Consider the following 140793-nt stretch of genomic DNA (forward strand, 5'->3'; position numbering starts at 1 on the left):
ATATTTTGACTTAGAGACTTGATTTTTTTTACAGTGATCCGTTAGAACATGGGCAACATCGTGATGCTCATGGTTTTTTGAAATTCGTTGAAATCGATTTTTAAAAAATCAAAAAGTGAGATGCGCCAAATCACGACAAAATTTGGTTCTAGCTCCCGTTTCGCCTTAAAGCTTCAACCGAATATTAAACAAAAGAGCGATATAATAATCATCACAAAAAAATATTTGATTAATTTTGTTATATTTATTTTTAAATTTTATGTAGGTTTAATATTGGATAACGTCACATATTCTGAAAAAAATACTATAATTTTGATTGATCTTTTTATTAAAGCATTTTCATCGGCCCGATGAAATTCCCCTTACCCCCATTCCAAACCTCCCAAAAATATTCCGTTCACTTTTAAAAGTCGCATGGGTTCCCTGCACTTTTGCCACTAGTGAACAACAAAAACATCCCCTCCCATATCCCCACGGGACTGTATGGGCGTAGCCTTGGAGCACAGTGTGAAAATTTACGTTCTCAGATATTTTTGGTTGTACCGGGCAACAATCAAATTGTCTAAGAATATCGAATTGACCATTTTGGCACCCTCTACAGCGTGGTGCAGACCCGTTATGCTATGCTATCTTTTTATTTATTTTTTAAAGCAAATTACGAGTTACAGCAGATTTTGAATCAAATTCAAGAATGTGATTCAGATAAAAAGTATGGGCCGGGAAGAAGGCTATAGACGTCTGTCCGTTATTAGTAAGCAAAAGAAAATATTTTCAAATTCGTTATGCTATCAAATATATAACAACTTTGGCCTCCCACAACACCTCTGCCTTTTTACTTGGCCGCCCTGTATCGCAGAAAAACTGATCTGGATGATCCACACCGCGACATTTCCAGACAGCACGCGCGCTACACTATTTACGCTCCCCCTTCCCATATCTCGCAGCACCAGCTGCTGGATGTCTCTGTCTGTATAAAACCAGGGCTGAGCTCAGTCAGCAAATGAAATTATAATTTATCATACTTTATGCGCAATTTTAAAACGTTAAACGGCCATTTTTGTTGCGGAATGCATCCTCCTCATCGCCATCATCATCACCATCAACCCAGAGAGAGAGAGAGAGAGATGAATACGGAATGAGGCAGCAAAGATCTTCGTACGGGCCGATCTTACGCGACCGTCTCTGCCGGGCGCGGGGAGCTAATTTAAATAAAGAATACCCTGCTGGTTCCCGGGGTACTTCAAAGAACGACCTCCGTGAGTTCGCGCAATGAAGGATGTTTGATGGGCAGTAATTTGAAATTGTTGTATTTATGGTGGCCAGTCGGTCAGTGCCGCCGGTGGCCGCCGGAACGGAACGCGGCCACAGACCTACTGTCCCACTGGCGGTCGTAAATAGTACGAGCACACACACACCGAGTGCAGTGCCACCCTGGGAGTGTGGGGCGTAACGAGTGGAACTCACGCACCCCCTCTCGGACGAGGATAGTCTGAAGGGTTTAAGGGAGGGGAGGGCATCATGACGGGTGGCCACCTTCGGGGTAGGGTCCTTGGAGCCAGCAGTTCCCTGCTGTTCTGGGCCGAAGGGTCCGTGTGGTTGTGTTTATTGAAAAGCGTTGTTCGATGGGGTTGTTGGGGGGAACGTGACGGTGGATGTCACTCCATTTCATAATGTTATTACTCAATTGTCACTAACGGTTCTTTGTGTGGGGTGGATCAATTTATTACCTGTGTCAATTTGTTTTCAATTCCATTTGTGGGAGGTCTGAGTTTTGATTTCTGTTGAAAATGGGTTATGATTCACTTTTCGAACTCACCGTATGCAGTATAACTTAGAAGATTTTTTTGTATTCTTTTTATAGATTTTTCGGTATTATTTTATTAAAATTTTATATGATTTGAAAATTACAAACATGTCATAAAAAAATCCTCATTGATTCTTCAGCTTGACTTATGAGAGTTGAGTGATAATTTGCTGACACTTACTCTTCAATATTTCAAATGTAAATTACTATATGTTTCGCCACAAGCCGTACTCGAGTACCTCAGACTTTTGACATCTTACCTTAAAAATAGAATCAGCGTGCGAAAAGCATGTTTCCAAAATGTATTTCTGCCACAGTCTCGCGATGACTCGCAAAAACAAATTGCTCACATGTTTTTCGCCAATCAACGGTGTTTGGCCTTGCAAGTCAATGTTTGATTACGACATCAGTACGAGATCTACAACACACCTTGGACATACAATACACACAAAAAAGTCGCACTCACCGCCCTCCTCTCTGTCACCATCTATCTTGACGAGGCGTCCCTCTGGACCAGATCATGGAAGCTCGCCGTTTGGCCAACCCCTCCTTCAGCCTATCCGTAATCACTATCGGTAAATCGCGGAATCGTGAAACACCCCGGCGCAACATTGTAAACCTTGGCTTGGGCATCGCGGCGGCAAATTTATAATGTTATATTTTTTTCGCCATAGACTTGATTAAAATTGGATTATTTTTCATAGCGTTACGCAAGCCTTGGTCGCAGGAATCCAGGGCAGCAAGGTTAGACCGCGGGCCTTTGAAAGTGAATCTATGATGCCAAATGGAAACAGATTTAACGGTTGTTTCCACCGAGAAGTGCACGATAAATCACCCCCGCGTGCTCACTCCAATACCATTGGCCAAACCTTGGCCGGGGCGGCGAAACCGTTTGGTGAATGTGATATTTGTGGATGTTTTGAATTTCTTTCAAATCCGTTCAGAGTCGCGAAATGCCCCGCGGCTGTCGCGCGCGATTGTGATCCATTGCCCGATCCCAGGGTTTCAACGCGAGTCTCGTAGTCGGCGCAAATATGTCGGGCGCCAATTATAACTAATGATCGAAGCATTAGGGGAGAGTGGGGAGACTTGATCCCCGGGGACACTTGATCCCAAGCCTGTATCTCGTCAGCATGTGGGTAAAACAATTAGCTTTGTTCTAGAAAGTTATGCGAAATTGACTAAAACTCATTGTAGAAAACAAAGAGAAAAAAATAAAAAATGTTTAGATAGAGTTACACACATTTTTCTAAAAAGTGCTGCAAAAAACTTCCGAGAGATCTTTTTTCTTTGTTTTGATAAGTATAGACAACACTCAAAAATTATTTAAAAAAATATGTTTTATTCATGAATTGTTTGATAAACATATCAACTCCAAAGCCCTTACGCATTTGACGTTAAATTTATCGTCATACTATTTTTACAATCAATTGTTTAAAAAAGTGCGTTTAGGGAGACTTGATCCCTGCATTTTTACAGTCACTGGAATCAGCCTCAAGATTAAATAATTGGGCTGGGTTTTCTTACATAGTTTCCTTTAGTATAGTTGTACATAACATACTGCAGTTTGAACAATTTTTCAAAAGTTTTGTAAACAAAAATTACCAGCTTTTGTAAACATGCTTAATTTTGGTCTAAAAAAGAAAATTTTAAATTTTTCAATATTTTGCATGCTAAACTTGTTATATTTTGAACACCAACGTACAGGTTTAATGTGAAATTGCTGTAACTTATAGAAAATTTACAGTTTGGATGAATAAGAAACATTTTGCTTAAGATTTCTTTAAAATATTGGAAGGGGGATCAAATTACCCCCAACATTTTGAAAATGCTGGTTTAAAATATTTTTTTAAAACGCTTGGCATGATTCGAAGAGTTTTTCTGATGAAATACCCTTATCAGCCAAACATAGTTGAATGTTTAAGCTTTCAATTCATGCAAAAAGTTCAAAGTTTTGTGAGAAATTGACAGAGTTATGTGCGATACAAAAAAAGGGGATCAAGTGTCCCCACTCTCCCCTAAAGGTTTCCTCTCCCCATGTGTCATGCGCGATAATTTGCAACTACTCTATTACCCTTGCGCTGCCACACAATCCCCAGGATCCGCGAACCGGTATGTCGCTCCCTGGCCACCCGTGCTGGACTCAGAGCATAAACATATGGGACCCTTCCTGCCGCCCGAACGTGTGACCACGATAGCAACAATGTTGCCCCAGCCTATGATGTTGATGTTGAGGTGTACAAATGGGGAACATATTTTAACGCCGATTCTTTTTAAGGGAAGTTTGCACTGAATTTATCAGCGTTCATAAATTTTAATTCTTCTGTCAAAGGCTTTCAGCACCCTTCCTTCCAGTCGTGGCAGAAACGAAATCATTAGTTGAGGGTATTTCAAGGCATTAAATAGTGCCATGGGAAGTCTGAATAAAAATAAAACTATAATAAAATGATTTCTAAAGGGCATGACCTAAGCCTGAACCAATCTTGTATACAAATGACAAGATTTAATCTATAGAAACATGATAAATTCAGTTTGAATTAATTCAACTTCTAATTTGAAAACATTGGATGTTTTTTAATTGTTTTAAATGCTTTCTTTTGAAACCAAATAAGCTCAATTTTTAAAATGAATGACACAATCTTATGTTTTCTCCTTTTGTCAAAATTAAGAGCGCTACAAGTACCTTTTTATTTATTTTGCTGGAGTTAATTTTTTTTCAATTGTCAATGGTTATTTTTATTTTAATTATTTTAGAATTTATGTTCGGTGGTACACGGAGAAAAAAGAGTTCCGAAAATCGTCAACAAGCGTTCATGAAAACGGGAACCCCGAACAATGTGTTCAAATTGAACACTTTGTTCGTGGTTCCCATTTTCATAAACGCTTGTTCACGATTTTCTCAACAGATTGCAAGAAAACCCTAAAAATATCATTTAAAAACCATTTCTGAAACAGTAAAAACCGGTGGAAAAAGGTCGCTTTTACGCGAAAATTAACATTATTTTTACCATTACACAAATGGTAATTTGACGAAACGTTGTTCGGGGATTATTAAGGTTACCGTTGCTAACCACCCTCATCTCAGATGGTCGAACTTTTTGAAAAATGGTTGGGTACCATTTCCGATATTATATTTTTAAGGTTTTCCTACCATTTTTCAAATAGTGGTTACGATCTCTGAAATGGTGTGAAAACCATTTAACACAATTTTTTTTTTAATTTTCTCGTTTATGCGGGATACAATATGAAAATTGTGTCCTACAGGATTCAATCTAGTTAACAGAATAAAACAAAAACTTTATCAAAAAGTTCAGAATGAATCATTATAATACAAACCTATAAAATTTTACAAAAATAACAGCACAATAAAAAATATCGTTATCATGGATACCCCCTAACTCGATTCCTTAAGTAAAAATAAGTAACTGTGCCAATTTTGAGTTAAATCAGTTAAGGTTTAAGGGTCGCTTCACAGAAAAAAAGTTTAATTTTGGAAGGTTGAAATTAAAGGTGGGCAAAAACGAGCGAGCTACTCAAGGAGCCAGTTCTTTGAAAAGAAACCATCATAGCTCACAAAAACAATAGCCGCGGTTCTTTTTGAAACTCCGGTTTTCTGAATGAACCGTTCCAAGATGGAATGATTATGAAACTGATGTCTATTGTTTTTTTAATTAATGCCAAATTTGTCAGAATTCTAGATAAAATTTTCAAAATTTCCTATCTGCATAGGAAACCCATGACGGATAAGTTGTTTTAAAAATTTAAAAACGGTAAAAAAAAACCATTAGCTATTTGGGTTTCCTAGTTTTTTTAATTATTTAAAAATTTAATGACTTTTTATTGTACAATTTATCGTTAAAATAAATTAAAGAATTGTCCTAAAACAAATTTGAGCATTTCATAATGCCTAACACGGAAAATTCTGCCAAAAAACTATTAAACAACCCAAAAGATTTTTGATTTTTTTTCCCGAATAAATTTTGACATTTACATTATTGATTAAATCAGAAAGGAGAAAACTTTCTCAGAGTTACTTTTTCAAAACAACCAACCTTTTGAAAAAGGAAGCGAGCTATTATCTATTCAGCAGACGTAAACGAAATTCCTTAAAATTAATAGCAGATTTTTTTTCCAAAATCCTAGATTTAAGTTTAAGTGCTTTCTCCATCCAATTATTCGAACGTTTAGATTCGAGTAGAAATCTTAGCATAGAGACCGCCAAAGTTTTTTAAACGAGTTTTCACATTTTCACTATTTTTGCCTTCCTCGCCTTACTGAGGAAAGGCTATAAAATTACTCGAAAAACGAAATTCTTAATTTGACCTCCTAGACCCACCTTCATGTATACTTATCGACTCAGAATCAAATTCTGAGCAAATGTCTGTGTGTGTGGTGGGATGTTGATAAAAAAAATTTGCAGTGGATTATCTCGGCACTAGCTGAACCGATTTGGACCGTTTTGGTCTCATTCGATTCGTCTTGGGGTCCCATAAGTCGCTATTGAAAATTATAAAGCTAAGTTAAGTACTTCAAAAGTTATGCTAAAAAACAATTTTAGTAAAAGTCCGGAAGATTGTAAAAAGGGTGGTTTTTGTAAGAAACCCCGTCATGTCATACATTTTTAGAAAGGTATTCAAAAGACCTTCTATCAAAAGTTATACGCACTTAAGTGTTATTTATGCACTTTTTAGACGTCGGATCTCAGATACGAGCAATTCTCGCTGAAACCGTCCCACTAGATGCACATGTTCTCAAATCGTTACGGCAATGTTCTCATTCGATTCAGCGCACCAAAAAACCATTAAAACAACCTTCGAACCAATGAAAATGTCAGCCGTTAGCCACCTGTAAATAAAAACTTGTATTGAACTATGGATTTTTTCGAAAAAATGCCCTAATTTGGAGAAATGATATCTCCCAAAATACATTACCAAACATCAAAAAGTTATATATCGTTGGAAAGGTAATCGCGAGGGCTTTCTATCGCACTTTGAAAAACATTTCAAAAATTATTTTTTCAAGTGTAATTTTAAGGGTTTTTGAGAACCTTACTCTTAATTTTGAATTTTGACCGTGTTCGCAACCACTTATCATTACGCAACCATTTTCATTCGAAAGATTGGAAGATTTTGCATAAAATCAACTTGAGAAAAGTAGTGTAATGAAATAGTTTTCGTATAGTTATGAACGGATGAAAGAAATTGGTAAAATTTCAGTTAAAAATAACCAAAGCTGAGACTTCAGAAATGAGCCTAATTAACAGTCAAAACAAAGCAGGATTGTATTTGAGCCGAATGTACAGTCATATGAGGCAAATCTGGACATATAGGATGAATAGGGACACCTATTTCAACTATACTTTCACTCATCAGATCATATTTTTGAATTGTTTATGTAAAAACATACATAAACAAACAGGTTTCTAAATTTTAAGCTTTTAAGTACTCTGAAAACTAATGTCCTTACTTAGACTGTAGTCTCGATTCGCCACATTTCACTGAAGTAATATTTTATGTACAGAATTTGTTTTGGGAAGATCTGCTTTATTTGTATAACCTCAATAGTGCACAAAAAAGTGCAAAGTTGAAATCAATATTTTTTGATCAAGTTAAAATTGTATGGGGCTGTTGATACCTGAAAACATGCAAAAAACTCGATTTTCATCCAAATCGGACTAGGTCCTTTTATTAGACACAAGTCAATTTACGGTAAATTTACCTTAATTTGAGATTAAAAACTAACTTAATCCACCTATGTGGTTGGTGCCTTCCTCACTCTTTTCCAAAAATGGGGTTGGACACAAATTTCGTCTAATTTCGTTAAGTTTCGGAATACAAAAAACACACATATTACTCAAGGGCTCATAAGTGGCATCTTAGGTGGTCATAGCTTGAGGCAGGGTTACCTGATCTTCAATATTTTAGACTCGTTGGTGAGGTCTTTCGATTACCTAACCAACGATGGGTCGGATGATGGATCCGGACATTGTTTACATACATTTAAGTGAGATCCGGCTACAAAAAAGTACATAAATATCACTAAAGTGGTCAGAACTCGAGACAGGGTTGCCAGATCTTCAATGTTTTAGACTCGTTGGAAAGGTCTTTCGATTACCTAACCAACGATGGGTCGGATGATGGATCCGGACATTGTTTACATACATTTAAGTGAGATCCGGCTACAAAAAAGTACATAAATATCACTAAAGTGGTCAGAGCTCGAGGCAGGGTTGCCAGATCCTCAATGTTTTAGACTCGTTGGAAAGGTTTTTCAATTACCTAACCAACGCTGGGTCGGATGATGGATCCGGACATTGTTTACATACATTTAAGTGAGATCCGGCTACAAAAAAGTACATAAATATCACTAAAGTGGTCAGAACTCGAGACAGGGTTGCCAGATCTTCAATGTTTTAGACTCGTTGGAAAGGTCTTTCGATTACCTAACCAACGATGGGTTGGATGTTGGATCCGGACATTGTTTACATACATTTAAGTGAGATCCGGCTACAAAACAGTACATAAATATCACTAAAGTGGTCAGAACTCGAGACAGGGTTGCCAGATCTTCAATGTTTTAGACTCGTTGGAAAAATCTTTCGATTACCTAACCAACGATGGGTCGGATGATGGATCCGGACATTGTTTACATACATTTAAGTGAGATCCGGCTACAAAAAAGTACATAAATATCACTAAAGTGGTCAGAACTCGAGGCAGGGTTGCCAGATCCTCAATGTTTTAGACTCGTTGGAAAGGTCTTTCGATTACCTAATCAACGATGAGTTGGATGATGGATCCGGACATTGTTTACATACATTTAAGTGAGATCCGGCTACAAAAAAGTACATAACTATCACTAAAGTGGTCAGAACTCGAGACAGGGTTGCCAGATCTTCAATGTTTTAGACTCGTTGGAAAGGTTTTTCGATTACCTAACCAACGCTGGGTCGGATGATGGATCCGGACATTGTTTACATACATTTAAGTGAGATCCGGCTACAAAAAAGTACATAAATATCACTTAAGTGGTCAGAACTTGAGACAGGGTTGCCAGATCTTCAATGTTGGGAACTCGTTGGAAAGGTCTTTCAATTACCTATTCAACGATGTATATAATGATGATGTTTGGTTCAGTTTACTGCCATTTATTCAACTTCCAAAAATATGCGAAAACACATTTTTATACATAACTTTTGAACTACTTATCGAAACTTCAAACAATTCAATAGCACCGTATGGGACCCTAAACCAAGTCGAATGCAACTGGTTTGGTCAAAATCGGTTCAGCCAGTGCTGAGAAAACTGCGTGACATTATTGGTCACATACACACACACATACACACACACATACACACAGACATTTGTTCAGTTTTCGATTCTGAGTCGATATGTATACATCATGGTGGGTTTTCGAGCTTTAAATAAAAAGTTCAATTTTAGAGCAGGATTATAGCCTTACCTCAGTGAGGAAGGCAAAACCACCCCCAATTGAAAACTGAATGAAAAATTTACAAAAATTAAAACAAAAAAAGTTAAAAATCCCTTTACCCCACACACGGGGCAAAGCTACGCACTTATTTTTTAGAGTAATTGCCTGGTTCTCGACATAAAAGCAATTTGAGGTGAATTCTAGTACTACGTTTTGAAAGCAAGTGATAAGGGTACAATTTGGTATATACAACGAATCAAAAATATTTTATGGTCATCGGTGACAGAATGATTGTCACTAGGTGCGTACCTTTGCCCCGCTCTTCTCTATTCTATGTTAAAAAATTGGGATTCATTTAACTTTAATTTTTAATTACTCTCAATATAAAAACCAAATTCAAAATTTTCATTTGTGCAACATAAATACATTGAAAAAAGTTTTAATTGAAAAACAGACTACACTTATTAATTCCACGTCTAATTATCTTTCTAGTGAGTTCTGACTCGACATTGTACGGCTTGCGGTTTCAGAGATATCGCAGTTTGTCAATGAAGGTTTTTAACATTGTTTGCAGAAAAGTGAAACTTTGGGGTGGTGTCAAATAAAAGGACCGAGTCCGATTTGGATGAAAATCGAGTTTTTTGCATGTTTTCAGGTATCAACAGCCCCATACAATTTTAACTTGATCAAAAAATATTGATTTCAACTTTGCACTTTTTTGTGCACGATTGAGGTTATACAAATAAAGCAGATCTTCCCAAAACAAATTCTGTACATAAAATATTACTTCAGTGAAATGTGGCGAATCGAGACTACAGTCTAAGTAAGGACATTAGTTTTCAGAGTACTTAAAAGCTTAAAATTTAGAAACTTGTTTGTTTATGTATGTTTTTACATAAACAATTCAAAAATATGATCTGATGAGTGAAAGTATAGTTGAAATAGGTGTCCCTATTCATCCTATATGTCCAGATTTGCCTCATATGACTGTACATTCGGCTCAAATACAATCCTGCTTTGTTTTGACTGTTAATTAGGCTCATTTCTGAAGTCTCAGCTTTGATTATTTTTAACTGAAATTTTACCAATTTCTTTCATCCGTTCATAACTATACGAAAACTATTTCATTACACTACTTTTCTCAAGTTGATTTTATGCAAAATCTTCCAATCTTTCGAATGAAAATGGTTGCGTAATGATAAGTGGTTGCGAACACGGTCAAAATTCAAAATTAAGAGTAAGGTTCTCAAAAACCCTTAAAATTACACTTGAAAAAATAATTTTTGAAATGTTTTTCAAAGTGCGATAGAAAGCCCTCGCGATTACCTTTCCAACGATATATAACTTTTTGATGTTTGGTAATGTATTTTGGGAGATATCATTTCTCAAAATTAGGGCATTTTTTCGAAAAAATCCATAGTTCAATACAAATTTTTATTTACAGGTGGCTAACGGCTGACATTTTCATTGGTTCGAAGGTTGTTTTAATGGTTTTTTGGTGCAGTGAATCGAATGAGAACATTGCCGTAACGATTTGAGAACATGTGCATCTAGTGGGACGGTTTCAGCGAGAATTGCTCATATACATTGTAATTAGAATTTTGAACTTTGATAAAAAACTCAAACAAATTTAAATTTTGAGATTTTTAAGACGTATAATTTTGAAATAATTTTTTCAGAACTTAAATTGGTTATTTTTTATACTCCCAGTTTCAGCCTCTCCGTGCCATTAAACCATTTATAATGCAATGGCTCGGTGATAAGTTATCCATATCTGGTACAAATTGCGACCCTAGCTTTTTATGAACCGTGATTATCGCTTAATCTGTTCCACACGAGAATAATCGCGCTCGCAAACTTTCTTCCTGACCTGATATTTATGTCTCACTCGCGCCGCTGATAAATGGCTTCACGACTGCCACGCGCATTCTATTTGCTTAAATGTTACCCCTTTCTGAAGTCAATCAATCACTACCGCGTTATCATCTCTGCCCCAACCTGTGTGCGTGTTGTCTGTCCTACGCCACATGTGAGTCTGTGTTGGTGCCTTTGGGCCTGAACCGCCGCTACAGCCACATTAAGATCTTATCAGTACGGCCCAATCTAATTTCTTGACGGCATCTTAATTTCGCTGCCAACAATTATGCAAAATGCCGCTTGTAGATCACTTATCGCGCACTGCCTCACATACCTACTCTCTCTCTCTCTCTCTCTGTTCTGCTCTTCACAGAGAGTAGACGTCGGTGAGTACGCGATCTTTGTCTCACCTGGGCGATCTTCCGAACCTCGGTATCAACCCGTCGTCGATGTTGTTGCGCAGCAGCTTCCTCGGGGCGACGACGGAGCGACTACTTCTTTGTTTGTAACGAGAGCGCTGCCGGAGATTCGCACCAAGGTTGGTAGATTGTAAGGTTAAACTCTTTCTGACGTTTCGATCCCGGTGAAAATCTTCTTCAAGAGAGTAGTGTTCTACATTGTAGAGAATGGCATTTCCTTCTAACCTTATGAAATCCCTGTTCTATGAACAGACTGGAGGACATCCGAGCTGATAGAGTGGTGGCGGGACGGCACGATCCCTGGCGGAGATAACGAAGGAATCGCTGCTCGTCGGTCGTCCGTCCAAGCGAGGGCATTTAGCATGTGCTTTGTTTAATTCAAAGACACACCTTTATGCTCGTGCCCCGGCAAGAGCGTTGGCTTCTGGGCTGGAAAAGCTGCAGCAATGAACATGAATGAACTGACTACAAGTACCGTTGTACCGGGGATGATGCTGTCATTTGCTTGTTGTGGCATCATAGCGCTGGGAGGGGTAAAAAAAGGGTAACAAGCGGTGACAGTTTTCATTAGAGCGCAGTTGTACGATTTGTAGCTGAATGGGTAAAAATTAAGCCTGTTTTATGTTTGATCTGCAACCGTGTGATTCTGATGGGATTAATCTTGGTTTACTTGAGACCATCGCTTCATTTCCTGCAAAAAAAGGTTTTATGACAAAATACTTGTTGGAGTGATTGAACTATTTTTTACCGTGTGGAATCAAACGTGGAAGGCGAGTCCGAATACTACTTGAGGCCTCAGCGCTGAAGTTGGAGATAGAGTTGGCAAATTCAGAGTATCCACTAACTTGCAACAGTTACCTAAAAGGACCTGATAAAAATAAGTTATGAAAAAAAATAACTTGCAACAGTTTTTATGGCAGGTTTTGTTGGAGTTGGAGACGAAATCAGAGAAGTCATGAGTTATTGAAGAGCAGCAGTCCGAGTCGGTGTCGCAGTCACCGAAAAAAAATATCCGAAGAGTCCTGATGCAAGACCTCGAAGATTCCTACCAAAATCCTTCAACCTCTGGATTTGTATCATTAGCAATAGTATAGGAATAGAAAGTTAATTCAAATGATCTTTATTATGCTTAAATCAAAAAGAAAGCTAACTGGCAATTTTCATGCCAGCCAATCACAACAAGCTAACACCCGCAAAAACGCCCCCAATCGCAGACAACTTTTTTTGCTACCCTAACCTACATAAGACGGTCAAAGAATAGTCAAATCAAGCTCCGTCGACTGTGTCTGCTGCTGCTGAGGCTCTCCTGCTGAGCCGGCAAAAACATATCAATAGCAGATCGCGCACATAAAAGAGCATGAAAACCTTCAATAATCAAAACCGTATTCAGCGAATCGCCGGTTCAACAGAAGGCATGACGTTTTTTGAGGGTGGTAGTCGAACGACAAAAATCTGTACCGTCAACTGGGGCGAATCGGGGCTACAGTCTGAATTGGGACAGCAGTTTATAGAACTTGAAATTTGGTAAACGATGCACTATTTTTGTTGTTCTATCCGAAACTAGTCAAAAATTCCCATATATCCCATATAGACGACGGTACAGACTTAAGGGGGCATTTGGATTATTTCGGTTTAATCGGTTGATGTCCCTTTTTTGGACCTATATTGGATCTATTTCCAGTGTATTTTACTTTCAGTTCAATTTACCAAAAATGGTCGGCACATCCTCAAAACGGAAATATATTTTAAGAAACTCCAGTTTAAATTTTACCAATGTACTTTAAAACAACTGTAGGGCCAATACGGGTACAGGTGCCGTAAATATGCCATATTTCATAAATTGAACAAATAAATAACTGGCAGAAAGTATCCAGCAAAGAACTGACCCCTACTGACACCTTAAAGATGCCTGCGGTAGAAGTAAAGTTAAAACTAGGGTTCCTTAGTAATATTACAAATGTTTTTGAAATTCAATGCATTTTTTATAGCTCAGATATGTTCTAAGAAAACGCAAAATTCCTTTAAGAATTTTTTTAAACAGCTTTAACAATTATTTTCGATCATCCCCACACCATAACCCAAGAGCCACGAGTCACTTTTCGGTGGCCAAAACCATCCGTCACTCGGACGACAGCGGGATGCTTCTGAAATGTACCTTCCCGAAGGGGAGCGGCAGCCCAACATCATGAATACGCGCCGTTGATGAATGAGATGCGATTTTTCAAGCGCCTAAAGCGGCACTTTTTCGATAGGTTTTCGTTTTTGCGCTATGGGCACGTTTTTAAAAGAAACATTCCGCCAGAGACGTCACGCTCCTTTTCACAGACCACGGTTGTTCAGGTCAGCCGAGTCAATCAAATATGTTGAACGATTCGAGTGTGGTTTTTGTTTGCATCGATTGACTCGAGAAATGTTTTGCCCCGTGTCGATTGAAATTTGAAGGTTCGTTGTTCGCCGCACGTTGAAGTCTCTCAGCCTTTTACGCCAAACTTACGGTGATGAATCGCTTTCTAGCCAATTCTCACGGCTATCACCGATGATAGAAGGTGATTGGGAAAATTTTCCGCCAAGTGCTCCAATTTCCTGTCCAAGTGCATTCCCAAGGTGCGTATCAATGCAGCGGTAAAATAAGCTAATTACTTCCAGCATCCGTCGATTCGCTCTCGCGTGCACTCAAATCCGGACACGGGCATGGGAACCTCGTCACGCTGCTCGGAGCATAACTCCTCAATGCCTAGCTCGAACCAGCTCACACCTCGACACAGGAAAGTGTTTTCCTCAGCAGCTGTCAGCAACAACCGCCGTTCCCACTGACTCGAGTTCAACAGGTACCAGCACGTCATAACCTGGAAACTCCACTTGGCTCGCCCGACTTGACTCTCCGAAAGTGCACCAAACTGACCCCTCCAACAGGCATTGCATTAGTGCAGCTGAGCAAGACTCCGCCAAGAGAAGAAAAACTGGATCAACCCTTTTGCAACTCGGAGCGCAGAGAGGACTCACTCTCAACCGGGGGGGAACCAAGTTCGGTTTCGTTGAGTGACCTGCTGTCTGAAAAGAGGGGAAGGGGGCACTCAGCCGAAGTGGTCATTTGTGGTCTCTTGGGCTGCTCAAGAGGGAGTTCCCGAGCTGAATGCTGTGAATGGGGAAGAATTTGGTGTCCAATGTACCTACAAGTGGCGTCGTCACTGCGGAGGACGCGTGCTGCCAGTTAACGGAGCACGCTGGTTTGTCGTTTCGCGGATCTTCGCTTCGTGTGCGTACTGCGGCTGGTGTTCAAGGTAATGCAGATGATGCTAAGCGGAGCGGAATTACCTGTTTTTGGAAGTGGTCATGGCGTTGTTAATAACTTGAACGGGTAATCTTTATTCTGCACAATGCCGAAATTTAAAGTATTCTAGAATAATAAAAATAAATGGTTCTCATCATTCCCAGCACGGAATTCGATCCACACAGGACACTTTTCCGAGCCCATAACTTGATACAGTCCAGACTCGATTATCCAGACTTCGACTTTTCACTTCGAGTAATCGAAACTTCGGATAATCGAATCACGAAAAAAAAATCTTTGTCTTATTTTCGATTGTAGAGGCTTTTGCTAAATTTCGCCAAAAGTCGTTTCGACGGATGGAGATTTCGTCGAACAGACATTTTACTGAATCTTTTTTTTGTTTTATAAATCAAAGCAAAAGCAATGGCTGTATATAAGATCAACATCATTTTTATTTTGCAAAATACTTGAACCTCGTCTTTTTGGTATTCAAAACCTCACAAATAAATTTAAGAGTTTCACTGAATTTAATATTGATATTAATGTAGAAAAAGTATTTTTCAACTACATTAAACAAAATTAATGTTCAGATAAATAATTTTTCAAATTTTGTTTCATTAAATTGCTCATGCAAATGTTTCTAAAATATTTTTATACTGTTTGAAAGAATGCAAAAACTACTGAATAAACACCTATGAATTTTCCAAGATTTGGGCATGTTAAAATATGTGAAAACTCATAGACCTGGTTCGGCTAGAAATAATATAAAACTTAAATTCTTTTTTCAAAACCAATTGATTTTAATGAACTGGCGATGTTAAAAAACAATTCAAAAACAAAAATACTGAAGTGATTTTTTGAAGAACTGGAAATGGTTGAAATATAACAAAAACTTCAGAAACATATATTTTTATTGCAATTATTACTATTTTTTTGTTTAGTAACCGATTTGTTTCCAAAAAACTGTTTATATTGAAAAAATACAAAAACTCCCGAAAAATAATAAAATCATCTGCAAAACAGATTAAAGAACTGGTCATGTTTAAGAGAATGTGAAAACTACAAAATTTTTCAATTTTTTTAGATACTAATTCATTTTTAAAAACTCATGCATATATTTTTAATACTTTTTTTTCTGCTGATTTATTTGTAAATTTAAGACTAGATACTTCAGGAACATGAATATTCATACATTTATTGGTATTAAACGATTTGCTTACAGGAGCACAGATAATTTTTTTATTTCTTCTACAACTTTGCGTAATGCATCTAGAATTGTGTAAAATAGTTGTAGACATTTTTACAAATTATCAGGCCATGGAGTTGGAATTAAAATTTTGATAGTTATAAATGCAATAATGAATTTCCTTGTATGATCGTTTAAATCACTGACAAAATTGTATGTTTCAACTTAATCTTCCCAGGAATTCCCCTTACTTTTTTTTTTAAATGAAGCAAAATCGTGTGGACAAAAACTAAAATAATCAAAGCTGGTTCTTTCCTTGAAGATAAAGTAAAAATAAAATATTTTGTCAGTGATTTTAGCGATACAATGAAATACGGGTAATTCTTTACCAACTCACACGAAATCGGGAAAAGTTGCCCCGACCCCTCTTCAATTTGCGTGAAATGTTGTCCTTCCATTTATGAACATGCGAAAAAAGAGGTGTTTTTCAATAATTTGCAGCCTGAAACGGTGATGAGATAGAAAATTGGTGTCAAAGGGACTTTTATGTAAAATTAGATGCCCGATTTGATGGCGTACTCAGATTTCCGAAAAAACGTATTTTTCATCGAAAAAAAAAAACACTAAAAAAGTTTTAAAAATTCTCCCATTTTCCGTTACTTGACTGTAAAATTTCTTGGAACATGTCATTTATGGAAAATTTAATGTTCTTTTCAAATCTTCATTGATCTAGAAGGGTCATTTTTCATTTAGAACAAAATTTTTCATTTTAAAATTTCGTGTTTTTTTAACTTTGCAGGGTTATTTTTTAGAGTGTAACAAGTTTCTACAAAGTTGTAGAGCAGACAATTACAAAAAAATTGATATAGAGACAAAACATCACGAGTTATCGCGATTTTACGAAAAAAAGTTTTGAAGTTTTGAGGTTTAGAATTTTGGCTCGAAACCCGGAATTCAAAGCTTTATTTTTGAGAGCTCTTTTTCTGAAATACTTGTGCGATGTCTGTAACGTCATGATTTGAAATCCGGACACTTAGTAGCATATCGTTTTTGTTATAGCTGGCAAAAAATTATTTAATAAGTTGGAAATGTACAAATATCATCAGGATGTAGTATAAACGGTCAATTTCAAGAAAATGTATGCAAAATATGTCTTTTCTAACAATTTTTCATCAAAATTTTAAAATTAAAATCAGTGATCCCCGTGCACCGCGTTCAACCGCGTTCTCTGTTTTCTGTACTCGATCAAACACCAGCACCGCGTGTGCACGCGTACAAGCAAACCTAAACTCTGCCGTGTACAGTCTGTACGCGCACACGAACCTCGAGTTTAAAACCGAACCTTGCACCCCGGGTACAAACCCCGTGCAAGCCGACGACACAGAAAAGAGACAAAAATAGTTCCCTCACGCTCTCTCTGCTGTAAAGCGGTGTTTCATTCTCCGCTGCAGTCACACTACAGTGTTTGCCACAGAGAGAGTGAGAAGCAGTCATTTTTTCGTCTCTTTACACGCTCTTCGCTCTCACGGCGTTGTACCCGAGGTGTGCACCCCGTGTTTACACCGCGTGTAAACTTGAGTGCGCCGTGCGGGGAGAACTCGAACATGGCAGTCTGGTGTGTTTGAGGTTCATCTGCACTGAAAACTTGTACGGCGTGTACGGCGTGCACGCGTTTCGGGAAGACTGATTAAAATGACTTGTTGTGCTTCGAATTCCGGACACTGATAAAAGCTGATTTGAAATCCGGACACTTTTGCTTCGAATTCCGGACACTCAATTTTATTTATGAATCGCACAAATTTGGACTGAAGTGTTAGTGAATGGCATTCTCTAGGTCTCAAATAAGCTGTTAACATCAAAACAATCGATAGTTTATATAAAAATTTGCTAGAATTTAAGAAAATCGAAACCATAAATTTCTGCTTTGCCTTCCCAGTGCTTCGCACGCCTATGAAATATTTCAAGTGAAATATTTCGCATTTTTGGTTAACTTATAATTTTATTGTATTTCATTGTTTTGGCATTAACTACAGCGTTCAAACAAATTTTAAATGAAAGTTGATGTTGGAATTCATCAAAAAACACAGTTTTGACATTCATAATGCGAACTTATATCCAAATAATTGATAAAACAAGATGAAGTGTCCGGGTTTCGAAGCGTCCGGGAATTTGAATCATGACGTTATCCGCTCTTAAAAATTGGTGTCTTCCATCATTGGAAAACCGCTCGTAAAAACCATCATTTTTATATTTCAGATTTGTAGCCGTGGGGTCGGAGACGAACATTTTATTTTTCGATTCACAATTTACGACCAGTAAATGTGATCAACGACATTTTTAGAGGTATTTTATGGACAATTTTACAAATAACACTATTAAATTATAAGAATTCAGTTTCAAACAAAAAGCTATTCCAAAACATGCGCCATAAACTGCTAGAGCCCAAAATTTGAAGCTTTTCCAAAATGTATTTCCAGAGATATAGCCATATTAGTGTTTTTCGTCTTATTTTTACCCTATTTTTTCCTATTAAATTTTTGGTTTTATACAGAATCATATACTGAACATCAAATTCAAAGTCACGGCCCGTTCTCGCTCGAAAGATCGACAAGTCGTCAAGTCGAAGCATAAACGCCAGCACATTTACACTTGTGCGTTTTACGCTGCGCGTGAAAGTGTCCTTTCTGGCTTCTCATAGTAGATCGACAATGTGCAATATCGATACACATTTTTTTTAAGTTAATCATAGACTAACATTAAAGCCTGAGTACCGTAAACTGGGGTGACTTTGATAGCCCGGGGTGACTTTGATAGGTTTTTCAAATGCCCGTCAAATTAATATCTAAACATTTTTGAGAATTTTGAGTCTGTAAGCATTAAGGGATAGCTTATTACCGAACATATATGCAAAACTGTGACTGTTACATTGGATGTATAAAAATTAGTGGCCAAATCAAAGTCAAAGTCACCCCAGTTTACGGTATCCTTTTTTTCTAATAATGTCGATTCATTATGTTTTTCTTAATTTAATATAATTATCTTGCGACGCAGATTCGAAGCTTTAGGTCAAATTCTCACTGCGTGGTTTCGTTATGTTTCTGAAAAATTAATTGCACTAATATATTTGTCGGAGTTTCATCATTTTGTAAGAAAGGCTCTTTTTCACCTCTGGTGATATTAAATCGGGGTTTTCTATATATTTTTCTTGTAGTTTTGTACACAGTGAAACATAATGTAAATTTGAAAGGTGTAATTTTGAAATGTTGAACATTACCTCTTTTTTACCTCCTCAATTTAGACTGAAAAAGTGAATTTTCAGAGGTTAAGTTACACGTTTTTTTCTAGATGTACCCCTTCGCAGATGTAATATTACCATGTTTTTTTACTGTGTAGTGTACATTTTCATAAAATTACATAAATTAACCCATTAACTATGTTTGTTTATAGCGCAGCATAAAATGTCATCGCCAAAAGGAAGTTCAACTCTTCCAGCCAATAAACCAAGAACGGGATCCAACGCAATGAGCAGTTATGTTGCGTCGCGAGCCACAAAGTTGTGCACCATTTTCTGCTCTGTCAAGACACTTAACGACCCCGCCGTTCGAAGGACTGGTCCGTAATGTGCCAGACGCATTTTCGCGCAATATTATTTGCATATAAACGATCAGAACTAGCTCTTGCTCGAAACGAACTATAATTATATCGTCTAAAATTACAGTCTCCCCCATCCTTATCACAGGCAGGCAGGGGGGGTGCGCTTATCGTGTTCTCTGCCCAGTTAGCTTAACGGCTTTTAGCCATAATAATTACAATATGTGCGAGCGTTTGGTGCTTCCTCTAACCGGGAGTCCCCTCCTCCACCTGCGTGATTAAGTTATTACAGTTAATTAGCGGCCCATTAGGAATGAAAATAATTTCAGTAATGAAATCTCGCGTTAAATAAGTATAAATCAACGATCGATTAAAACAACATAAATTATGGCGAAAAGTCCGGCTTGCGTGCGTGACTTCAGTGCCGGACGTAATGCTTGGGAAGCTGGCCACAATTTTATGTTTCCGATAGGGTCGGCGTGATAGATTGAGTTTTAATACGGCGGGGAGACCTCCAACGTTGGCGACGACAGGTGCAATTAAGTTTCCCTTATCTTGAATAATGATGCTGCAGGGCTGACCGTCGCACGGTAGCGCGGTACCGTGTTAACCTAGTTAAGTTCTTCCTACACAAAAATTCCTACAAAGTCCCATAACGATGTAATCCTTGCCCGGAATCAGTACGAGCTGATCTTTTCGTGCCACAAATCTGCCTGGGACATTCCTCGAACAACGGAGATACAGCCCGAGCGAGCTAATAGAGAAAATTAAGTTGTCCATTCTGTGTGTCCACCGCGCAAGCGACAACTGCCAATAATACCGAGGGCCCCTGTTATTGGCCAAATTGACATATTGACTTATGCTTCGCGAGGGAATGAGCGTGCCGGCACGCGCGGGGCACATGTGGCACATAGGGTCTAACACGCGCGCGCGGCCATGGCACGCGATTATTTCGCGAAACATTCGTCGGATTATGTTTGTTTTGCTCTCTTGTTGTTCTTCCTGGTGGACACTCCGTGGCGGAGCTAAGACTCCGAGAGTCCATTCAGGCCTCTTCAAACACTGCGACACCCCGATCAGGTCCGTAGTTAGGATTCTTGAGATTTGTAGGTTGTGTTTTGTATGTCGAGCTAATAAAAATTCATAGAAATTGCCCAAATCTTCTCACTGGATCACAATTTAGAAAAGTACTAGTAATAATTAGGAAGAGTACTCGATTACACGATAAGAACCAAAAGAAACAATTCTGAAGTTGGCATGTATATTAGGTTTAAGTTTATCCCTGGATGCGGACCTGCCTCCACTGGTCGTCTACCCTGTGATGCTAAGAAGATTTATTTCTTAATTAAATCGAATGTTTTCTTCTCCGCGTCGATCAACCGAGTCGATACACGCGATATTGTCAACTCCAGCGGTCCAACCAAGCCCTCCCCATAGAGACCAAGAGATTGTACTCAGTTGTCCTCAGTGTATATCTGCTTATCTGCCGGGTCCCCCCATTGCTATTGCCAGTTGTGTCCGCGGAATTTAGAACCATTACTTTTGCACAGCCAATCACCCGGCTGCTGCTTCAACGCGCTCCGCGGGAAGATATTGCCCGGAACTCGAGCCACGAGCCGACTGGAATGTGGTCTTGTTTCAGCTATTAGTTTCACAACGATCCATCAACCCCCGGGGCCCCGGAATTGTCCCCGACCGATCTCCGCGCGGTACCTTGTCAGCGATGCTTTTTAATTTTGAAAAATGATGAAACACCAATGTCCAACACAAGCTCGCACAAATGAACGCACAATTTGCATGCCAGAAGGTGTGAACATTACTCATCGCGATCCGCGCCCCGGCGTGAAATTGAAGATGACCACGGGGACGAACTGGGCGACGACTTTTCCACACCGGTAATGATACCGGAATATGGTCCAGCTGTGTAAGAAGCAGGCCCGTAATGGGACCACCGTGGGATGTGGAATGATAATGATGAAACGACCAGGTGGAAACGGTTGGGACGCAACATTGTTGTCTCCCCTGGACATGTTGTACTCATCCGTGAAATGAAGTTATAAATCATCTAATGGTGGGGTGAAAAAAGGTTTTACTAGCGGATATCACCCATTGGACATAATTATCCTTTTATTTTCCTTGAGGTAAATTAATGTTCTGCCGTTGCGATAAACGATGCCATAAATGTACACTCAAACCCCGATGGTTTGACACCAACTGTTGTCAAACGATCGGGGTCACTTTTTAGTTTGACATCCCTTTTACACGGAGCTCACACACTACCAAACAGTTCGTCACTTTTTAGTTTGACTTTGACCAACCAACGGGGTACAATCTAAAAAAGTGTCAAATGAAAAAGTGACCAACCACCGGGGGTTGTGTTTAGTACAGTAATCCCTCATATTCGAAACAGTTTACAAATCGGCCAATGTTCAAAGAATCATAGAAAATCGATAATTGAACATAATGATTTGCTTTTACCTTCATGTGAAAGCTTTTCTTGCGATCTTTCGATAAATGTATCGACCGACTGTAATTTTTAATGATTTATATCAAGATTTTAAAGAAATATATTGACCCTTGAAATTTACAAATTCAGAACACTTTTTTCTAACGGATGAAAACAAACTTTGGTTCTCTCCAGGAGTGCATATTATGAACAAAATAATGACTTCACAGTGAAAGTTTTTCAAATTTGTGGGTGTTCCGAATATTTGGGATGACTGTACAAAGGTTCTAGAGAATTAATGACAAATGTCTTATGCAATTTACAATCCTTTAAATGAGTGGTCACCAAACTGCGGCAGGCGGCCCACCGAGGTCTTCTGTGCGGCCCGCGGGCTGGTTTTGAAATTATTATTGAATTCGGCCCACTTTGGAGTTTTCATGTTAGGTTCCCTAGAAGAAGGACGAACAAGTTTTCTTTTGCAAAGAATAATGATAAAAAATATTAAATTTCATCAAAACATGGGAAATCACATTTCAATTTAAATACCTACAATATTTATTAGGATTTGGCAAAAGATTTCCCAAGTAACATTTTTTCCAGGAGTTCTACAAGAGCTCTTCAAGATAGCTACAGCATAGCAGTTTGGACCGCGGTAGGATAAAATTCTCTTCAAAACTTCTTCAGGAGTTTGGAAGAGTACTTGAAGAGAGTTTTATCCTACTGCGGTCCAAACTGCTATGCTGTAGCTATCTTGAAGAGCTCTTGTAGAACTCCTGGAAAAAATGTTACTTGGGTTGGCAAGTATTAAATAACCGTTATCTTAGGTTCAAAAAGATGAATGAAACGTTTGAAGTTCTATTAGTTGAATGATCAATTATTGGGTAATTCTCTACCAACTCACACGAAATCGGGAAAAGTTGCCCCGACCCCTCTTCGATTTGCGTGAAACTTTGTCCTAAGGGGTAACTTTTGTCCCTGATCACAAAACCGAGGTCCGTTTTTTGATATCTCGTGACGGAGGGGCGGTACGACCCCTTCCATTTTTGAACATGCGAAAAAAGAGGTGTCTTTCAACAATTTGCAGCCTGAAACGGTGATGAGATAGAAATCTGGTGTCAAAGGGACTTTTATGTAAAATTAGACGCCCGATTTGATGGCGTACTTAGAATTCCGAATAAACGTATATTTCATCGAAAAAAACACTAAAAAAGTTTTAAAAATTCTCCCATTTTCCGTTACTCGACTGTAAAAAATTTTGGAACATGTCATTTTATGGAAAATTTAATGTACTTTTTGAATCTACATTGTCCCAGAAGGGTCATTTTTTCATTTAGAACAAAATTTTTCATTTTAAAATTTCGTGTTTTTTCTTACTTTGCAGGGTTATTTTTTAGAGTGTAACAATGTTCTACAAAGTTGTAGAGCAGACAATTACAAAAAATTTGATATATAGACATAAGGGGTTTGCTTATAAACATCACGAGTTATCGCGATTATACGAAAAAAATGTTTTGAAAAAGTTACCTTTTGCGTTTCTCTTTGTTTCGTCGTCCGTGTCTGTCACGAATGGCCATGATCGATGACGACCAACTTTTTCAAAACTTTTTTTCGTAAAATCGCGATAACTCGTGATGTTTATAAGCAAACCCCTTATATCTATATATTTAAATTTTTGTAATTGTCTGCTCTACAACTTTGTAGAACATTGTTACACTCTAAAAAATAACCCTGCAAAGTTAGAAAAAACACGAAATTTTAAAATGAAAAATTTTGTTCTAAATGAAAAAATGACCCTTCTGGGTCAATGTAGATTCGAAAAGTACATTAAATTTCCCATAAAATGACATGCTCCAAATTTTTTACAGTCGAGTAACGGAAAATGGGAGAATTTTTAAAACTTTTTTAGTGTTTTTTTCGATGAAAAATACGTTTTTTCGGAATTCTGAGTACGCCATCAAATCGGGCGTCTAATTTTACACAAAAGTCCCTTTGACACCAAATTTCTATCTCATCACCGTTTCAGGCTGCAAATTATTGAAAAACACCTCTTTTTTCACATGTTCAAAAATGGAAGGGGTCGTACCGCCCCTCCGTCACGAGATATCAAAAAACGGACCTCGGATTCGTGAACAGGGACAAAAGTTACTCCTTAGGACAAAGTTTCACGCAAATCGAAGAGGGGTCGGGGCAATTGCTGTGTGAGTTGGCGGAGAATTACCCTATTACAAAAAAAAATACATTTCCATTAAAAAATTAAATTGTAAATAAAGTTTTGTTTCTAGGCAATTCCTTTAATTTATTTGAAATGCACAATACTTGAAATGACGTTAATATCGTAAAAATTTTCAACAGTTCATAACATCAGGTTGGATTTTGTGGACCACTTCGGATCTTTCTGCAAATTTACCACAATTAAATTCATATCAAATCATCAAATTCCAGAATTATAGGTCATGGGAAATTTGATAAAACGATAAAACAACGAGAATTCTTTTAAAGTACCTCATTTTGAGAAATTAATTTCATAAAAGCATAAAAATTTAAAAAAAAACCTGACTTATGATTGATTAAGCAAAAAAACTCGACCTGTTTGAATTTTTCGTAAAATTTCACTTTGAAAATTCTTATTGCCACTCAGAGAACGCAAATGCTGAAACACTATGACTTTTTTATAATCATACCACAAAAAATTCGGTTGATAATTTTTCTGTTACTCAACATTTTTTTAAAGACTGTAACAAAGCATGGTTTCGAAACTTTGCAGTGATCCAACATATTCAACGTCATTTTTTGGAATTGATGCGTTTTTATATTTGCTTGACACTAAACTAAATAGAAATATTGAGTTCAAAAAGAATAAAGTATGGAATTTTTAGTATCCGAACAAAAAATAAATAAAAATAATAGTACCTGTTTAATAAAAAAATTATATTTTATTTAAATTTTATTGAGTTCATGTATTAATTTATTGAAAATTAGGAAAATAAAAATGTAAATGTGTTTAGTTGCAGTTCAATTTTATTCAAATTCTGTTTTAGATCTATGAATAAAGTAAAAAAAAAATGCTTTCGAGTGATTGGATTGCGAAATGTCCATTAAAACATAAAAAAATCATTGTATAGTGTAAAAAAAAATATTTAAAGTCAAAAAGAAAGTTCAAACTCAATATATTTATAAAACTAGGTGGTAATCTTTTTAACTTTCCAAAAATCTTAAAATTGCATGAATGAAAATTTATTTTCTACGCGAATTGTTTCAACATGCTTTAAATCGTAGCATGTTGAAACAATTCCTTGTTTTTTTTAGTTTTAAAAATGAGAAAAAAAAATGTAAGGAACGAAAAAAACCAAATTGACTGCTGAATAACTCGAAAAGCTTGAAACAAAGTTGGTCCAAATCATTCTTTAACAAACTTTGCAGACTACGTCAAACATTAAACCTTCCAATGAACCCATTCTTTGCTCATGCAATTGATTGAAATTGCCCTCTAATAATGCAAATCAATTGACGTGTACGATCATTGGATGAGCTGAAAATGGTGCTGCCATATCATTACCGTAGCTCGTAACCATTCCGGCACTGATGGAATTGCTTCCCAACCGCAGCATCTCATCAGGAGTCGATGGCCAGGATCGTATTGGCCGTGGTTTGCCCTCTGGACCAATCCAGCAGTGGGGTGATGAATCAATACAAATCGTTGGCGCTCGCACAATGTTAACGAGTATGATTATTTGAATAAATGGAGCGAAGTTGCGTCCGAGGGGTTCCACCCAGCGCCTGTGATGCAAATGGCTCCAGAGATGCACGTCCGTCCGGTTGGTGAGGAGAACAAAATTGTACTACATTTTATACCGAAAGGGGGTCCCCTCTCGACACTCTTCCCCACTACATGTCGATAAGCCGGTGATGGCAGAAAGCTGTTGAGAGCTTAATGTCAATAAATGTTCTTGTGCTGTCTCCAACTCCGAGGCAAGACTGCAGCCTCGCTGACGGACAAGATCCTCCGCCGGCAACTACTACTGCCAATCAATTTGCCCTGGGGGTGATGATCGTGAGCGAAACGAGTGGTTCCAGGGGGCACTCTGGACTCCAAAGTAAACATGGACGGAGCAGAAGAACCTGCTTGCAGAACTTGCGGGAACTTTGTGTGGATAATGCAGCGTACGAGAGAGGATAAAACAAATTACAGCATCATTCTGGGTGTAAGTTAATCGGTGGTACGCGATCCTACATGCAATCGAAACAATAATTATCACAATTTATGTCGACAGTGAGTGCAGTTTGAATGGGGCCTGGTCGGCGAATGTGCAGGTTGTACTACCATAATTTCGGATGTAAAGAGTGCTTTATTGATTTTAACGAGTTCTAGTTTGCATGCACTTGGAAAATTGAAATTTTAAAAAGCTTCTTGGATTTCCTTTCCCTAGTCTTATTTTTCATTTATTTTTTTGAATGATATTGAAATACTTCTATTTAAGTTGCAAAAATGTGTAGAAACTGAATCCAGCCAACTTAATATCTTTAATTTGATGGCATATTTTATTTGTTTTCTTGAAATTGGGTCATCCGAAATTAGAAAAGTTGACCCGACTTTCGTCGCTGTCATGCTAACTTGTCGTACGTGCATTTTGGGCCAAATTGAGTTAAGAACGCCATTTTGTGCAGCTCAAAACGCCTCACCTGTTAAACTTCACAGATCCCCAAAATACGATTTTAATCCTGAGCTATTCAACGAAATCCAAAAAACTCCGTGCATTTTTGTCACTTTACATATGAGAGTAGTTTCAATCTTGTCGTGCTATCTTGTCACTCCCTGAAAATTGATGTAAGTGCGACAACTGGCCAAAGGGATTTCAGGTCAGAACGCGTTTGACGCACGTACAATTTAGACTACCGTAAACATTTGTAATTATAACTCGGGGCTCCTGCAACCAAATTTAACCAAACTTCGGGACAATGCACAGAACTGGTCAGCCAAATAAACCGTGTTCGTTATTGTTTACATTGCGTGCTTTCGTTTTTGTTTATTCATGGTCAAACATTAAAACGCATTTTTTCGGAACGCTGAAATGACGGGTGCGACAAGGCAGCACGACGACGTCGATTTGTGTAAAACTTTGACCTTAGGGGTAATTTTGATCCATAATAGCGAATCCATGGTCTGTTTTTCGATATCTCATGACGAAGGGTCGGTACAACCCCTTTAAAATTTGAACATTCGATAAACACGTGGTTTTAAATAATTTGCAGACTGAAAAGTTTATGATTCAGAAATTTAGTTTCAAAAGCGCTTTTAATATAAAATTGCCGGCCGAGATTTGATGGCGTACTAACAATTTGGAAAAGAAACGTATTTTCCATGCAAAAATCAAAAAAAGTTTCAATATCTCTACCAGATTCCGTAACTCAATTATTGAAAATCTTGGGACATCGTTAGAAGGAAAATTTGGTGTATGTTTCGAATTTATAATAACTCAGTTAGGGTATTTTTATAGTTAGAACAAATATTTGTATTTTTAAAATCCGTGTTTTTTTTTGTCGCGGGTGCTCTTAAACGACCTTGATCGACAACAACAAACTCATTCAGTTTTTTTTCGTGTTATCGCAATAAATCGCGAAACTTACGAGAAAAACTCATGAAATTTTAAAATTCTTAATGTTCAAATTACCTTTCTAGTTTATTGCAGATTTGAAAATAAACATCAAATTTTCATTCTAATTAGGGCGTCAAACTTTTCCGGGTTTTTAATTTCCTAGGAAACGGGAAAAATATGTTTTGAATCCCGGGAATTCCCGGGATCCTGTGATTTTTTGAAAATGTCCCAAAATCAATGTTTTTGTTTTATATGTTTTTGTTTTTATGCTTAAAATCAATTAGCTCAATACTATCAGATGGTGATAATCTACCATCAATTTTAACAAGGACAGCAGTTTTTAGATAGCTTGAAAGAATTTAAAAATTAATTTTAGTTTTGTTCTTTGTTTTGCTTTGGATTTTAAATGAAACTTATTAAATAAACCAATGTGATTTAGAATAAATAAGTCGCATTTTAATATATTTTATTTATTTTTATATACCGTCTGTGGGGGGAGACTATGGGTCAAAAAACTATACACCTCTCGTGATTTCTTAATAACAAAAACAATTTAAATAACATCAAACATCTTTCAACGTAGATTTGTTCTTAGATAGTTAACTAACATTTTCCCAAAATATGGTGGATTTTGATGATCGCTACCTTAAATGCCAATTGTTTGAAAATTGACCCAATCTCACCTCCTTAGAGGGGGGTGACATTGGGTCAAATGAAACTAAAATGATGCTCAAATACAACGATATGGTAAAAACAAGTCATCCAACAGTTTTTTTTGTTCGAGGGAATCGTATTGACATGCTACAATATTTGAAGTGGAGATTTTCAGACATTTAGGTAGTTTTTGAGCAATTCCAACAAAAATATTAGATAAATGATTTTCTGAGAGGTAATTTTTGGCCAAAAATGTACCTCAGCTGCCAAAATAACAGGATTTGTTCTAGGAACGAGATTTTTTCAGCAAAGTCATATTAAGATGTCCCCTACACAACCCTTTTAAAAGATTTTAGTTTCATTGAGAAGAACCTGAGAAATGGTAAAATCCGTAGTAACAGTTCAATAGGGCGAATCTGCGTTTGTAAACAAGCAGTCTATCCCTTTTGCTCAAATGACAGTTCCATCAAGTAAGAGGGGGATAGACTGTTTGTTTACAAACGCAGATTCGCCCTATTGAAGTGTTACTACGGAAATCCGTAAAAAATCACTTTGACCCAATCTCACCCCCACTAACGGTATTTGACATGACAGCAGCGACACCAAATGAAGTGATACCAGTTAATGTAAAATTTTAGATAAATTAAGAATTTCATGTTTCATTCAAAACATATTTTACAAATTATCTCAAAATCCCAACTGCCAACTGAGGAAAATCAAGACAAAAGTCTGAATAGGTGTAGGAGAATAATCGAAACATTAAAAAATGGCTTGCGCAGCTGTATTTTTTACCTATGTCCTGATTTTCCCCAGGTGGCGGTGTGTGATGAAAAGTAGTTAAATATTTTTTTTTTCAAATTTAGAATGATTCATACCCAGTCTTTGAAAAGAATCCAAAATAAAGTAGAAAATATTAAAAGCGCTGGGATTTTTTTTAATTTCTAAACTAAAATTTAACAATTTGTAATTTATAATAATAATCGATTATTAAGTATTCAAATGTGCATCTTTTTATACATCGTAATCACAATTTCCAGACCAAATTAGTTTTTTCTCAATTTCGGGAATTCCTAGGATAAAATATCGAAAATCCCGGAATTCGGGAATTTTCGGATTTGGAAAAATCCCGGGAATTCCCAGGATGGACGTACTAATTCCAATGACATCTAATGTCCTACGATTTTTTACAGTGGAGTAGCGATAAAATGCAGAAATTTTAAAATATTTTTGATTTTTTTTCGGAATTCGGCGGAGTTTGGCCATCAAATCGACATATTTTATAAAAAAACTAACTTAATCCACCTACGTGGTTGATGCCTTCCTCACTTTTTACCAACAATGGGTAATATGAGTGTTGTTGTTGTTGTTGTTAATTTCTTTATTTCCGGCAGCTTTAACCTTTCGGTCATTCGCTGCCCGTAATATGAGTGGTTTGGACATATATTCCAGTTATTTTTTTTAGATCCAGAAAAACTCGTACACATATAAAACTTAAGTAATCATATCTCGAGACAGGGTTGCCAGATCTTCAATGTATTGGACTCGTTGGAAAGGTTTTTCGATTATCTAACCAACGATGGGTCGGATGGTGGATCCGGACATAGCTTACATACATTTAAGTGAGATCCGGCTTCCAAAAAGTACATAAATATTACTTAAGTGGCTATATCTCGAGACAGGGTTGCCAGATCTTCAATGTTTTGGACTCGTTGGAAAGGTCTTTTGATTACCTAACCAACGATGGGTTGGATGATGGATACGGACATAGTTTTCATGCATATAAGTGAGATCCGGATAAATGTGAAAACACATTTTTATATATAACTTTTGAACTACTTATCGAAACTTCAAACAATTCAATAGCAATGTATGGGACCGTAAACCAAGTCGAATGCAACCGGTTTGATCAAAATCGGTCCAGCCAGTGCTGAGAAAACTTGGCAAGAATTTTGAACACATACATACATACACACACACACACATACACACACACACACATACACACACACAGACATTTGTTCAGTTTTCGATTCTGAGTCGATAGGTATACATGAATATAGGTCTACGAGCTGTTTTTCAAAAGTTCAATTTTCGAGCAGGATTATAGCCTTACCTCAGTGAGGAAGGCAAAAAGATACCTTTTTCCAAATCAGCAAATAAAAAAGTAAATATATTATGTATGAGCTGAAACGCTTTAATCTTGCACTCCATTCAAGCAATCTGGCAAGTGTATACACTTTGACTTTAAAATAAAATTAGAAAAAATGAATACGGCCAACGCAAATTATATTTCAAGTTTTTGTCCTCCCCACTTCTTATTTTCTCATAATAAGAAGGCAAAAACTACAAACTATAATTTGCGTTTGAAGAACTTTTAAAATGTATTGTTTTATGTTGTATTCGCTTGTAATATGGTTAAACGGAAAAAAATAAAAATGTTCAGATTTGATAAGCACAGCTATTATTCAGTTCCTTTTGGGGTCCACGCTCAACGCTATATTAGAACCGCATTCATAATCGGTTTTAACGGAAGTTGCTCTACACCTTTCCCAAACAGAAGAGAGTGTGGTGCTAACTTGTCCCTGAAAAAATTACAAAGTCCTACCCGGGGAAACGTGGATTTTCAATGATAAAAATAAAAAAAAAGTTTTTTCCATATAAAATTGTTCACTTTGCTGAAAAACTGTAAATTTGCTTTGCTGGAATAACGATTTTGTTACTACATGCTAATATTGCATACAACGTGTTTATGTGCTTTGTGTTTAAATAAAGGCATTATGAACATTTGATAAATTTTAAATTTTGGGACCACAGATCGAAAAAGACGTGAAATTTAAGGAAAAAAATCTCGTGAATTCTTTAATATTTAGCAAACTTGTTAATGTAGCATTACTCTAATGATGTATAAAGCATTTAATGAAGCTTTTTGCAATTTATTTTTAATTAGGCTTGAAGTTTTAAAAAAAATATTTGCAACCCTCGACTTTTTTAAAACATTAATAGTAGTTTATGCAACAAGTTGCAAAAAGAAGATTTTTTCAGCACGAGTCGTAAATTTATCCAACGAGGTTCACCGAGTTGGATAAATACGATGAGTGCTGAAAAAATCAAGTTTTGCAACGAGTTCCATACAACATTTTTTGCAATTCCGAAAAACACCCATTGAGTGAAATTTTAAGTAAAATTTTCATGTAACATTTTTTGCAATTCCGAAAAACACACACTGAGTGAAATTTTATCTCAAATTTTCATGTATTTTGTCAATAAATCGTTTGAATAAAAAAAATGTGAAAAGTTTTACTTTTCGAAACAAGTGCTGAAAAGTTAAACTTTTCAGCACCCATTTGAGTGCTGAAAAGTAGAACTTTTCAGCATTTATTTTGAAAAGTGTTACTATTCGATTCTGTTATTTTTGGTACAGAAAAATAGGCTATTTCGTCGTTCAAGAATGACAGGAAAAGTAAGTAGTTTAACGACGGAATTGCAAAAAAATATTTTCGTACCAACCTAACAGAGAATTATATTCAAGAGCTTACTGCAAAATAATTTGTCCTGAACATGACTTTAAATTTCTAATCAAAAGATTCCAAGATATTGTCTTTCCACTAAATGCATATTGGTTAGGATGACCATTAGAATGATTCAGCTATTGCGATGGTTTGTTAGCATGCTTCTTTCGATTCGATACGATTACTCCTGATCTTTTATTGCCAATGAGAAAGTTTCCCAAGGACCTCATAACACCTAACTGATTGGAATCGAACTTTAAATCGGAAAAAGGTTAAGGAGAAAGGCAGCAATCATTTTCATAATCATACCAACGTTCCTGTCCCAACAAGCCGTAACCTCCCCTGCCGCTAAAGCGCCTGAAGATGTCAAAACAATTAGCGTTAAATAAATTGCTTATAACGCCATTTGGATGTTCGGCGGCAGCACTGCACCACAACAGTGCAACTCCCTTCAGCGCTTTCCACCGCATGTACACCCCTTGCAGGCTTACAATCACGTTGAACTCCAGAGCGGTGCATTCAACATTGGTTACACAGTCTGCAAAGCCTTCGGGGATCCTGATGAAACATATTTAGCAGCAGGAAAAAAAAGCGTTCACAAAGTACAACAAAACGAGGCAAAAGTCTGATTTTATCGCACCCTGCCGCAGTGCTGCCAGCCCCTTCTTCGAAGAAGACAACGTCGCCGAGACTTGGTGTTGTCCTCTCGCGCAGAGCTTATGACTCCAAGCTCGGGCTCGGATCTAATGGCATGGCGTCGGAAAGGGGCCAAGAAGTTGGGGGAGGATTGCCTTCGAGGTTGAATATAAATATCGGTACAAATAAGCTTAAGGTTTTGTAGTGCTGCAGCAAAAAAAAGCTTCACAATAAGCGCCAGCCTTGCCAGTACAGATTTGTGTCTAATTGTTAAGAAGGGGTTTTTGCGCACCTTTAATTGCAATCCAGGTTATGTCGCTGCACTGGAAAAAGGGGGTTTATTTTTCGCTGGAGGCATCTTTATTCGACGACGACGATGGCGTTTGTTTTGCTAGATTGGGTTGGCTTACACAGCTGCCGTGGATCTGTCGAGCGAAATTACGGATGCTAATTAGATGACATTTTACAAACCGTATCGATTTGTCGCAACTTCTGAATTGGAGCTGTTGTGTAAATATCGATCGATGACTTTTATGTTTGTTTTATGACCCCCGTTGGTTATATGATTCACTTTTTATAGTCATGTTTAATTTACACAAAACGGATCCTGTATGTATGATCATAAAAAACTTTAAACAGGGTTATACAAATAAACACAAATTTAATGTACATTATCTAATTATCTATTTTTTACCACCCATACGTTTTATTCATTTCTCCATTCCTTGGACTTTAAAATATTAAAAATGATGCTTTTAGAAAAAATCACCGTTTTGTTTTCATCTTCTAGCTGACCATCTCCGTTTTCAAAAATCTCCTTGCTAAAATATATGTATTTTTTACAATCTGACCAAATGATTCAAAGTGATGCAATTCTAAAAGATGGGTGTCCACTAGAGTGACAATACAAAAATCGACATCATAATTGACTTGGATCGTTTTGCAATCTTCGAATTTTCATAAAAAGAATCTCATACTTGACAATGATCCGACACATTTAACGTCACTTTTTTGTGGAATTTTGAAATTTTTGCCTTTCCCCTCACATTTTTCCGATATTTCCCATTCAAACTTCAACGAAAAAAGCGAGCCTTAACCGATTTAGCTCAAAATTGGCACAGAAAAAGAATCGAGCCAGAATCGATTTTACAAAATTTTCATTCCTTCTTGTCACCCTAATGTCCACGTGAATTTGAAGAAATATAGAATTTATAAAGAGGTTTTTTTCGGAATTTAAAGTAATTATAAAATTAAGGCCAAAGTTCAAGTACATATAAATCAATTTTTGTCATTTTTTTTTAAATATTTTTTATGAAATGAGTTGTTTTTAACCAAAAATGAGGCCGCTGCAAATATCCTTCAAAGTTTATGTTGAATCCACCCCCATCCTCATGCATTATCATGCTGAATAATAAAAGGGAAAAACTTTTCTTTTAATCTTTAAAGTGTTCATACAAATACAAGTCTAAGAAACTGAAAAGAATTGGAAATGCATTTTCCTGCATTGAACAACTTGTTTCAAAATCTTTCTATTTTTTAAATTTCAATTTACAACACCGCAAAAAAAATTTTTTCGCGAAAATAAAAAAACCCGATTTAATCCCACCAGGGGTGAGATAGAGCCTTTCTTACTAAAGAATATAACATCTCTCAATTCACAACATCGACTTGATACAAAAAATCTTATGATGAAAGCAAGGTATTATTAATGATGTGTTTTCTAAAAGAAATTAAAAATGCAATTTTCACCTATCGAATATTTTTAATCGTACAAATTCTTAGCTTCCAATGCGCAAGTGACGACACACACCGCGGTTTTGGTTTTCTAGTTTTGGTACGAGCCCAAAAACCGAACAAAGCAGGCGCAAAGCAAAACCGAGTTAACCGCACAGTGGGAAGCTTGCCATTCAGCGTCTACGAAAGTGAGAGAGTCAGAGATAGATATTTTTACAACCGCACCACTACACACTCAATCGCAATACCTTAGGTAGATAGCCATTGGCGTCGCGAGCATTGAAAACTTTGAAAACGATATAAAGCTTAGAAGCTTCGAAAGCTCCTATTGGAATCCAATGAACTCTTTTAAATAAAACGACACGACAAATGAAGCCTACTTAAAGGCGATTTTAGGAGCACACGGGAAACAAATTGATTGTACCCGAATGAATGTCCTATGTCAAAAAAGTTTTTGCATAAACATTGGACAGTTATGCAAAAACGGACAGAGCAAAAGAAACCGAAAAGCTACGATATCTTACATGTTGAAGGAAACATCGGTAGACAAGCTACTACGAACGAGTATAAGTCGAGCCGAAACATATGCGCCAGCATTCTCGCGCCAGTATTCGAAGCTCAACTTGACAACTGTGATTTTTTAGCGATTTTTCGGTTTAAAATTCATGCTGAATCGACATATTTACGAAGCTGGAAATGACGTCCTGGCTTAAAGTAAAACCTATACCTTTCTTTAGTAAGAAAGGCAAAAAGTAAATCGTTCTAAAAATTGATCGGGATTGCCGATCGATGTCAAATTTGTTTCAGATGCTCACTCATGGTCTGTACTATGAATGTAGCAAGAAATTTCGAATAAAATCAGAAATGAAAAATGTTGGTGAAGGTCGCCAGGTGGGCTTTTACCTTTTTTTAGGGATTTTGTTTCTTATGGTAGGTCAATCAAACGGCTCTAACTCCAGAACCATATTATGAATCTGGATGAAAATTTGGGAGGTTGTAGGGCTCGAAAAATGCAATTTTTGAGATAAATAAAAGGTATGAAAATGAAAAATTTTGACCATATTTTCATTTGAAAACTGTGTATTTTCTGGAAAAGTCTAGACACATCCGAAAACAGATGGATATTTCGAAATTTGCGCGGCAACTCGCCCAGGTTCAGCACACTAGCTTTCATCTGCATTTAGGAGAATCGAAATCGGATTTATGGGAGCTGAGAACGGCGCGACACAAAATTTTGCAAAATTTTACCACATACGAACATCACTCGACCTCCACGGAATTTATTTTCTCAAAATTCGAGGGTTCGAGATAGACGAGTTCTATCAAGGTGAATCGATAGAGCGTCGAAAATCGATGCAGTGTGATTTTTTAGCGATTTTTCGGTTTAAAATTCATGCTGAATCGACATATTTACGAAGCTGGAAATGACGTCCTGGCTTAAAGTAAAACCTATACCTTTCTTTAGTAAGAAAGGCAAAAAGTAAATCGTTCTAAAAATTGATCGGGATTGCCGATCGATGTCAAATTTGTTTCAGATGCTCACTCATGGTCTGTACTATGAATGTAGCAAGAAATTTCGAATAAAATCAGAAATGAAAAATGTTGGTGAAGGTCGCCAGATGGGCTTTTACCTTTTTTTAGGGATTTTGTTTCTTATGGTAGGTCAATCAAACGGCTCTAACTCCAGAACCATATTATGAATCTGGATGAAAATTTGGGAGGTTGTAGGGCTCGAAAAATGCAATTTTTGAGATAAATAAAAGGTATGAAAATGAAAAATTTTGACCATATTTTCATTTGAAAACTGTGTATTTTCTGGAAAAGTCTAGACACATCCGAAAACAGATGGATATTTCGAAATTTGCGCGGCAACTCGCCCAGGTTCAGCACACTAGCTTTCATCTGCATTTAGGAGAATCGAAATCGGATTTATGGGAGCTGAGAACGGCGCGACACAAAATTTTGCAAAATTTTACCACATACGAACATCACTCGACCTCCACGGAATTTATTTTCTCAAAATTCGAGGGTTCGAGATATACGAGTTCTATCAAGGTGAATCGATAGAGCGTCGAAAATCGATGCAGTGTGATTTTTTAGCGATTTTTCGGTTTAAAATTCATGCTGAATCGACATATTTACGAAGCTGGAAATGACGTCCTGGCTTAAAGTAAAACCTATACCTTTCTTTAGTAAGAAAGGCAAAAAGTAAATCGTTCTAAAAATTGATCGGGATTGCCGATCGATGTCAAATTTGTTTCAGATGCTCACTCATAGTCTGTACTATGAATGTAGCAAGAAATTTCGAATAAAATCAGAAATGAAAAATGTTGGCGAAGGTCGCCAGGTGGGCTTTTACCTTTTTTAGGGATTTTGTTTCTTATGGTAGGTCAATCAAACGGCTCTAACTCCAGAACCATATTATGAATCTGGATGAAAATTTGGGAGGTTGTAGGGCTCGAAAAATGCAATTTTTGAGATAAATAAAAGGTATGAAAATGAAAAATTTTGACAATATTTTCATTTGAAAACTGTGTATTTTCTGGAAAAGTCTAGACACATCCGAAAACAGATGGATATTTCGAAATTTGCGCGGCAACTCGCCCAGGTTCAGCACACTAGCTTTCATCTGCATTTAGGAGAATCGAAATCGGATTTATGGGAGCTGAGAACGGCGCGACACAAAATTTTGCAAAATTTTACCACATACGAACATCACTCGACCTCCACGGAATTTATTTTCTCAAAATTCGAGGGTTCGAGATAGACGAGTTCTATCAAGGTGAATCGATAGAGCGTCGAAAATCGATGCAGTGTGATTTTTTAGCGATTTTTCGGTTTAAAATTCATGCTGAATCGACATATTTACGAAGCTGGAAATGACGTCCTGGCTTAAAGTAAAACCTATACCTTTCTTTAGTAAGAAAGGCAAAAATCATCAAATCTAAGATAATTTGAAAATATATGATGGCAAAAGAACTGGAATTGTACAAAATGCCTTTTTAAACCCTTTTTTCAATGCACCATTGAGAACCATGCATGGCTGTGACTGTGATTTAATAAATTTTATGTATATATTAATTTAATAACATTTAATTTTTGTTAGGCAAATAAAAAAAAATAAGAATAATAACTTATGTCATAATTTACGATTCAAAAAGAGGTGTGATAGTAAATAAAAAAACACGAAATTTTGAAATGAAAATTTTTGTTTTACATAAAAAATTACCCTTCTGGGCTATTGCAGATTCGAAAAAATCATAATATTTCCCATAAAATTATATGTCTCAATATTATTTACAGTTTTGTAACAAGAAATGATAGATTTTGTCAACCATGTATATATTTTTCCATGAAAAATACGTTTTTTGTAATTCTGCGTATCGTGCGTCAATTTTGCATAAAAGTTCATTTGACACCAAATTTCCAAACTAACACCATTTCAGGGTGCAAATTATTGAAAAACAAGTCTTTTTTTCCAAATGTTTAAAAAATGAAAGGGGTTGTACTGCTCCTCCGTCAGAAGATATAGAAAGGTCTTCACCTTCGGATTCGGATTCGTGATCAGTTTCACGCAAATCGCAGAGAAGTTGAGGCAACTTTTTCCGATTTCGTGTAAGTTGGCGAAGAATTACCAATTTATTTAATCTTGGGAAGTCATCAAATTATCATCGGTCATCTGAGCAGCTGCAACTTACTTTTGATCCAAGTTCAAATAATATGTGTGTTTATTAAGAAATTTTTTTTTTTAATTTTCATATTCCCAAAATTAATATATTTATTATATTATAGTATGTAATAATCAGCGGCTGATTACAAAGCACCAAATTTAAGACGCCGCGATCACTTTCAAAACCTGCACCTCACAGTAGCATCAGCACAGATCGTCGTCGATGATCTTATCGGGTCGATTGATTTACGATGCTCGTAAAAGGCGGTCACTTACAAATCCGTCAGCAAAGGGTCCGCGCTGCTGGGTGGGTGACGTGACTCCAGCAATCCATCTCATCAGCATCGTCATCGGAGAGCTCAGTCGCAGTACATTCATTCAGGAGAAAAAAATACAAGAAGCTAAAAAAATCGAAAGAAAAAGAGAGACAAATTTGAATATCGTCGTGATTGTGCTGTGTTGCCGCAAGTAGGTTTTAGAAATTTCAATAATAAATCACTGTTGTTCTCGCAAAAAGAACTTAAATTAATGATTTAGAAACTACTGGACAGGTGTATCATGCTTTTTAAAACTCTTTTTTCATTTAAATGTTGATACCGTGTCCTGTTTTTCAATTTTTTACTTTTTTATAAATGCATCAGCAAATCACAACCACAACGATATGTGAAGACTGAATGAAGGGAACACCGACGAGAAGGCAAAGTAATGAATGATCGCATTTAAATCATTTCCTTTTCTGCATCTGGGCCGAGAAAGGCCACCCACAATTTACGACCTGTGTGAGCTTCTGAGCTTTAAGAGGCCTGATATTAAGTGGAGTTAATTGCGTAATGTGGTGGGGTAGTATTGTGGAATGATTGCGATTAATGATTTCCAAAAATGGGTTTGAAAGATTTTTTTGCCAAATATTTATCTGTTGACCGTTGTTGATTTGAAGTAGTTTTTCTAAACGTTGTCATCTTTATTTTAAAATAAACTATCAAAATAAAAAGTAAACTGATGTACTTTTATTTTCAAAAGGACACTGTAAAATCTTTATCTTGATAAATCTATCATTACATCTTTGAACCGTTTGGACTGAATCCAAGCAAAAGATATTTTCTTCATAACGCATTTATTATTCCTTTGCAAGCTGAAAACACATTCAATCAAATCGAGATAAATTGAACTCACTCAGGTGAGCTGCACTTGGCCCAGCAGGACGCTTTCCTCAAATCGTTCTCATCTGCAGTTATGGCCTTTTATGTACAATCTGAAATAGCTCAACGAAACGCGGAAAATTAAATTAAATCCTCTAAATGGTGTTTATTCATGCCACGCTGGAGCTCATAGTTTAATTGCTCGTTAACACGTACTGGGGAGGAGCCTTTTCTACAAAGTAACTCGAGGAAAACTTTGAACTTTTATCAAGATTTTGTCATAAATGGCCTGTTGATTGATCGACAACCAAGCCCTCGTTCAGCACTTGCCACCGCAAGATATCTCCAGCTTTGCTAATGGACATCGTTTAATTAAACATTACTTTGTATAGAGGGGGAAATTGATCTGCTCCAACTCTCTTCACCATTGGCGGCTACAATTAATACCAGACCATCAATTAATTATGCATAACCCGCACCACGTACACGTAGCTTAGTCTCAATATTGACCGCAGTTTAATCACTCGCCAAGATTTATGGCTTCCGACTCGTAATGGCAACCTCGGCTAATTTTCGCGCACTAATCGCACAAAGGTAATCAAATTATGTCCAGAACAATTTACGAGCTTGTCGTTTGATTAACAACACCCTGATTGGGTCGTCGTCGTTCGTTCTTCAGACCGGTGGGGGAAATGGTTTATTTTAGCTGTTTTTTGCTCTGCTCTGGTTTTTTTGTACCGACGTTGTCGTGCCGCAACAACTTGTTGTGCAGTGTTTGAAGTTGCCTCTCGGTACAAGCGCCCACAAACAAGATCCACGTGCGCGAATGATACTTTGGCATTTTCCGAAATGTACCGCGGGGATTCGTGGAACACTTCTTCACAGTGCCGGTGGATAGTGGGATAGAGTCAAAATTAAAATTAAAAATTTAAGTCATGCTTTGAGCAGGATACAAAAAAAGCTTTAGATATGAATTCCATAATTATTTTTCATTAAATATTCATTCCTATTATTTAGGTTTTTTTATTCGCCAGAATGGACTATTCTCCAAAATCTGATTTTCCATAATGTCCAATACAACAGAAAAAAAATCCTCAGAATGAGAAGATATAGCTCATAGCTCAAAAGTTGGCATTTTTTTTCATCTAAAATATATCCAAAATTGAGAATTTCCAAGAATGTTATTGTGTGCAATTATTTTATTTTTTCTTGTGTGAAAAATTCAATTAACAAAAAAAGTAATTTTTAAACAGTGCCGTATCTTTTCTGAAAATTTTTGAGAAAAAACTAAAAGTTCAATCAGAAATCCGTTTTGCTTATACAGTTTTTTGAATATTTGATAGCATTTTTTTTAGGTGTCCTTACAAAATGCTTGAAAAAGGTGTCTTATCTTGGTGTCTTCGGCGAAGTTGCAGTTTTTGTAAAAAGTTGTAACACGCTTAAAAAAATAACAAATTTTAACTTAATCTTTCAACGCCAAAAAACTTAATGGCATCAAATAACCATTTTGAAAAAAAAAATTATGACCGAAACTGCCAATTTTTAAGCTATAACACAAATGTTCAAAATTCATTTGGCTGTGTTTCCATTTTTCGAAATAAGCATGATTTTTCTAAATTGTGGAAAATAGGCATAAACCTTTTTTGAATTCATTTTTAGATGATACATTTTATCTGCAATCGAAAAATACTTATTTTAATGTGCACCGTTTTAAAACAAAAGACATTAATAATTCTTTTTTTGTAATCTGTGAAGAGTAGAATCCTGTAAAAGTCATGACCAAGCTTGGCCGTTTTCAAAATAAAGATTGTTGTAAATTTTCTTAATACTTTTTATGCAAAGCTGCCAATATTGTATGGAGACATTTTAAGACGAACTAATGATGGGAAATATTCTTTTTATCTCCGAAAAATACCTAAAAAGTTTCAACCAAATTCAAAATATAACAAATTTTCTTAGTTAAAAGTTTCAGATAATTACTCATCTGCACTAAAAATAATGTTATCAAAATTAAAAATTTATTTGCTCATACAAAGTTGATTATTATTAAAGTGAGATGGAGTTAAATATAGAGTTTTTTCTAAAATTAAAATGTCTTAATCGACGAACAAAAATTTCTTAAAAAATTAGGAAAACAGCAAACGCTCGCCCCTTTATTTCTTAATTTTGATAAAAGAAGAACCTATTTGCATGGTTAATAAATAAACCTTTGTGAATCCGGATAAGATTTCTTTTTAAAAACTTTTTGAAATAATTTTAGAAACGATCCAAATTATTTGAAAACAGCCATTGTCAAATGTTAAACTAGATTTTAAATATACAGCAATTCCATTTAAAAAGAGCCTAAACCGAAAAAAAGTTCTCTGATCGGGCTCAAAATTTTTCTGGGGGTTCCTTGGCCAAAATAATTAGACCCGTATTTTTTTTGGCCATTAGGGTGACCTACATCGTGCTAGGGTGGTTCAAAAAATTTTCGTCATTTTTCGTAAATACCTCTATTTTTGAAAAATTATATCTCCGCGCCATTTCATCCGATTTTATCTGTCTTAGACGCAAAAGAAACTAGAACTAGATTTTTACTATGTACAAAATTAAACGATTGAATTTCAAAAAAATCACATGAATTTTTTTTCTGTTTATCCAGTTTTTTGTATAGTTTTTTTCCTTTTTTAAAAAAAGATAGCAAGCATTCAGATCATACACGTTGTACACGAAGAAAAACTCTAGTGTGCAGCAAGGTCCAAAGCATGACTAATTGACCAACTGATTTTTTTTACCAAGTAATCGAACCATTTTGCAAAAATAATGATAGCACCAAGGGTCCTGATTTTCGGTGAACCACTCACTCATCGCCTATCCATTCGTCGCCTATTCCAACCCGTTAGCATTCATGAGTGAATGAGACTCGCAAGCAGGCAGCGAGTGGCCCGAACTGTTCACATAGCGAACAAATACATCGTGAAAATATCCGTCGCTCGACGACACTCACACACTAACATGCTCAGCGATGAGCCATTCTCACATAATGCCAGCGCAACAGTCTTTTTGTCTCCACGCCCTCAGTTTGCCATAAATTTGATTTTTTTTTCTAGGTGGAAGTTTCTTTGAATGGTGTCTATAATGTTATGAAATCAAAATAAATTCACAATTTAATTGATAACATTGATTTTAGTCAACACAAATCAATGAGTAGTTCAGTTCAGAGTGATCGGAAACGTTCGGCCTGCCTGAGCCGTTCGGAGACTGAACCGATCAGAGAGAGAAGGAGAGTAGAAGAGAGAGTGTTCGGGAGCGAATGGTGTGAAAGTGACAAACGGAAGGAATTCATCAGGGCAGTATCGCGTCGCCTGCGATTTTTGCTCCCGAATAGATTGGTGGATTTTGTGCAATCAGGACCCTTGAATAGCACCATAGCAATTTGCATGCTCTCTACCTTCTAAGCAATTTATTATTCTACATTTTAATAGAAGAAGCTCTTTAGTAGCTATAATCCAACGTCATAAAGCTGATAAGTTTATATTGGGCGCACGACATTTTTTTTTTAGTTTTTGCTATCAGTTTTTTTTTATTATTATTTTGTTATGTTAAAATTGAAGACTAAAGAGTTTTCTATTTTGACTCGGAAAATGTACAGAAAAGCATGTTTTGAATTATAAGTAAAAATCTACAAGAAAGTGAAACTTGAAGTTGTAATTATTTTTAAACCAGAACCTTTTCCACTGTGCGTCACGCGTGCCACGGTTGTTCGCCTGATGGATCTTCGAGGAGCTCCACAAGATGTACGAGTCCACCACCAGAAGCCCATCGAATGCTGAACCAAGTCGTGGCCAATATTTTGTGTTTTGCCTTCCATTTCGGAGGCAACCGCGCACCCAGAAGATTGAAAACGTGATCTTTCGCGGTCCCATCAGCGGTTGATCTATGGTGGCCGCTGTTGTTGGACGGAACTCCGGGAGTCGTCAGCTGGTCACGGCGAGGGGGGGAAGCAAACAAGCAGCAGCACGAGCCAACCCGCGATGAGTTCGATGTTTTGGTTTTTTAATACGGTTTCGGATTCGCTTGTTCGGACGGTAGTGCAGCCTCCTGGAATAGATCGATCCTTCGATAAATGGCTTTACATCACGTGAAATGTTTGCTTGGGTGAAATGAGCTCCAATTGAGCGGGAGATCTACATGTGGTTTGGGTTTTGAACAACTGTTGAATTCCGAGCTAATGTCCAGAGTAGGGTTGTCGGTGGCGACGACCTGCAGACGAGCTGTGGTTGTGGTTTGCCCGTAGAGGTCTGCATTATTCATTCAACACGCAATTACGGGTCAGACAGATGTAGATAGGGTGTACTCTTATGCACCCAGCAACACCTCCCGTAGTGGTCAGATGCAATATTAGAACGAGTTTTGGATTTCACCATACTTCTAATGCAATAATCCAGCGTGGACGGGCACTGTTTGTCGCCGGAGGACACAACCTGGACACGGTTTAATAAATCATATAATTCTGAACGGAAAGGGTGATGGCAGAGAGCTTTGGAGGAGGCTGTTGCTTGTTTGCTGTACGATAACTCACTTTGGACGGAAGATGCAGATGGTTGTTTGAAGTGACAAGTTTGAGCGACATGACTTCAAGGTACTGAATGTGAGTGATCTTGTAGGTAGTTCAGTTGATTCCAAAGTTTTTAATAGAAAAAAAAAATAACTCTCGTAAAAAATCAATCCAATCTTTCAAAGTTCATATCAAGCTCAAGTTACTCAGCCAAACCAACTTCATTCCACTAATCCCAGCCGCGCTGATCGCTATCATTATTGGCCGCCATTACGGGAGTTGACATGAAAAATTGTCAATTACCCCGGAGACGACGGTTCCAGTGCAACTCCACGGCCAGTACTACTGACTGTTGCCCAAAGGAACTGTCACCGGTCGTCGCAGGTCCCTGTGCAGGGTTTGATAGTTGTTGCGCCAACCTGAATCAAAATCGAACTCGATCACCACGGCGCGGTGAAGTGCCCCCATGTGTGGTTTGCTTATGTTTGGATTGACTTATCGATTCGATAATTTGCCGAAACGGCAGGTAGCTAATTTAAATCTCACGTTACATGACTCTATCGCCCGCGTGATGGAATTATATGCACCAAATAAAAAGGGGGCACCCGGAGTTGTCAAATAAATTAATGTTCAATTTAAAAAAAATACTCATGGATTCCAAATCTGAGAACGCAGATTTGATCAATTGAACTTTCTTAATATTAAAAAAAAAGATTCTTCGAAACGTCCAATCCATTTAACCCCAAATTGCCCACTATGCAGAATCGGTTCGATTAGCGTATGCGACAGTTTTGATTGCATTTATCAATTTTCGCCTGCCAGGTGCTTTGAGCTTTTGTGGGTCAACACAAGTTTCGCAGTTCTGTCAGCCTAGGGGTTGCATGGTGGCTGTTGATGTTTGGTTTATGGCCGCCAGGAGTTTCAATTATATTACCGTGAGCCGTAGCACTAATGCGCCAGAATCCACTTGAGCTCCCGCGGGGTATAAATCTCGTCGGATTAGGTGAGATGCCTTAAGCTCGGACGAGCTGTACACAGAAAAAAATGGTAATATTACATCTGGGAAAATGTACATCTTTTATGTCAGAAAAAATGTGTAATTTTACCTCTAAATGTGTAATTTTACCACTATTCTGGTGTAATATCACTTTTTCAGTCTGAATTGAGGTAAAATTACATCATATAAGAGGTAATATTCAACCTTCTAAAATTACACAATGCAAATTTACACATTTTTTTGCTGTTTAGTCACGGGGAATGTCTAATAAATCAGGTTGTCGTTGTCGTGTTATCTAGTCGCACGTGAATTTTGGGCCAAATTGAGTTAAAAACGCCATTTTGTGCTACTCTCAATGCCTCACCTTTTGACATTCACAGATTCTCAAAATTCGATTTCAATCCTAAGAAATTTAACAAAATCAGAAAAAAAAACTCAGTGGCTTGTTGTCATTCTTCCTATGAGAGAAGTTTCGACCTAATCGTGCTATCTTGAAACACCCTGAAAATTGATGTAAGTGCGACAACTGATCTAAGGTATGTCAGGTCAAAACGTGTTTGACACATGTACATGCCCGACTACTGTAAACATTTAAAATTATAACGCAGCCAAATTCAACCAAACTTCGGGACAATGCACAGAATGGACAACCAATCAAAACGTTTCAGTAATTGTTTACATTGCGTGATCTAATTTTATGTTTTATGTTTTATGTTTTATGTTTTATGTTTTATGTTTTATGTTTTATGTTTTATGTTTTATGTTTTATGTTTTATGTTTTATGTTTTATGTTTTATGTTTTATGTTTTATGTTTTATGTTTTATGTTTTATGTTTTATGTTTTATGTTTTATGTTTTATGTTTTATGTTTTATGTTTTATGTTTTATGTTTTATGTTTTATGTTTTATGTTTTATGTTTTATGTTTTATGTTTTATGTTTTATGTTTTATGTTTTATGTTTTATGTTTTATGTTTTATGTTTTATGTTTTATGTTTTATGTTTTATGTTTTATGTTTTATGTTTTATGTTTTATGTTTTATGTTTTATGTTTTATGGTTTATGTTTTATGTTTTATGTTTTATGTTTTATGTTTTATGTTTTATGTTTTATGTTTTATGTTTTATGTTTTATGTTTTATGTTTTATGTTTTATGTTTTATGTTTTATGTTTTATGTTTTATGTTTTATGTTTTATGTTTTATGTTTTATGTTTTATGTTTTATGTTTTATGTTTTATGTTTTATGTTTTATGTTTTATGTTTTATGTTTTATGTTTTATGTTTTATGTTTTATGTTTTATGTTTTATGTTTTATGTTTTATGTTTTATGTTTTATGTTGCAATTTTTCATCGGATTCTTTTAGTTCAGTATTATTGAATTGACAAACAATTTTCGAGATATATTTTTACTTAAAGATTTATTTTGATTTTTGTTGTTATTTAGAAACTATTCGGTTTAGTGTTTTTTCTTAAGAATCATCCTTTTAAACAATTGTCCAAGGGAGAAAATATTAACCTGGTAAAATGTAGTACCAATTATTTTGACCAGCATTTGAAAACTACTTTTTAAACAAATGTGATAAAATCAATTTTCAATTCATCATAAGCACTTGCAAGTCATTTTCACACGGCATATTTTGCCCCAAACCGACAAATATCGGCGTGCTTTATCACGTTCATTTTGTTGATTGCAATTTCGATCGCTCTGCCAGCGTGATATATTGGTCAATTCATTTGGTGGCGTTCACTGCTGCTGTTGTTGCTGCAGATCAGCAACTGCTGCAACATAGCTTGGTTGCATGACAATATTTCATATCGCAGAGGGCATACTGCACTGCCCTTAATGGAGGCAGTTCAGAAGCGTGAATAATGTTGAATATGCGCGCCCGGAGGGAGAAATTCTTTCACCTTTATCGCAAATAATTCAAAGTTGGCGACCGTGGGTAATTCTTCGTGGTGTTCCACCTTACAGAGGAGGAGAGGTCAATCAGCACTTCTTTAGAGTCACTTCCGTGAAATATGTCATGGTTTGAAATTTTGGAAAATGTCGTTATATCTGTGTACTACATTTTTGAAACAAATTTGGATAGAAGTAATTCTATTGAGACTTCAATGTAACAGTTTATGGACGATCCCTGCATTAAACACCATCCCCAACATAGCACATCCAGGTGGTCCCCGATCGTGGCGCCTCGAGGGAATGCAGTTGTTCCGGATGGTGTGCAGTTTTTGCGTCTATTCTCCGTTTATTTGCAACAGATATTATAGTGAAATCGAGTAATTTATGACCCTGGTCGGTGAATGTATAGTCTCTTTTCTTTTGTACAATCAACACCGTCAGGACCCCAACGGGTTTGTGATGTAAATTTAGGGTCATTCCGGGAGACAGACGGATTCCGTGGAAAATGTGTGTTATTTTTTCAAATTATCGCACTTTACTGTTGAAAGGTTAGGCAGGTCAGTTTTAGCGTGTTACCGGAATTTATTTGAATTGCTTGTTAGTTATGAACATTGATTGCGGGACTCACATGCGGTAAGTTTACCTAAACTTAAAGTTCCTACACGACCAAAACGATACATCGGCATGCACTAGAAAAATAAAAACCGAAACATGTAATCCATTTCAATAACTCGTAATTCGTGTTCACGAATTGTTACTGGCGGAGAAAAAAAATGACAAACCCAACATAGAACTGGGGCATTACTATTAGTCATGAAATAAAACTTTATTGTTCGTTAAATAAATCATGGTGCAAGTTGGCCGGTACAAATGAGATAACCATATCCATACCGCGGCCATCGGGACAGAGAGGGAAAAATAACCGGGGACCACACAGGTCGTTCCGATAAATACATGGAGCCACGCCGCCGAGGAGCGCATCGTTTGAAGTTTTTTTTCCCCCTTTGGGCGAGCGACCCTTGAAAATGATGGCAGAGCAGTTATGGTTTTCATGTTGGATGTTGGAACAATTCTGCGCATGTGCTCGATTGTATCTCAAACGAGTGATTTGATCAGCTGAAGATCACCTGTGCTTGGTAGAGGTCCGTGAAAAGGAGAAATGCTAAAATAGAAATAAGGTCTTTTGGAAAATGTTGAAATTAGAGAATTTACCCTTAGTTTGAATTTTATTTCATTTTAAATTTTAATTAAATTTGCGAAAAATTTTAAGTGAATTTTCAACGAAGAATGACGGACATTAACATTTATGACAAAGATATTTTTTTGTTTCCAAGACCTTTGATCAAATATTCTCTATTATGTAAGGTGTCAACTTTCATCATTGTTATGATTTTTCATTCGATGATTTTGTTTACTTGACCAAATACTTTCTACGGGCAATTCCAGCTCAATTGCACTCGAACATGACATTTGAGAAGGGCGTAATTATTTAAATATTTGTGTATTTCGTAATTTAAAAATAACTGTATCTCGAAGCCGTTGCATCGTATCAAAAAGTGGTCAAAGAAAAATAGAAAAAATACAATAAAAGAAAAAACACACCACTTCTAAGAGATTATTTGATTTTTAAGCTTAAAGGGTAAATTTTAAGTTGATATAAGGTTTTCTTTGTTCATTTTTTTTTAAATTGCCTAAGATCGTATATCTCTCCTTAAAAAATACAAAAATCAATAAGTAAAACTGTTTTTTAACCCTCTACTGCCCAATTTTTTTTCGATTTTTTTATTTTTTCCCCTGCTAAGGAGGTCATTTTGAGCAACTATTGATCTATGAAAAACTTTATTTCGCTTGTTTTACGTTTTTCTTGTTTAATTTTTTGTATTTTTATTTGAATTTATCTTGATTAGTTTATGTTTGTTTTTGGTCATTTCTAATTTCCAATTTTTTCATGTTGTTAAGTAATTTTTTCAATTTTTTACTTGTTTTCAAAAATGCGTCAAAAATGCGTAGTGGTATAGTCTTGTACACAACAAACATACTGCATACTTCTTTTTACTTAAAATATACTAAATGTTAGTAAAAAACATAGCCAAAATTGACCCTCAGAAATTTTTTATTTAAACATTGGCAAAGTCACAAAAAACAAGTAAAAGTTTCAACCTGCCTGTCTAAAGGCGAGGTTGGATTGTAGAGGGTTAAAGTGTTCTAAACGTCAAATTTTGATAAATCGAACTCGAGAATCGATTCCCTAGACAATTTCCTTGTAAGATACAGCGGTTTCAAAAGTAAAAATGTAGAAAAATAGAAGTTTTAGGCATTTTTTAATGATATTTGGCCATTTCTATAAGACAGATTTGATTTTTCAGTCTCATAAACATTGTTATGGGAAAGCTCGTGTTTGAATAGAAACCATTCGGCCCAGACTAAATATTTTTGAAAAATTCAAGGGGCACGTGTTTCTTGGGCCCCCAATTTCATGCTTTCCCTCGAGTTGAGCCTGCGCAGTCATTTGTGTCAATTTGTGTAGGTCAGTGTAAGCAGTTATTGATATCATTCACTGTATTTAATAAAGACATCAGAAACGGAACAATTTCTCTTCAAGCTCATCAAGGAGTCAACATTGGCACCAGAATCACGTTCGTGAGTAATTACACTCATTACTGTCTGGGCCAGTTTTCGTCTGGGAGAGAACTGTATCAGCCAATCCAAACCAACAGTCCTCTGTCCAACTTCAGCCCAAGTTTCTCCCCGGCCTCCGCAGCTTTCAAGAAGCTCCCGCGTCATTATGATTGATGGCTCCAGCTCGCCGCCGGGAGAAGGCCGCCCAGGAATGCATACGGCACCACCACACAGCATAACTTCAGCGGCCGCGCCGAGGATCGGGTTGCGAAACCTGGAAATCAAGTTGTTTGGCTCTAGTTTTTCCGTTTGTTTGACTCGCTTCCGAGAGCAACACAGAAGTGGAAACTGATATCTTGGCCCCGGGCCGCCGCGCTTGCCGTCTTGGCCTGGCATTCGAATAATTAGTTAGTGTCAGTCAAAATGAACAACCAACCACCTCTGTGCGGCCGTCCTCCCCGGGGGCACCCGCGCGGCGGCCTTCGATAAGCGAGATAGAGAGGGAGACACCTGGGAGGCAAATGGAAGCGTTTTTTTTTTCGTTGGTTGAAATCCGATCCGGCCGCGGAAAGCTCGGCAAGATTTATAATCAGCTCTTGTTTTTTCTTCATATTTTTTTGAAGGAACGAATGCTACTGGTTTATGAGCATAACTCGGGGTGTTAAATCATCTGGATTGCGGATTTCGATCTTGTTTGAAATCTGTAGGACACATTCCTGCCGCAACAGATAGGTGACCATTATGCCATGTGGACTAGCTGTTGCGCGCTGTTGTTAATTATGGGAATTGAAGGAATTAAAAAACACCCAAATCAGTTTTTTTTTCGACAGAACTCTCATTGAAAAATAAACAGCATTTATATAGTTCAGATTTGACTATCGATGCAAATCAAAATTCTAATCTAATCTTAATTCTAATATCAACATTACCATTATTTTAAACTAAAAGAATTTCTTGTCAGTTTCCAGCTGAAATTGCATGATATTGGGTGTAGATTTCCAGCTGAGCGTTCCAGCATCATATCAGTGGAAACCCAAGCGTGAAATCAGAGCTACACACTGCACACGACCAAGGTAGATCTGCGCTAAGAAGCCGCGTGGTTCGCGGCGTTTAAATAGATCTGATAAAAATCAGACCTCGACTTTGCCACAATTAATCAGGATATGATAATCACGGGCGGGCATCCACAAGCCAGGCCACGTTGAGTATCTCCGAGTCCAACAGCAGCTCAGCAGGACCTAAACCCGTCAAAGCTGAAACAGTGGGGTAGCTGTGCCGTGAACTCTTGATGTGGAATGATCAATCAATCCGCGAGTGGACTGCACGCAATCAACGTTTTCTTCATGAGCTCACTGCAATGAAGAACCATACTGTCCATCAACATCGTCCAAATGCCCAACTCCTGAAGCCCCCGTTCGTAATTAAGCAATTAGAACCGATTAGCGAATACTCACGGTGATGGCAAACGTTAATTGTTGTCACGTAATTAAAAAAATGACCGCCCCGTAGGGACCACAGTGGACAACTCCTGATGGGATGATTTTGCCCTCGCGCAAAGATATCCCGAAGACTTATGCGAAGCACGTTCCAACATAATTTGTTGCCCCCGAGAGACGGCCACTTAAGATTACGAACTCATCCCGGGGGCAAGCAATCAATGTAGAGAAATCCGGTGGACTTTGTGTGGTAGCTTACGGTAATTGTGCTTGATGGGCTCCAAATGAGTTTCACTTTGTACAACTATAGATGGGAAACTTTACTGGAGGGCAGAAATATGTCACGCTTCGGACGTGTGGCGCCATCAAGAACATAATTTTGCAAGTGAAAAATAAAAATTCCTGAAGTCTGTGAACTCAATCTGTAATCCCAAATTCAAAATTTGTAAAAGCCTTTAGGTACCCTGTATGATCGAAACCACAAAACAGACGTTTTAAATGGTTTTTTTATGGTATACAATAAACAAGACCGAGCCACGTAGCCCAGTGGTAACGCTTCCGCCTCGTAAGCGGTAGATCGGGGTTCAAATCCCGGCACGGACCAACACAACTGGTGATCTTTTCCCTTCTGGAATCGATTGCTTAGTAAAGGGATGGTAGTGTATCGTCACAAACTGGACCTTATCACGACACCTTAGGGAGGCGACCTATGGAATGTTAACATAAACCTTAACATGTTAACATTAAGTTGAGAATGAAACTGCCACTGAATCCGCTTTGTAAATGCCGGCCCCGATACTCTTCAAGGGTGTTCCCCTCAGGAACAGGAAAAGATTTACTTTACTATACAATAAATAATAAACTTTTTTTGCAATGAAAATTTTAACTTTTATATATAAAACATAAAACATAAAACATAAAACATAAAACATAAAACATAAAACATAAAACATAAAACATAAAACATAAAACATAAAACATAAAACATAAAACATAAAACATAAAACATAAAACATAAAACATAAAACATAAAACATAAAACATAAAACATAAAACATAAAACATAAAACATAAAACATAAAACATAAAACATAAAACATAAAACATAAAACATAAAACATAAAACATAAAAAATAAAACATAAAACATAAAACATAAAACATAAAACATAAAACATAAAACATAAAACATAAAACATAAAACATAAAACATAAAACATAAAACATAAAACATAAAACATAAAACATAAAACATAAAACATAAACCATAAAACATAAAACATAAAACATAAACCATAAAACATAAAACATAAAACATAAAACATAAAACATAAAACATAAACCATAAAACATAAAACATAAAACATAAAACATAAAACATAAAACATAAAACATAAAACATAAACCATAAAACATAAAACATAAAACATAAAACATAAAACATAAAACATAAAACATAAAACATAAAACATAAAACATAAAACATAAAACATAAAACATAAAACATAAAACATAAAACATAAAACATAAAACATAAAACATAAAACATAAAACATAAAACATAAAACATAAAACATAAAACATAAAACATAAAACATAAAACATAAAACATAAAACATAAAACATAAAACATAAAACATAAAACATAAAACATAAAACATAAAACATAAAACATAAAACATAAAACATAAAACATAAAACATAAAACATAAAACATAAAACATAAAACATAAAACATAAAACATAAAACATGAAACATAAAACATAAAACATAAAACATAAAACATAAAACATAAAACATAAAACATAAAACATAAAACATAAAACATAAAACATAAAACATAAAACATAAAACATAAAACATAAAACATAAAACATAAAACATAAAACATAAAACATAAAACATAAAACATAAAACATAAAACATAAAACATAAAACATAAAACATAAAACATAAAACAGAATGACAACAATGCACGGAGTTTTTTCAGTTTTTGTTAAATATCTAAGGATACATAACATAACATAACATAAAATTTTAAAAATTATTAAAAAAATTTAAAAATAAACAAATAATTGATTGACAATAGTGTCTCAATGAAAATTATGATTCTTTTTCAAGATGTTCGTTAACCGCTCGATTCTTTATTCAGTACAAAATACCGCAACAAAACGATCGCCACTGGTTCCTTAATTAGTTCACGGCTCTACCCCTCCGCCTTTAACTCCCTCCCCCCTACCTTTGACAACCAAGTCAGTTGGTGCGCGCGCGCTCGCTCGCGATCCCCCTTTGCGATCTCAATCAGTCCGCGATCGTGCCCCGCAGGTCAGCCGCCCCGGTACAAATCAATCACCGGGTGTCTTGAAACCCAAGTCACGACCCTCCGTTGACTCCGTGTGGACGGCGGCAGCTGCAGCAGCTTTCAGCAGCGAAAGTTTTCCGTTTTTTTATAGATCTCATCACCACCGGATTATTGATCACGAGAGCGATCTTGGCGGGGCGATAAGGATTGGCCCGCGGCCGCCGGGCCACTTTGGGCTGTTGGGTGTTGAAGTCTTGGGCGATCGATTAGAGCGGACCGGTGGGAGAAGGTCGGCTAGAATCCGCATGTCTTCGGCGCGATAGTATTGCGAGATTCAGATGTTTTGGACGATAGAGCAAATGTTTTCCCCCTCGAGGGTCTTCGATGACCTGTCGTTACCGACCGCGGCGTACCAAGTTGGTCTAGATCTGAACGAAAACCTGTTCGCAACGAAAAATAGATCGCAACGGGCAGATTACCTGTTCAGCATTCCATAAATCTCCAGCGAAGACATGCGGTGCATGGTGGTGACACATATTTTGTTTGTAACCTCATATTTCCTGGTTTGTCAACTTGACTCTTTGAGGTTCGTACAGCTTCAGTCGCATTCAATTTTTCGGAGTTAAGTGGCCACCCTGCACATGAGGGGGTGTACCAACTGGTCTGACCCGACCAGGGATCGCATCCTATAGGCCACGAGCCTCCCCGGAGCCGTCCCGTGAATGATTATCCCGAGTCACGCGTGTAAAAGATGCCTTCGGGGCCAAATCACTTATTTTGTTTGACCAACATGTGCGGCTCGTCCAACGTGGCCTCCAGCGATGCATCTCCCCACCATCGGACTCCGGTTTTTTGCTGCCGATCTGCCCGATGATCGATCCTGCACTGATTGCGAACCATTCAGTGTTTGAAAACAGCCATCAGAGTGAAAAATCACCTCCGCGTACCGGTGGAAATTAATAGATCAATTATCGATCGAACTGAGAGCTGTGGGGGAGTTCTTCAGGGTGAGATTTCAAGCGATCTTTATCTGAGAATCGATTTCTGCTCCAATTTCGCCAACAATTCGAGGCATTTGATCGGGCTTAAGGTGCATACCAATCGTAGCGCTGGCCATTTAGTCCGGAAAAATCATTATTTATTGCGAATTGAGTTCTCGCTATTTTGGCTGAGACCCCAATCCGATCCTCATTTGGAACGACTTGTTAATGTGAGCTTAATGGTTGTAAACTGTCCTCATAAATCAAGCTTCGGCGAAGGGTTTCCACTTTCCTCGGGGTTCGGTGCAGTGTGATACGATCGTATATAGTCGGGGGAAGATTATTCTCCAGCTGGTTGAGGGAAAATTTGCAAGCCGGCTGATCGAGCGATGGTTGGATTACTTAAGCCACATTTTATTGCATTCCATTACTCTGGGAGATCGTGCAAGGGGAATCGCCAGAATATGAAGAAATGAGATCCACACGTGGCCCTGCTGGTGGTGGCTAGGGACCTCTGGATAGGGCACCACACTTCACAACGCACGGTCGTAAATCAGTCCGGAATGTGACTATTTAGTGGTTTATCGCACACGCTCGGATTGAAACATTTTGTGCAAATATAGTACCCGGGAAGGATTAGTTACTTTCAATTACAAGGTAATTAGCCCATATAAAGGCACACTTAATCAAGAAAGTGGCACGTTGCAAAAGTCGAGAAAAGTCTTAGGTGATTTTATTTGATATATCTTTAAAAATCGAACATTTATCTTCCAACAAGAATCACTACAATTGGGCGTCATCCATAAAGTACGTCACACTCTAGGGGGGAGGGGGGGGGGGTTGTAACGCTAGACTAGTTCTTTAACACTAAAAAATCATTTTTTAAATATAGCTTCAAAAGTTTAATGTTTGATGAACTTTACTCATAAATCAAACACGATTCAATGTTTGAGGAAACAGAATTTTTGATGGTAGATTTAATATGCTTGAAAAAAAGTGTAATGATAGATTCTTCGGCTCCTTTTTTGATAAAAATCCCAAGTTTTTTTTCAGTGTTTTGGCTGTACAGGCAAAATAAAACGAAAAATCCCCCAATGTTATCACATATTTGGAAAGATAATTAATTTTCCTACAAAGAAATGTCATGTAGAATGAACCATATAGTACCTGTGCTTCCCCTGAGCGTGACGGGACAACATCGTAAAACTGAACTTTTAAAAGGGCCAGTTTGATTTTTTTAGACTTTTGCTCTTCTACACATTATGACGAAAAAAAAATTAAAAACGAATCTTTTGCTCCTTGAACTGATAGAATTGGTTGAAATATGAGATTTTGCCAGCCATTTCTTTCCGTGACGGGACAACGAAAGGAGCAGAATTATGAAAAAATCCTCTCCCGTTCAATGGCTTGCAGACTTCATTTGGTCAATATTTTTGGCTTTTGAGGTAAGAAAACGCATTTAAAGCACATTGCAATTATTGAATCATAATAAAAATGAAATCTTTCACTTGAAAAATCACATTGAAGGTTGAAAAATGTGGCCTTTTGTGTAGCTTCGTTAAGAATCGATCTGATGGTGATGGAGATTTCTATCATTACAATATTGAACAAAATAAACAAATACAAACGCAACCTGTACTGCCCATGATCGCATAAATGTCCCATATGCATTTTCATCGTTTTTGAGTTAATGATGCAGTTTGGTTCTAAATCGTATGCTCTTTCAGAAAAGCCTATAACATCCAGTACTTTTTTCTAGAAATCAGGAGGAAATTTGTTTTTTTTCACGAAAACTTAACACGTAGCCTTATGTGTGGGACAAACTTCAAATGCGTTTTTCTCAGCTTGCTCTTTTTGCATATGGGACATTTATGCGAACATGGGCAGTGTAAGAAGCAAAAACTTTTCCAATTAAATTCCGAATTCAAATATAATCCTTTTTTAAAAATCATGGTAAAATAATTTAAAAAAAAAAACAAGATAGTGGGGAGGGGTCCAACCAAACGTGACGTACTTTACGAGGGGGGGGGGGGTTAGCGTCACATACTTTATGGATGACGCCTTGTTTGTTTATTTAATGTCAATTTCACAATGCAAAAAAATCAAAAAATCTAAGTACTGATGATTTATTTTATTTTATTTTTTTGCTGTAAAAATACTTTTTACGGTAATGTACATTGGAATTTCACAAAAAATTAAAATATTTTTAATCGGTCCCAAAGTGCTAAATATGAGTTTTAGTTCAGGAAAATGCTTTTAAATTGGTTTCAGTTGATATAACTTCTATTTCCATTAACACTTGTAGCACCAACGGGGTCAAACTCACGCGATGCACCAAGGGGTCAAAAAAGTTGGAAATGCAACTTCATCTGGCTGTATATCGGCGTAAACTCAATCGATTTGGATTATTCTTGTTGCATTCGATCCGGAAGAATGTCATGATTCACAATTGTTAAAATTCAGATTTAGCTAGGGGATAACGCCCTCTCTGCCTGTGTGGATCAATCGGACCGCGCACTGGACTCACAATCCAGAGGTCGCCGGTTCGAATCCCGGGGCGGACGCAAAAAAATTCTAAGTGTAAATATAGGTATTCGGTGCCCTTTCCCCGTGCCCATACCTTCACACTTAGGAGACCCGGGAGGCGGAGTCTTGTCGCAAAAAGAACGATACACGCCTGTGGATCCGTTGACGAAACCGCAAGGTTTAAGAGGGCCACATTATAAGGTGTTACGTCGATTCCGTTATAACGCCCTGAAACACTCGCAATATTAACTCGTTTTGTTACACCGTAGAGTACAATACTGGAGTTTTTTTTTATTGAAAAGGTCCAATAATCAAATTTTCAGTTTTTGTTTTTTGGGTGTTTTTCAATACCCCTGACTCAAGGCGGTTTCAAAAACACCCAAAAAGCAAAAACTGGGAATTTGGTTTATTAGACCTTTAAAAAAAAAAAACATTAGAATTATATCATATTTTGGAAAAGTTCATTTTTGGCAAAATGTCCTGCCTACACCCTCCACACGGTGTGTTTTGTAGACTGATGATAAAAAAATTGATTGGTCTGTTTTGTTTTTTGTTTTTTGTTTTTTGTTTTTTGTTTTTTGTTTTTTGTTTTTTGTTTTTTGTTTTTTGTTTTTTGTTTTTTGTTTTTTGTTTTTTGTTTTTTGTTTTTTGTTTTTTGTTTTTTGTTTTTTGTTTTTTGTTTTTTGTTTTTTGTTTTTTGTTTTTTGTTTTTTGTTTTTTGTTTTTTGTTTTTTGTTTTTTGTTTTTTGTTTTTTGTTTTTTGTTTTTTGTTTTTTGTTTTTTGTTTTTTGTTTTTTGTTTTTTGTTTTTTGTTTTTTGTTTTTTGTTTTTTGTTTTTTGTTTTTTGTTTTTTGTTTTTTGTTTTTTGTTTTTTGTTTTTTGTTTTTTGTTTTTTGTTTTTTGTTTTTTGTTTTTTGTTTTTTGTTTTTAGTTTTTTGTTTTTAGTTTTTAGTTTTTAGTTTTTAGTTTTTTGTTTTTTGTTTTTTGTTTTTTGTTTTTTGTTTTTTGTTTTTTGTTTTTTGTTTTTTGTTTTTTGTTTTTTGTTTTTTGTTTTTTGTTTTTTGTTTTTTGTTTTTTGTTTTTTGTTTTTTGTTTTTTGTTTTTTGTTTTTTGTTTTTTGTTTTTTGTTTTTTGTTTTTTGTTTTTTGTTTTTTGTTTTTTGTTTTTTGTTTTTTGTTTTTTGTTTTTTGTTTTTTGTTTTTTGTTTTTGTTTTTTGTTTTTTGTTTTTTGTTTTTTGTTTTTTGTTTTTTGTTTTTTGTTTTTTGTTTTTTGTTTTTTGTTTTTTGTTTTTTGTTTTTTGTTTTTTGTTTTTTGTTTTTTGTTTTTTGTTTTTTGTTTTTTGTTTTTTGTTTTTTGTTTTTTGTTTTTTGTTTTTTGTTTTTTGTTTTTTTGTTTTTTGTTTTTTGTTTTTTGTTTTTTGTTTTTTGTTTTTTGTTTTTTGTTTTTTGTTTTTTGTTTTTTGTTTTTTGTTTTTTGTTTTTTGTTTTTGTTTTTGTTTTTTGTTTTTTGTTTTTTGTTTTTTGTTTTTTGTTTTTGTTTTTTGTTTTTTGTTTTTTGTTTTTTGTTTTTTGTTTTTTGTTTTTTGTTTTTTGTTTTTTGTTTTTTGTTTTTTGTTTTTTGTTTTTTGTTTTTTTTGTTTTTTGTTTTTTGTTTTTTGTTTTTTGTTTTTTGTTTTTTGTTTTTTGTTTTTTGTTTTTTGTTTTTTGTTTTTTGTTTTTTGTTTTTTGTTTTTTGTTTTTTGTTTTTTGTTTTTTGTTTTTTGTTTTTTGTTTTTTGTTTTTTGTTTTTTGTTTGTTTGCAAATTTCTTTCAAAAGTTTTAAGTTGTTCAAATAGTTAAAATCAGCATATTGGATGGATTTAGAAGTGAGGGATTAACTTGCCCAACATGAGCATTTCCTCTTTTTATCGCAATATCTGAGTGAAAATGGAACTGAAACAGAAAAAAACAAATGTGTTCACCCCAAATCGCTCGAACTTGCATACAACCTCCAAAGACATCAACCTCTATAGTGTGTTTCGGACGTTCCATAGACACTTGAAACGTTAGCGTTAGCGCTATTGGTTTAAATATCGGATAAAATGCTAATGGTAGGTAGGGATGTTCAAATGGGGTACCTATTTTTGTTTTCAGGATTTAAATTATCTTAGTAAGCCATTAAGTTTTGACTAGCTCTTATCAAACCATGTCAACTCAACGTTGTACCATCTGCAGAGTAAATTTGACCAGCTCCGTCGTTCGAGCCCGTTGCGACTGCCTTTTCGATGAAACCTGCTTCCGGAAGCTGTGCAAGCTACGCTGCCCAGCATGCCACGGCACCGAGGACGATTGTCGTACGCTGTGCTCGGATTGGCACATGAGTCAAGCGCGGAAGGTGTGCGCCAAGGTTTGCGGCGCTAAGGAACACAACTGCCTGCTTTGTGGAAAGACCAGCTTTGAGTGCACCCTGGAGAGCCCCTGCGGAGGACGGTTCCACGAGGGTTGTTACGAGTGCTGGAGTGTGACGTGCCCGGGCTGTGGATACGTGGCGGAAGATCTGTTCAGCTGGAACTTGAGGAAGGCATCGTCGAGTGGAATTGGGGAGTATAAATTGCTTTGTGTTATGGATAAACTAGAACTGCAATAAAATTTTAAATAAAACAGCTTGTTAATCAAAAACGTTTATTTTCAACATCGAAATAACTCGTCGTAAGTTGTTGTGACTTCTTATCTGTAACACAGCTTTTCTTCAACATGATTTATATATGCGCGCGTTGCATTCTCCAAAGAACATCAAAATCTTCGCAAAAAACTAATATCGTGGCAAAATAATGCTTCATTTATAATTGGCGAAAAGTCCAACGAACCTTCATTCGTCTTGCAATACTGACTAGTTCTTTTGTATCGTAACACTTGGCTTATGTTTTGTTGGATTTTTGTTGTCACTTTTCTTTGTTTTATTTTTTGTAAATGGATTGTATTTATTGCGTTTCCCAACTCTCGTACGAGAGTAAAGTTGGTACAAGATTAACCTGCTGCTGCTAACTTTTCCTCAATCACACTTCTAGCTCTTATTTACATCTATTACAAAGGAGGATTTACATCGAAAAATCTGTGCAAATATGTTTGAACAATTATTCCGTTATTTACATAAATATGCAATCGTATTTACACGATACAACTTGTTGTGGCAAAATAGTCTTATTCTTCTTCTACTACTTCTCTAACTATACGCTGGTGCTGTCCACCGTGACGTGCAGTTCACGCAGGACGGTGGCCAAGTCTTTTATGCTGCTGGAGGAATCATTCGCTGGTAAAAAGTACATCTCGCCTTCTGCGCCGTCTTCGCCGCCGTTGGGCCACCACCTGCCCTCGCCCTGGTGGTGTCAATCGCGCAGCTCGAAACACTCGCTGAAGAAGCGGCCCAGGGTGTGGTACAGGTGCGGCCGCACGCCCGCCAAGCTGTGGTCCTCGTCCGGGTAGCTCTGCGGGAATAAAAATAATTAGAAAGACGAATTTGTCTACGGTGCAGCTTTTCTAATTTTCCGAGAGAAGATTCGATATTTTTTTTTTTTTGAAAATTGGTGCAATAAATTCACAGTGAGTCACAATTAGACAAAACAAAAAGTTCTTGACTTTGGAAGATTTTTTTAAATCTCACGTTCGCGTTTTCAATTTAATCATTTAAATGACATTTTCAATGTCAAACTTTCAAAATAATGCTTTTTAAACAACTTTCTTGTTTTTATTATTTGGAGGCAACAGTGTTAGAAGAAAATCTTTTGACGCTCATCGAGAAAAAAAAATCGGAAGTGAACTCGGCTCTCCTATCAATTCAGTTAGTTTTTATTAGCAAATAATCAATTCACAATCATAGACACACAATTACATAATTCCTAATAGAGTTTTGGAGTTCCTTACAACTATGATTTGTACTGCAATTCATTTTGATGTAATTGGATATTCTATCACTTTTCGTAGATGAATGATTTTTGTAAACAAAATGAAATAAATTAATTTAAGTGGTGCTCACAATGAGATTTACAGAAATCATCTACAAATTGATTTTCTTTGACAAGTTCTTGAGCGATGTTTGTTTGTTTTTTATTTTATTTTTTTTTTCTTGTAATTAAAAGACGCAACTTTTGGTACCATAACATCTATAGGTCATCGCTGAAATTTTAAAGTTTTCGCAGTTTTAGTGAAAAAAGTCGATTTCTTCCCCTTTTCGTCATTTTTCCATTTTTGCGCGTGGCGCGTCGAAAAATCCAGTTTTGACAAAGAACTTTTTATTTTCAAAAAATCGTATCTCAGAGCATCGAAAACATAACTTCACCATTTTTTGATATGTTATGTGAAATGTGTGATATGTTATGTGAAATTCCGATAAAAATATTTTCAGACATAGGCTCTTTGGTCCCGAGACCTTCAAAACAGCATTTTAGGTTTTCATACGACCTTTTCAAATGTTAAGCTAAATTTTTGAAACTTCTTACTATTTTTCCGAAAAAGCCAAACTAATCACCTTTCTTTTGCGTCTAGGACAGCTAAAATCGGATGAAATGGCGCGGAGATATGACTTTTTAAAAAAGTGTTTTTTGCAAAAATCGACGAAAATTGCCATTTTTCGAACCACCCTAACACGGCGTAGGTCACCCTAATGGCCAAACAAAAAAAATACGGGTCTAATTATTTTGGCCAAGGATCCCCCAGAAAAAAAATTGAGCTCGATCGGAGAACTTTTTTTTTTCGAATCATGCTGTTTTCGTGGGGAATTACTGTATTAGAGCAAAAGTTAAAAAAAAAAATCAAACTTGCAAAACTGTAGCAATTCTTTTGGTGTCCAGTTTTACGGTGTTGTCCCGTCACGCAACATTTTCATTTCAGGGGAAACACAGAACTTTACTATATTATTCATTCTACATGACATTTCTATGCATGAAAATCAATTATCTTTCCAAATACAGTAGTTGTTCGGCAACTGGGCTGAGAACGTAGCCCAGTCATCGAATGCTGTTCGCTAACTGGGCTGAACGAAAAATAACGAGGGGACTACCGATGCATAGTATTTATTTGATGAAATATAAAAATAAAAGTCAAATTTGTTCACAATGATCACTTTTCATATTTCTTTAATTGTGACTTGAAATTACATAAAAGTTTGAAAAAAGTTTTTTTATTTGCTGACCATGATTTTTGCATCCATTAACCCCTCGGTGATTTCGGTTTGTTTTGGTTTTTAGACGTTTGTCTGCTTTTTAACTGGGCTACGGCCCAGTTATCGAGCGCCCAGTTAAAAAGCAGCCCAGTTAAACAACGCCCAGTTACCGAACAACTACTGTATGTAAAAACATGACCCCCCCCCCCCCTCTTCTTTTCTTGTACCACTACAGCCAAAACGCTGAAAAAAAATCTTTGGAATTTTTTGAAAAGAAGCCAAAGAATCGGTCACTAAGACGACACTGAGAAAAAACTTATTTTTTAGAAATTTAAAACTTTCAGAGGTCGTATCTCAGCAGCCAGTATTCCGACCAACAAAGTAAAAAAATCAGCTGTATAAACATTCTAAGATCGGTAAAACCGGTGGTGATGAAATATTGAAATAAACAGTTGGTATGCTAACAGGCAAAAACGAAGTTGACTTTATAGCGGTCGGCCACCATTGCTAGTACCAACCACTAGTTTCTTCCTTTTTATCTACAAGGACTTCGCCGCCCTGGGCTCCTAAGTGTATGAAAGTATGGCACGGAGCGACGACGCCGAATACCCATATTTACACAAAGAATTTTAGAGCGCCCGCCGCGGGATTCGAGCCGGCGACCTCTGGATTGTGAGTCCAGTGCACGGTCCGATTGATCCACACGGACAGGACAAACAACAACTAAAATTTTATTAAAATGAGGTCGCAGAAATCAAATTTGATGTTAAAAAAAGAAAATAAAAAAAAAATACCAAAAGATTTTTTTTGTGATTTAATTATCTGAAGTCCTATAAAAACCTTCGGATAAACGAGACTTCCGAAAATCGAGTCTGGATTTTACTTGAAAACGTAGCACTTAATCAGAAAATGTGAAACAATTTTGTTAAAAATTCTTAACTCTGATTAGATTTCAAAAGGACGTAAAAGCCAATAGTAAACAAAGCCCATTTTGCATCGGTATTCGATTCGAAAAATACTTACGAAAAATCAATTTCAAAAATGCTTGAGATAGTTCATCTCTACGTCTTTTTAATGCCCTATGAGCAATTCTCTGAGATTTCGGTCATTCGCTTTTTTTGTATTTTTTAATCTGGCTGAAATTTTTTTGGTGGCTTCGGTATGCCATTTTGCATTATTAGTTTGGCTATATAATTTTCCTTACTAATTTGCCAGCTGTCCATACAAAAATGATATATGAAAATCCCAAATTCTGCATCTTTTGAATTTTTTTTTTATCGATTTGGTGTCTTCGGCAAAGTTGTAGGTATGGATAAGGACTACACTGAAAAAATTTTACACGGTAAAACATTTTTTGGTGATTTTTAATTTCACTTTTTGTGATTAAAACTAGATTTGCAAAAACATACGATTTTTTTTTTTATTTTCTGATATATTTTAGGGGACATCAAATACCAATTTTTCAGAAATTTACAGAATGTGCAAAAAACTTTGACCGAGTAATGAATGATTGAATCAACACTGATTTTTTTCAAAAAATCGAAATATTGGTCGCAAATCAAAAAGTACTTTGGTGAAATTTTGATAAGGCTGGTACAAATATTTTTAAAAGTTTTTGTCACCCCCCCCCCCCCCCCCCTTCAAAATTGGCCCGAAAAATCAGGGGGCAAAAAAAATATTTTTACAATAAACTTCAAAATTTCAATGAAAATTCAAGTGCAACCAGCTGAAATCAAATTAAAATACATTCTTCTGCGTTTAAAAGCATTTTTAGCATGTTTGGGTTTATTAAAAAATCTTAAGAATTTTTGAAAATTTTCGATGCAAATTTTTTTTTTTTTCATTACAATTTTTGTTTTTGTCAGATCTTAGATTTTTTGAAAACTAATGATTGCAAAACAATGGAACTAGTGTAAAATGCATTTTAAAACACCCCCCCCCCCTTGACCTCGGCCAGGGCCGAGGGACAATAACTTTTTTAAATATTTGCATCGGCCTAAAGTGCACTGTTTTCAAGTTATAGCCATTTTAAGGTAACTTTTTTAGAAAGTAGTCATAGTTACTATTTTTTTATTACTTCCCATGTTTCCCCACTTTAGAAATAAATGTTTTTGAAGAGCTGAGATAATTCTCTACCCATCATTTTGTAGTGTCGATATCTCAGCAACTACTGGTCCGATTTACAATGTTAAAATATGAAACATTTGTGAAATTTTCCGATCTTTTCGAAAACAATATTTTCAATTTTTTTAAATGTATACTGAAATTTCAAAAGGGCGTAACATTGAATGGAATGGAAATGCTGACCATTATGATTTTTAATGTTTTTTTTAAATCAAATTTAAATGTTAGATAATTTGAATGTATTTGTTAATGTTTAAAACTCACCACTTGTTTGAACATAATATCGTGCGTTTCGAGTGCCCGCGACCACTGCATCGCCTGCTGGAAGTGCACGTTATCGTCGTACGTTCCGTGAATCAGCATGTACTTCCGGTTGCGGAACTTCTCGAACATCGACGTTAGGCGAGACTGCTCGTACCCAGCCCGGTTATCGGCCACCGTTGGCAGCCCCATGTAACGCTCGGTGTAGATGGAGTCTAAAAAGGTTAAAAAGATTAGTTTTAATGTAGGTTTGCAGCTAGATTGAACTTACCGTAGAACGTCCAATCGGTGACGGGCGCCACCGAAACGGCACACTTGAACACCTTGTTCGCGTCCTTGGCCAGTGCCATCGCCGAAGCGTACCCGCCGTAACTCCAGCCCCAAATGGCCATCCGCGAGCCATCCACGTATGGCAACTGCTCGCTCAGCTTCTTCGCCGTCGTAATCTGATCCTCGATCTCGACCGTGCCCAACTTGCGGTACAACTGGAACAGCAGCTTGTCACCGCGCAGTCCCGATCCTCGGCCGTCAATTTTGGCGTAGATCACCGAACGGTTCGAGCTTAAGTGGTGACCCCATCCGAGGGACCACGAGCTGGTCACCGAGTACGAGTTCGGTCCACCGTAGACGTCCACCAGCAGCGGGTACTTGCCGCTCTTGCCGGTGAGATCGGCACCCGGGGGAATCAGCAGCATCACCTTGGAGGTGAATCCGTTACCGAGGTCGATTTCGTGGTACTGAACCTTGGGCAAAGCTTTGCCCTCGAGCTTCGCACGTAGCTCAGTGTTGGACTCGAGCGATTTGACCGGCTTCAGCGAGACGGCTGAAAGAATAAGGGGGTCGTTTTAGTGAAGTTGCTAAAATAGTTGAAGAAAACTCACCATTATTAGCGAAACTCCACTCGAACATCTCCGCCCACGGCACGTTCGGTCCCTTCGCTTCCAGCACCAAGAAGTTGCCCTTCCGGCTCATCTGCGCGTTAAAGTACGTCTGCTTGGGACTTGACTCGACGGCGCAGCTCAGGCACTGGGGCGTAGCACCGACCTGACCCTGGACGGCGTGAATGTGCAGCACGTGCGAATCTTCAGCCGTGTTGGCGGCGTAGAAGATTAGGTTGCTCTCGGCGTCCCACTTGAGGATCTCCTGCACGACGAACTTGCCGGTGGTGAGCGCTTGGGCGGATTTGGTCGTGGTTGATAGCAACGTCACGTGGTGGAAGGAATCCTGGGAGGTGATAATGGCGAACTGGGATCCGTCCTTGTTGAAGATCGGGGCACTGAACAGCTCCAGCCAACCTTCGTCCAGCTTGATCTCGTGAACTTCCATGCAGTCCGCGTTGCTGCAGGACGTGATGATGGCGTGGTTCTGGACGCGGTTCTTCCAGATGGTGATCAGTCGATCGCCGGTGGCCCATCCAACGGAAGTTATGATGTGGTCCTTATCTGGGGTGACCATCGCCACAGGAGGAGCGATTTCAATCTTGTTCGTTGGATTACTCAAATCTACTGTGTAGAGGTTGACCTCAGGGTTCGGCGTCCCAGCCTTCGGGTAGTGCACCACCAACTCATGTGGATATTGGTACTCCGGGTGACCAGGAGGTCCGTAGACGGGAATCTTCATCAATCGCGTTTTGGTATCATTAAACTTAATAAATGCAATCTTTTTGCCATCGGGCGAGAACCACGTGGCAATGTTGGTGGAGAACACCTCTTCCTCATAGACCCAGTCCGGTATGCCGTTGTAGATGCTCGGCGCTCCATCATCCGTTATCTGGACTTCTGTTGCCTCCGGCGATGCCTTGTAGTACAGGTTGTTCTGGTGCACAAAAATGAACGAGTTCCCCACAGGACTCCACTCGACGACGTTTAGTGCTTGCTGGAAAGAGAAGATCATCAGATCACCCAACTCACAAAAAAGTAATCAACCCCCAACTCACCCTAGCACCCTTCACGTTCACCGGAATCGTCTTGCCTTCCACCAAATCCACAATGTCGTAAACCGCCAGGAAGCTATGCCGGAAGATCTTCCCGTACCCCCGCGCAACCAACAAATACCGCTCATCCGCCGACAGATCAAACTTGAATCCCTGCAGCAGATCCTCCCGATCCGGCCCCAGCAACGTTTTGGTTTCGTTCGTCACCGGATCGTACGCCAGCACCGACCCCCGATCGTCCCGCGAAATGACCTTCCCACTGGGAGACCAATCTCCACTGAATCCACGCGACGAAAGTTTCCCCGTCAAAAAGTCCTCCAGCGTGATCGGGTCACCCTGCTGGATCACGGGACTGCTGTTGCCGTTGTCTTTGGTGTCATCTTCTCCACCGGTCAGAACCACGATCAGCACCACCACGACGGCTATGACTACGGCGGCCGCTCCACCGATCAGCAGGTACTTCCTACTGTTGCTCTTCTTCGATCCGACCAGTTCCTGAGGGGTTTTGAGGAGAGGTGAAGAATTACATTAGTATCGATGTGATAGCAGCTTATCATGTGACATTGAGCGTCACTCTGTTTTATTTCAATTGACTAAAGTTAAAGCCTATAAAACCGCTATTAAGATAAGCGATGGGAATCTAAGCCCCATTCTCCCGGGATAAACCACACCTAGATAGTAGCTTCGTTATCAGACATGCCATTTGAAACAATTGCCAGCCGGCCGCGGTATGACAATGATCGGTCTTATCGGTCGAACCTGTCGCTTATCTCGCAATAATTGGGCAATTGAGACGTGAGCTGATTTTATGATTGAGTGAAATTTGACCCAAGAAGTAGCAAATAAAAATTGTTTTGGCTGGCACTTTCGGGAAACATATTTCACAGTTTGATAATAATTCAAAAGAATCAATTTTGAATTATTCTGTACAAGTAATAAAACAACAATTTAATTCTTTAGAAGGCGCTCTCATATCAGCTACACGTGGGTTCAATGCTAACTAAAGTAATTCTAGGAATTATTTAATTTTATTATGATTGGTAATGAACACAACGGAGCCTTTTTCTCTGTTGAGATTATTTTAACGGTAATAAAAATCAATCTAAACCAATTTCAGCAATTTTTTTAAGTTTTTAAGTTTTCCTTTTTGAATCGATTATTCATACAAATATCGTGCTTACCATTTCAAAAGGGCACACAACTTTTGTAAATAAGAGTGTATCCCTCTCACACCTTATGCAAACTGTCATTTGAGTGAAAGGGATACACAATTGTTTACAAAAGTTTTGTGCCCTTTTGAAATGTTAGGCTCCATATATCGTGTATCACTGCTTCCACCATACACAATTTGAAAGCTGTTGAAAAAAAGGTCTTGAAAAGCATTTAAAAATCTATGTCTAATGTAGATTTTTTCTGACCACTTCGGGTTCTTCGGCAATGTTGTAAATTATAATTAAAACAAATATGTCACACTCTCAGAAAAAATCTTGTTTTTTTTAACATGCTTAAGTAAGCTAAAAAGTGTTAACTTTCAAACTGTAGAGTAAGTCGGACATATTGATTTGAATATCTAAAATACCCTAGAATAAATATCAATACCATTTTTAGCTAAATTATATTTGCAATCAAATAATACATACGAAAAAAATTAATAAATTTTATTTGACAATCTCTACAAGTTAAAATTATCAATAAACGGCATGTTTTCTTCAACTTAAAAAAAAAAATCGTCTCGTCCATCTCTAAAATAACATCGGAATTAGCCTTTATATTTTAAGTTCGATTGTTATTGTTTACTGCTATGGCCTTGCAAAAAATGAAAAATCAGGGGGCAAAACAAATATTTTTACAATAAACTTCAAAATTTCAATGAAAATTCAAGTGCAACCAGCTGAAATCAAATTAAAATACATTTTTCTGCGTCTAAAATCATTTTTAGCATGTTTGGGTTTATTAAAAAATCTTAAGATTTTTTGAAAATTTTCAATGCAAAATCTTTTTTTTCGATACAGTTTTTGTTTTTGTCAGATCTTAGATTTTTGCAAACTAAAGATTGCAAAACACCTGAACTAGTGTAAAATGCATTTTAAAACACTTTTTTCATTTAAATGTGAAGACTATGGCTTGTTATTTAAATTTTTATATTTTTTTATTCTTTTGCCCCCCCCCCCCCCCTCCTTGACCTCGGCCAGGGCCGAGAGACAAAAACTTTTTTAAATATTTGCATCGGCCTAATCATTTAAAAATAATAATAATAAGGTTCAGAAAATTCCCAAAAAAATTTTCTAAGAAACATTGAAGATTGGACCTCCAGTGGAAAAATGAAAAACAGACAGGAAAATTCAAGCGTAAATTTTCATAACAACCTCTGAGTTAAGGGATTTATATGCAGATAGGACCTGTTAAAAATTTAATCCTGAATTAAAGTTTTCAAAGTCTGAGCGAAATAGCCCCCAATTATCCGATGCCCATATTTCAGCAACTAATGGTCCAATTTTCAATGATAAAATTGACAATTGAAGGATTTTTATATCCTTTTGAAAAAAAATAATTTTAAGAATCAATAATAAAAAAAACATAAGGGTAAAATTCAATCTTTCTTAGACGAAATTTTAGTACTTTTGGGTTAAAAACTCGAAATTTCATTAAAAACTGTAGTAAAAACATGTAAGGCAAACAAAATAAATATTGAAATAACAAGCAAAAGTTTCAACATCTGCATGCAAAAAGTGTATTAAAATGCATTGTACAGTAGTTACGTTGTTTTGCAATCATTAGTTTTCAAAAAAAAATTAAGATTTGACGAAAACAAAAGTTTTAGCGAAAAAATCTTTTTGCGATAAAAACATCGAACATTTTCAAAAAATGCAAACGATTCTTAAATCAAACAAACATGGGTAATTCTCCGCCAACTCACACAGCAGTTGCCCCGACCCCTCTTCAATTTGCGTGAAACTTTGTCTTTAGCGGTAACTTTTGTCCCTGATCACGAATCCGAGGTCCATTTTTTGATATCTCGTGACGGAGGGGCGGTTCGACCCCTTCCATTTTTAAACATGCGAAAAAAGAGGTGTGTTTCAATAATTTGCAGCCTGAAACGGTGATGAGATAGAAATTTGGTGTCAAAGGGACTTTTATGTAAAATTAGACGTAGAGCAGCAGTAAGAAAAAACTATAAAAAAAAACTTACAGAAATAAATTTCGTGTTTTTTTCTAACTTTGCAGGGTTATTTTTTAGAGTGTAACAATGTTCTACAAAGTTGTAGAGCAGACAATTACAAAAATTTTGATATGTATATATAATGGGTTTGCTTATAAACATCACGAGTTATCGCGATTTTACGAAAAAAAAGTTTTGAAAAAGTTGGTCGTCATCGATCATGGCCGTTCATGGTCACTCGCGACAGACACGGACGACGAAACAAAGAGAAACGCAAAAAGTAACTTTTTCAAAAACTTTTTTTCGCAAAATCGCAATAACTCGTGATGTTTATAAGCAAACCCCTTATGTATAAATATCAAAATTTTTGTAATTGTCTGTTCTACAACTTTGTAGAACATTGTTACACTCTAAAAAATAACCCTGCAAAGTTAGAAAAAACACGAAATTTTAAAACTAAACACTTTGTTCTAAATAAAAAAATGACCCTTCTGGGTCAATGTAGATTCGAAAAGTACATTAAATTTCCCATAAAATGACTTGTTCCAAAAAATTTTACAGTCGAGTAACGGAAAATGGGAGAATTTTAAAACTTTTTTAGTGTTTTTTTCGATGAGAAATACGTTTTTTCGGAATTCTGAGTACGCCATCAAATTGGGCGTCTAATTTTACATAAAAGTCCCTTTGACACCAAATTTTTATCTCATCACCGTTTCAGGCTGCAAATTAATGAAAAACACCTCTTTTTTCGCATGTTCAAAAATGGAAGGGGTCGTACCACCCCTCCGCCACGAGATATCAAAAAATGGACCTCGGATTCGTGATCAGGGACAAAAGTTACCCCTTAGGACAAAGTTTCACGCAAATCGAAGAGGGGTCGGGGCAACTTTTCCCGATTTCGTGTGAGTTGGTAGAGAATTACCCACATGCTAAAAATGATACCAAACACAGGGGAAACATTTAAAAATGATTTCAGCTGATTGCATTTGAATTTGTAATGAAATTTATAAGTTTTTTGAAAAAAAAATTGCCCCATGATTTTTCGGGCCAACTTTGAAGAAGGGGGGGAGACAAAAACTTTAAATAAATTTGTACTAGCCTTATTGAACCATTAAAAAACTCTAGATAAAGAAAAAAAGCGAGAAATTTAAGTGCACATAAAACATAAACATCAAACTATAATTACACTAAACAAAGGAAGTGAAGTTTGTTTTTAAGCAACTGTTTCGAAACTAAGTAAACTGTGTAAACACCCACCTTAAACACCAATATACTTGTAATAAATGGTGATAATGGGTGAGAAACAATTTGGTAAACAAAGCAATAAGTTCCAGTTCTATAAAATATCACTGAAATTCACGCGGTACCTCAACAAGTTTAAAAAAAAACTTGAAAATTACAGGGTCTAGATAAATTTCTTCAAAAAAAATAGCAATATGACCTGTTTCTCAAAAAAAAAAAAACACAAAATTAGTTTCGGTTCTAAAACATAAACCTTATCAGATAATTTTATGTGATATTTAAATATTTCAATGAGAATAACTTTTATTTTTCCCAATTTATGATTTTGATTATAAAACTCACAAGATCTTGACAATGTATTCTTAAAATTAATATTGAATTCTTTCACATATGAATAACAACTCCTGACCACTGCACTCCATGCACCTATTGATCCACTTAATAACCCCTCTCCAAAAACAATCACCTAAAGACACGAGGCCGGTCAAATTGCACTGCATTCAGCTGACCTAAGCCTACATTCGCAGCCGGGTGTGTGCGCAGTTACGTATTCCAAAGTCGTCGTCCGGCTTGCAGCTTCGAGAAAACCCCCCGAAAACAACGCACGCTCAATCGTACGTGGTCGCGCGCAGAAGCTGAAAGTAAAATTTGGTAACCGCCAAAAACGGGTTTGAGGCCATCATCGGACGTTTTGTTTTGGACACGCCAATCCGTTGGTCGGTTGGTTCCAACGCCAAAGCCAAACTTGCGAGTCATGCAATAGTAATAACGGCGATTTTACCTACGAATAGCTTTATAAAATATATATTGCTTTCACTCTCCTGTTTATTGTGTTGATTTGCGTGAAGCCGGTTCGCAGTCAGATCACGGAGTGGGATCGTCCGTGACTTCCCGGAGATCTGTTACCGAGTGGACATTTTAGGGCCACAGAAATTATGTAATTTAAAATGTGAAATTCTTGTTTTTGTCGTTCAGCGTGGTATAATTGAACTTCTTTCGCATCACCAGTGTTACGCAAGACTGGCGCCAGAAACCGGCTAGAGTTGCCCTCTGGGCAGGTGCACAAACCAGTCCATATGAAAACCTCACGCACATATTTGCCCGGAAATGAACAAAATGCAGCTCGATTTCCGAAACGCCAACAGTGGTCAAGCTAAACTTGATTTTCTTTTCCTTTTTCGGAATTTTCCACGCAGCTCCACTCACCAGTCGATGGCAACTACCTGTTTGAACAGGTTTATTAAGGGAAAACCCCCCCCGCACAAGTACACGCGTACCAACCAGTCCGATCGTTAACAACATATTTGAGAAAATTAGTGGAAATGGAGAAAATCGTTACGTGATGAAGCAACGGAGGTGGGGAAATAAAATTGTGATAATAAATAAATCAGCCCTGGCTGCGCTCAGCTGATTGAGTGGTTGGTAAATCGAACTCGAACGTTGCCGTTCAAACCATGAATTGTGGAGATAATTATAACGATACACACTATTGATTGCTGGCCGCACGTGTGTGGGACTCTATTGGCGCCCACTAACGAGGGAGGGTAATATTAATCAACACTTGGTGCGTTTACCGTTACACTATAACTTATCATTATCGAATTGATTTGCTTTAAGCTACAGAATTTAGAGTTGAAAGTGTTTTGAATTGAATTTAAATCGATTCTTTGTTGCTAGCCAAATGTTTTTCAGTGCGTTACACTGGTACCTGCATAATCGATATAAGTATTTTTCAATATAAACCATTTTACATAAGAAAAAAAAACTTTTAGTTATTTTGTTTTCTAAATTTTTAAATTTGCTAAACAACCTAATATTTTGATAAATATTTATGATGGTAAAATTAAAAAAAAACAGACATATGTATTTCGAAAAAATATTACAGATGGCCCAAGATTTGTTGCATCAAATGTTCAAAAAAGAATTTATTGTCTTCAATTGATGACATGAGTCTACCGTCTTTATTTTTGTGATACAATTTCATCAAATTTATATGCATTTCTAATCACAGCATATTCTGAATTTACATACATGGGTGAACAACAACCCAACACGAGCAACGATCGATAGAAAGATATACACCCATGTAATTAACAAAAACTTTATAAATTTTTCTGTTTTTGTTTTTTTTTTATTTTCAACTAAGGCCGTTGCAAATGTTTTCCAAATTTTATGTCGCCCCCACCTTCAAAATTGGTCTGATAAATCAGGGATAAAAACAATATTTTTCCAAAAAACTTAAAAATTTCCATGAAAATAGACGTATCATCAACTGAAAACAATCTATAATTGATTTTTCTGCATTGATAATCATATTTAGCATGTTTGGGCTTGTTTAAAAATGATTTGAATTTTTATAAAATTCCAATGTACAGCACCGCAAAAATTTTATTTTTCACAAAAAAAATAAATATTCGTGAATACTTAGAAATTTTGAAAACTAATGATGGCAAAACAACTGGACAGTTGTATAATGCATTTTAAAACACGTTTTTCATTAAAATGTTGAAACAATGGCTCGTAGTTTAAATTTTTATACTTTTAATTTTTTTTTTGGACCCCCCTCCCTCAACTTAAATCAGAGTCGAGGGACATAAAATTCAAAAAATATTTGCAACGGCCTGAATTCTCCAAGTTTTACATTTCTTAAAAAAAACTAATTATACATTTTCTCAAATCAACTGGTACATTAAAAATAACTGTACCCTAAAAAAGTTAATTAAATTTTGGTTTTTTGGCTATAAAATCACTCGAAAAATAAACTTATTAATTTGACCTCGTAGCCCCACCTTCACGTATACATATCGACTCAGAATCATGTTCTGAGCAAATGTCTGTGTGGATGTGTGTAGGTGGGTGGACAAAAAAAAATGCAGGGCTGCGGAGTCGGGTCATATTTCAAGCGACTCCAACTCCGACTCCGACTCCAGCTTTTTGGGATTAGCCGACTCCGACTCCGACTCCGGCTCCGGCTTTCAGATCCAACCGGCTCCGAATCCGACTCCGGCTCCGGCCCACCAACTCTTGCCGACTCCGACTCCAGCTTTCAAAAAATGGTTGGCTTCGACTCTCACTCCGACTCCACATATTTTTAAATATTTCAAAAGTTAATTTACTATTATTTCGAAAACATTGATAAATAGGATTATTTAAAAACTTTTGAGTGGAAAAAACCGGATTTTTTTTTTAGTTTTAAAAGTTTTAGACGTTATTGAAACAGAAATAAAAAAACGCCAGTTTTAAAGGCATTTCAGAAGAACATTTTGGTAAGTAAATTTGAATTTATTTACTTAACCTAAAATTTTCATTAAATTGATAAAAAGCTAAAATATTAAATTGTTATTTTTTAATGATCATTTAAAGGTCATCATGGCCTTAATGATTGATTTAACATATAAATTCAATTTGCTCACTTTTAAGTTGACATTTATAAGAAGCACAGTGACTATCATAGTCACCTTGTATTTTTAAATAACAATTTAAAACGAAACTATTTTTTAAAGCTCAATTGAAATTTTAAGACGTACATGGACATCACGCCAAGGCTGAAGAAGTTTATTATTACAAATCAATGTATCTAAAAAAATCTTCATGGTAAGGACGCTTAAGTGGTCCTTTTCAAATATCCGTGACCTAGAAAAAATTTTAACCTCGTAATTTTGGATTTTTTTGAATTTTTATTTTTTTATATATTTAAAAGGAGGCACGCGATAATTCTTGCATCTTCACCTAAAACGATGCTTTATGAATGGTCGTACGCCTCCATGAAAATATATGAAAAAAACCTTGAATTGGATAAAAAACAAAAATCCACAGGATAAATATTTTATAGGTCACGGATATTTTTTTATCTTGAAATTCTGACCAATCCTGAAATCTTGAGATTTGTTCAACGATAATTTGCAACAATATTAAAATAGTTTGCCTAAGGATCAACATTCTCAGATTTTAGTAGAGAAATAGTAAACATTAAGATAATCGGTATATTTAATATATATAACATATTCAATGATGATTTCAAAATTAGTTGCAACTTTTTTTTATGTTTGATGTCAGTTTGAAATATTTTAAGCGCGACACTTTTAATTTTTTGTACAAAGTTTTAAACAAAATGCGCATGTTAAGTTCCAAATAATAGATTGTTATAATCGTTGGAAGAGTTATCCTGTCAGTGATTTTTTTGTTTTCGATTTCCATAAAAAGTTTTTATTATTTATATTTTTTTATGTACCTCGTTACTATTTTCCTGAACATTGATTTAATTAAAACCACCAAGACTTTAGCTATTGCGGTATAAGATTACTGTGTCTGTACTTTTTTTCAGAAAGAACTAGAATAAATTTGGTCAAATTTGAGTTTAAAGGGTACATAAATATTGGCAAAGTATGCAGTCAAAAATCAAATAAACGTTTCTGACTACAAAACCATTTTTTTAAAATTTTTTTAGTTATGATGATACTGCATACTTGAGTAAGAGCTGATTAACTGGTTATCATTTAGTGATCTCTAAAAAATAAAAATGGCAACGCAGCGCATGCAACTTGAAAAAAATATAAGAAATTTTGTTAATTAATTTGTTTTATAGCAAATACTTAAAAATAAACATAATTTTTGTTGAATTTAAGCTAACTCCGACTCCGACTCCAACTCCGGGTAATCAGAAATTTTCGGCTCCGACTCCGACTCCAGCTAATAAAATTTAGCCGACTCCGGCTCCGACTCCGACTCCAGCTGTTCGAGTTTTTATGACTCCGGCTCCGACTCCGACTCCGACTCCACAGCCCTGAAAAAATGTCACTCGATTATCAACGGACTGGATGAACGGATTTTGACCGTATTAGTCTCATTCGATCCGTCTTGGGGTCCCATAGGTCTCTATTTAAAATCAGCAAGTTTAGTTAAGTACTTCAAAAGTTATGCTCAAAAAACGATTCTGGCGAATGTCCGGACTTGTTCGGTAACTGGGCTGAGAACATAGCCCAGTCACCGAATGCTGCTCGATAACTGGGCTGAACGAAAAATAACGAGGGGACCACCGATGCATAATATTTTAGTGGCGAAATATAAAAAATAAAAGTTAATCAAATTCATTTACAATGCCTACTTTTCATATTTCTCTAGTTGTGACTTGAAATTAAATAAATATGTGAAAAAAGTTTTTTTTATTTACTAAACATGATTATTGCATCCATTAACCCCTCGGTCATTTCGGTTTGCTTTGGTTTTTTTGACGTTTGTCCGCTTTTTAACTGGCTAAGGCCCAGTTAGCGAGCGCCCAGTTAAAAAGCAGCCCAGTTAAACAACGCCCAGTTACCGAACAACTACTGTAAAAAGGGTGGTTTTGCAAGAAAACCTATTATGTTATACATTCAGAAAGATATTAAAAAGACCTTTCTAATGAGCCCAAAACATTGAAGATCTGAAAACCCTATCAAAAGTTATTAGCACTTATGCGTTATTTATACACTTTTTGAAGGCCGGATCTCAGATTTTTCAATGCAAATGATGTCCGGGTCCATCATGCAACCATCATTAGTTAGATAATCGAAAGACCTTTCAAATGAGCCTAAAACATCGAGGATCTGACAACCCTATCAAAAGTTATTAGCACCTAAGTGTTATTTATACACTTTTCGGAGGCCGGATTTCAAATATTGTGATAGAAATATTGTCTGAATCTTCCATGCGAACTATCGTTGGATAGGTTTTTTATCAGACCTTGCCGATAGCCAGAAATATGGAAGGACTGCGAACCCTATCAACAGAAATGAGTAATAAAGTTGATTTGTCAAACATGTTAAGGGGGAATGTTGCTATTTTTACTGAATGTATTGACTTTATGAATGTGAGGAAGGCACCAACCACCTAAAGGTGGATTATGTAACGTTTTTTTAATGCTTTAAAGAATGAAAATAAATTATGTTGCCGTTGCCAAAAGCATATTTTTTCAGCACGAGTCGTACATTTATTCAACAAGATGAAAAGAATTGGATGTTAAGTTAACTCACAAAAAAAGAAATCCTCACCGTAAAACTGAAAAGTATTTCTTTTCAATACAAGTACTGTATATTTCAACTTTTAGTTTTCATTTGAGTGCTGTAAAATAGAACTTTTCAGCCCTTGTATCGAAAAGTATCACTTTTCGATTCTGTTTTGACATTCGAGAATTACAGGAAAAGTAAGCAGTTTCGAAATAGAAGTTTTTTTTAACCCAGCATGGGGTGGCGCAATTTTCTTTTACGGAATTATTGAATCACGAATTTATAAAATTTTATTTATTCTTTCATTTTTTTAACCAGCAAACCTTAATTAAATTTAAAAAAATGTCAAAAATTCACATTGCTTCAAAAGAAGTGGTAAAAAATCAAAATACCCAGATATGGCATCCTTATATTATTAAAAAAAAAGAATGAAATGTTAAGCAAATGATTGAAAAATTTAAGATTTTCTTTAAAAAAACTTTTATTTTTGTCAAGATAGTAAGAAACTAAGAAATGTTTCATATAAGTTACCTGTTCTGATTGGCCGATCTCGATCGAATCTCCCTTGGAGGCAGCCATCGCTTTTCACGATAAAACACCTCACCAATTACACTGCAACCTTGAACTTGGCCGTATTCACCAGTAGTGAAAACTTCTACTTCCACTTTACACACAAAAACACGTTTTCCCCCTGACTTTCCCAGGAGACAAATAAATAACACAACTTCTGTGCTGCTACTATCTTGTTGCACAATCGCTTGCAACTCGCAGAACTCTCGTCCAACTCTGGCTAACCTCTCGTAGCCAAATTCATACTGAACAACACTCTGAACTGCTCTGCACTCGTTCCGTCTTCCTGTAATTTCAGATTTGTAACAATGCGACAAAAACAAAACTGGCGTTACACGTGCTCCGAGCTAAACAAATCCATTATTTTGTTCTTGTGTTCAACTTTGCTTGCCGCCGCGCCTCGGAGAATTGTGTATGCTTTTCTAATGAACAAACAAAACACAACACTTTTTTTCCTTCGCTTCTTCCACTGAACTCTGCCTCAAGGTGCAGTCTCACTACACTACCTTCAGTGGAGCTTTCGTTTTAAGCTGAGCCACTAGCGACCACTCTGTGTTTTACCGACTCTGGACTGCATGGCACGACTCGAAGTCAGCTGTTCTTTGAAAAATTTAATTTTAAGCCATTTTTGATAAAAGGTGATTTTTTTTTGTTATTTGATATTTTTAAAATGAACTTGTCTAGTTAATTTTTTTTCTAATTTTTATCAAGTTTCCCTAACTCTTTACTTTTTAACTAATGAGTTCCCAAAGAACTCCTCCAACCGTCTTGAAACGCCGCCACCGACGCTGAAGGTTTTTTTTTTGCTGTGCCGTGCAACTGAGCACACGTAGAATTAACACACATTTTGAAGCTTCGTTCCACGAACAACAGCAAACATATCCTACACGTAATTGCTGAGAAGAGATGCCGAATAGTGACGGCACCGTGTCACAAGACAAATCGGCAATCTGTTGTGGCCGCGCGGCATAAATGACGACAATTAACCGTTTCCGTTCGGCTTGCTCGCGCGTGTGAGCGCACTGTCAGAGCCGGTTGATGAGTTGGGCTTCCGGTGGTAAACTTGGTTAGGGATAGATTTGTGTGTGAATGATAAATACTTTGTTTTCAAATTATATTACAACTACAACAGGAAAATAAAACAAGCACTATTACTTCAACGATATCTAATCATATTAAAATCAAATCAATAAATTTTTCAATATGCTTATACTGACTATAACAATCAATAGCAAAAAATATTATAAATGTTTAAAAAAAATAGTAAAGCTTTGCAATAAAATTTTTGGAATCGTATGTGCCTCTTGGCCATTGAGAATTCAAAATGGGCGGCAAATAAGTAAAATTAAAAAGATACAAATCATCAAATTGCAAGCAAAGTTTGAAAAAAAAGCAAAAGATTATTTTTTATCAAACAACTACAAAATTTTAATGGAAATTGAAGTCTAATCAACTGAAAACAATATGAAATGTATTTTGCTGCGTTGAAAATCATATTTAGCATGTCTGGGATCGAACAAAAATATTTAGAATTTCTGTGAAATTCGGTGCGAAAAGTTTGTATTTGACGAAAAAAAAAATCGCAAATGGATATTTTGAAAACAAGGGAATCGGTTGTATCCGACCCTTTCCGATTTCAATGAAACTTTGTAGACATGTAATTCTACGCTTATGTAAACCATTTTTGTGTATATGGAGTCAGTTTCACTCGATAACGGCATTTGAGAAGGGTGTGAGTGTTTTAAATCTTTTTGTGTTTCTTAATTTAAATATTGCTTTATCTTGAAGACGCATCGTATCAAAAAGTGGTCAATGGCAAACTTGTAGGAAAATTGACAATCTTTCCTAAAAAAATACACTGCAAGAAAAAAACACGCCACTTTCATGAGATTTTTCGATTTTTAAATTAAAAAGTCAAATTTCAAGGTGAGCCCACGTTTTTTTTCGTTCAAAATTTTTGTGAAAATAGCCTAAGATGTTACGAAAGGCTCACGAAAAATGCAGGATGGAATAACTCACTTAAAAAAATACAAAAAAATATTTATTGAAACTGTTTTTTTTTTAAGTGGTCTAAACGTCAACATATTTAAAAACCGAATACGGGAATCGATTCTCCAGACAATTTTACATAACAGACTCTATTTTGACCACTGTATCAAGTCCAATCCTTATGAAGTTACAGCGGTTTTAAAAATAAAAATGTTGAAAAAATGGGTTTTTTATGGTTTTTGACAATTTCTATATGACAGACTTGATTTTTCATTCTCGAAAATATTTTTACCGGAAAGCTCGTCCAATTTCCCATAAGATTGTCTTTCAAAAAGTATATCAGGGTGGCCATAAAAAAACGAGAAAAACCTTGAAAATACCTTAAATATTTTATACTAAATTTTTTTATTTTTCAAAGTTCTTGTCGCTCCCTTCTAAATCGGTAAAAATCAGCGGACAAAAAAAAACAAAAAAAAAATTTAAGGTGAAGTTTTTGGAAAATTAAGATTGTTAAAAAAATCGCGGAACTTCTAACAGAATTTTGAATGTGTTTTTTTAAGCTGTTAAATTTTATTGATTAAAAATAAAAAAAAAAAACAAAATTTTGTTCTTATGGCGCAAAAACAAATTAAAACGGACCTTCATTTTTTCTTGGATTTTTTCATCAATCTTAATTTTTTTTCCGAAAGTGCAAATTTATCAGAAAAAATCGTATTCAAGATACATTTTTTTATACTTGTATAGCATTTTTGTATGACAGAAATTGAATTAAGATTTGTATGGCCGTGATTAATTTTTTGTGGTAATCACACAAATTCAGCCATCTAATAAAATAAGGAAATTTCTTATTTTTTTAAAGTTCGCTCTTCTTGAATTTAAACGAGCTGTTTTCCATAGAAGTTGGCACAAACGTTGAAGAGTGTTTGCATGAATGTATTTTATATAATCTTCTCCCGCCCAATTTTGAAGTTTAAATGAAAATGATTTTCACAACGTCCTGATGGCCATGTTCTGCTTTTCAGTAAAGATTTAAAGAATTCTCTAACGCCAAACGAAGTTTTTTTTATATTGAGTTTGGAAAATTGTAGGGAATGATGCAACAAAATCGCAAGCAACATAGAAATTGGGAGTTTGGATTGAAATTCGATCAGAAACAATTTCGTTTACAATCAGTGAGGAGTAGGGTGCCCAGAAAAAATGACCCCCTGCTCCACAAGCAAAAATTGTTTTTTTTGGTTATTTTAAGCGTCTGTGCAAATTTTGAGCGAAATTGGTTGAGATTAACCCATTGATACCCGAGCCTAAAGTAGGTGAAAAAAATGTTTTTCGTACAAAATAGTAGTTTATGCAACAAGTTGCAAAAAGAAGATTTTTTCAGCACGAGTTGTGTATCCAACGAGGTTCACCGAGTTGGATAAATACGACGAGTGCTGAAAAAATCAAGTTTTGCAACGAGTTGCTTACAACATTTTTTGCAATTCCGAAAAACGCTTATTTAATGGAATTTTATGTCAAACATTCATGTGTTTAGTAAATTCATCGTTCAAAACAAAACAATATTGAAAAAAGTTACTTTTCGATACTAGTGCTGAAAAGTTCAACTTTTCAGCACCCATTTCAGTGCTGAAAAGTAGAACTTTTCAGCACTGTTATTGAAAGGTATTAATTTTCCATTCTGTTATTTTTGGTAGGGAAAAGTAGGCCGTTTCGTTTCTCTAGAAGGGCAGGAAAAGTTGACAGTTTCACAGTGGAATTGCAAAATAGTTGTTTTTGCAATTCCGTCGTGAAACTGCTTACTTTTCCTGTCATTCTTGAACGACGAAATAGCCTACTTTTCTATAACAAAAATAACAGAATCGAATAGCAACACTTTTCAAAATAAATGCTGAAAAGTTCTACTTTTCAGCACTCAAATGGGTGCTAAAAAGTTGAACTTTTCAGCACTTGTTTCGAAAAGTAACACTTTTCAACATTTTTTTGATTTAAACGATTTATTGACAAAATACATGAAAATTTGACATAAAATTTCACTCAGTGTGTGTTTTTTGGAATTGCAAAAAATGTTGTATGGAACTCGTTGCAAAACTTGATTTTTTCAGCACTCTTCGTATTTATCCAACTCGGTGAACCTCGTTGGATAAATGTACGACTCGTGCTGAAAAAATTCTCTTTTTGCAACTTGTTGCATAAATGCCTTTTTTTAAATCGCCAATAACTTTTCAGGATCGAGTTTTACAGCTTTGGTGTGTTCTACAAAGTTGTAAAACATAAAATTTTAAATAAGAATCTTACTTTAGAAGCTATCATAAGTAACAAAAATATTGAGCAAAGATACCAAACATACCAGTCTTTATCGTTTGCCTATTTTTTATTTTAAGTATTTTAGCCAAAATCAAGTCCAGTTCGAAAATACCGTGAAAAAAGTTTATAATTTCAGGTTGAAGCAAGGAACCCCAAAAAAAATGACAAAATCACGTTTCTTTTGATTATTTGCTATAATGTTTAAAGAATTGCATTACCGTCAACTAAGGCGAATTGAGACTAAATTCTGGAAAGGACAACAGTTTTTAGAACTATTAAAAGCCTCAAATTTGGAAATACATGTACTCATTTAGAGACTCTGTGTATGTCCTAACCAAAGCCAATCAAAAATATGAAAATATTTTGGAAAAACATGGCGAAATCAACTGCCCCAATGTGGCCCACAGGTCCCGATTGACCCCAGATAACCGTGAAAAAGGTTTTATACTGAGCGATCTTTTCGAAAACAATATTTTCATTTTTTTATAAAGACAAACATGTCAAAAGCGCGTAATATTGAATGTTTGGAACTTTTGAGATGTTTGTCTTAATTACAAAAAAAAAATTGTTTACGAAAAGATCAGAAAATTTCACAAATATTTTATATTTTAATTATAAAAATCGGACCATTAATTGCTGAGATATCGACATTAGAAAATTGTGGGTTGTTTGGGTAAGACTAAGAAAACTTCAATTTTCCTGTTTTTTAATCTTTGCTTGTCAATTCTCAGCAACTTAAGGTCGTATCAACAATGTTTGAAAAATCAAAATATATTCGATATAAATTTTCTCAGATTCTCAAAAATATTGTGGTTTGGTTGAGCGTTTTAGCAGAATGCATTACTGTGAATACAAAGAGACGAGTTGTTCCTTTTAATTCTACTATATATTTTTAATATCTTGACAGATACGTATTTCGTCTACTACTTGCAAACTTCATCAGTGAACAGATCTCGTCTCTTTGTATTCACTCAAAATTTTTTTTTTCAACAGTGGGCAAACATGGGCACTAATTCAAAAAATAAATAACTGCAACTTTTTTTCAAAAAAGTTACCAAAAAATGACTATAACTTGGAAAAGGTGCACTGCACTTTCACTAAAGTACTTTTTAATTGCAAATTCGATTTTACATCGAAAAATGAAGTTGAATAATTTTTGCGACCAATATTTGAATTTTAGAAAACATCAGTATTGATTCAAAAAAGTGTCAAAGATTTTTTGCACATTCTGAAAATTTCTGAAAATTTGGCATTTAAAAAAAAAAAAAGTATTTTTGCAAATCAAATTTTAGTCACAAAAGGTGAAATTTAAAATCACCTTATAATTGATGAGAGTTCGACTGTTGTTATTATTTTGAGTTTGATCGGCTACTCAGTCTGGGCAAAGTGAAACGCTATGTATGGTTTTCTGTAATAAGTCCTCTAATATGTGTTTCTAACAATAAATTATTAATTAATAGTTCCCCCTGAAGAAGGCGCCAATCAGCGCCGAAACGTCGGACACAGCATAAACAGCGTTTCACTTTGCCCAGACTGAGTAGCCGATCAAACTCAAAAAAATTTAAAATCACCATTTTTTTACCGTGTATGATTTTTTTCAGTGTAGTCCTTATCCTTCCCTACAACTTTGCTGAAGCCACCAAATCGATCAAAAATTCCTTCAAAAGATACAGGTTTTTGATTTTTTGAACAATTATATGGACAAACTAATGATGCAAAATGGTTTCTTTGGGCATACCAAATACACCAAAAAAGTTTCAGCCGGAATAAAAAATTAAAAAAATGATCGATTTCGTAGAGAATTGCTCTATTTCAAACAATTAATGCAAGACATAAATTTACAAATTTACTAGATATTCCATGACTTTTTTTTCTGATCAAATCTGATGGAAGAAGCTTTACAAAAAAATGCATATTCTTTCAAACAAACAAACAAGGTAATCGTCATTAATTTTGCATTTGTTTCACTGGAAAACTCAGCGAGCTTTTCTGCGGATGAAGTAATTTATTGACACAACTTTGATGTCATTCAGAATAAATATTTCGCTCAAATTTAAAAACATTACCAACCCAACGTTCTACGTGCCCAGCTCGTAAATACATACATAGTACTCATTTTGTATCCAAACAAAAAAAAACAACTTCCCAAATAATTCCGGCAGTCATGTTTACTCAGCGGTATCATCAACCACCCCAGCAAGAACCCGGATGCTTCGCGTGACCTGCATTTACCGGGTTTCCATAGTTGCGGTAGTCTTTATCAACGAAAAACTTCGCCAACCGTTGAGGGGGGAAAAAGAGCAAAAAAAAGCATTACAAAAATGCACTGACCGCAGCCACGCCAAATGATAAGGTTCTTTTTTGTTTTGTCTATCAACATTTTTTTTCTGATGGTCTTTGTTTTTTTAAAAGCAGATTTGGTAGAAATGCTGATGCATTGTGGAATGCACTTAAAATCGGTGCAGAAACACGCAATCAGCAAATTTCCAGTCAATCTACTTAGGACGTTAAATAAAATATTTAAAATTAATTTGTCTACTCAGTGTTCAAACTGTTTCGTTGGATTATTAAGGGTTACGTTCCCTCCTTACCCTCAAGTAGATAAGCTTTTCATTACACACATCCTTATAGTCATAAAGCTCCGCCAAGTGTACGGCGGAAAATCATCTTAAAGTTGATGGTGCAGGGAAGAAAAAGAAAAAGAGGAAAACCCTCGTTGCAGCTAGTCATCGCCCACCCACTTGACAAGCTCATCCTTCATCCAGTACATCCAGTACATCGTGTCGACGGGGGATAGTTTTACACCGAGAATCACTCATTGTTTCGCCGTGAGTTTTTACGGCGCTTTTTTTACGGGTTGATGAAGGTGATGTAAAACCGCTTAAGCAACATGCATCAAAAGCACTGGAGCAATTGAGCAGCTAACCAAAGCGTGCTAAAGTGTTAATCGGAGTTTATTAAAGCGATGAAATGAGTGCAACATGCATGCAAAAGATGCATCGCCGCCGAGGGTGTGAAAAGTCGTTGAAGGATTTAATTATGGTGCAATTTGGGTAATTATGTAACGAAGGAAGTGGCGTAATATTTTATCTTCTTTTAGAGAGAAGAAAATTTTAAACGGTTTTGACGAATCGAATACTTGATCTTTATTTTCTTTGTAAAAAAATAACATGTAATTTTTATCTAGATTTTTTTCGTCTTTTTGTCAATAAAAAAAACAAATTATTCGCTTTACAGCACCTTGGCGTTCTCGGTTGCGAGATTCCTACTCGAAACTTGGTGTCCGTAGGCTTGGCAACGGGACCGTCTGGGATCAAACCCAAGCCAATTATAAATTCAAAATAAAACTTTAAAAAATGACCACAATTGTGAAAGAATATGACTCGGAATGGCAAAAACAAAAACACAACAAGAAAAAATCAAACTAAATAATAGTATTAATGATTTTTCACGCTCGAAAACAGCAAATTTCACGGGGACCTCATTTTCAAAACACAATATTTCACGCAAATTTCATGGAACGGGAAAAATGTTAAAATAACTCTGAAAATCTTTTGATTATATTACAGAAACTACTTTTTATGCTTCATTATACTAAAAAAATCTTCACTAAATTTGAACGTGAAACAAAAAAAAATCCCATTATTTTCAAAAAAGTTTCCACCTAGTTTATGGATGAGCACTTATTATATTTTAAAACAAAATGTAGGGCATGCGTATATTCATTTGTTGATCTACATTTTTGATATTCAACTTATAAAGCAAAAACGTTTTCGCTGATTTTCTTCTGTTTAAGCAGTTTAAATTTTATTGAATTTCATATCAATGCAAGATACAACAATCTTGTCCATCCAAAATGAGTGAAATAGTTTGAGTTTTCTGCAAAATTTAGCCCATTCAAAATATGTTTTAAGGATTTCATCTCTCTTTTCAAAAACTAAATTTAAAATCAATGGGCAAAAATAATATAATTTGTAACAAAATCAAAATTTTGATTTAAAATGAGAACAGAAAACAAAAAAAGGGGAATCATCCACCCAATTAATCAAATATCGTTAAAATTAAACAGAACTTAGAAAAAAATCTGACATGTTTTTAAAATGAGGATAAAACAAAGCTTAATTAAGGATAAAACAAAGCTTATTTCTTTTTGAAATTTTAATTTTCAAATTAAATAGTAGTGAAATTTTTACTAAAGAGAAAAAAATACTAAATTTTGTTAGTTCCTAAAAACTGATAAAGACAAAATTCGCGGATTTCACGCTGTCCGCAAAATCGTGAAATTTCACTAACCCTATAAATATCGTAAAACGGGGTGACTTTGAAAGCCAGCCTATCAAATGTTTGAGATTTTTCCGCAAAATGAAGAGTGTAAATTAAATACTTTCGGAATAGTATGGAATCATACTGACCGTGGTAGAGCATTGTTCAAAGTACCTTAAGAAGAACTTTGCATAAAATTTTGAAAAGTTTAAAAGTTAGTTAACTCTAATTAAGAAAATGTTGATGAAAACCATTATATTATTCTTCTCAAAAAGTCATGACTTTTTTAATGATCATGATTTTGAATCGGAAAACGGAATACATTCTCAATTTTTTTAAGTTTGTAAATAAATATTATATGTTTATGGAACAAAATTTAAAAAATCTCCAGATTTATAGGCTATTTTGTTGAACAAATTTCATATAAAAGGTGAAATATTTTGATTCGTGCTTCGAGGTCAGTTAAAATGCAATATTAATCGAAAATTTTATTGAAAAAAAAACTAGTTTTTACGAATGTTACCTAAAATTTATAGTATTTTGTTAACTAGCTTATAACTTTAGCTAACTAGACATAAACATTATTTTTTTTCATTGAAAACTATATTAGCAACCTTAGTGATGGTACATTTGACGTACGGTTTTAACGTAACTATTTTTTTCAAACACTATTGATTTTTTCAGAGATGGTGCATGGTACATTAACCCTCTACAACCCTCTACCCTGCCTTTAGACGGGCTTAGATCTAAAAAAACGCCGAAAAATAATTTTCCAACCGATTTTTGATCTTTAAAAAGCATTGGAAAGAAGAACTTTTAAAATTTTAGAAAATTTCAGGGTTGGAAGTTTAGCTTGTTTTATGTGACTTTATCAATGTTTTTAAAAATGTTACTTTTTTAGGGGTCAACTTTGGCTGTGTTTTTTACTAACATTTCCTATATTTTCAGTAAAAAGAAGTATGCAGTAATTTTTGTAGTGTCCCAGACTATGCCTCTACGCATTTTTTTGGTTGCAATTTAAATGATGATGGTTTCATTCTTTAGCAGAAAATGTGAAAAACATGCAAAAAATTAAAAAAAAAAGTGACTGTAAAAACGTGAAAAAATAGATAGGCAAAATGAAATTATATTAGGTGGTAAAATAGGCCAAATGCTATCAAAAACAAACACAAACTGAACAAGATAAATGCAAATTAAAATACTAAAAATATAACAAGAAAAACATAAAACAAGAAAAGTAAAGTTGACCTCCTGAAAACGGGAAAAATAAATATTTTCCAAAAAAAAATTGGGCAGTAGAGGGTTAACCTTGTGTGTAATCTTGAGAAAAACTTTGCCAGCTGAAAAATATTCCAAAAATTAATTGAAATCCTATCAATGTCACCCCGGTTTACGGTAATTGAAAAGAAGAAAAACAAAAGAAATAAATCATTTTGTTAAAATCAATGCAAACAATAGAAAATTATTAAATCGTCATTTTCAATTGGACAATTTCCCAGATTCTTTATTAGATTTCTCTACATTGTTTGAAAGAACACACAGTTTATAAATAAGATAAGAAGAATGTGTGTAAAATAATCACCGAAATTTCAACTGTGTGAAAACCACACTAACCTTAAAAAGCCAATTCTGAAGTTGATCCAGTATGCAAAACAAATCTTCCAAAATGAATCCAATAAAATCAGGTTAAGGTCACTTTGAGTCGATCACAACCAGCCAGGTAAAGCCAGGTGAGTGATACTAGAAGTATTCGATTTTGATTTAACATTGGACTCAACAATTTATTCCCGATTTTTTTTTTCAGCCAAAGAAAAACTTCAAAAGCAATATCTTTAATTTACCATAAATCTACAACGTATAAAAACAAAAAATTCATCTGATTGAACTTCCAACGTCTTAAAAAACATACATTATGTAAGTAAAACAATCGATCAATGCTGGCAAAAAAACAAATTCCAGCTAATATTCGCACAAAAAAAAAAAACACTAAACTCAATCTCTTCAGTGCAGCCAACGTTGCGTCAAAACAAACCAAAACCTCAAAAACGGAGAAAAAAATGTGTCTGCTAGTAAAAACCGGTTTCCCTCCAACGTTACATCGAAATTCGATGTGTGATTGTTGGTCAAACATTTGTAGGGCAATGATGTCAATTTTGAGCATTGGAGAATTGATTTTCAAATCGGAGGGATGCATTTTTGCTTTATATAACTTTAAAAAACATCAAAAACAAATAAAACAAGCAAACAACCAAGACTGAGCATAATGGAGTCAAGAACACTCGATAGAAGTTTGGATCATAACACATTACCTGCAAATGGTGAAAAACCAAACTTTTGCAAACGCAAACCACATTATGGTTAAATAAATGGAACTTTAATTAACCACTCACGAGTCACTGAAGCAAAAAGTTACTCACTGGTCTTGTTTTTTTCTTCTTTCTGTGACTAAAGCTTTTTGCTTGCAACAATCTCGCGGTTAAAGCGAAAAGTGCAAAACTAATAGCTAATTTTCAATTGAAATCTGCTGTTGATCCATTGCTGGATAATTCAATCGCCTTTGGTTGAGGTAAATTATACATGGTAATTTGAGGAATAATCTGATTTCATTTGAATTAAATTATTTCAACGAAAGTCGATGAGTCAAGATTAAAAATTAGTGAAGAATCTCTACTAAAATCGAAGGAAAGTTATTTACATAATTAAACTCAAATCGAAGATGCTGCCTTTGAGCATCCTCGCCCGGAAATCAATAATTTTCGTCCATTACAAGCAACAACAAGAAAAAAAAATACGGTCCAACATTGATCGAAAAATGTGTCAGCGCAAGCCATTTTTCCAAATATCCTGAATTAAGAAGATTCCATCCTCCTTCTCCATCGCTGCACTGATTTTCATCATTTTCCCCAACTGTTGCTGCCCGTTTCATTAAACTGTCCTTTCAGCGGAAAAATCAACTCGAATAAAGGCCCCCCTTCTCCATGTCTGAACAGCCAGCCTGAATGGAGAATCCATCAAAACCGGTTCTTCGTCAAGTGCCTCGGGGGGAGCATCAAGATTTAAAATTTTCATAAATCTTTACATAATGTTTGCGAGCGACGAGGGCGCACACGTTGTGAGAAAAAAAATGTCGTAAAATGCATCATTTTAGGACTGACGAGCCTCTTGATAAAAGGTGATGTTCATAAATTACGTATTTGAAACTATTATGAATAAATTGGTTCAATCAAATTTGGTTATTAAAACCAGAAAGTCACATAATTCTAAGTGATGACGTGGCTTATGGACGACCCCCAAACCAGAGATGTGCTAACCAGAGGGTGGTGGTGGTCACCGTTAAGGTTGCAGTTGATGCCGGTTAGACCTATCGGAACTCTCGGTGAGGTAAGTTGCAAGTGGTGTCATTTACACCGGAGCTTGTTGAGTTTATGTATGCCAAGCTGCTGAGGTGCTTAAAAATGCATAGATAATTTTCTTGGGCTCGTGCGGGATAGCTTTATCCTAACCTCTTTTATAATGATTTTCCTGTGGGATGCTTTTATGTGCATTTATAACGGAGAAGGGGAGAAAACATCACATTAGCGAAGATGTTGAATCAACATTCTTTGTTTGAAAAATCGTTCAAAAATGTTGACTTGTTTGTTTAAAAAAAGTGGTGAGAAAGGTGGATGAACCCATCTCAATTTTAGTCAGGAAATATTCTTTTTTTTAAAGCAGAATTACTTTAAGAGAACAATTTGAATACAATAAATTTAACTGATACATTTGTTAAGTAAACATTGAATAATAAATAAGGATTTTCTAAACATCTTTTATTCCATCAAATTTAGTATTAAACTTGGAAAAATATGTTTGATTTCATAAAGATTCCTAAATCTAGTCTTTCCTTTTCGCTTTTCAAACCAATAATTTTTGTGGAATTGCTTGCCACGAAAATAAAAACATTTATCAAATTCAAATTTTACAGAAAATCTCCAGAATAAACAAGATCTCTGAAATAAGAGCTGTGATTAAAAATCTTTTGTTTCAACTACATTTAAACTCAGAATAAAGTCTGAATAGAAAATTTTAAGCATTTGATGACAAAAAAACAGTTAAACCTTAAAAAATTCCAAATATTTTTAAACGAGACCATACTAAATTTAATTATAAATGCATAAAAATGCATTTTAGATTGTTTTTAGATGATAAGATTTCTATTTCCATTGAAAAAAATCCCACTAATTTTTCGGACCAATATTGAAAGATGGGGTACAGTCGTTTTGCAATCATTAGGAGCAATTCTCTACGAAATCGGTCTTTTTTCTTCAATTTTAATTTTTGTATTTTTTAATCCGGCTGAAACTTTTTTGGTGCCTTCGGTATGCCCAAAGAAGCCATTTTGCATCATTAGTTTGTCCATATAATTTTCCATACAAATTCGGCAGCTGTCCATACAAAAATGATGTATGAAAATTCAAAAATCTGTATCTTTTGATGGAATTTTTTGATCGATTTGGTGTCTTCGGCAAAGTTGTAGGTATGGATACGGACTACACTGGAAAAAATAATACACGGTAAAAAAAAATTTGGTGATTTTTTTATTTAACTTTTTATCACTAAAACTTGTTTACAAAAAAACACTATTTTTAATTTTTTTTATTTTTTGATATGTTTTAGAAGACATAAAATGCCAACTTTTCAGAAATTTCCAGGTTGTGCAAAAAATCACTGACCGAGTTATGAATTTTTTAATCAATACTGATTTTTTCAAAAAATCGAAATTTTGGTCGTAAAAATTTTTCAACTTCATTTTTCGATGTAAAATCAAATTTGCAATCAAAAAGTACTTTACTAAAATTTTGATAAAGTGCACCGTTTTCAAGTTATAGCCATATTTAAGTGACTTTTTTGAAAATAGTCGCAGTTTTTCATTTTTTTAAATTAGTGCACATGTTTGCCCAGTTTTGAAAAAAATATTTTTGAAAAGCTGAGAAAATTCTCTATATTTTGCTTATTCGGACTATGTTGATACGACCTTTAGTTGCTGAGATATTGCAATGCAAAGGTTTAAAAACAGGAAAATTGATGTTTTCTAAGTTTCACCCAAACAACCCACCATTTTCTATCGTCAATATCTCAGCAACTAATGGTCCGATTTTCAATGTTAATATATGAAACAATTGTGAAATTTTCCGATCTTTTCGAAAAAAATATTTTTGGAATTTTCAAATCAAGACAAACATTTTAAAAGGGCGTAATATTGAATGTTTGGCCTTTGTGAAATGTTAGTCTTGATTTGAAAATTCCAAAAATATTTTTTTCGAAGAGATCGGAAAATTTCACAAATGTTTCATATATTAACATTGAAAATCGGACCATTAGTTGCTGAGATATTGACGATAGAAAATGGTGGGTTGTTTGGGTGAAACTTAGAAAACATCAATTTTCCTGTTTTTAAACCTTTGCATTGCAATATCTCAGCAACTAAAGGTCGTATCAACAAAGTCCAAATAAGCAAAATATAGAGAATTTTCTCAGCTTTTCAAAAATATTTTTTTCAAAACTGGGCAAACATGTGCACTAATTTAAAAAAATGAAAAACTGCGACTATTTTCAAAAAAGTCACTTAAATATGGCTATAACTTGAAAACGGTGCACTTTATCAAAATTTCAGTTAAGTACTTTTTGATTGCAAATTTGATTTTACATCGAAAAATGAAGTTGAAAAATTTTTACGACCAAAATTTCGATTTTTTGAAAAAATCAGTATTGATTAAAAAATTCATAACTCGGTCAGTGATTTTTTGCACAACCTGGAAATTTCTGAAAAGTTGGCATTTTATGCCTTCTAAAACATATCAAAAAATAAAAAAAATTAAAAATAGTGTTTTTTTGTAAATCAAGTTTTAGTGATAAAAAGTTAAATAAAAAAATCACCAAATTTTTTTTACCGTGTATTATTTTTTTCCAGTGTAGTCCGTATCCATACCTACAACTTTGCCGAAGACACCAAATCGATCAAAAAATTCCTTCAAAAGATACAGATTTTTGAATTTTCATACATCATTTTTGTATGGACAGCTGCCGAATTTGTATGGAAAATTATATGGACAAACTAATGATGCAAAATGGCTTCTTTGGGCATACCGAAGGCACCAAAAAAGTTTCAGTCGGATTAAAAAATACAAAAAAAATCGAATGACCGAAATCCTAGAGAACTGCTCTTAGTTTTTTTAAATTCTAAGTTTTAAACATAATATTTTTTGCGGAAAAAACAAACACTCAAAATATTTTCAAATTAACTTAAACGTGTTTTCACAATTTTTTCTAATGCAGGGGAATGCACTTTCAATGGAGCACTTCCATTCGAGCAGTTTTTACTTTTTTCTACAATGTATTTCTAATGGAGCGAACTGTCAAAAACTGCTCTTCTGCGGGTGCTCCATTGTTTTCAGCTGGTTTCATCTGAAACTATGTTCAAATTTTAAAGTTTGAAACAAAAATACGTTTTGTGCCCTGAATTTTCGAACCGACAAAAACTTTTAAAAATATTAGCAACTTATGATATTTTTGAAATTTGTACAAAGCATTTTGCTAATTTAAAACCTCGATCAAAACTGAGGGTCAAAAACTTTAAATGAAATTTGTACTAGCCCAAATTAAAAAGCAGACAAATTATAATATTGCAAAAAGAAGAATAACAAAAAACGCTTCTTGACTTTTTTAACATATGTCTTAAAAAAGTAGCAACAAGTTGCAAAAAGAGGATTTTTTCAGCAAAGTTGGATAAATTTCCAAAAAACACCCTTTAATCGTTTAAATCAAACAATGTTCAACTTTTTCTACACAGCAAAAAATCCGATGGTAGAATCGCATGCACATCACCTTCGTTAAAAAAGACACTTAATATTACTGCATGTACAATTTTTGTAAACACAAAAAAAAGTTGCAACCGACGGGACTCGAACCCAGCACCATCAGTGAGGAATGGCGCCTTAGCCCGCTCGGCCATCAGACCAAAAAAAAATGGAAAAGATAAACGCATGGGTAATTCTCCGCCAACTCACACAGCAGTTGCCCCGACCCCTCTTCGATTTGCGTGAAACTTTGTCCTAAGGGGTAACTTTTGTCCCTGATCACGAATCCGAGGTCCGTTTTTTGATATCTCGTGACGGAGGGGCGGTACGACCCCTTCCATTTTTGAACATGTGAAAAAAGAGGTGTTTTTCAATAATTTGCAGCCTGAAACGGTGATGAGATAGAAATTTGGTGTCAAAGGGACTTTTATGTAAAATTAGACGCCCGATTTGATGGCGTACTCAGAATTCCGAAAAAACGTATTTTTCATCGAAAAAAACACTAAAAAAGTTTTGAAAATTCTCCCATTTTCCGTTACTCGACTGTAAAAAATTTTGGAACATGTCATTTTATGGGAAATTTAATGTACTTTTCGAATCTACATTGTCCCAGAAGGGTCATTTTTTCATCTAGAACAAAATTTTTCATTTTAAAATTTCGTGTTTTTTCTAACTTTGCAGGGTTATTTTTTAGAGTGTAACAATGTTCTACAAAGTTGTAGAGCAGACAATTACAAAAATTTTGATATATAGACATAAGGGGTTTGCTAATAAACATCACGAGTTATCGCGATTCTACGCAAAAAAGTTTTGAAAAAGTTGGTCGTCATCGATCATGGCCGTTCATGGTCACCCGCGACAGACACGGACGACGAAACAAAGAGAAACGCAAAAAGTAACTTTTTCAAAACTTTTTTTCGTAAAATCGCGATAACTCGTGATGTTTATTAGCAAACCCCTTATGTCTATATATCAAAATTTTTGTAATTGTCTGCTCTACAACTTTGTAGAACATTGTTACACTCTAAAAAATAACCCTGCAAAGTTAGAAAAAACACGAAATTTTAAAATGAAAAATTTTGTTCTAAATGAAAAAATGACCCTTCTGGGACAATGTAGATTCGAAAAGTACATTAAATTTCCCATAAAATGACATGTTCCAAAATTTTTTACAGTCGAGTAACGGAAAATGGGAGAATTTTTAAAACTTTTTTAGTGTTTTTTTCGATGAAAAATACGTTTTTTCGGAATTCTGAGTACGCCATCAAATCGGGCGTCTAATTTTACATAAAAGTCCCTTTGACACCAAATTTCTATCTCATCACCGTTTCAGGCTGCAAATTATTGAAAAACACCTCATTTTTCGCATGTTCAAAAATGGAAGGGGTCGTACCGCCCCTCCGTCACGAGATATCAAAAAACGGACCTCGGTTTCGTGATCAGGGACAAAAGTTACCCCTTAGGACAAAGTTTCACGCAAATCGAAGAGGGGTCGGGGCAACTTTTCCCGATTTCGTGTGAGTTGGTAGAGAATTACCCGCATATATCAGCTTGACATTTTTGTCAAGTAGATTTCCCATCCTGATGGTCTACATATTTCAGGGTGTAATATTACATAGAATTTCATAAAATAATGCACAATTTATTTTACACCCAGGTCTTTTACACGCTGCTGGATTACTACTTTTTTTTTGCTGTGTAACAATTGCTGAAAAGTTCAACTTTTCAGCATCCATTTTAGTGCTAAAAAGTAGAACTTTTCAGCATTTGTTTTGAAAAGGGTTACTATTCGATTCTGTTGTTTTTGGTACATAAAAGTAGGCTGTTTCGTCGTTCGAGAATGGTAGGAAAACTGAGAAGTTTCACGACGGAACAACAAAAAAAATAATTTTCAATACGATGAATTTCAAACTAAACTCAATAAAACAGAAACCTAGGGATACTTGTATTTAAAAATCTTACAAAATATCATTAAAGGCTATTACCAATTTTATTTTCAAGGTTTTGTTCATCAACTCTGGTGGAGATTAAATTCACGAGGGAGGAAAAAAATACAAAAACTGTTCAACAGTTTTCAACATTTTCAAACAAGAAGTATCACAAAATGCTAAATACATCATACAAATTAAGTTTACTGTCTAAGAACTTTAAAATTATGAAGAATTCCGGGATTTTTTTTTTCTTATTGGTACACGTCTCCCTTTCAATCTACAGTTTGCATTTAAAAGTGTAAAAACCCAAAGGATGCCTCATATGGTTTGAAAGACGATATTAAATGAATACTTTTTCTACGTAAGTATTTTTTTGTTACTTTATACTTTTAGCCCAGGCTAAAAAAAATATACTCAAAATGATCTCAAAGAAACAACAGCAACAACAAATTTTCGATAAAGGCAGTAGAAATTATTCCAAAGACGTATTTTGCAATTCAAGACTAATTTAACCCAAATTCAAACTTTTATTACTCCCTGCGACCACCACGGCATAATCTAGGCTATCGCTTAAAAACCTATAATCGTCCCCATCATCAGCAGTCATTTCACACCCATCAAAAGTGTGCTAATTTAGCCCAAAAAACTTTGCAACTCTAGTCGTTCGGCCAGCTCATCCATTATTCAGCTCAAGCGCGCAGTTGTGTACTAAAAACCTGTCAACCGCGCAAACAGCCCATCATTCAGCGCGCGCGCGCTCTGTAGTGTAGATCTGTTTGCATTCTTTTGATCAGAAGTGACAAATGATGACACTATATACCGGGGCCAAACCTTAACAAACGGTTTCGCCATTCGATTAGCATGCAATGCATGTCCAGCAGCAGCACAGTGATTGCTCTTCAAACACACACTTTTAGGTTCTGAATTGCTGGCTGTTTGCTGGCGAATAAACCTAGGCTACAGGTGTTGTTGTACTCTGTTAGCTGGAAGCGTGAGCAATTGTTCGGTTCCAGAAGCAGCAGTTGGCGTTACAGTAGCTCTGTTCCACTGAAAATCACGATCACAATTAGTCTCGACTAATCGAATCGGGAAAGAGCTCAATTTCACTTGAAATGATGTCGCATATATGACACTGCAGGCTTCACAAGTGCCTTTCTGTTGGACAGGTATTCCCGGTATCGAATACAAGCTCGACAGCTATCATGTTACACACAGAGGATGAGACATCCTCTTAGGCTAATTTCAGCAGTAGGCACACACGCGTTTTGTCCAATAATCCTCTTCACGTAAACAATCACTAAAACCACAAACTCCACGAGGCAAGAGCAGCAGCAGAAGAAGCACGTCGAGAACTGCATCAGCAGCAGCAGCAAGCAAGAACAGGTTTTGTTGCAACACGAAACGAGAGAGAGACTGAGAAGATTGTTACCCAGCAAACGCAAAACCGTGCGCGACCGTTCGCGACCGTATCCAGACGAAGACTGAAACTGTGATGGCAAAGGCCTAGCACGACCGACTGGCAGGAAAGCTTCAGACTCTGGTGGACCGCGTGGTAGCTGCTGATGTTGCTTCCTAGTAGCAGCAGCCAGACAGGCAGAGTGTGCACGGTGGGTTGAATTGTTACTTTTAAATATTTGTCAATAAATTTCGAATTTACTAGTCATATTGAAAACCTTTAAAAACATTAAGCATTGCTTTGCATCACTAGTTCGACCATACAAGTTTTCATACAAATTTGGCAGCTGTCCATACTTCAAAAATCTGTATCTTTAAAACACATATTTTAATCAAATTGATGTCATCGGAAAGTATTATGTAAAATGAAAACAACTCGTCTAGAGCGTCCAATTTCCCGGGGTTACAACACTCCCGGGAAACGGGAAATTTTTAACAAATTTCCCGGGAAATCCCAGGAATTCTCGGGAAATTTGAAATTTATCGAAAATTGATCTTATCCTGCTTCTGATTGATGTTTTGCAACAAAAATTTATAGAACAGCAACTTTAATGTTCAAAATGAGTGTGGGGACAATTAATGGCTTGAATGCTTTTAAAAATCATACAACTTTATAAAAATATTGAAATTTTCTAATTTTATATACTGTCTTTCTCCTCCTACCAAATCAAAAAAAAATCATTTGATTTTTTTTTTGTTGAGAAGCATTATTTTTTTAATCAAATTTTGAATCAGTGAGTAAAATCCATGCTTCTCAACCATAAAAATGCTTTTAGATATGTCTCTGTTACCACTTCAAGGAAATGTGTTTAAGATTAACGTTGACTCATAAAGCAAAAAAAAATTTTTGACTTTTTATCAATTTTTTGAGCAAAATTTTGACTTTTTATCAATTTCACCTAAAATTTATATGTATATTGTTGAAAGCTTATAAACTAAGTTAAGTAAATTTACACATTGATTTTTTTTCTTCTTTAAAACTTCTAAAAACAACTTTAGGGTTTGTGTAAAATTAGAACAATTAAAATCTGATTTTAACAACAAACACTTTGTACGAAGTCACCCCAAAAAGTAAAATACAATTTTCAACACCACTATTTTTCAAATACTATTGAAAAATATTTTTTTCCAACAAAAGTGCATGGACCTTGTGTGGTCTATCCCAGTACATGTTTTACAAAATAATAATCTTGAGACAAACCTTACCAGTTGGAAAAAAAATTTAAAAAAAGAATGAAATCCTATTATTGTTTTACAATAAATATTATCTGAAATACAAGTGAAATAAACCTGATTTTTTCATATAAGTTCAATATGCACAGTAAATTAAAATGAACAAAATAAGTTAGGTTCTCTCATTATTTTTTTTTTAATTTTCAAAAAATTGGGACCAAAAAGTAAGCAAAATGTATACTTCCGCTTGAAAATATTATTTTTCGGGAAATCCCGGGAATTCCCGGGGCGAAAAATTAGACGCTCTAAACTCGTCTCTTTGTATTCATTGTATGTATTGTTTTGGACATCTGAGGAAAAAAAATGGTTACACTCTAAAAAATATTTTTTTCAATCGACTTTTACCAAAAAAAATGGTTTGACCAAATAAACCAAATAAAATATCATTTTTGGCCATGTTTTGAATGACAAAAAAAAACATCTATTGAGCTATAGTAGTGGTAAAAAATCATTTGGCAGTATTGCCAATTTTTCGAAAAAAAAGCTTTTTGAAAACCAAAAAATCTTTGACCGAGTTATGAATTTTTTAATCAATATTGATTTTTTAAAAAAAAAGCTAAATATTGGTCGCAAAAATTTTTCAACTTTACTTTCGATGTAAAATCAAATTTGCAATCAAAAAGTACATTAGTGAAATTTTGATAAAGTGCACCGTTTTCAAATTAAATATAAATAAATAGTCGCAGTATTTCATTTTTAAAAATTAGTGCACATGTTTGCCCACTCTTGATTGCCTCACTCATTTTTGAAAAGCTGACAAAATTCTCTATATTTTGCTTTTTTGAACTTTCTTGATACCTACGACCGTTAGTTGCTGAGATATTGCGATGCAAATGTTTAAAACAGGAAATTTGATGTTTTCTAAGTCTCACCAAAACAACCCACCATTTTCTAATGTCGATATCTCAGCAACTAATGGTCTGATTTACAATGTTAAAATAAGAAACATTCGTAAAATTTTTCGATCTTTTTGAAAACAATATTTTCAAAAATTTTAAACCAAGAAAATAAATGTATGTTAAAAGGGCGTAATATTGAATGTCTTCTAAAACATATCAGAAAATGAAAAAAAGAGTGTTTTTTGCAAATCAAGTTTTAGTGACAAAAAGTTAAATTAAAAATCACCATTTTTTTTACCGTGTATCATTTTTTCCAGTGTAGTCCGTATCCATACCTACTACTTTTCCGAAGACACCAAATCGATCAAAAAATTCCTTGAAAAGATACAGTTTTTTAAATTTTCATGCATCATTTATGTATGGACAGCTGCCAAATTTGTATGGAAAATTATATGGATAAACTAATTATACAAAATGGTTTCTTTGGGCATACCAAAATCAAATCAAATTATTCGCTCTACAGCATTGCCTTGGCGTTCTCGATTGCGAGAATCCTACTCGAAACTAGGTGTTCGAAGGCTTGATTGTTGAGGCAATTGCAAACCTCTTTTTACACCTTAGCTTCCATCCACCCCGGGATTCGAACTGACGACCTTTGGATTGTTAGTCCAACTGCCTACCAGCGACTCCACCGAGGCAGGACTCAGGGAGACGACTCCTACTCCTGGACTGAGCTAACGACCTAACCTTTTTTAGGTTAGTCCGGGACCAACATTTACTTCCCTTCCGACGGAAGGCGTGATTAGACAAATCTCGTCTCGAAAAATGCCACCGGGACAGTCTGGGATCAAACCCAGGCCGACTGGGTGAGAGGCAATCACACTTACCCCTACACCACGGTTGGGCATACCGAAGCTACCAAAAAAGTTTCAGTCGAATTTAAAAACTACAAAAAAAATTCGAATGACCGAAATCTGAGAAAACTGCTCTTGTATGCTATCTTGTCGTTTGTCGCTTTTTGACGTTCCGAGAAAAACGCGTTTCAATGTTTGACCTTGAATAAACAAAAACGAGAGCACGCAATGTAAACAATATCAAACACGCTTCGTTTGGTTGACCTTTCTGCGCGTTGTCCTGAAGTTTGGTTGAATTTGGTTGCTGAATTCCCGAGCTATGATTACAAATGTTTACGGTAGTCGAGCTCGTTCCTGTTTTAAAGTACACTGAAACCCCAATGGTTTGACACCAATTGTTGTCAAAAGAACTTTTTTCACTTTTTAGTTTGACACCCTCTTTACACAGAGCTAATACATACTGGCAAATGGTTGATTGGATAGTAAATGAGAGTCTCGTGTAAAAAGTGACAGTCAGTTTGACTTTATCAAACCAACGGGATACAAACTAAACATTGTCAAACGAAAAAGTGACCAACAACCGGGAGTTGAGTGTAGGGGAGAGTGGGGAGACTTGATCCCCTTTTTTTGTATCGCACATAACTCTGTCAATTTCTCACAAAACTATGATCTTTTTGCATGAATTGAAAACTTAAACATTCAACTATGTTTGGCTGATATGGATATTTCATCAGATAAACTCTTCGAATCATGCCAAGCGTTTTAAAAAAATATTTTGAACCGGCATTTTCAAAATGTTGGGGGTAATTTGATCCCCCTTTCAACATTTTGAAGAAATCTTAAGCAAAATGTTTCTTATTCATCCAAACTTTTAATTTTCTATAAGTTACAGCAATTTCACATTAAACCTGTACGTTTGTGTTCAAAATAAAACAAGTTTAGCATGCAAAATATTTAAAAGCTTAAAATTTTCTTTTTTAGACCAAAATTGAGCATGTTTACAAAAGCTGGTAATTTTTGTTTACAAAACTTTTGAAAAATGGTTCAAACTGCAGTTAGTTATGTACAACTATACTGAAGGAAACTATGTACGAAAACCCAGCCCAATTATTTAATCTTGAGGCTGATTCCAGGGACTGTAAAAATGCAGGGATCAAGTCTCCCTAAACGCACTTTTTTAAACAATTGATTGTAAAAATAGTATGACGATAAATTTAACGTCAAATGCGTAAGGGTTTTAGAGTTGATATGTTTATCAAACAATTCATGTATAAAAAATATTTTTTTGAATAATTTTTGAGTGTTTTCTATACTTATCAAAACAAAGAAAAAAGATCTCTTGGAAGTTTTTTGCAGCACTTCTTAGAAAAATGTGTGTAACTCAATCTAAACATTTTTTAATTTTTTTCTTTGTTTTCTACAAAGAGTTTTAGTCAATTTCGCACAACTTTCTAGAACAAAGCTAATTGTTTTACCCACATGCTGACGAGATACAGGCTTGGGATCAAGTCTCCCCAGGGATCAAGTCTCCCCACTCTCCCCTACATAATTTCTTTAAAAAAATCGGCAACAGCTTTCATAGTCTGAACAAGATTTTGTTGGCATAAATTCCTTTCAAATGAGTTATCGTACACCCAAAGTTAAAGAACGAGGGGATAGTCCTCACACGGAGAGACCGTGCCCAGAAATTTTAACAATTAAAATTGTTGATTTTACTTTCGTAAATTTTAACAAAAACGTACTTGTTACTGCCAATATTCCGTTAAAATAACTAAAATTTAGTATTAATTTAATAACCTGTTTGTTGAAAATGCTAGATGCAAAAAGCTAACAGATTTCCCGAACTCGAATGAACGTGCTCGACTGTTAGCTTTGGTTTTAGGAAAATCAAAAAATTTGTTGGTTGAATATAATTTACATTTGGTTGAATATTTAAAAGATGAACTTGGGTTTGTTTACGTCTGTCATTTGAAGTCAGGATTCGAACGAGAGCGGTCGATTTGTTGAGGATGTGTTGTTAATTATGAAGTGAGAGGAAGTGAAAGGTGAAAATTACACTATTTAGCTAATGTTGAAGTGGCAAATCAAAGTGTTGCAACTGGGGGGGTGGAATTGGTGAGTAGGTTTGTTGATGATTTCTTTGCAGGTGATAAACTATAAAGAGCAAGAGGACGACCTTCACCATGAGAACCTCCAATGCGAGTGAGTTGAACACGTTAGAAGAATGTTTGATGGAACGAGAGGGCAATAAAAGGGAAAAGCGGGTCGACTCTTCACGGATAGAGCAGCCCGGGCAAATTTAACAAAATGTTGGGTAATCCAAGTAAGTATGGGTTTATTTTTGCACAATAATTTATTAGACTGAATCATTAAAAAGCTTCGTGCTTACGACGGATAATTTTTCAGAATCATCAATTATAAAATACATGGAAATGCAATGTGTACGCAACATAAACAACATAAAAAATAGAGATGAAGTAAAATATATAAAAAAAATTAAAATATGTAAAATAAATAAAAGAAGATAATTATATTCTTGAAAGTTTTGTTGCAATACGACTGCTCAATAAACTGGTAAGTAAAACTCAAAATATTTTTTTCAGAAATCGGAGTACGTTGAATAAATTGAATCAAATCCAATGAAAGTGTGTTGCCAAGAGTAATTGTTAAATTAATGCAACCTTGGTAAGTAGCATTATTGATATTTTTTCTTTCCTCAATATAATTTCATTTTCCTTTTTCAGTTTATAGCCGAAATTAAGAATTTTGTATTAAATTACTAATACATTTCACATGTCTATTTGCAGCAAAAGGTTCACTTTAGTGAAAATTCTGTGTCCAACCACAAGAAAAATGACTAAACCTGAGACCATTGTAGATGATGATGACTTATAGGATGATTTCACAGTGATGGTAAGTGGATACAACACTTAATTTTATACAACATAATAAAAATATAGGCTTAAAACATGGTGAAAATTTTGCTCGATTTCAATTTTTCAGGAATTCATGTTAAATTAAACATCTTTTTTAAATATGTTTAACAAAATTTGTTATATGCTTTTTCATTATTTTTAGTTTAATGCAACGTAATTTTTTAAAACATTAATCAAATATTACATGTTTTATAACAACAGTTGAAAAAAAGTTTTGTTTTGATGCTTTTTAACAGTAACTTAACAACTTCATGCAAAAAAAAAATATATATATATAGTACAAAACGTTAAATTTTTAGGCAGAATAAATGCGAAAATAAAAACACTCAGCATTAATTTATGAGGCATTATTACAAAATTTACTGCAAATTCAATAAAAATATTGCTAACAACACCTAATTATTGACTACATGTACAAATATTTTTCTGTATTCAAGTAAGACAATAGTTAAAATATAGCTAGAAATTCGGCCCAGCCTATATCGTTAGATAATTAAAGAAAATATATATCAACACTTACATAAATTATGTCTAATTAAAAAATGTTTTGTTATAAAATACTAATAATTTGCTGCATGCAAAAATATTTCGGTTGATACAACGAAAAAAATTGTTGAAAAATAGTTGAAAAACATTTCCCAGCCTGTTTTTAACAGAATATTCCACAATATTTCAGCTGAAAACAAGAAATTTTTAGTTAATTTTCTGAAAAAAATATTCTAGCAGTCGACTGCTAGAATTTTTTTCAGCCATTTAACCAACAAAAATTGCAATTCCAAGTATTTTTTTAGTTAATTTTAATTACCGGTGGTCAGCAATTTCGGGTTAACAAAATCAACAATCGATTGTTGAAAAAAAAGCTGTGTAAAAAATTAACCCATACTTTTAGTTAAATTAACCAAGATTTTCTTAGATTTGCCCCGGCCGGTCTCTCCGTGCACGAAAAGAAACGTGAGGAAAGTGCTATATTGCGAGAGTATAGTCCTCTCGCGTGTTCATTCGTTCATTGGAACAGTTCATCCTATGAGTGGCTTATATGGACAACGACCGCCACTTAGTCACCGAACCATGGTGGCCCATACGGCAAAGGCACGGTTCAATATGCCGAAGGTCTTGGGTTCGAGTCTCGGTACCGATACTTTTTTTTTGATAGATGAACTTTTTTGGAAAATGAACCATGAGTAAAGTACTCTCGGTAATTTTGGAATTTATCCTCTCCGTCCGCACACAGTACCATTTTACTACCGAATCGTGCTCTGTATCCTCTCGTATGCCGATGCCCAGTTCTGGGTGTAGGTTACCGCCGTTGAAATAATCATAATTCGATAACGATAACGATAACATAAATAATATCGAACCACGATAAGGTTATCATGAACAATCTTGCAATTCATACCTGAATCATACGCAAAAATAGGGTTATGCAATTGAATTGAATCATTGATGAATTGTTATGACAATATTATTCGCTTTTAAATTTGTTGATCATGTACTACTTCCAGTACGGAATCGACGTAACACCTTATAATGTGGCCCTCTTAAACCTTGCGGTTTCGTCAACGGATCCACAGGTGTGTATCGTTCTTTTTGCGACAAGACTCCGCCTCCCGGGTCTCCTAAGTGTGAAGGTATGGGCACGGGGAGAGGGCACCGAATACCTATATTTACACTTAGAATTTTTTGCGTCCGCCCCGGGATTCGAACCGGCGACCTCTGGATTGTGAGTCCAGTGCGCGGTCCGATTGATCCACACAGGCAGACCTGTGTGGACTACTTCCAGTACGACTCAGTGTGAACGCACCTTAAACTGAAGTCACTAGTGAACAAACTTGCGAGAGAAATCTTGCTCTCTTGCGTTCACTTTTGCTCTCCAAACATGCTGCTGCTGAGATTAACGCGAGCAACGGCTCACACTGACCGTCACCGGTTTCTCACGATGCTCTTTCGTTTGAGAGAGGATTGAATTACGCGCGCAATTAAATACACGGAAGAAACAAAAAAAACTAATCTCAACTAGAGGGCTTTCCCAACTCACATAACTGACACATAATCGTATCAATGATGATGAGAGTTAAGATTTCTGTGTGATTTAAAAAAAATCGAAGGCAGTCCTTTGTAAATATTTTCTTTTATATTAAAGAAGAAATAAATCAGGCTCAGCTAAATAAAACACATCTGGAGTTTTTTTTTTTTTGAAAAAGTCCAATAAACCAAATTTCCAGTTTTTGCTTTTTGGGTGTTTTGAAACCGCCTTGAGTTAGGGGTATTAAAAACACCCAAAAAGCAAAATCTGAAAATTTGGTTTATTGGACCTTTTAAAAAAAATTCTTGAAATATAAATATATTCAAAGTAGAATCAAACACATTAAAGCAATAAAATAACAGAAACCTGTTGCTTACCAATCTGGACTCTCTCTGCCAACCTGTACCTTGCAACGTGCAACCTCACTTGATAATTTGAGCCGCGTGGCCGGTGTCGGATATCAACATAAAAACAATTTGATTTCTCTCCCTCTATCTCGCTATGTGTCAGCAGTGGCCGGGCTTCTTTTTTTTTTGCACGGCCGGAGGCACGGTCGCACTTACCAGTTCTGTTCGTAATATGATAATGGCATATATTTTTTTCAAGGAAAATCATAGCAGCAATGGACATTGGAAAAGCTTAGGGAAATTCAATTTGTTGTTTTCACCGGCTTTCCACTTTGGTAGCTCAAATTGGATTTTATGGGGCGGAATAAATCTGATTATAATTTTTTCAAAAGCTTGTTGAGGACCCTCTAAGTCATTTTGTTCCTGTCAAAAGCTGAGAAAAATTTAAAACTAGATCATGAATCATTACCACAACATTTCTTGAGAAAATGGGTCCAATCCACACCCATTTTCCCAGCAATCACGTAGACAGCATGAATTTCAAATCCACATTGTTTCACTTTTCCAAGCTACAAATAGGGAAATTTTCCCACCCCCACTGGTGGGAAATAATTTGCTCCAAACCCTACAGCAAAAACCTTACACAACGTCGACAATGTTTCTCGGTGAAGAGTTTCGTGGTGCTTTTTCTTCAACTCTAATCGTTACACCAAAGTTAATTAAACGATTTAAGCTTGAATTGGCGGCTATCGCTCACAAGTTTAGCCACACACACGTTGTGCCCGCTGCTGCTGCTGTCAAAGTTAACTTGTAATTGATTACCGCCATTATGCTAAACAACCGGCAAGTTCTACAAGCACCAACAATAGACCGTTAACATCGATTGAAGCCCCCTTAAAGTTACATACCTGCCACGCGAAATTGGTGCTGAAGAACACATGGGTGCTTTTGCATACATTAGATGCAAGATGGGGGAACGGGGGGTAAAAAAGTTTAAATGGCATTTGAACCAATAAAACAATAAAATCAATGTAACTAAATGTTCATAAATTGTTAGTTACAAAAAATAGAACAACAATGTATATTTTTGTTCAGTGCAATGTCACCCCTGTTGACGGTATGTGATTATTTTAGTTTGCCAGCAAAAGTGTTATTTAAGTACATTTTAAATATTTGCAGCCAAATATATTGTAATAAACGGATAATATCATTTTCTATCTTTATAAAATTTTGAATTTCACTAGCAAAACTTCATTTTATTCCAAATGAATTGTCTCCATAACATAACTGGGAAAAAAGGAAATCTCTAATAAATATTTGAAATCGTGTTTTACTGTCAGACTAACAGTTTACAGTTTTTTTTTTTCAAACTGTCAAGAAGTTTCCAAATCAAATTGAAAATCGAATCCGGACTGGATTACTCGAAGTGAACGCAAGAAAGACAAAGACAAAAAAAAGTTTTGTTGTTTTGTTTGGACCGTTAACCTCAAGTTGATTAAAATAAATCTCAAAAAGTTGAAAAAAAATTAGTGAGTTTCCATTTTTTTTAGAATTGACAAAAAATTTACTTCTGCGAGAGAAAAAAAATTTGGCGGTGATGTAAATTGGAATTCCATAAAAGTTCAAAATATTTTTAAACGAGCCCAAAAATGCAAAATATGATTATCAATGCAGAATAGGGCATTTTAGACTGTTCTACTGTTCTCAGTTGATTAGAGTTCTATTTCCATTGAAATTTTCAAGTATTTTGCTAAAAATATTGTTATGCCCCCTGATTTTCTAGACAAATTTTCAAGGGGGGGGGGGGGGACTAACACTTTGAAAAATATTTGCAACGGCCTAAATGGTTTTTGAAAACTATTTAAAATTAATTAAAAATTAAAATTAATGAATATGATTTTAAAGTTCCAACTCATCTTTTTTAAAACCATTTTTTTATTTGATAAATTACAACTATATGACAAATTATCGCAATTTGACAGTAAATTTTAGGTTAGGTTATGGCAATTGAAAAAATAATTTAATTTTTTTTAATCTGCTATTCTCCTTGTATGTCAAGCTCAGAAAATTTAGAATGTATGTAGAAAAGACAATTTACCAACATTGTAATTTTTGGATCATACAAATATGAAAAATATTTACCGATGTGTACAATTGCAATGTATTTAAATTGTTAAAAATATTTTTCTAGTGTTTTCGAAGACTCCTTGATTTTTTGGTCTGATTTTAAGTGTAATTTGTTTATTTTTTTTTTAAATTTTTCAAACTTTCGAAAACAAATACCATCAAAATTCCAAAATCAGGCATAACATTTCAAAAGGCTCAAATATTCAACATAGGAAAAAGGTAAGTTATTTCAAATTGCAACTAATTCCATCAATACAATTCTGTGGTACCTGTCACCCGTTAATCTACTCAATGTTTCTAGAAAAATCAAGCTTTAACATATAAAAAATGTCAACGCTCGTAATCAACTTTATATGGTTAAGATCAAATTTGGAGAGAATGTTGTTTCCATCAAAACAAGCAAATATCGCGATTATCATCCAAATCTGATAGCCCCCTTATTTTTGGCACCGTCCAAAATATAACATCTTTTGCGAAAATTTTGAAAATCGCAATTTACATGCTGCGATAAATCTGAAATCTCAGATAAAAAAAAATCAAACCATCCACATCCACATTTTGTGGTCTCTATTGCAAGTTTCTGCTCGAACTAAGGAGTCCGAAGGCTTGAATGGGGAGAGCACCCAAACCTCTTTCTACTCCAAGGAACCTTCCACCCCAGTGTTTGAACTGACGACCTTCGGATTGCGAGTCCAACCCACTATGGGGTTTCAGGCGGCCATAAATCGAAAAACCGACATGCTCTAATTATTTGTTTGGTATTTTTTTCGAAAATAAACATTCTAACTAAGAAAAATCCAGAGTTTGAAAGTTGTAGGTTCAAAATTCACTGAATTGCAGACCTTCAAAGGCGAAAATGGTAAGAAAAAACATGTTTTTTGACAAAAAACAATGATTATTTTTCATAGTTGTATTGTGTAGCTGTTTATGTATTTTTTCCTGCATCATTATATATATTCAGAAAAGTAATTGATTCAACTTTTTAATAACATTTTACAAAACACACTTTTACAGGCTAAAAAAACTAATAAAAATCAAAAAAGATGGATTTTTATTCAAAATTTAGTTTTTTTCAACTTTGCTAATGGAGTACTTTTTTTGTGTGCATTTGTGCGGTCTGAAAAATTTGTAGCTTAAAATTTGAACCATGTCCTAACTTGTCTCCAAATTTCAAAGTGCACTTATGTGCACTTTTTGAGTTATGCCATTTTGAACATTTTGATTCATACATGAAAATTAATGATTTCGCGTATACGCTTGGTTAAAATCACATTATTTACCTGCGGAAGCAGAAATGACGTACCTGCTATGTATGTTTTGAAAATGGTTTGATATTCATGACTTTGTTGGTACTTAGGTACGTTTAATAAAATTAGAAATTCCTATTCTAAGTATTTTACAGAAACGATTCGTCGAATATTCATATCAGTTCGTTGTTGTGTTCTTTTGAAAGTATGGATAATAATACCGTAGTGTCCCTGTACGATATAACGAAGCACTATTTCGAAAACGTGAGAACTACTTTCGAGTATATTTGTAAGAATTACAACATTGCAGAACCGTCACATGATCAACTCAGGGAAAAACTACGCATGTTGTTCTGTAGCTTCAAAACGAGGTATACAAAAGCCCATAGAAGAAGTTCATATTTTAGGTAATCTAACGACAATCGGTTACATAGTGATTTTGATTTAGAAGAATTTATCGTGGAAAACGTGAATTTGCAAGTGGATCAACAAAAAACGTGGACGAGAATCCATACAATGTTCCATAAAATAAACCGTCTAAAATTCTAAAACACCGCAAAAATCAAATTTTGGTTGGGGGGGGAGGGGGGGGGGTCTTCAAAGAGAGGTGGATTTTAACTCAAGAAGAAGGGGAGGGAGATTGAACGTAAATCAGAAACTTTAACATAGCATAAACCGCCATTCCGTGCATCAAATAGACAGAGCAAGAATATTAAAATTCACCACATTAATGCATGTGGCCTCAAATATATGAAAAAATCGAAAATTAAACTTATTTTCTGGAAAAATATCAAAATTCATTTGTTTTCATTATACTAAGTACAAATAACACAAAAAAGTCACAAAAAAGCAAAAAAAATATTTTTGGCCGCTCGCTTATATGGAAATACCCCATAGTGCAACCGCCGCCAGCGATTCCACCGGAGTAGGCTTGGTTTGGTGTGTTGTTTGTACTTATGGCATGGAGACAACTTCTACACCTGGAATGACTTAACGGCCTAACAACCAAGCCGGGACCGACATTTTACTTCCTCATCCGATGGAAGGTTGCAGCAGATGGGAATCGAACCCAGAATCATCCGCTTACAAAGCGGACAGCGTAACCATTCGGCCACGCACTGTCAGATCATAAAACGTTAATGCAGGAATTAGTTATGAGGAAAATTGGAGAAGGAATCGATTGTTGCAGTAAATTTTCAAATTAATAAAAACTGTTTTCAAAGTGTGTTGAGCAAAAAAAAACAAAATCAAAAATATGATAAAATCTTTAAAAAAAAAACTTGAAAAAATCTCATAATCTTATATTACAACAGAAAAGACACAGAGTAATCCAGAGGGAGCAGTCCGAACAAAAGTCATTCAAATGTTTGGCTCCGTTACGGGTTTACCCTTTGGAATCATAGCAGCTAGTGGCGTTATGTTTGAGCGTTACCAGCCTGGTTAAGAAAATTTTTCATCATAGTAAACTCCGGTTTTTTCTACTTGACTTTGTTTTGACAAGTGCAAAGCTTTGAATAGCATTGGTTGTTGGAAATGTGAGTTCCTCTTTTCAAAATTTATAAAAATAATCAATTTAGAATCAGGAGAAAAATCTTGAACTTTGTTTGCAGTTTGAATTGTTTGTAGAAAAGAAGAATGCTGTCGGTATTTGGGAATTCCTGGAGTCACTTCGTTAGCTCAAATTAATGGGGATGAATTAATAGCTGAGTCTCGAGTGCTCGTAGATCAATTTCGGTCTTATTGTGACAAAACATTTCAATTGGAATGACAAAAATACACATGAAAAACAATACTTGTTTCTTCAGCATTGCATTTAGTCGTCACTTCCATCAATAAAACTGACAATGTCTCTAATCACAGAAATGAGGAAAGTTAGACAAAGATGAAAACAACAAAACGTAATGTACCTCCAAAATTAATTGTTTCAACACATCCATATCTTTGTTGTTCCCTTGACGTTATTCGCCAAAAATTGCTGAAATTATCAGTTAGTTAGTTGTCCTAATTAACGAGCCTTTCAGCTATAAACGCTGTTTCGGCTCGGCAAGAAACTATCAAGTAAATCCCAGTATTTGCCGATTTTGATAACAAGCCACGTAAAATTTGCTGTGTTGCACACGCTTCGGTCACAAGTAGATATTTGACTTCAATCGGATGGTGCACCGTAACAGGTTAGAAAAATAATCTCACACTTAAATCTCGTTAATGTTTTCGTGAAAATTTTTTTGGCCTTCTGTTTCATTTCTCCATTTTTTTCGTTATCAATTTATTCAATTCAATATTTAAGAGTCATCAGAGAAAATAACTTTGTTGATATCGGGAATGTGAAAATTTTTGACAACCTTACAATGTCATCTAGCCGACTAGATCGCTGTGCAAAAAATGTAACGCATTGAACGTCAGTTTGCTCCGAGCGTTACGACAAGCGACATTTTGCTGAAGGGGCGATGTACCACGATGTACCGCGTAACGCAACCATAAATTAAAAGCCAGTGCTCCCTCTGGATTACTCTGTGGAAAAGATATGCAAGAATGTTTTGTTTTAATTAGTTATACCCTCTTAACCCCAGAACACCCCGTTCTTTGCACGGTCTAGTAGCTCGCTATGGGGCGTCTTCCACTCACCTTACCGCCGGTAAATAGATGCAAATTAATTGAGCGCACATTCTAGCACACTCCCCTCTGCCCTCTTTCAATTTTCCCTGCCAAGGCCACACTACTGCCCTGGCCCGAGCTGCACCAAAACAACAATTAACCCCTCCCCATATGTGGGCAACCTCAAAAGCAATTTTCGCGCTATCTTACCACCATCGAGCTTTTGAACGCAAGAGTTGATAACTTCGCATATATTTGCCGGTGAATAACAATAGGTTATGAAAACTTGTGTAACAGTGAAAAATGTTTCCGTTGATTTCAACTTTACATTGAACGATTTTCACAGTGTCTCCCCGATCAAAGCTTCCTCCCAACTTACCTCATACATTTCCACCTTCATCTTCCGGGGCCGGCCCGACCGACCGGTGGCCGCCTCCAGGTTGATTTCCTGCAACTCCCGGTTAAACTGCCCCCGGCTTCCCCCTCCCCCAATGTAGCTCCACTCTTCGACGTCACTTCCGCTTCCGTTCGACTCCCGGGCACTGTCGTCGTCGTCCGGATCGTCGTCCCGCTGGGATAGTCTCTGATACTCGATGGCCACGGCCGGAATGCTCATTTTCAGGGTGGGAGCACGTGTTGAGATTTTTTCTTCTTTTTCACAGAGTCGGGGTCATGTTTCAACACTGGCACTGGTTTTTACGTTGAACTAACTGAGTGAGTTATTGGAGATCTTAATTTGTTTAGAGGAGAATCGGTTCGATTTATCGAGGGAAAGAAAGCGGAAAACGTTAAATTGACGACTGAAATTACGCCAGGTGAGTTCTTGAGTTGAAGAAACAAGATTTGCATCACATTTTTATTGGATTTTAGCCATTATCAAAACAACACATTTTGAAATGGAACTCCAATTCTCACCATCGAATGTCGATATTTTCGGAAATAACAATATAATAATTTTCGATTTTTTTAAATTATTTTAAGTGAGAGCAATTCCAGCTCAAATCAGGATTTTTCTGATACTTTTGTACCCGACCCTCTCAGATTTCAATGAAACTCAATGAGACATGTTATCCTAGACCTATATAAGCCATTTTTGTGCATATGGAGCAAATGGTACTCGAGAATAACATTTGAGAAGGGCGTAAGGTATTTAAATATTTTTGTATTCTGTAATTTAAAAATTACTGTATCTCGAAGCCGTTGCGTCGTATCAAAAAGTGGTCAAAGACAAACTTGTAGGAAATTGGACGGGCTTTCTGAAAAAAATACACTGAAACAAAAATACACGCCACATCTATGAGATTTTTCGATTTTTAAGTCTAAAACTTAAATTTGAAGGTGATGTCACGATTTTTTTTCGTTCAAAATTTTTGAGGAAAAAACCTAAGATGTTATCAAAAGACTGACGAAAAGTGCAGGATGGTATGTCTCTCCTAAAAAAATACCAAAATCATTTACTAAAACTGTTTTTTTGAAAAGTGGTCTATACGTCAAAATTTTTAAAAACCGGTAATGGGAATCGATTTTCCAGACAATTTTACATAAAAGTCTCCATATTGACCATTGTCCTATGTCCAATCCTTGGGAAGATACAGCGGTTTTATGAATAAAAATGTTGAAAAAACGTCATTTTTGGTGGTTTTTGGCTATTTATATAAGACAGACTTGGTTTTTCATTCTCGTAAATATGTTTACCGGAAAGCTCGTCCAATTTCCCATAAGTTTGCCTTTGACAGCATTACATTGCTTATAACTGAAAATAGAATATTTTTTTCAGTGTGGTAGAAACCAGGATAGTAAATTTGATTACGTAAATATAAAAACGATATAAATCAAAAAGCTGTAAAAGTCTTGATTTAAAAAATCATCATGTTAAAGGGTATTATATTTTAATTTATATATATATTTATTTTATTGTATTTGTGTCACCCCTCCTTTCAAAATCATTTTTATTTTCAAATGAAAGAAATTTTATTTGAAATGCTTGTTTTAATAAAAAAAATCGTTAGTAAAAAAATACTTTTAATTTATTTGTTTTACGTTGCTGATTTTTTTACCCTCAAAAAAGAATTTATTTGGTACAAAAAAAATAACCCTTTTCGAGAAAAAAGAATACCAAAGCATTCGACAGACAGAATAAATGAAACACCAACTTAGATCTTGTTAAAAAAAATGAACTACAGTCATCCCACATATTCGGAACGGTTTCCAGATTGTCCAATGTTCAAAAAATCATAGCGAATCGATAATTGAACTTAATGATTCGTTTTTACCTTCATTTGAAAGCTTTTCTTGCGATCTTTCGAATGCTGTATCGAACATCTGCAAATTTTGACTTTTATATGAAGTTTTTGAAGAATTACTTTGACCCTTGAAATCCACAAATTCGGATCACTTTTTTCTTACGAATGTAAACAAACTTTGGATCTCTCCAGGAGTACATATTTATTACCAAATAATGACTTCACACTCTGAAACCAATGAAACTCAAACTTAGTGATGTTTTATACACGGTTTGATAACTTTTTCGTGTAAATATCAGTTAAATTCAGGTGTTCCACAATTGTAGGAGGCACAATAACATCCCACAATTATGAAACAGGCCATTTGGAGGCAGTGTTTTGCTGCTCTGGACAAAATAGTCTTCAAATGAAGTTTTTGTTCAAAAAGTACTACTTTTACTAGTGAATTAGCAAGATAATGTCCAAATAAAGGATCTAAAAATAGTAAGGTCGACAGAAAAGCTACTTTTGGCATGCTACTGACAAATTATCATAAAAGTGTTCCGAATTTGTGGGTGTTCCGAATATGTGGGATGACTGTATTCTTAATAAATAAAAACATTTTAACAAACTGCTCTGAAATAACAACCCTGTGAACAAAACTGTTATTTTAAAAGTGATTTACTCAGAAATGAACTGGAGCAATACATTCAAAAAATCAATTTATCTCGAAAATTTTCCAGCAAACAGGATTCCGGAAATCGGGGAAAATTGCATTCAACAGATTCAAAACAAAACATAGGAACGCAATGCTGCAATTATATTATATAAGAGTGTAGAAATGGGTCACACTAGAATACGTTAAGCGTTCCAGAGTGTTTAGGCCTTGCTTGAAATTTGTTAGATGGTTTATTTTTTACTGAAGCTTAATATAAAATTTGAATTAAAAAAAAATTAAATACAATGAACAAATTTAAATTAAGTTTTTAAAAATGAGATTTAAGTTACTCTATGTAAACTGTTTTAAAGAAGTCACGTTCAATCACAGCTATCTTCACCGCATGACTGCAGATCTTTCCATCGCGATGGCATCATTCTCCACTTATTTCATGAGTAATGAGCGTTTAACTTCGCAAAAACGTCTTTCAAAACGTATCCAGCGACCGTCACGAGCACAAATTAAACTGTTCACTGGGTTGAAACTTTCGCAGATTCCTCAATATCACACGCAGTCTCGTTATTTTCTACGAACCAAGAGACAGTGCTCTGTTTCCACCTTCAATCCGAACATTAGACTAATTCTAAGTACTAAGCTCGCTTTTGGTCCGTCCCTATAGTCCATCGAACTCACACAACCTTCAGCTGACTACACACAAATCAAAGCCGCGAGATTGTGTAAGTAACTCACATTGGTGGTTCTCGAATGGTAGAAAGGCAAATCTCAAGGCAAATTCAAACAAGCAAAAAAAAAAGAGTTCGTTTGTTTACTCGATGAATGGAGGCAAAAACACCAACAACAACGACGGCAACAGTTGTAAACATCTGTGAGTTGAGCAGTTTGCACATTGGAGTCCTACACGAGAAATTCCCCGTGGAAAAAGACGCTGAATCGAGTCGCAAGAAACTTACCAAGGGACTTGGGGTATTGGATGCGTTTATGGTAAGAAAAGTGCGATTATTAAAGCAATGCATTTTTTTTGCATTCCTGGTTGATACGATAACCACATATTTGTCATTTAAAATAATTAATCTTTAAAAAAATAAAAAAAAACAATCCCATTTCACCCACTCTATCCCCAAATGACCACCGTCATTCACAAGTCTTCCACAGGCAAAGTGCGCAGCACTATCACAATTATTATCAATTTAGCTCACTTCTGACCCATTACACGTTCCACGTCCACGTACTCGAATGATGAGCACGCCCAAGATGACGGCACATTTCTCTCTGAAACACTGCACCCATAACCAGGATACGCACTAAACTTAATTAATCAAACAAGAAGTGACACCACTTCACCTCACTTCTTGTGTACTCTCCATGTCCACTCCCACCAATCTTGGAGGCCGAAAAAAGGGCATCTTTGCCGGCGGCGTCCACCATGTCACTCTTCAACAGGCCGATAAGCAAGTTGGCGAACTGCGTGTACTTAATGATAAAAAGTACTTATCAATTTCCCTAGAGGTAAATGAAGCATTTCTTGCTTTTTTATATTTTTTTGGTTTCGTTGGTGTGCTCACAACTTTTTATTGGGTTGTCACAATAGAGCAAATAAAAGTATTTTGACATTTTTTTCTATTTTTATTTTTTCAATTGTTTTTAATGTTTAAAAAAATTACCAAGATTATCTAATAGGAAAACGATTCATCTGAAAATTTCTGCATGCTAACGAATCTAATCACGAAGCCAAGGTCCATTTTTTGACGTTCCGGGACGGAGGGGTGGTACGACCCCGTGTATTTTTTAACATTCGTAAAATAAGTTTTTTTCTTTCAATAATTTGCTTGGTAGTACGGTAGTATAGAAATAGACACCCAATATCAATGAGTTGTTGTTTTTTTTTTTTTTTTTTTTTGATAACGTACTTTAAAAAATAAAAAAGGGTTTTATTTATTTAAAAAACGCAAATAGTATTGAAACCTCTTCTGTTTTTTTTACTTAACTAGAAACGTAGTTAGACATTTCACAAGATAGGGAATTCAATGTTTTTTTTCGAATCTGTAACAAACCAAAAAGTCGTTTTACATTTAAAACAAATGCTTGAAGTCTTAATTTCATGTTTTTTTGTAACTCCGCTGAGTTGTTTTTTTAGAGTGATACAATATTGTAAAAAGTTGTAGAGACAACATTTACACAATTTCATATTTATAATTAGAAGGGTTGCTTTGGGTACACTCTTACAAATAACTTTTAAAAAGTAAAAAAACACACGAAATCTTTTTTTTTTTTTTGAAAATAAATTGAAAAAAAAAATCTCTTCTGGTTTATTGATACTACATTACAGGAGGGAAATTTTACAAAAACATGGTGCACAATTTTTCGTGAAAAATTAAAATTGTGAATTGTTTTTGTATCTTTTTATTTTTTTTCGTGCACCATGTTTTTGTAAAATATCCCTCCTGTAATGCAGTTTTCGTATCGGCAATAAACCAGAAGAGATATTTTTTCAAATTATTTCCAAAAAAAAAGATTTTGTGTGTCTTTTTACTTTTTTACGTTCCGAATTTTTGAGAAAGTCCTAAAACCGGGCGTCCAATTTCGTATGTTGTTTCACTGAGTTACGGTGATTTTAAACAAAATAAAATTATCATCACCAGAATTTCCAATGAGTCCGCTGTGAATGAATTTTGAAATCTTATTTGTTAGCAGAACAATTTTATTACAGTTATATTTGAAGTTTTGAAGTTTTTTTTTAAATGGTGGTTTATGCACGAGTCATATATTTATCCAACGAGGTTTACCGAGTTGAAAAAATAGGACAAGCTTTGCAACGAGTTGTTACATTTTTTTTGCAATTCCAAAAAACACGCTTTTTAAATGGAAATTATGTCAAACATTCATGTGTTAAGTAAATTCACCGTGAAAAACAAAACAACAATAAAAAATGTTACTTTTCGATAAAAGTGTTGAAAAATTCAACTTTTCAGCACCAATTTCAATGCTGAAAAGTTGGACTTTTCGTTTCTCCAGAAGAACATGACAGTTTCCCGTTGATCCCGTTGACAGTTTCACAACGGGATTGTAAAAATATCTTTTTGCTCTCTAATTTTCCGGCTCAATTTGAAAAATTAAAAAGTATAAAAATTTAAATTACGATTGTTTCAGCGTTTGAATGAAAAAAAAAAGTGTTTCATAATGCATTATAAACCTGTTCAGATATTTTGCAATAATTGGTTTCCAAAATATGCAAGTATTGATGTTTTTTTCTTGAAATATCATAAAAATTCGAAATATAAAAAAATCCAAGTATGCTAAATATGAATATCGATACGGGAAGAATCATTTGCCTGTGATTTTTAAATAAAATAAGAGAAGTAAAGTTCAACAAAAGCTGCTCAAAATGACCTCCTGAACACGAAAAAAATAAAAATTTCGGAAGAAAAAACATGAACTTTGAGGAGTTAAAAATAGTAGTTTATGCAACAAGTTGCAAAAAGAGGATTTTTGCAGCACGATTCGTTTATTTATCCAACGAGGTTCACCGAGTTGGATAAATACGAAGAGTGCTGAAAAAATCAAGTTTTGCAACGAGTTCCATACAATTTTTTTGCAATTCCAAAAAACACACACTGACTGAAATTTTATGTCAAATTTTCATATATTTTGTCAATAAATCGTTTAAATCAAAAAAATGTTGAAGAATGTTACTTTTCAAAACAAAAGCTGAAAAGTTCAACTTTTCAGCACACATTTGAGTGCGGAAAAGTAGAACTTTTCAGCATTTATTTTGAAAAGTGTTGCTATTCGATTCTGTTATTTTTGGTACAGAAAAGTAGGCTATTTCGTCGTTCAAGAATGACAGGAAAAGTAAGTAGTTTCACGACGGAATTGCAAAAAAACTAATTTAATACGCTTATAATCTGAATTTTTGGGAGGCGATTCACTATACATTATTGAAAAATGTGCATTCTTAAATTTAATAATGAGAATTACAAATTTCGTGGTTTGCACAGCAAAAAAAAGTAGAATTTTGGATTGTTGAAAACTTGGTAGGTTGAATATTACCACTTTTTTAAGTAATGTTAGCTAAAAAATGTGTAAAAATGTGAACCTGATGATTATTCAGCACAAACTTATAAAAAACTTACTTAATCCACCCTTAGGTGGTTGGCGCCTTCCTCACATTTAAAGATTGCTATCCAAAATGCAAGAAGTGCGTAAATAACACTTAAGTGCTTATAACTTTTGATAGGGTTGTCAGATTTTCAATGTTTTGGACGCATTGGAAAGCTCTTTTGAATACCTATCCAACGATAGGTCGCATGAGAGATCCGGACAGCATTATCGGCAAAATATCTGAGATCCGGCCTCGAAAAAGTGCGTAAATAACGCTTAAGTGCTTATAACTTTTGATAGGGTTGTCAGATTTTCAATGTTTTGGACGCATTGGATAGCTCTTTTGAATACCTATCCAACGATAGGTCGCATGAGAGATCCGGGCAACGTTTTTATCAATATATCTGAGATCCGGCATCCAAAAAGCGTATAACTAACACTTAAGTGCTTATAACTTTTGATAGATTTGTCAGATCTTCAATGTTTTGGACGCGTTGGAAAGGTCTTTTAAAAACCTTTCTGAAAATGTATAGCATGACGGGTTTTCTTACAAAAACCACCCTTTTTACAATCTTCCGGACTTTTGCTAAAAGCGTTTTTTTAGCATAACTTATCAGGGTGACCACTCAAATTCCATTTTCAAATTCCCGACTTTTTCCCGACTTTTTTCCAGACTTTTCCAGAATGCTCAAATAATAGGCATTTCTTATCTAAAGAATGATTTCAAACAAAAAACTTTCTATAAGAAAAGTCAATATTAACCACCGAAAAAAAAATCTCAATTAATTTAAAAAAAAAATCCAAATATAGGCATTTTTTGAAAATACAGAAACTAAACAACAAAATTCAAAAATATAATTTCATTATTATGATTCAGAGTAGAAACACAAACAATGAGTCTTTGAAAAATAATAGAAGGTTCAACAATACTTATAACTTCCATGGTATTTTTTAAATTGGCAAACGTATAGTTTTTGATATTTTTTTAACTTCATCATCATTTTAAATCAAAGAATGATTAAAACATAATTGCTGTTATTATTCATTCAAAGGATTTAGAAAAATGTCAAGGAATTCATAAAAGAAAATGTTTTTGCCAAGTTCCCTTTTTAATTATGTAATTTTTGATATTGAATTTTTTAATCAATGTTAATTTTTCTAGTGGTCAGTATTTAACTGTTTTTTTTTTTCAATGAAAATTCAGTTTGATATGATTTTATGTTTTCCCACTTATTTAAAGCGACTGTTTGAAGAGACAATATTTTTTAATAATTATGCAAGAACTCAAAATTTCTTGGATTATTTTTTTGCAATTTCAATATTTTCTTTATGTTTTCAAAACGTAAAAATCTTTTTCAATTTTGGATTTTATTCGATATTTAAGTTTTCCGCAAACTGAAAATCAAGCTTTATCTATGGTAGGTAATTTACCCATACTCACAAAAAAAATCAAGGGCAACATTTGGAAAAAAAAACATTTTAAATTACTTAATGAATTTAGTTAAACAATTACAAATATTTACCCAAAAATTATATTAGTTTTTCATCAACTTTACCTCTTGTTTTGTGAACAAAAATTAAGAGCGATCATTTGATTCATAAAAATATATTATGAAAATCTGTGTCAAAGACTTCAATATTCATAAAGATTTTAAAGGTCTTAAACAGCTTTTCCATACTCAAATATATTGAAATAGTGAAAATAACCTTAAATTTAAAGTAAGTTACTAAAGCGGAAATGAGTGAATTCAATTTGAAAATTGTACAAAATATTACAAAATTTATTCAAGAGTTAAAAAAGCTCAGAATTCCCGACTTTTCCCGACTTTTTGGCATAAAATCATAAATTCCCGACTTTTTCCCGATTTTTGGCGGATTTTGACGAATTCCCGACTTTTTCCCGACTTTCCCGATTTCCCGACTTGAGTGGCCACCCTGCATAACTTTTGAAGTACTTAACTAAACTGCATAATTTTTAATAGCGACTTATGGGACCCTAAGACGGATCGAATGAGGCCAAAACGGACAAAATCGGTTCAGCCAGTCTCGAGATAATCGAGTGACAATTTTTTGATCAACATCCCACCACACACACAGACATTTGCTCAGAATTTGATTCTGAGTCGATAGGTATACATGAAGGTGGGTCTAGGAGGTCTAATTGAGAAGTTCATTTTTCGAGTGATTTTATAGCCTTTCCTCAGTAAAGTGAGGAAGGCAAAAAAGGTGCAGGTGGTTATGTTACACATGACCAGTATGACAAAGAACTTTGCAAGATGATTGTTGAAATTTTCGATTAGAATGTCCGGTCCAAATTCCCCCCTTATAATAACCGTCCTATCGAACTAAGGGGACGGAAATTGCAAGTGGAGCTGAAATAGAAATCGAAGTGAAATCAATTTACTTTCCTTCACCACTCGAAAGTTACCAAGATGCGGGAATGTTTTTGCAAGGCTGTTGCAAGCAATCGGCGGCAGTAAAGGAAATTTGAACAGCACACATTAAAAACTACCCTTTACAGGGCTTTTAATGATTACGAGATAGTTATTCTAAATTTCCAGAAACAGATTTTCACAGTGGCACAAAAAAATGTGCATTGCAGTAGTCTATTTATTACTTCCTGCCTAATAAGCAATATATTTTAACTGCTTAGCATTAGCATATTTTAACTGCTTAATTTCAGATAATGGCCAAATGCAACTTTTTATGTCCAGTATCAAAAATCATTTAGTTTGATACCCATATTGCCCCAACTCTTACGGTCCGGCAAATGTCCCCTCATCGGAACATCCCCGGGGCCTCCGGCTACTTCGGATTGTGGCCACTACTGCCAAAATGTCAAATTTCATGTCCGGTATCAAAAACCATTAGGTTTGATACCCATATTGCCCCAACTCTTACGGTCCAGCAAATGTCCCCCCATCGGAACATCCGCGGGGCCTCCGGCCACTCTGGATTGTGGCCACTACTGCCGAAATGTCAAATTTCATGTCCAGTATCAAAATCCTTAAAGTTTGATACCCATATTCCCCCACCTCTTACGGTTCGGCAAATGTCCCCCCATCGGAACATCCGCGGGGTCTCCGGCCACTCCGGATTGTGGCCACTACTGCCAAAATGTCAAATTTAATGTCCGGTATCAAAAACCATAAAGTTTGATACCCATATTGCCCCAACTCTTACGGTCCAGAAAATGTCCCCCCATCGGAACATCTGCGGGGCCTCCGGCCACTCCGGATTGTGGCCACTACTGCCGAAATGTCAAATTTCATGTTCAGTATCAAATACTACTGCCGAAATGTCAAATTTCATGTTCAGTATCAAATACCATAAAGTTTGATACCCATATTGCCCCAACTCTTACGGTTCGGCAAATGTCCCCCCATCGGAACATCCGCGGGGCCTCCGGCCACTCCGGATTGTGGCCACTACTGCCGAAATGTCAAATTTCATGCCCAGTATCAAAAACCATAAAGTTTGATACCCATATTGCCCCAACTCTTACGGTCCGGCAAATGTCCCCCCATCGGAACATCCGCGGGGCCTCCGGCCACTCCGGATTGGGGCCACTACTGCCAAAATGTCAAATTTCATGTCCGGTATCAAAAACCATAAAGTTTGATACCCATATTGCCCCAACTCTTACAGTCCGGCAAATGTCCCCCCATCGGAACATCCCCGGGGCCTCCGGACACTCCAGGTGGTGGCCACTACTGCCAAAATGTCAAATTTCATGTCCGATATCAAAAACCATAAAGTTTGATACCCATATTGCCCCAACTCTTACGGTTCGGCAAATGTCCCCCCATCGGAACATCCGCGGGGCCTCCGGCCACTCCGGATTGTGACCACTACTGCCGAAATGTAAAATTTCATGCCCAGTATCAAAAACCATAAAGTTTGATACCCATATTGCCCCAACTCTTACGGTTCGGCAAATGTCCCCCCATCGGAACATCCGCGGGGCCTCCGGCCACTCCGGATTGTGGCCACTACTGCCGAAATGTAAAATTTCATGCCCAGTATCAAAAACCATAAAGTTTGATACCCATATTGCCCCAACTCTTATGGTTCGGCAAATGTCCCCCCATCGGAACATCCGCGGGGCCTCCGGCCACTCCAGGTGGTGGCCAGTTCCAATGATCGACTCCCGCGACTGGCATGTCTTAGCTGGTCCTTGCCTCCAAGCCATCTGCTCCCGGACCTCCAGGCCGTCTGCTACCGGGCCACCAGGCCATCTGCTTCTGATGTGTTCTCGTCGACGTCCAGCAATAGAATGAATTTTCGGGACCGACCGAGCCGAGTTTTGTTGGCTCGTCGACGATCCGAAAATTATGAGGTGAAGTGGGGGAGATTTTAGATACATCAATCTCACGTCTCTCGATCGACTGATTGGGAAACGTTCGTTCATCCAACCAGCGTGCACCAAAAAGAGGGGAAATTTGCCGAGAGGGGAATTCGTCACGTAACGTTTTCGCTTCGCGAAAATTTTGGATTGACACCACGTATAGAAACCTTAGGACAAAGTTCTTTGTCAAAATTCATCATTTTCTGATGATGAATCTGAGATTACACATTTTTTTTACACAAAATCTGTCACCATTTCCTGATGAATATTACCATCATTTTTTTCTGTGTGCGTATTGACGAAATTTCACAGATTTTGCGTGTTTTACGATAAACGTGTTTAACGATAAACAACGATAAACAACCTATAAAATTGATAATGGAACGAACTAAATTGAATGATTGACGTATCTACTCAATTCAGTTTTATCATCATATGATGTCAGTAAACGCTTCAGTTTTGTCAAGGTATTAAAGCGTAGAACCCCAAAGCTAAGATTGAAAATAAAAATGTAAATTTCTGGAATAATCTCAAAATTGACAAGTTGTAAAAGTGCACATGACTTTTTGATCAGATCTTCAAATTCAACGGCTTATCAAATAGTTTCACCATAAACTTGAAACTTTTATGTATGATTACAAAACCACTCCTTGATAAGAAAACCAGAAAAAAGACCTTGACGCGAAACGAGCGTCTTCTATCGGAATTCCGCTTTCCTTTCCCCGAGTGATGACACTTTGACTTTTGCACGTTGCCCAGATCCCTAGATATGCCGCGTATGCCACGCGACATCCACTTTGCGTATCTCGGCCGGTTTTCCGCGAAGGAATCCATTCAAAAGTAAGTGGTGCTGTTTGCGTGCACGATATTGCTGAAGCCGGCGAATGGTTTAATCACAGATTCCACCGCATCAAACGCGAAGACTTTCAAGTCATACCAGCGCGGGAAGTCCTTCACCAGAAAACGAAGCACTTTAATTTGAGTTGCACAATTTAAAATGAATTAAGTGAAGGCGAAGCTCCGCTCGAACTGAAGCAGATGATCAACTGTTGCTCATTCTACAGTCGCGATCGCCGTCATCGTCACCAGCATCTGGCATTTGCAGAACAAGTCTGTTTTGTTTTTTTCGCGAGACTACAAACTCGCGAGATCACGACCTGCGTCACAACTACACACAGCCCGGTTCGACTCGTTTAGATAATCAGCGTTTCGCCTCTTTTAACGTTGTTTGTTTGGCTTTTCGCGCACCGGTGTTAGTGACTTGACAGCTGACGATCGCCGCACTGGATGCTGTAACGACCTCACGATCTTCTCGACCACCCTTGAACAGCTACTTGACACTCAAGTACGTCACCTTAGCGCTTCATCTTCTAGCTCTTCTTCGAGCATAATCCGCACCATTCAACGCTTTCACCGACGACGACGACGACGACGACGACCAGGGAGAAAGGTCACACCACCACTTTGGAACAGACACACCAACGAGACGGACGCGCGTCCACTTGCCTTGCCGGCGAAACACTGACTTGTGACGGTGCTGGCTGGTGGGATGATGCTGGGACTTGCCGCGCAACGCCACGACTTCGAGAGCTCTATACGACAAGATGGTGTGTGGTGAGCATGAATCTCGTGTTCGATTCCCGTGAATTGTTGTTTGGGGTGGTTGGCTGGTTGAGGTTGAAGGTATGCTTGAAGGTGTTGTTGTTGTAGTTGTATATGGTTTTGTTTATGCTGTAGAGTGAGTTCACAATGTATCGGTAGATCCGTAACACATAGCTGGTTATTCAAAAAATACAATTCGCATGTTTTTCACTTCTTATACAGCCACGACGCGCGACGCAGCACGGTTTTGCAAATTTGGCGTTAAATTCGTGAAAAAAATTTCGAGTCTTTTTTTCCCGAACTTAAACCTCATACTACTTTTCAAAAGTCCCCTGCGTTTACAATCGATTTTACCATGTTTGGGTTCATTTAAAAATCTTTTGAATTTTTGAAAATTTTCGATGTTCTGTATAGCAAAAAAGTTTGTTTTCGTCATTTTTTTTAAATAAAGATTGCAATACAACTGAACTAATGTTAAATGGAACATTTTTTTTGCATTCAAGTGTTAAGACTTTGGCTTGTTATTTCAATTTTATTTTATTTTTTGCCCGTTAGTTTCTCCATATAATTTTTCATACAAATTTGTCAGTTGTCCATACAAAAATGATTTATGAAAATTCAAAAAATTGTAGCTCTGTGATCGATTTGATGAACAATAAAACCCCCGATTACGCTCAGGCGTTACGCTTTTTGTTAGGTTGATTTCTCGAAAACAGTGTAATGTTTCTACATTCTTTTGAAATCAATTTGTAGATCTGCACAAGACGTATAAATTGCTTTAAAAAGATTGCAAAAATGTTGCGTTGTTTCAGAGAAATCGACGAAATACAAAGCGTAACGCCTGAGCGTAATCGGGGGTTTTAGTGTATTCGGCAAAGTTGTAAGTATGGATAAGGACTGCACTGAAACAAAATGATACACGGTAAAAAAATTGTGGTTTTTAATTTCACTTTTTGTCACTAAAACATGATTTGCAAAAAAAAAAAAAACACTATTTTTAATTTATTTTTTATTTCTTGATAAAATGCCAACTTTTCACAAATTTCAAGAGTGTGCAAAAATACTTTGACTGAGGTATGAATTTTTTAATCAATACTGATTTATCAAAAAAAAAAATTAAATATGTTTTCAACTAAATTTTTATAAAATCGTATTTGCCACCAATATGTACTTTAGTTAAATTTTGATAAAGTGAGCCGTTTTCAAGTTATAGCCACTTTTGGGTAAGTTTTTTGAAAATAGTCGCAGTTAATCATTTTTTTTAATTAGTGCCCATGCTTGCCTTTGTTTGAAAAAAATATTTTTTGAAGACTGAGAAAATTCTCTATATTTTGCGTTTTGAATTTTGTTGATACGACTCTTAGTTGCTGAAGTATTGCCATGCAAAGGTTTAAAAACAGGAAAATTTATGTTTTCTAAGTCTCACCCACACAACCTACCATTTTCTAATGTTGATATCTCAGCAACTAATCGTCCGATTTTCAATGTTAAAATATGAAACCTTCGTGAAATTTTCCGGCCTTTTCTAAAACCAACATTTTTTAAATCAAAACTAACATTTTAAAAGGGCCAAACATTCAATATTATACCCTTTTAAAATTATATTCTTGACTTTAAAAATTTTAAATATTGTTTTCTAAAAGATTGTGAAATTTCACGAATTAACATTGAAAATCGGACCACTAGATATCGACATTAGAAAATGGTGGGTTGTTTGGGTGAGACTTAGAAAACATCAATTTTCCTGCTTTTAAACCCTTGCATGGCAATATCTAAGCAACTAAAGATCGTATGAACAAATTCAAAAAAGTAAAATATAGAGAATTTTCTCAGCTCTCCAAAAAAAACCAAATTGTGCAACCATGGGCACTAATTTTAAAAAAATGAATAACTGTGACTATTTTGAAAAACAAGGTTACCTAAAATGGCTACAACTTGCAAACGGTGCACTTTATAAAATTTTCGCTAAAGTACTTTTAATTGTAAATTCGTTTCTACAAAAAAATAAAAATAAAAATGCGACCAATACTTCGATTTTTTTTAAAAAAAATCGGTATTGATTCAAAAATTCATAACTCGGTCAAAGATTTTTTGCCCATTCTGGAAATTTCTGAAAAGTTGGGTGTATATTTTTTTTCAGTGTAGTCCATATCCATACCTACAACTTTGCCAAAGACACGAAATCGATCAAAACATTCCTTCAAAAGATACAGATTTTTGAATTTTCATACATATTTTTGTATGGACAGCTGCCAAATTTGTATGAAAAATTATATGGACAAACTACTGATGCAAAATGACTTCTTTGGGCATACCGAAAGCACCAAAAAAGTTTCAGCCGGATTAAAAAATACAAAAATTAAAATTAAAGAAAAAAGACCGATTCCGTAGAGAACTGCTCTGCTGGGATTTCTATCTAGATAGAACAAGACTGCACACCGGTATCAATTTTTTTAATCACCCATAACATGGCTAAATGAATAATTAACAATAAGGCCATTGCAAATATTTTTCAAAGTTTATGTCACCCCCCCCCCCCTCCCCCCCTTCAAAATTGGTCTGAAAAATCAGGGGGCAAAAAAAACAAAAAAACTTCAAAATTTCCATGCAAATAGAAGTCTTATCAACTGAAAACAATCTGAAATGCATTTTTCTGCATTGATAACCATATTTAGCATGTTTGGGCTTGTTTAAAAAAAAATTGAATTTTTGTGCAATTCCAATGTACAGCAACGCAAAAAAAAAAATTCGCGAAACATAAAATTTTCCTCAATACTTAGATATTTTGGAAACTAATGATGGCAAACAACTGGACAGGTGTATGATGCATTTTAAAACTCTTTTTTCAATAAAATGTTGAAACCATGGCTCGTAATTTCAATTTTTCTATTTTTTTTTTTTTAGCTTTTTGGCCCCCCTCCCTCCCCTCCTCCTTGGACTTTGGTCAGAGTCGCGGGACATAAACTTCAAAAAATATTTGCAACGGCCTAAAAATAAAAAAAGAGTTTTTTTCGAAAGATTCTATAAAACTTTCGGATAATATAATGTCTAGAGAATGGGGATTTCGGACAATCTAAACAAGACAAAAGTATCAATTTGTTTTATTTGAATGCTATATTTGAAAGATTTTTTATCAATTCATTTGAACATGTTGTTTATTTTGTGTAGTCACTAAAATAGCACATACATAACTGGTTATGGTGAAATGGGAAGCATGACAACTTCAGTTCAACTGACATAAATTTAGCGTCGGCAAAAAAACAAAACTTCGTAAGGTACGACATTTTCCTTTAAGGTGCTTCCACAAACACGACTCTCGGTGTGGCTTTCACGTTTAACATTAAGCATGATCGCATTGTAAACAACTTGTAAATTTCGCTTAAATTACGAATTTATCATAATGTTAAAAATGACAGCGACGATAGACAAAGTAAATCCAACACCAAACAGTAAGAGCAGTATTCTGTACGTACGATCCCCAAATATTTTACTGTGATAAGTTGGATTTCCGCACCTCTCTAACTTTTCTTCAAATCGTTCGAAATTCGAACACGAGCATTCTTCATTGCGAGAAACTGGATTTTCAATTTTTCCCAAAAGCACATGGTCGCTCGAGTTGCTACGGGTGATTTTCAAATACTCGTTGACATTAAGCTTAAACCTGAGATTGTAAATGCTGGAACAATTGTCGTGCAAAACCTGGCTGTGTTCATCGAACTCAAAACTTTTGCTTGAATTTCTCTCAAATTCGTCATAGATTTGTAACAAATGAACTGCCTGAAGTTCACACAAAACGGCAATCCTTAGTTTGGTAAGTCCGACTTCCTCCACAACTAGGTATTCCACGTGAAACTGCAAACAATGTCGCTTGTCGGCGTATTCTACAATCCAATCAAACCAGTCACGATCGTTCTCCACTCGAACCTGACTCTGAATTTCCAAAATTTGCCACTTGTTCTTCTTGTTGATGGGAAAACCGCAATCCCAGTTAGAAGTGTCATCATTTTTGCTGCGTGGGTACTCCACCAAAGCAGTGCGGCACTGTTCCTTTCTGAGCAATATGCAGGAAATACATCCCACGTCCATTTGATCCATGAGGTTGCTTAACGACACAAAAATGGGCTCGTGGACGAGCAACAGCAAAAGCCACAACATTCCGATTTGGTTGCCGTACATTTAATGGTACAACAAGGAATCAACCTATTATGCGGATGTTTGGATGCATAATATATTTCCGCTCATTGTTGTCTTATTGTGAGGCAACTATTTACGTGTTTTGTTATTCCCCGTAAATCTGCTTATGAAACAGAAACAAAACGTGGATGTCAAAATGATTGGAAAAAGAAATCTACTTAGAAATCTTCGAAACAATTGTACATCGTCTTCTCACACAAAAACGCGTAGTTTTTTTCTAAAGATTTTATTGCGTTTACTGATAAGAACAATATCTAGGGACATACCGTTGGTAAAATAGTTTGTCGTCAATATAAACATACATGAATCAAATTAGGCCTCATACACGTTATTTAATGTTGAAGTTCATGTTATTGTGTCCGGACAATTTCAGCACTCTACATTCATATACATTGAGCATCAAAAATTTTCTTGAAAAATCATTAAATGTCAATTCGATTTAACCCAAACCGGTTACATTCGACTCTGTTTAGGGTCCCATACCGGGGTCGCTGTCGTGCTAACTTGGCGTGTATCGTTCTTTTTGCGACAAGACTCCACCTCCCGGGTCTCCTAAGTATGAAGGTATGGCACGGGGAGAGGGCACCGAAAATCTATATTTACACTTAGATTTTTTTGCGTCGCCTCGGAATTCGAACCGGCGACCTCTGGATTGTGAGTCCAGTGCGCGGTCTGGCTGATCCACATAGGCATAGGCATTTTTACTATAACAGCTATAACTATTAGCGCTTTGCATTTGAATTTTAAATGGAATTTAACCCGTAAAAAGAGATTGTTTTCAAAAATTTCACTTTTTGATGCATTTTAGCCACTGAAGCGTTTATTTTCAACATCATTGGCGTGTAGGCCAATGCGCATCTTTTGGTATACAAAACATTGAAATTTAGAGTACTCTGGAGCTCGGTACAGACCTTCAAAGTTTGGCATTTTTTCGAAAAAGTTTTCAAAGTTTGTCATTTTTTCTCGATTTTTTTCGTTCAAATTTTTTGAGGAAATAGCCTAAGACTTACGAAAAATGCAGGATGGTATGACTCTCCTAAAAAAACAAAAATCATTTACTACACGGTGTTTTTCCTAGAACAAACTTAAAATAAAAAATTCCGCAGGTCTGAAATTTGGCACCATGAGCGAAGGACTCTTTCCCGATATTTTGCGCGAAATATATCGTCGGGGGTCTAGAGAAACTATTTTTTTTTGAAGATTTTTGTTTTTCGATTTCATAGGATTTTTCTTCAAAAAAGTCGATGGAAATCAATAGGTTCATGTTCATATCCATCAAATTTCTTATAAATGTGCCTCAAGAGACTCTAAATTACAAATTTGACCTCAAATCAACAGTTTCCAACCCTAGCTTTCTTTGAAATGTGTGTGTGTGTGTGTGTGTGTGTGTGTGTGTGTGTGTGTGTGTGTGTGTGTGTGTGTGTGTGTGCAACCAACCAAACGGGACCATTTCTACGCTGGCTAGCCGAGCGCGAGGTACTTCAGCTTTATCGACAAGCCCCGCCCTGAAGAACGTTTGGACCAATCGGATTCAAACGTTATTTAGAACTTCCGAGCCCTTGTCAAATGGACAAGGACCCAGCGCGTATATAGTTGATAGTAACAGTATTCCTAATTCCAGTCATAGCTCACGAAGTCGCGAAGGCATAGTGGTTAGCATTTTTGCTTACCAATCCAAAGGACGGGGGATCGAGCCCCGACTCGAGCGACTTTGATTTTTCGTTCATGTTCAGAGTTTCAAGATTTATATTTCCTATACTTTCTCGTTGGGAGCAGATGGGAATCGAACCCAGGACTATTCGCTTACAAAGCGAACACCGTGACCAGTAAGCCACGGCCGCTCCTACGATTTCTAGCTTTCTTTGAAATAACCCCAAAATCCTTGCTAGAAACCTCAAAACGACCGGATAAAAATCTTTTCTTTGTACAATTCCCGGATACTAAAACTGTTAATTTTTAAAAAGTGGTTTTAATGTCAAAATTTTCAAAACCTATAGTGTAAATCGATTCCCCAGACAATTTTACATAAAAGTCTCCATATTGACCATTGTCATATGTCCAATCCTTGTGAAGATACAGCGGTTTTAAAAATAAAAATGTTAACAAATAGTTTTTTTTTGTGGATTTTGGAAATTTCTGTATGACAGACTTGATTTTTCAGTATCGAAAATATTTTTACTTGAAAGCTCGTCCAATTTCCCATAAGTTTGCCTTTGACAGCATTTCAATTGGATGTATGAGCTTACAGATATAAGCTTAATCACATTGCTCATAACTGAAAGTAGTATATTTTTTTCAGTGTGGTAGAAACTTGAATAGTAAATAACTTAACGTAAATATTAAAAAGGAGTCAAATTAAAAAGCTGTCAAAGGCAAACTTTTGGAAAATTGGACGAGCTTTCCAGTATAAATATTTTCGAGACTGAAAAATCAAGTCTGTCGTATAGAAATTTCCAAAATCCAAAAAAAAAAAACTATTTGTTAACATTTTTATTTTTAAAACCGCTGTATCTTCACAAGGATTGGCCATTTTGTGTCATTGGTTCACCTGTACAATAGCAAGTAAATATTCGAAAATCTTTAACTTTTAAAGGAATTTTCTGCAGATCATGATCGATTTGGAGCCTTGGGCAATAGTGTAGGTATTGAAGAGGACTTTTCAGAGGTACACGGATTTTTCTTGTAGAATTTTTAAATCAACTTTTTTTGTTCACAAAAAAATTCCAGGATCCGTATTTACATTTTTTTTATTTGTTTAAGAAGTATGGACAAAAATGTTACCGCCGGGCAATGATTTTTTTTAATTCTGTTTTTTGAAAAAAAAAATCAATCAAAAATAATTCTGACTTCAATTTGAATTGTAAATTGAAATTTGCAATCGAAAAGTTCTTTCCAGATTTTTTGATAAAGCGCACCGTTTTAAGACATGTCCCCTTTAAAGTTGAATTTTTACTAAAGGATTCTCGTTTTTCGATTTTTTAAATAGTGTACATGATTATCCATTCCTAATTATTACTTTTTAGACGAAACGAAGTTGACTTTATAGCTGTCGGCCACCATTGCTAGTACCAACCACTAGTGTCTTCCTTTTTATCTGCAAGGACTTCGCCGCCCTGGGCTCCTAAGTGTATGAAAGTATGGCACGGAGCGACGGCGCCGAATACCCATATTTACACAAAGAATTTTTAGAGCGCCCGCCGCGGGATTCGAACCGGCGACCTCTGGATTGTAAGTTCAGTGCGCGGTCCGATTGATCCACACGGGCGGGCAGAAGGTTCATAAAATTACCAATAAAATTGAAGACATTGAAGATTGGACCTCCGATTGCTGAAATACTGCTAATAAAAAAAAAATTGTAAGTCAAATTTTTGCTTTATTCAAGGTTATCAATCCACCTTATTTATATCTTTCTGAATCCTCTTTAAATAAACATGAGTATTGAGGATATTGATATAAATAAAATAAAAACTCGGGTGCAATTGATTTTTCTTAAAGTTTTGTTCATAATTATTCTTTTCAATAGTTCTCTCCAAATTTTTGGTTTGTTGTTTCCAATGAATTCAAAATTGTGTTATTTAAATACAAGAAATAAATCTGGCCTGCACGACCACTAGTTGAGCACTCCTAGCGTAAAAGGATATTCCACCTAACTTTTCCATTCGGAACACTGTCCGCTGCTCTCCAACTCACAGGTAATCTACCTCGCCGGATTTTGAATCAGGTTGCAGGCGCTCAACGAAATGGTCACCAGCAGTCCCGTGCCCAGCAGCACGGACATAATAACGTAGAATCGTTTCCCAAAGAACTTATCCCTGAAAATTGCCCCTCCACACCAGCTCAAACGACGCTCGAATCGCTCAAAACCGGAACAATCGCATCGGGACTCACTGAAACGGACATCGTTGCTTTCTGCACCCAAAACTAGAAAGGAGTACGGACTGTTGCGCAAAATCCGAAGCTTGCTGTTTACGGTTAGTTTGAGCATTACGTCAACCATATCCGAGCAGTTGCCCTGAAGAATATGATTTTGCTCGTTGAACTCGAAAACCTTCGTAGCAGTACTGTCGTAGGAATCCACAATGATCCGCAACGCGTGCATCCTCCGCGCGCCACATACAACGACAATCCTTATTTCGGCCAGCCCGATGTCCTCCTGGATAATGTAGTCAACCTTGAACCGCAGACACCAGGGCTGCCTAATGAAGCTGTTGTCCTGGAACAAACTCAACCAATCCGTGTCGATGCTGGTGTTGAAGTTACGTCTCAGATGAACGGCCCAATTGCTGTGTTTCATCTTGATCGGAAATGCACACGTTGACGAACTCCTTTGCTCATCGCTATCACGAGGGTACGATACGCGGAGATTGGCGCAGGAGCCTTGGGAAAGATCCCGTCGGAGACCGAGGCCACTGACACGCAGAATTTTGTCACTTGAGCCATTTATATCACGATCAGTGGTGTTGATGGGTGGGCTTAAGGTACTGTTCAACGCAAGTGCAACGCCCACAAGGATGAACAACAGGGAGCAAATCATTGTCCTTCTGTGCGGTAGTTGCTCTTCAATTGGAATACCAAGTTACCATATCTGACCCTGGGGGAAACCTGTTTGCTCTGTTATATTAGATTAGTTACGAAATTACCGAATTACGGATTGCGTACCACACAATTTGTGCTCGTGCAATAATTGTTGTTCGGGACTATCTTTGAAAACGTTGTGCAAGATAGCCCAATCACGACGAGGTCTCGTTGAGGTTATTTTCCACTTCATTTTGGTTTCCTCACAAAAACACAATTTTAACCACCCGATTTAGACAGCATTTGTCCAGCAAACATATTTCCAACCTCAATTGTTCAGTGTCCTTCGATTGACAATGTTCTTTCCGTTGGCCTTAATCGCCCTCACAGGTGTCCAGCTAATCTCTTCAATGGAACTGATATCTACCGATATATTAGACCCAATAGCCGAAAAGACTCCCTGCAATAACACTCGAATTTCGTATCCCCGTTCAAGTGACAATCAGCTCAGCTCATCAACCTGTGCGTTCCCAGTCAAGAATCAGCACTATTGGACCATGGTAAAGCCCATAATCCAGTCTGTTACGGCCGAATCGCGAAAAGGAATCGGCTGGTTTGATCTTTTAGATCACTTTGCCCGAAACAATTCCCAATGTTTGCAGTTTAAGGTCGATTATGAAATCCATCGAGGCAACGGATTGGTCGACTTAAAAATTGCCGTTTTATGTGATTCGCGGAAAATGCACACACTTATTTTTCACGTTGATTCCGACGGAAGGGCTGCCAACACAATGGTTAATCTCAACGACCACACTCATATTCTGACTGAAAATTGCACAAACATTGCTGATTTGAGGTTTGAAGTTCTCATCAACACCTATCTGAAAATTATGGACAACGAAACGGATGGGGAAATAATTTTGATATCGGACAAAAAATCGAACCAAGAAAAAGAGGATTGCAATTGCACAATTTTCAAGGCATTCGACCAGCGTGTAAAATTGTGTCAACTAGCTATGGAATCTCTTGGAAAACGCATCTACATCATATTGTTTGTGCTAGTTGGAGCAGGACTGATTATTGCGGTTTCGATTGCCATTTTTAGCTGTATTCAGCATCACATTAAGTAAAGATGTGCATTGAAATAAGGGCATGCTGAATCTAATAATGGTCTTGTTCTAAAAGAACTAAAAATATGAAAAATGTATTGTCGTCACCAGAGCTGAAAATGTCAGGAGTCATGACGCAAAAATCGGCGACGCATACACGAATTTTTCAGATCCATTCACTGAACCGCAAAATCGTGACATAAACAAATCCGGTGCAGTCGTGAGTGCCCTAGCTCATTGAACAGCTGCAATTGGAGGCAGTAGTCGACCAACGCTCATTCGTCATTGCACGCATACACATAAAGAAACAAGTTTTTACATAAAAAGTTGGTATTTATGCGTGGAAATGTAATTTTGAATATAAGTTATGGTTGTTTTAAGTGTTTTGCACAGTCTATAACCATTCAATTGTTTAAAAATAGTCAAAATAGTGTTTAAAGAGGATTTTACGAGTCAGTCATACGACACGAGTTGAGTGAGTGTAGCTCATTTTTTCACGTCTGTCATTCTCCAGCAGCCGACTGGCACGAGTCAGGCGGCAGTGGTTGAACGGACACAGTAGGCTTACAGTCACACGCTAGCAGTAAACTGACATTTTGGTTTGCTTCATGTGTACGCTGAGTTGGAAACAATTTGCAGGCCTGGTCGTCACACAAAACAAATACAAATGCAAAATACACAAATGCATAGCATTTTTTATGAATTCAAGGCAGATTTTTAATTAAATAACATTTTTAATATAAATTAATATATTCTAGATTTATAAATATATATTAGTAAGTTGTTCTATGCCTTTTCTGCTTATTTTTATTTTATTTATTAAACTGACCTGCACAAATTTGCGAAAATGACTTTTTTTTCAGTTTTCTTTCCATGTACATTCATTCAGTTAAAATATTATTGAGTGTCCAATCACAATCGATGACTTTTCACCTCAATTTTAAATACTAGCAACTTTTATTTATTCATGAAATATTGTAGCTTTCGCTATTCAGTGATTTCAAATGTAGGAGGTCCTACATGTACAAAAGGGAAAAGGGATACCTTAAAACTAACTTATAAACTTTATAATGAGCGGATCAATGCAGCTGAAGACTGCAATGATTTTTGTCGAAATGCATCAATAATCTTATTGGACATAACATCCAAAGTGTCAACTTCGGCTAATTGATGTAGTTCACTGGTGCTGAACCAGGGAGGAAGTTTCAGAATCATTTTCAGAATTTTATTCTGAATCCTCTGAAGTTTTTTCTTCCTGGTTAAGCAACAGCTTGTCCAGATCGGCACAGCATAAAGCATGGCAGGTCTGAAAATTTGTTTATAAATTAACAGTTTATTCTTGAGACAAAGTCTAGAATTCCTGTTTATAAGGGGATACAAGCATTTAATATATTTGTTACATTTAACCTTGATACTTTCAATGTGATCCTTGTAAGTAAGGTTTTTGTCAAAAGCAAGTCCAAGATATTTCACTTGATCCTCCCACTTTAAATTTACCTCATTCATCTTTATTATGTGATGACTTTTTGGTTTGTGAGGGAAAATAATAAGTTGAGTTTTTGAGAATTGAAAATATCCAAGCTTTTTTGTAATCTTCTTGTGATGACACGAAGGCTTCTATCTTTGGCGGAGATGCTTGTATCATCAGCAAAAAGTGATTTCTGACATCCTAGGGGCAAATCAGGCAAGTCAGAAGTAAAAATATTGTATAAAATTGGACCCAAAATGCTTCCTTGAGGGACGCCAGCACGTACAGGTAGTTGATCAGATTTGCTATTCTGATAACATACCTGCAGAGTACGATCCGTCAAATAATTTTGAATAATTTTCACGTATAAATCGGAAAATTAAACCTTTTCAATTTCGCAATCAAACCTTTATGCCAAACACTGTCAAATGCTTTTTCTATGTCTAGAAGAGCAGCGCCAGTAGAATAGCCCTCAGATTTGTTGCTCCTAATTAAATTTGAAACTCTCAATAACTGATGAGTAGTTGAAAGCCCAAGGCGAAATCCAAACTGCTCATCAGCGAAAATTGAATTTTCATTAATGTGCGTCATCATTCTATTAAGAATTATTCTTTCGAATAATTTACTAATAGATGAAAGCAAACTAATGGGCCGATAGCTTGAGGCTTCAGCAGGATTTTTATCCGGTTTCAAAATCGGAATTACTTTGGCATTTTTCCAACTACTGGGAAAATATGCCAAATCAAAACATTTGTTGAAAATTTTGACCAAGCTACTTAAAGTTGCTTCTGGTAATTTTTTAATTAAAATTTGCGAAAATGACTGCGCAGGCTCAACTCCTGAGGAAGCATGAAGTTTGGGGTGCTCTGAATCACCTGCACTATGAGTTTGTCAAAAGTATTTAGACGGGACCGAATGGTTTTTCTCCCATGTTTGTATGGAGAATTAGTGATGTTCGCCACTCCCACATACTGCATGCGATTTTTTGCGTGTATGTAACAGCGACGAACCGCCCTAATTCTCCATACAAACTTTGGAGAGTATTTTTGAAAAATTCAAATTGCACGTGTTTCTGGTGACCTTCTCTGCGCCTGCGCAGTCATTTTTATATTTTTTTAGATCACATTAAAAAGAATCAGTTTTTATGTATTTACAATGTACAACTCGGATCGTTTTGCACCCTTCCGCAATGTTGTAAGGAATTGAATTTCCTACAAGAATCTCACACTTTGACAATATTGGACGAGACCACCTGGCAGAAAAATATTGAAACGATGTTTTTTTCCTCATACATTTTTGTGATTTTCCACATATAAACTTCAACGGTAAAAAGCGAACCTTAAACCTTAACCGATTTCGCTTAAAATTGGCACAAATGGTGTAGGTGTAAGCGTGGTTGCCTCCAGGGTTGCCACAAACACAGATTTATCTGTATTTTACAGATTTTTGAGGTTATGAGGTCATACAGAATCTGTATATAAAGAAATACAGATTTTAAGAAAAACATACAGATATACAGATTTTCCCGATTTTTTATTTAAATCAAATAATTTTAATTCTTTAAATATTGTTTTTTTTTTCAATTGCTGGATGAGCCCAAACATTAAATTTTAGATTGTATAGCATTTTCATGCATTAAAAAACAATTAAGAATATTTTGTTTTTTGAAAAATGTTTAAAAATGTCAATACAGATTCCAAATACAGATTTTCTTCCCCCTGATATAGATATATAGATTTTTGACCCTCAAAAATACAGAATCAAATGTGGCAACCCTGGTTGCCTCTCACCCAGTCGGCATGGGTTCAATCCCAGACGGTCCCGGTGGCATTTTTCGAGACGAGATTTGTCTGACCACGCCTTCCGTCCGATGGGGAAGTAAGTAACCTAAAGGGTTAGGTCGATAGCTCAGAGAGCAGGTGTAGGAGTCGTCTCCGTGGGTCCTGCCTCGGTGGAGTCGCTGGTAGGCAGTTGGACTCACAACCCAAAGGTCGTCAGTGCGAATCCCGGGGTGGATGGAAGCTTAGGTGTAAAAAGAGGTGTGCAATTGGCTCAACAATAAGGAATCTCGCAATCGAGAACGCCAAGGCAATGCTGTAGAGCGAATAATTTGATTTTTGATTCTGACTTTGAATTTGCTTTTTTACAACGAGCGTCTTTTTACAACATTGAACACTGTAATTCCCGGAAAGGTTAGAATTCCTATGGTTATTTTACCCAATCTGAACTATATGCTCAGCAGTTTTGTAACTTCCCTCATCATCAAGTCATTAACCCTCTACAATCCAACCTGACATCTAAGCGGGTTTCGATTTCAGAAATCGCTAAATATAAAAAAAAATTTGGCGTTAGAGGGTTAAATGAAATCACATTAAATCATGGTATCAAAATTGGATGGGTAAATAAACAATGTTGTAAAGGTAAGGTTCCGTTTCCTTATCAAATACCATACCCTTACTTCCTGATGTTCAAAACAGTTCAAGGAGTCGACATGTTCACGCGACTTCTTGCGCTGACAGTTTTCTTTCAAACACATACATCTTCAACAGCCACAGGCCAGTGTGACGAACTGTTGTTCATGTACGCCGAAACACCTCCCGTCAACGTAACCCTATTCTCCGAGTGCAGCTTGCCCGTCCGAGTGCACCACACCTGGTCGGAACTTGAGCTCCCTTCCTCGAACGCCTCTCATCCGGAGTTGAACCAACTTTTGGAGAACTATTTGCTGCTGCCAATCTGTGACCAACTCCGGATCGGCTACATATTCTGCCCCTTTAAGCTTCCCTACGTTGGCATTCTTACACGTGGTCGAGTTTTGGACACAGCTCTTCAATTTCAGCTACGGGGCTACCCGCCGGACGATCATGAAGGTTTTTCAACTGTAGACTTCACCGCCGGACGCCTGATTGTGGACAGGAACTGCAAGCGCTTTGCAGGTAATCACATTGAGATGCGAGCCTCCCTATCGGTCGTCGCAGTGGACCCAAATGTAATTGCGAAAATTGAAGCTTTCAACGCCCACCAGAATCACAGCGGGAAGTGCGATTGTCCGGAAAGCACCCTGTATGATGATATTTTGACTAAATGTACGAGAAAGTTGCTTAAATCTCAGAAGCCAACGAACCTTCAGAAATCATCTTCTAGAGCCGGAACGGATGAATTTTGGAAACGTAAAGTAGCCGTGTTTGTAATGTTGTGTGTTTGTGTGTCCATTTTAGTTGCTTTCAGCGTTGGAAAATTTCTTAGCGTTGATAACCTTTTGTAAGAGTAGTTCCAAAAGGTATGTTATTGATTTGTCCTAATAAAGTTTGAACAGTGAGATTTAAGCAAATTCTAAATTACATGTTAGGGTGACAAGAAAAATTGAAAATTTTGAAAAATCCAATGAGAGGCTTTACTCTTTAGGCAATAATAAGCAACTGTGCAAAATTTGAGCCAAATCGGTTATGGTTGATTCTTCTAGGAAATTAAATTTTCTGCAACTTAGTCCAAGGGTGCCAGAAAATCCGAGTTGATCCTGATTGATATATAAGAAAATAATTTTTACTAGAAAAATAACCGAAAATCAGGATCAATTCGGATCCAAGATTCTCACACATAGACAATTTTGGGCTAGACCCGCGCCACCTGGCAGAAAAATAACGTCATGATTCGAATTCCCGGACGCTTCGAAACCCGGACACCTCACCTTGTTTTATCAATTATTTGGATATAAATTCGCATTATTAATGTTAAAACTGTTTTATTTGATGAATTCTAACATCCACTTTCATTTAAAGTTTGTTTGAACGCTGTAGTTAATGTCAAGACAATAAAATAAAATTATAAGATTACCAAAAATGCGAAACATTTTACGTGAAATATTTCATAGGCGTCCGAAGCACCGGGAAGGCAAAGCAGACATTTATGGTTTTGATTTCCTTAAATTTTAGCAAATTTTTATACAAAATATCGATTGTTTTGATGTTATTCACTAACATTTCAGTCCAAATTTGGGTGTCTCATTAGCAAAAACGAGTGTCCGGAATTCGAAGTGAAAGTGTCCGGATTTCGAATCAGCTTTTATCAGTGTCCGGGATTCGAAGCACAACAAGTCATTTTAATTTTCAAATTCTGATGAAAAATTGTTAGGAAAGACATATTTTGCATGCATTCTCTTAAAACTGACTATTAATACTACATCCTGATGATATTTCTTCATTTCCAACTTATTACATGATTTTTTGTCAGCTATAACGAAAATGATATGCTACTAAGTGTCCGGATTTCGAATCATGACGTTATTGAAACTATGTTTTCATGCATACATTTTTGCGATTTTTCCATATAAACCTCAATGATAAAAAGCGACCTTAACCGATTTGGCTCAAATTTGGCACAAATACTTACACTGCAAAAAAAACCGATGGTAAAATCGCATGCAAAAGCATGCACATCACCTTTGTGAGAAAAAGCATGTAATATTATATGAGAAAACGTGTACACAAAAAGAATGTACCAAAAAAAAATCAGGTCTGCTCACCCCAAAAATAACATCAATCCGGCGAGAGAAATATTCAAATTACCAAGTCCGCGCCCCAACCCACTCGGCTATTTCACCGCTATGAAAATAGTTGGATCTTCACTGATGTAGCTGTAGGTTCCCCATACATCGTATGCAGTTAACACAGTACGGAAAACCTACTGTTACATTGGCATTGATCCAAACATTTTCAGAGCGGTGAGATAGCCGAGTGGGTTGGGGCGCGGACTTGGTAATCTGAATATGACTCTCACCGGATTGGTGTTTATTTTGGGGTGAACAGACCTGATTTTTTTTCTTCGGTACATGCTTTTTGTGTACACGTTTTCTCATACAATATTACATGCTTTTTCTCACAAAGGTGATGTGCATGCTTTTGCATGCGATTTTACACAGAATTTTTTTGCTGTGTGATATTGCCTAATAAAATCGAGTCAGAGGGTCACTAAATTGTCACCAAACCAAAAAAACAAATTATTCGCTCTACAGCATTGCCTTGGCGTTCTCGATTGCGAGATTCCTTATTGTTGAGCCAATTGCACACCTCTTTTTACATCTAAGCTTCCATCCACCCCGGGATTCGAACTGACGACCTTTAGATTATTAGTCCAACTGCCTACCAGCGTCTCCACCGAGGCAGGACCCAGGGAGACGACTCCTACACCTGGACTGAGCTAACGACCTAACCCTTTAGGTTACTTACTTCCCCATCGGACGGAAAGCGTGGTCAGACAAATCTCGTCTCGAAAAATGCCACCGGGACCGTCTGGGATCGAACCCAAGCGGACTGGGTGAGAGGCAACCACGCTTACCCCTACACCACGGTTCATCATCGGGTTTCAACGGGGTTAATCCATACCAAACTCGCTCAAAACAGATTTTTGCTTGTGGAGCAGGGGGCCATTTTTCTAATAAAAACTAACCTAATCCACCTATGTGGTTGATGCCTTCCTCACTTTTTACCAAAAATGGGTAATATGAGTGGTTTGGACACACATTTCAGCTTTTTTTAGATCCGGCTTCAAAAAAGTACATGAATATCACTTAAGTGGTCATAATTCGAGACAGGGTTGCCAGATCTTCAATGTTTTGGATTAATTAGAAAGTCCTTTCAATTACCTTACCAACGATTGGTCGGATGATGGATCCGGACATAGTTTACATACATTGAAGTGAGATCCGGTTTCAAAAAAGTACATAAATATCACTTAAGTGGTCATAACTCGAGACAGGGTGACCAGATCTTCAATGTTTTGGACTCCTTGGAAAGGCCTTTCAATTATCTAACCAACGATGGGTCGGATGATGGATCCGAACATAGTTTACATATATTTAAGTGAGATCCGGCTTCAAAAAAATACATAAATGTCACTTAAGTGGTCTTAACTCTAGACAGGGTGGCCAGATCTTCAATGTTTTGGACTCTGTGGAAAGGCCTTTTAATTACCTAACCAACGATGGGTCGGATGATGGATCCGGACATCGTTTACATGCATATAATTGAGATCCGGATATATGTGAAAACACATTTTTATACATAACTTTTGAACTACTTATCGAAACTTCAAACAAAATCGGTTCAGCCAGTGCTGAGAAAACTCAGTGAGAATTTTGGTCACATACATACATACACACACACACACATACACACACACATAAACACACACATACACACCCACAGACATTTGTTCAGTTTTCGATTCTTAGTCGATATGTATGCATGAAGGTGGGTCTAGGAGCTTTTAATAAGAAGTTCATTTTCAGAGCAGGATTATAGCCTTACCTCAGTGAGGAAGGCAAAACGTTACTTAATCCACCCTTAGGTGATTGGTGCCTTCCTCACATTTAGAGGGTAATGCTATCCAAAATAGACACAAAAGGGCGGACCATTCAGTGTTCTATCAACTTGATTTATTATTCATACCATCAGATTGGGTAGTCAGATCTTCATAATTCAGGGCACTAATGTGCTTATAACTTTTGACAGGGTTGTCAGATCTTCAATATTTTGAACTCGTTGGAAAGGCCTTTGAACAACAGATCGCATGATAGATCCGAACAACGTTTTTATCAAAATATCTGAGTTCATAAATAACACTGAAGTGCTCATAACTCTTGATAGGGTTGTCAGATCTGCAATCTATTGAACTCGTTGGAAAGGTCTTTCGAATATCTTTCTAAAAATGCATAACATGACAGGGTTTCATACAAAAACCACCCTTTTCACAATCTTCCGGACTTTTGTAAAAATCGTTTTTAAGCATGACTTTTGCAGTACTTAACTAAACATTATAACTTTCAATAGCGACTTATAGGACCCCAAGACGGATCGAATGAGACTAAAACGGTCCAAATTGGTTCAGCATGTGCCGAGATAATCCAGTGCAAATTTTTTTGATCAACATCCTACC

General features: G+C 35.9%; 1 protein-coding gene, 1 long non-coding RNA gene and 1 pseudogene across 4 annotated transcripts; all 3 read right to left on the minus strand.

Moving 5' to 3' along the window:
- Positions 1-42919: 42919 nt before the first annotated feature.
- Positions 42920-43568, minus strand: LOC120418190 (uncharacterized). The gene is made up of 3 exons (XR_008212311.1): positions 43506-43568; positions 43115-43407; positions 42920-43040 (listed from the first exon to the last, which is right to left on the minus strand). It is a non-coding gene; the product is annotated as an uncharacterized LOC120418190 (long non-coding RNA).
- Positions 43569-58885: 15317 nt separating this feature from the next.
- On the minus strand, positions 58886-113133 carry LOC120418193 (venom dipeptidyl peptidase 4). Of its 3 annotated transcripts, none has more exons than XM_039580495.2 (7): positions 112856-113133; positions 110005-110335; positions 65700-66191; positions 64645-65638; positions 64035-64586; positions 63767-63978; positions 58886-59705 (listed from the first exon to the last, which is right to left on the minus strand). In XM_039580495.2, the coding sequence occupies exons 2-7, from the start codon at positions 110239-110241 to the stop codon at positions 59607-59609; spliced, it is 2586 nt and encodes an 861-aa protein (XP_039436429.1). In that variant the 5' UTR covers positions 110242-110335; positions 112856-113133; the 3' UTR covers positions 58886-59606. The 3 variants fall into 3 exon arrangements, with proteins under 3 accessions (XP_039436429.1, XP_039436430.1, XP_039436432.1); XM_039580496.2 differs by lacking the exons at positions 110005-110335; positions 112856-113133 and adding exons at positions 76611-76935; positions 95399-95490; XM_039580498.2 differs by lacking the exons at positions 110005-110335; positions 112856-113133 and adding an exon at positions 76611-76947.
- Positions 113134-118924: 5791 nt separating this feature from the next.
- LOC128092773 (uncharacterized) lies at positions 118925-120836 on the minus strand (annotated as a pseudogene).
- Positions 120837-140793: the final 19957 nt, after the last annotated feature.

Source organism: Culex pipiens, chromosome 2 (assembly GCF_016801865.2).
Source record: "Culex pipiens pallens isolate TS chromosome 2, TS_CPP_V2, whole genome shotgun sequence".
Taxonomy (NCBI): Eukaryota; Metazoa; Arthropoda; class Insecta; order Diptera; family Culicidae; genus Culex; species Culex pipiens.

Bases quoted from the DNA above. Each gene is read 5' to 3' on its own strand.
- LOC120418193 (XM_039580495.2), bottom strand. From the start codon at position 110,241: ATGAGCATTCCGGCCGTGGCCATCGAGTATCAGAGACTATCCCAGCGG. The intron at 65,639-65,699 runs GTGAGTTGGGGG...TTCTCTTTCCAG, and splicing joins TGAACGTGAAGGGTGCTAGG to CAAGCACTAAACGTCGTCGA. The intron at 59,706-63,766 runs GTGAGTTTTAAA...TTATTCCCGCAG, and splicing joins ATATTATGTTCAAACAAGTG to AGCTACCCGGACGAGGACCA.